Below are 117,333 nucleotides of genomic sequence, written 5' to 3'. Positions count from 1 at the left end.
TAATATGTGAATTTAAAGGTAATTCTGAATTTGATTTCAATTTTATATAAATTTAAAAATTTTAGAAAACTCTACTTATCTATAATAATTTAATAATAGTTAGAAAAGGTTTATTATAAATATAATAAATAAGTAAAGTAACATTTATTCATACAAGTTTACTTTTATGATTATATTAAATAAATAAAATAAAAGTTATTTATTTTTATTTTTTAAATATCAAAGCATATTGGTGTATAGAAATTATAATTATAAATTATAATTTATTAGCTATATCTGGATCGAAAAATTATTGTAACTGTAAAATTAAGTCTCTTTTTTTAAAATAACATGAAATAAACAGATCAATAAAAATTATGGGTTAATCATAATAGTAGTAATACATATTAACCCCAGTCACATTCGAAAAAATAATAAATAAACTAAGAAATATTGCTAATTTAATATTAATTTTTTTATGAACAATAAAATATATTATTATTCATATTAAGAAAACTTAGTGATAAAAATATAAAACATATTTTTCAGAAAATAATATTTATTTCAATAAAAATTTTTATAATTCAAATCATAGAAGTCTATTGATGGAACTCTAATAGACCTCTACAAAACTATTTTACAAAAATTTCAAATATAAATGTGATTCAATGATATTTTTCATATAAAGGGGAAATGTAATCCACCATTGTCTTCAAGTTAAACATATTGTGAAGACACTTGTAAAAATTATTCATGAATGTTAATAGAATCAATATATTAGTGTATATTACTTAAAATTTATGTTATAAAACGCAAAACTTAATAAAATCAGGTCCTAAAATATTTTTGGATAAAACTATGATTTATTTGAAAAACTTATTTCTTAGGGAAGTGTTCTAATTTAAGAGAAATAAACATATAAATCTGTATAATAATTTTAATTTACTAAATAATTATCTCAATTTTAATTATTTTTTAGGCTTATAAATGAATTATTAATTTAAAAAATGAAGTTGTAATGTTAAACAATCTTTAACTGCATAAAATCCCAGTAAAGCAAAAGCCAAATTAAAAAATTGATAATAGGATTAAAGAATAAGTTCAATTTCACATTAATGTCATAATAAAATTAGAAATCCTAAAGCAATCAGTATGTACTTCTATATATACAAAAACAAAAGGAATTTTATTGTAAAAAAGTCAATTCGTTTATTTATCAGGATTTATATTAATTTTATAATTATAAAATAAATTTGTTTTTAATTAAATATAGAAAAATCTAATTTTATCATAAAAAATTTATCATATAAACTAATTTGATAATAAAGTTATTTTTATAAAAGTAAATATCGTATATATAAAAACAAACATTTTAATTACTTTTTATAGTACAGTAGTACCAAAATCGTAATTTTTTGTTATTAAGTATTTACTATTTAAATTAATAATATATCAAATATATATATATCAAATACACAATACAATATTGTATAAGTTAAAATTTTACCTTAATTACAAAAGTATAAATACAACTATAATAGTAAGATTTGGAACTTAGTAAACATTATATTAAAAAATTTCATATTTAAAGTAATCTTATGTCAAATATACAATATATACAAATTTCAAATTTATGTGAATCTATATATGTCACAAAGTTAAAAATTTATTACTCCAGTCGTGCACGTTTGTATTTGGTAGAATTGGTTGGAATATTATCATTCATTAGTCTTCTTGGTAAAATATTTTCATTATCTCTAAAATCTAATAAATTATTTACTTTATTAAGCATTTCTCTATCATTAAACCATGGATGTCCAAGAACTTTTTTAATCGTAATTCGTTTTAATGGATCCACAGTCATCATTTTTTTTATCTATAAAATGTAGAATGATACAAATTTACGTAAAATATTATAAAGTTATAATAGTTTGTAATCTTACTAGATCTTTTGCATTGAATGAAATATCAAAAAATTTTGAGACATTGAAGCTATACAATCCTTTTATTATTTGATCATATAATGTAATAGTTTTATCATGAATCTTAAATGGTGTTAAACCACTCAAACAGCAATATAAAATAACTCCCAGACTCCAAACATCAACCTGACTAGTATATGATCCTCTACCACCAGTTAATAAAATTTCAGGTGCAACATACATCGGAGTTCCACAAAAAGTTTTCATCATATTTTGTGAATCGACTAATTTTGATAAACCAAAATCAGAAACTTTTACAATAGTTTCATCTTCGTCACTAGCTAACAAAATATTTTCTGGCTAAAATAAAATATGTAATCTATAAATATATTATTATAAACACACTTTAAGTTTTTATTACCTTTAAATCTCTATGTGTAATTCCATTTTCATGAAGATAATTTACAGCTAACACTACTTGGTAAAACATGAATTTAGTAGTTTTCTCAGATAAGCCATTATGTTTTTTAATTCTTTCAAATAATTCACCACCTTCCATTAGTTCTAATATTATATAAACCATTTTGGGACTCTCAAAAAATTCTTCTACTTTTATGATACAAGGCTAAAATGTACATGATGAATTTAACGTCATTAATACTATTTAAAATAATCAACAATTAAAAAAAAAAAACAAATACTAACTAATGTGTATTAAATTTTTATATATATTAAAATGTTTTTATAGAAAAGAATGTGAAAGTATTATCATTTTAATAATCAGTAATTTTGTATATAGTTCACAAAGATAAATATTAATTTATACGATAAGATTTGCTATTTTTCTTAAATATAAATTTTTAAAAACTTACATGTTTTAAATCTTTACATATTTTCACCTCATTCATAATGTGTTTTTCATCATTAAGAGGATTTTTATGTCCTGTTACACTTATTCTAGATTTTGATATCATTTTCATAGCATACTTTTTGCCAGCCAAACCACTTTTTGAAAAACATAATTTAACTTCTCCACAAGCACCTGCACCTATTGTTCTTGAAACAGCATATTTACTTCTCAATTGTTCTGGTAAAAACGAATCATCATATCCACTTGTACTCATGTACACAAACACTTAATATAATAAAAGTAAGTTTATTATATGGATATAAAATACTCAATATATAGAATAATATAAATTATAAGTATTACCATTAAAATGATTCTTTGCAACAGCAATCAAATCATTATTCACTAATATTATACTATTGCCTTTTCCTATAAGAATATTATTGATAAATGTTCCATTTTGACTTTCATCTCTTAGATATACAACATCATCTTCTAAACCATTTGTAGTAACAGATTTTTCTCGATATATTCGAAAGTGAGTTTTACTTATAACTTGTTCTTTTCTGACTGGCATTTTACCCTTTACAGATATATCACAGCTTTGAAGACGACCAAATGTATATTCATCTTTTGTTAATTCTATAAAAAATAAAATATTTTCAATATTTTTAATATTAAAAAAAAAAGTTACACTATTTAGAAAAATTTATTAAACACTGTTGCAATGATTGTTAAAAGATTTGTAAATATTAAAATTGTACATCTATCTTTTCATTTCGATAAAAATTTGTTTTGTATTTGTAGGATAATAAACTTTAAATTGAAAATTTATTATTTAGATATATAATATTTTATTTAAATATTTTATATTAATATAGAAATTAATCTTACAATCTTTATTTGCATATATCACAAGTATACTTTATACAAAACAAGTTTTATAATATACATTAATTTTCTTATTTGCAAATTAAATTGTGTAAAAAAATATCATTTTTTAAATTTATTTACAAAATATAATCAATATTTCTAGTTATTTTATGAATTATTTATAAATAATTTTGGCATCATCAGCTAAGATAGATCAAAGTATGTTATTCCATCTAAACATATTTTGCTGAAATTCTTTAATATAAAAATAAAAAATAAAAACAGAATTCAATAATATAGGTAAATTTATTCTCAAAGAATATTTAATATTATAAATGCTGCTAATGAGTTATGAATTAATTTATTTTAAATTAATATTAAAAAAATTGAATAATTTAAGAATATATGTAAATTTTTTAATTATAACATAAGTAAGTTTTGTTTCAATCATGTAAATTAAAAGTAAAATATGTATACTAATTAAAAAATTTTTATTGACCTTACTTGTTTTAATACATTAAACAATTCTTTCTCTGTCTTTTGAGCAGTATATTCAATCAGATAAAAGATTAACATATAGTTTATTAGCAACACTCAATTTTAGAAATGAATTCATATAAAATATATGTCATATTCTCAAAATTTATTTATTTATTTATTTGTAATGTTTAGATCAAATAGTTTCTATTAAATTCTTACATGTCTTCCATATATTTGAGTTTTAAACAAATGATAACATTTATAAGAATTTAATATTCGGATAAAATATGTGATATATCAGTCCCTTTAATACATCCATGTAGTCCATCTAATTCTTGTTATAAATTAAATTATAAATTGATAAATTTCAAGTATCTTATGATCAAGCAAATGTTTTTGTGAATTTTGTTTAAATGGTAACATTAATGATTTCTAATTGATAAACATAAGTGTCTTTTTTTTTAATATACAACAAATAATTTAATTTATTCTATTTTTTATTGACTTTTGAGACACTTGATTATACGATTCAATCGTGAAGAAAATCTAACAATGTTCTTGATGGATCTCCACAATATCTTTTTAATGGTTTACGAGTACATTAGTCAGCTCCAGAAACTATTTTTGTAGAGAAGCTACGTATTTCTTTTGGATGATTTTTTGATAGTGTTTATATAGTGTGATATTGCGTTCACAAAGATTTACATTTCTCTAATCACAACTTAGTAACTTAGGTGTTATCTTCTACTATAATTTTATACTGTATTATTTATTTTATTTGCACGAAATGATTGTTCTACTGACGTTCCAAATAATTTGTTTTACATTTCCATATTTATTCAATCATTTTAAAAAGGGTCAATTGATATATAAGATCAGAAAGTATTAAATCAATAGTTGTTCTGTTCTTCTCTTTGTATTAATGTCAACGAACTCTCTTATTACAGTTTTTGACATCTTCATTATTTTGTTGAAATATTTATTATACCTCTAACTGTACTTATTATATAATTAGCATTTAAATTATAGCATGTTTACTATTAACCATAATATTAATCACATTTAAATTACTATTATTAGTATTGTTATTATGGTTACCAACACACATGTATTTAGATTAATAAATTGCATGAAAGAATAACAATTAATTTCATTACATTAAATTTTGAATAGTTAATCTATTTATTATTCGATATACATTAATTTTTTTTAAGAAATAATTAAAATTTTGTTCTATATAAACTTGTTAAAAATATGTATAATTCAAACAAATTAATCAAATTATAAATATTACAAATAAAAACGATCCTTATATAATATACAACTTTTTTTCAAATATTGCTCATAACAAATAATACATAAAACAAAATTAATTTTTGTTTTTTGTTTTAACTGCTTTAATTTTCTTATATTATATAAATTTCGTTTTTCTCAAATTTGTTTTTTCTAATTGAAAATTTTTATACAGTAAGATTAAAGATTTTTATACAGTTAGTAATTTGAAAACTCATAATTTTTTTATTATTGTGTTTTGTATCATTTTGTTAACTGATATACAACGTATATAATTTGAGTATTCCAATTTGAGGAATGATTTTGTATATTGTTTGTATATTGTATGTTGTTTGATTTAAAATTTTTTATTAAATATTTCATCAAATTAACAGCTTTTTCACTACATTGTATTATTTATTGATTGATAATTAAATATTCTAATTTCTCCTTTAATCATTATACACTACAGCTATTAAATGTAGTTTTAAAGTAAATGTACTTTATAAATATTTAAACCATTACAATAAATATGCATAATAATACGTATTTATAGAAAGAAAAGAAAATTACTAAGAATTATGCACAGCTATACTACTTTTATATAAGTTAAATATAAAATAATCCATAAAATGATTATTTATATTATAATATTATTAAAACAAATAATTTATCCTTGTTTTTTTATTGCTTTTATAATAGAAGATGTTTTTTGCTTTTATAGTAGAAAATGAAATCAGTAAAATAATTAATTTGTATAATAGGCTAACGTACGATGAAAAATATGTGTATGCGTATTCGAATTACATGATTGAATTGCAAATACTGTGAAACACGTATGTTTCTCTCTCTCTCTCTCTCTCGCTGTGTATATGATGACAGAGCACGTGACGTTTGTATCATTTTCTCTTATTTTTTTATACTCACGCTCTTTTCTCTGTAGATTATGCATCCTTATTTTACTATTTACTTATACACTCCGTATGTCATTTATTTAATACTTTCTATACTAATAAAAATTTGCGGTAAGTACCGCTCGTTCACGTTTAGATATTAAATTAATTCTATCACATACATGTAATTGGTTACTATCTTCCGTTGCCGACTTAAGCTTGTTTACTGATACACATATATGGATATACATAAATATATATATATATATATATATATATATGCATATATATATATATAGCAATAAATATTAATTCTAATGTTGTCTTCTAATTTCTTCTGATTTAAACATTACTTTCATATTTAGTTATAGAATATATATCAGTGCATAAAATTGTATAAATGTTGAATGAGAATATTTATATTTAATTTCCGTCTAGTTTTATATGTCTCTTAGATTAAAGCTTTAATTCGATTACGAATAAATTCTTGTTTGTTTATTAGAAAAATATTTATATACATATATAATTATACATTATAATTTGGATTGTAAATGTGTACTGTTTTCTGTATATTTTTCATTTAAGTATTAATATTACCAATATATTTATTTGTGACTACATATAATTCAATTGCAGCTTTCTATATTGTAATAAATTCAACATTATAATAAATTTGTGTAAAAAAATGTGGTACTGTTATAATGTTATTTTATTAAACGTTATATACAATCAATATCAGTATATTTTTATTATGCTCTCATGCATATATTTATAATATTATATTGGGCATTTTATTCTAATCAATAAACGTCATTATGTATTCGATAAATTAATGCATCCTGAAATATTACTATTTGGTTCATTTATCATAAATGTAAAAATAAAACGATGTCACCCTTTATGCAATTATACAAGAAAGCTTCATTTTAGTAAAAGAAATAAACAATGAAATAGTTTATATTCTATCATTTCTATGAATGGATTATTTTTCGAATTTTTATATCGATATTTATTTCCATTCTACCATATTGAGAGGAGATAAAACTTTTCATTAAAAAATTAAATGAAATAAATAAAATTGAGACAATAATTTTGTTCAAATCATCTAATTCAATTAGATATGTACTAAATGAAAACAATATGATCACCCGAAATTTGGTAAGAAATAGAAGAAACGATTTTCTATAGAATCGAATGGCTTCAGAGAGAGAGAGAGAGAGGGAAATATGTATACTAATATGTATAATGTAACAAATTATTTGCCAAACAAAATAAGAATTTTCTTTTATATATTGCACATAAATCATTGACTATAGCTAAATACGAATAAGAATGGAGCAGAAATTAAAAAAAAAATAACATGGTTAAATGTAAGAAAATAAAAGCGAATCCTAATAGAGTAGCAAAATAAGTGGAGTTGCGTATAAGACACGACTTAATTCAAATCTAAAATGAATCCACTTATAAATTTTTAATAAATATATTTCTTTTAAACTTTAAATTAAGTTTTCAAAATATTGAAATACCCAGTCTGATTTGTAGAATTAAATAAATTCTATACGTAAAAAATTATGAAATGGTAGTAAGATTTTAATATTATTGGTTTTAATAAAAAAAAAATATAAAAATTGTTGTGAACAGCAATGTATGTATATGTAATATTTTTCTTTGTAAGATACTTAAAACTTTTAAAACAAATTTTTTATAAAATTTACTTTTTCTGAAACAGCCGTAAATTTAACTTTATAGATCTTAATCAATTATTAAGATATTAAATAAATATTTAAAACAACATTTTCTGTAAAATTGCAAATTGATCATATGAGTAATTAAATAATTTTTAGTAATATTTTTTTAACATTTGTTTTTTTTTTCGTACATTATCCTACAACTATTCGTGTACAGAATTAATACAATTTTTGTTTTTTCTTTAATCTCATATAAAAATCAGAAGTCTTTTAATGGAATAAACAATAATTAATAATAAATAATTTTTTAATTTGTTTTATTTTAAATGCTTAATATATTATGTAATGTGAATTATTTTTAAATGTACACATAAATAAAATATTGGCTACTCAGTAGCGTTTTGATGCTTAATGTTATTCTGTTATATCATTATTTTATTTAAATAGAATGAATATTTGACCAGATTTTAGTATATATAATGATGTAACTTAATAAAATTATCGTGAACGATTCTATTTATTTTTTTCTGCTTAGCTTTTTAAAAAAACAGCCTGCAAAAATTATTTGACGAAAACAAAAAATAATAAATCATAAGAGGAGAAAATACAAAACACAAAACAGAAAGAAGCGGGAATAGATTCAATTGAATTTATTTAAATTATTTTATATTTGAATAGAATACTGACATAAACGAATTTAAATTGTCAATATAGAAAAATAACCTATGCTAATATAATAAATAAAAAATAACTATCACATTGGTAAGAATATAATAAATATTACTAACCACTTCGGATTATAGTTGGTGGCCTTGAAATGATAGGTAGACGTGGAATTCATGATTAGAAAGATCGTATCTTGTTTTTTATGTAAATCTTCATGTTACGAGATCATTCAGTGATCCAAAAATGTTGTGTTCTTTGACACCTGTGTTTGGAAACTTATTTATATAAATGAATGTTGCTGGATGAATTGCCCATATTTAATATGTCTACCATAAGACTTTGTTGTATTAGGAATACGAGATACAAATATTTTTAATTTTTAAGCAAAAGCTATATGTTCGGGAATATAAGTAGAATTGTATTTCCTATAAGTAGATACATTGTATATATAACTCAAAAGTAATTTAAATTTGATTATCTTCGAAATTTAATTTTATAATGCTACTATTTTAAATTTTTAATAATTTATATTAAATTAAAAAGAATTTATATTTCCCGCTTTGAAATAACCAATAAAGTAAGATTTACAGTACGCATATGAGAAACAAGTGTCCCACCTATTCTCGCATTAATCAATATATATATATATGAATCGAAATATGTATATAAATGATAAATCCTTTTGAACTATGTTTTCTATGATTGAAATATTTGTATATTTAAATATAAACTGGAAGATTTGTGTATAATGTATTACGGGAATTTGAAACAACATTTTTTTTAATCATGTTGAGTCAGATGTAATATTATGACAAAAAAATATTAATTCTACAATTTATCTGTTTATCTAACGACAAAATAAATTTCAACTTAAAATTTAATCGTAAATTTTTCTTACCCACTGTTTGCAAATTACTGTCGTGTGGACAAAGTCTACCCCAAACTCGCGGGTGTGAGCTATCAGTGGTTAGAGTATCCTGGGACTGTGTAAAACATTCAGAATCAGCATTTTGTGTATCCGGTAAACTTAGCGGCATGTTATTTTCTTCTGTCTCCATTTTCTTTTTCTATTTTTTAGTTGTTTTGAAAATAAATTGTATTTGTGTACATGCACTTTTTATAATTATATATTTTGTAATACACTACTATACGAGATCTCAAAACAATTTCACAATTTCCATCCTGATCAGGATTTAAATTTAAAGAATGACGATAAATATGTGTTAGTGCTGTGCACCAGTCCCTTTAACTATGCATTCCTATTCCCTAGAATAAAGAGTGACGCTGATCAATGATAAATCTTATATATTTATAGTTACATCTCAGCTCATGGCGCCAAAATTTAAATAAATAACTAGTCTGAATAAGTTTTTATTGATTCAAATTATTTAAAAATCTGTAATTTGAAATAACTTTTGTCAAGAAAAGTTATTATCATTAGATAAATAAATATATATATATATAAATATATATAATATATATATATTATATATATATATAGATATATTTAACAGTATCGTAAATAATTTAGAATTATTTAACATCGCATTGAAATACCATGATGAAACATGTTATTGTATAAGAAAAATATTCCAAATCTTATTCGTAATTAAATTTATCTTAATGATTTAAAAGTTAAATATAACTTACTTAAATATTATTTGTAACACAATATTTTAATGCAAAATCTTCTTTTTAATAATTTTAAAAAAATTACAAACTTAAACAATATTTATTTTTAAAGTCTTAATGCAAAAACTTATAGTTGAACATATTTTAATTTCATATAAAAATAGAATTACTGATTGGTAAAAACAAAAATTATAAAATGTTAACTAAATAAATTTTAATTAAATTTAATTTATCGTTAAGAAATAGATATAGAGTAGTTCGAAAAATTATGATTTCCTCTTAGTACATACCAAACAATTAAAAGTATCTGAATTTATTATATTAAATTTTTATAGAATAAAAATTAAATATACAAAATGATAATGATAAATATAATACATAATATTAATTTACTAATTATGAAATACTTTACATTTGGTATTTAGTAAAGGTTTAATTTTTTTATTTCAATAATCTATCACGATCCATGGAAAAATATTTGAATGCTTATTTCATTTGGTATTTTACTAGTGTTCGTTACAATCTTTTATATTTATTAAACTGATTATCAAAAGCCATAACACTAACTAAACTCGTATTAAATGTTTATGTAAGTATATATTTTTCCATTTAGATGAAATTAATGGTTTTTTATCAAAATTATTTATATAAAATATTTAAAAATTATTAATTATATCTTTTACTTCTACTTCTATCATATATTTATGTTGATTATTTAAAATGTAATATATGTATAAAAGAACTACCTAAAAAGCTGACAATTTACAATATAATTTAATTCCAAATAAATTGGTAAGCATTGGTATTTAATTAATAAATTTGTAAGTTATTGATTACTTTATTATTGTTATAAATTTCTGATCCATCTTATAAGAAAATAAATTACATCTACTAAAATTATTAAATGTAAGATTTATAATAAATAACTACTACTACTACTATTGTTGCTACTGCTACTGCAACTACTGTTGCTACTGCTACTAATACTACTACTACTACTAGTACTTTAGTTATTGCTATTGCTATTGTTACTAATGTACATCAATTGTATGTAAATTAGCTGTCATTATAATTTTCATTTATAGTTTTGCTTCAATAGCTTTATTATATATTAAACAAGTTAAATCGTTTTTATAAATAAAACTTAGTAAGTTTTAATTAAAAATAAATCTATATTATAAATATAATTCTAATTGAAATTTTCCTCTCAATATTTATGATATTTATTTAATAGAAATGGGTTGAAGATAGACAATATGTAATAGAATTTAAAAATATAAAATTGAAACAAGTTAAATGAAAATATCACAACTAAACTTGAGAACAAAAGCATGGTGAATTGTTACTTTTTTTGTTACTTAATAAGCAGTTAATATAATACATGTTAATACAAAACAAAGCAATTTTTTGCCACTTTTGGACAGAAAGTATGATTACAATATATATACATTGAATTTCAATTTCTTACATTTTTCTCCAATATATCTTTATGTATTTCTTTTATAAGTGTAGATATTTTAGTACGATTATATATAGAAATATATACATAGAGTTTATAATTTTCTTTAAATTCAATACAATTCGAAAATTACAGTGTTTTCTTAAATATATATTCATGAAATATTTCAAAACAATGCTTTAATCAACAATAGGATGAATTATTTGTTATAATATACTTGATATATTAGTATAATTTCATATAATAAATCATTTATCTGTACATCATATTACAATCTGTAATGTCTTTTTCAATAGTTTCATAGAGTAATATTATATTTATTTGATTTATTAGTGCCAATACCAATAATATTAATTTGATTCATTTGTGGAATAAAATTTAGAATACATTTTTGGTAGAAATTAAAATTTGAAAATATAATTGAATACAAATTCATATAAAAAGCAATTCTAACTTAAACTAAGTTTTTTTCACATAATTTTTCCATATAAGTGTATATGTATTTATCATTTAATTAAAATTATTAATGCAGTAATATAAAACTGTTGAGCTACACCTACTATATTTTTTCTATCCCTATCTTTATCTCTATCACTATTTATTTATCTATCCATCCATTCATTCATCTATTCTTTCATTCCTTTATCCATTCTCTACCCGCCTCCCCCACACTCACCCATCTATCCATTTTGCTCACTTTTCTGAGTATCGAATATAGATCACTATTGTAAGATGATACATGTATAATATCAATCTTTAGTTAAACTTTATTATAAATTAATTAAAGAATTGTAGATTGAATGTGTATGTGTTTCATAATTGTAATAATTGTATGTAGACAGTTTTTGTAGCAGCAGCTCCTCAATCGGTCATTTATGTAATATTATAAATACAGTTCTTGCTTCACATTCCAAAATAAATTTTTATGCATTTCATTTTTTCATACATTGAAAAAAATCATAAACGGTTGGTGATTAGCGACACTCCCAAATCTTCGCCATTTGGTCTACGCTTCCACTAACGACATATGGATGACTTCTATGAAAATCTGAAAAAATAATAAATTATCTAACCAATAAAAACACTAATTCATAGTAAATAAGATTACATAAAGAATCAATAAAGATCATATTCATTAGTATGTTTCTAACATAATTTCAGTGTATTTTAAATAATTGTTACTTTTATACAATTTATACTTATTACAATTGAAATAAATTACAGCAAATTTTATACAAGGACAATAAAATTCATTTTATTTATATCCTAAATTTAATTATATTTAATGTCCACATTTTTCTTAGTACTGTAACTTTATATATTCATAATTAGCAGTTTTATTTATTTAATACTTATATTATTAAGCCAAGTTAAGTATCGATAAAATATATGAGTAAAAGACTCAATTAAGAAAATTTATAATAAAATTACATTTTATCTAAAAAGTTGTTAAGAAATAATATTTATAAACTTATTATATCCAATTTTTAAAAAATATTAGTATTGAATTAAAAGTTGTAAATATCATACATAAATATTATTTAATAATAATTATAATTCAATATTAATTAATTTTTTAATATTATATAATTTTATTTTTCTTTTATAATAATAAAACCTCAGATTATATGCTTCATTAGAATTTATTATGCAAAACTTTATTTTAAGTTCGAAAACTCAAAAATTATTGTTCTTAAATATTTTACATAATTTTGTTTATGTATGGGTTGTTCATTATCTTTCCATAAATTTATAAAATTGAATTCAATTTTTGTTCAATCTCTTTCAACTATATGCACAAAAGAAATAAGTAAATAAAATAAATTTATTATAATAAATTAAATAAATTATATTCAAATAATTATATTGAATTTGAATAACTAAACCTCAAAGATTTGTTAACGTATTTTTAATTACGTAAATTTTATTAGAAATTTTTGTGAAAGATTATTAAAACAAAGATTGAAGATCAGGAGAAATTAAAAATATTTTTGACACAAGAGTAATATAATTAATTTACAGAAAAAAAATAAAATATTTAGTAACTTCTAGATGTTAATTTTTTTTATTAATGTCAGTGTTGTTATTTTTCCATGACTCTTTAAAGAATAATCTTTAATTTATTAAAAAATTAATAATAATAATTAAAAATTAAACTTGCTCATAATAAAGTTATAAAAATATCAACATAAGATAATAATTACCAATTGAGGTACAAAAGTGAGCATGAGCCTCGAGCGTTTTCATGTTTCGTTTATTGCGTGTATCCCACACTCGCATCGTTTTGTCATCTGATGCGCTAACGATAAATTTCCCGCTTGGATGAAAGGCAATGCCTCTAACCCAATTGTCATGACCAAGAAGAGTGAAAAGGCAGATACCACTGCCGACATCCCAAATGCGAATTGTTTTATCTCGAGAACCAGAAGCAAGAAATGGACCCTCATAAGCGCCCTTATTATCTGTACCTGCCGCTGTGTTTATAGCTGCTCGCGCACAATCCGGTGCCCATGCAATACACTCTACCACGTGGTCGTGGTCTCTTAATTCAATCTGTAAGCAATAAATACTGTACTTCATCAAATTTGTTAATCCCCACATATAATAAATCTTTATGGAAATAAATAACGATTAACAAATTTATCGAATTCATAAGTTCTATGGACACATTTAATCACTGAAATTTCAGACAGAAAAGGTTTTATATATATATATTTTTTTAAGCTAGGATTTTTAAAGTTTTGCTATTCTTTGGTATTGGCTACTAATGAAACAAAATTAATAGAAAAATAAGACAATATAAAAAATGTATGTTATAATATATTAGAAGTAAGATATATAAAAATAAGCGACAATCAAAATCTATGGTCAAAAATATTATTAAAAAATATTGAATAACCCATTTTAAAAATAAATCTATACATCTACATAAATAACTTTGAAAATTAATAGAAATATTTTATTTCAATTATATTTAACTTTAATCACAAAAAATAAGACTTCTGAATTATTGTAAACTATTATAATAATATTTATTAAAATAATAAATGTCAATATATACAAAGAATGTGTACCTTTGTTTCTTTGCTAGCAATATGCCATATTCTAATCGTTTGGTCATTAGAACAGCTAGCGATAAGCTCACCACAAGAACTTATTCTTGCCATTCTAACCCACTCCGTATGGCCAGTGAGAGTTTTAACACAGTATCCTGTTGCAACTTCCCAGATTTTGATAGTCTTGTCACGTGAAGCACTTACAATTAAGTCGCCTTGAGGTACGAAAGTAACTGAGCTTACATTGTGATCGTGACCATGCATTGTTTTTATGCATGAAAAAGATTGTTGAAAATCCCAAAGTTTTATAGACATATCAGAACTGCAGGATACGAGAAGTTTTCCATTACCATCAAATGATATATCTTGTACACTCTCTGTGTGACCTTTTAATGTACGCTCAAATTCGCCGCTTTCGAAATCCCATACCTGCAAGTATCCATAAATGATTAATCAAAAATAAAATTTTAATATTTTGATTTAATTTTTGTATACAAATCTTAAATACTCCTTTACGTTTCAAATGTATGACTACTTAAAAAATGTTTTACGGCGTACATATGCGGAATATCTATCGCTCTAATGACTTGGCGGTAGTTATTTTCAAGAATAAATAAGAATACAATAAAAGTCAAATAATTTTCGTATGTTACTTAAAAAATAAAATTCTTGTTAAAACTTATTTTATCATTCTAAATATTACGTTAAATCTTCCAAAATATCAAAATTCTAATAAACTTTTAATCTTTGCATCATATTATATATATATATATATATATATATATATGTATATGCGCGTGTGTGTGTGTGTGTTCGCGCACGCTGTGTGTATTATAATCATAACATCACACAAATCATAATTATCTGTTAATTTCTTAATTCATTATTTAATATTAATTTTAATATTTTAATAATTTTTTCGATAATTAATAAATTAAAACTAAATAAATAAAATATGACTTAAAAGCACTAACATTATTATTATGAAATAAGTATATTTAATGCTTCAATAAGTTATAAAATGAGTTAATACTTAATATAATAAAGTTTTAAAAGTTTAAAAAAGATTTGGAGGTTTAATTTATCCAACGTTGTCAACGAAATTTTATTTAATGATATACCTTCATGGTAGCATCTTCACTTGCAGTAACAATAAGACTAAAAACAGGATGGAAAATGACTCGATTAATGGTTGCTCTGTGTCCAGTAAGACAAAATTTTTCTGGAGGTCGAGGTATCCAATCAGATGGCGATCGTTTGCCTCGTGTTGGAGCGCCTTCAATAAACTCTTTCTCAGCTTCTGATAATTTTGATTCCAATTCCATTACCTACAAAGTAAATCCATTACATGAAAACATGTTATATAAAAATAATATTAATATTAGAGATATCAATCTAAAATAAGGTTTAACTTAAATGTTTAACTTAAATCATTCCATATTATGTACACAAGTTTCGAAAACACCAAATATGAATTCAATAGGAATAAGCATAATAAAAGAATAAAAATATTAATTTATTTTAAACTTTTAGAATTTTTAATATATTATACTTAATGTTAAATTAAATTTAAACAGCGTTATGTGAAAATAAATAAGTATAATACTAGAAGATGTTATATTATATTATATAAAAATGACATCTTGTTTACTTTTCTGAAAGTGTAGTATATTATATTTTATATTACATTATTATAAACAATTGTAAAATTAGAATTAAGGTGTTCATTAGAAAATAGAAAAAATAGAAGATTTTATGAAGTAGCACTCTATGAACATAATTTTAAATTGACTGTAATAGAGTTCATTAAAAATTGAATGTAAATTATCTTTATAAAGTTTTAAATACAAATTCTGTATAGTTTATAAAATAACAAACAATACCTTACGTAAATATTTTAATACAAACAAGCTTTATGTTAACAAAAAACCAAAAATTAACTATAAAAGATATAACAATTGTTGTTGATGTAAAAACGTCATTTATATTAATAATTTGTTGAATATTATAAGATAAGAACAAAAAAATCTCATTAAAATATACGTATTTATTTTCTTGAGATTATATTGCTTATTATACATGGAATTTATGAAAATATATGTTAAAATGTATTATTTTTTTACAATATAATTAATTGCGATTTTGTTGGACTTATTGCCATATGAAAGATAAATTTTAATAGATAGAAATTAATATATTAAATTAATAGATATTTAAACAATAATATATAAGAAAATGTTTCAATTTTAATAAAAATATAAATTCTTTCTTCGAGTAATAGACGGATAGTATATTAAAATTATGTGAATTTTAAAAAGCTGGAATTTCTATTACGCACACAAATGGTTTAGTCTATGTAGTTTACACATATTTATATTATCAATATAAATATCAAAAATTTCACCACAGAATATAAATTCGAATAGCATTGAACTCAGTCGTCGTACCGGCGAGGTCAAAGAGCTCAACCAACTAGTTGGCGTTGTGCTTCCATTAATATTTTAATAGTCTATACACGAATAATTAATTATAAAATTGTAATGTGCAAACTTACGGTTCTTGATTGATAGTACTTAAATATTCAGTCCATTTATCTACAGAGCTACAAATAAGGTGCGCACAATTCAAATTATTTACCTAGAAAGTTCTTCCTTGAACTTTGGTTTTACAATATTTTGCAGTACTTTTATCTTAGTGAAACTTAGCGAAGTGCGCATATAAATTTGAAAAATGTTATGCATATTTATAATTGTATATAAAGGGTTTCAATAGCAAAACCAATAAGTAATCAGATGCTTTTGATGTAGTGGGTAATGAAAATATATGTATATAAAATAAAAATAAATTCATTAAAGAATATGCAATAAAAATTATCCTACGAAAACTGATATAGAATTACATACATTTTCTTAAATTATTATTTTATAATCCGAGTTTTTTTATTTAGACATTAATGTCTATTATAATATCAATAAATTAAATATAAATGTACTCAGTATCATTTTTTCGATAATTTTACTCATTTTTATCTATTTGATAGTATAATTATTGAAATAATTTATCAGATTTTATTTTATTTCATCATTCAATTTATTATCAATAATTAAAAAAAATCAATTATCTTAAAGTAATTGAGTTTACATATATTGATGTATATGATATTTCAATATTAATAACCATTATAGAAATCCAAAAATGAAAACGAAATTGTTCATAGGAAATAACTCATTTTAAATACTAAATGAGTAGTGGTTGACTTATAATTAAATAAAACTTTTTAAATATTTTAATTTCATATATATTTATAATTATCTTTACTGCGAAAAATCGTTCTATCGTAGATTATTTATAATGTTTTATAGAAATAGACACTACACATAAATATTTAGACAGCTTTTGTGTGTTTCTCTTGCTTTATAAGATTTTTCTAAACTTAAAAAAAAGTTTATAATGACTTTCATAAGGCGTTTAGTATATATTAAATGAAATAAGATATAATTTTAAGAGATATAATTTTAATATCAAATATATTTAGAAATCTTAATGTTTATTTATAATTACTATAACTGTATTATACAAAAAGAATTAATCAATATTAAATCTTTACCAATAATCTAATATAATTTTTTTTGTACATCTATATATAAGGGGTTTGTATTAAATAATATAAATGCGTATTTATAAAGTGTATATAATTAAAAAAATTTGTAGTAAAAATAAAATATTTTAAAGTGCTGAATTAAAATAAAAATTATACTGATTATAAATGGGATCGGCTTTCATATTATTTTTATAATCAATCATTTTTATGTTCTTTTGTTCTTTTTAACTTACTTTTACATATTTCTGTAAAAAATGCTTATTTTTAATTTTTAACAGATTTTTAATGCTTAAGACAAATTTCGCTTTAAGTAATTATTTATTTGCTAATTTATTATTTATAATATGATTAATATTTAATTCATCATCAGTATCATATATTTTATCGTATAAACTTGTATTACAGTATCTAAGAAATACAGAAAATATTAAAAACAATCTATATAAATATTTTTAGATTTTTAATATAACAATTTAAATAAATATTAACTTTTATTATATATCAGTTAATTTATATTATATATTTCCTAGACATAATTTACTAATATGGAGCTATAATAATAAATTATAATAAATTTTTAAATTTAAGTTTTAAGATTTTAATGGTTATACAAGCGATTTAATAGTTATTAATTGAATGAATGAACAAATCAAAAAGTATGTTTATTATAAAATTGAAAATATTCACTTTTTTCTGCAATCGTATGACTGAGGTCCATTTCTTTTCAAGGAGACCTCCATATTTACGTTCAACTTCACCAGGCATATCAGCTTCTTTCTTAAACGCCTCTAGAGCATCTTGATACCCATTGACGCTTAAGTAGTCTGCAATAGCTTTATTTCTATAAAAACAAATACAAAAAGGCTTATAAGTATTTGTGTAATCGGTCAGCATAAATTATTATATATATAATTTTAAAATCTGAGCTGCCTGTTATTAAATAATCATATAAAAAAAACAAGAAACACTCTTTTTATCATAAATAGTTTTAACTTTAAATAATGGATAATAACTACAATAATCATATTTCAATACTAAAATTTATGTAATTTATTTACATTGTAAAAAATCAACTTTAAATTAAAAATAAAAATATATTATGCTTGCATAAACGAATTTTTCTTTTATTACAATATTTATATTTATATAAATTCATATGATTGATTTTATTTAAGTAAAAATAGGATTTTAAAAAATTTAGCATAATTAATTCCATAAGATATTTTTTATTGGTTATATTAAATTTAGGTTAACATTAAGGAAATTAATTAATCGAATATCTTTTATAAGTAACAAAATATAATTATATTGAATTTAAACATTTTAATTTTATGCTAATTGTCGGTTTTAATTGAATTGATGTACATTAAATGTATTTGATTATTTTTTAAAATAAATAATAAACTTACTTATATAAATTTTTTTTAATTTATTCAATAATTAACAAAATAATTATATACACTATACAATCATATATATCTCAACAAACTTGTTAATAACAGTAATTTAAAAACATCAATACTTGAAAAGAATTTAAAGCCAATTAATGAATTACGGAAAGAAAAATAATGTATCAAATAAATGCATAATTGATTATAAAGCAATTATGAACAAAGTTCAACTATTGCTCAAACTGTTTATACCATATTAAATTATATCTTCAAACAGAATTATTCGATATATTCCATTTTTAATCTAATAAAGAAATTGTAATGATTGTTTCATATTATGTGTTAAATTAATTTTAATTTAAAAAAGAATTAGTATATTTAAGCGCTTATTTACAAACTACAAATTTGTTATGTTCTTGTTTTTTTATGATCATAATCAATTAAAAAATTAATATTTCTCGTTAACAAGTATTAAAAATTGTTTCAAATCATATATGGGAATATTTTATAAATTTTAAAGGAGAAATAGAAATATAATTAATAGACTATTAATCGAACTACTATGTTTACGTTAATAATACTAAATATTGTTTAAATATCCTTCAAAATATATATAAATATATAAAAGTATATAAGTAATGTATTCATACTTTATAGTTAGGTACACTTATATTCAAATTAATTGCATTATGTTGGTACTTATATTCGATACGTATATAATACACATATATAAAGCAAAAAAGCAGTAGAATGAGTAATGGGACCAAATATAGTACATGTTACTTTTGAAATTTATACAGTCAATTAAATAAGAATAATGATCTCGTGGTTATTCAATCTATATATACTATATGAACGAATATATAAATTAAATAATTTCTATAATTATTGTTCAGTCAAAATTAGAAATAACAAAACATGATTTCAACCGACAGTTCAATGCCATATACATGTGTAATTCATATATTTATTTTAATAAATATAAATTTATTACTAAAATCATCTTTCTATTTCGAACTTCTTTTTATACCATTTAAAAACTATAAAATAATATTAATTAAAAAATACGTGTACATTAAATTTGACATGTAATGAAATACAAATAATGCATCGGATTATAAAGATCATTGTGAAAAATCACATTTTAAAATTATTACATTTTTTAAATTGTATTATTTATTAGTTTATGCGTATATAATCACCTATTTTACAAATAAAAATATTGATTAATTTAGTAATTGTACAGAGCGATACATTTTGAATATTATATGTTAAGGTTAAAATTAGTAAACTGTTAATAATAAATATGAAACTCAGAATATAATGATACGATAATTACACAAATATTTCATTATGCGCATAATTATAGCACTATGAATCCATTCCAATCTTTGTTGAACAAAACAATTCTTATTACATTTCAAATATTAAAACAAAATTAAATTTGTATTATGACTAAGAAAATAATCGTTTTTATATCATTTATTTAAATTATCAAACGTATAAGAAAAATTTGTTCGATCAATTATATTTTAGAAAAATATGATTAATTAAACAAATAATCATTAAGATTTACTTGTATCGGTAAAAGTACTTATAAAAAAAATTATAAACAATAGAACAAATTTAGATTTGGGATAAAGAGAAAAGATAGTAATATTAATGATAACGATTTTATCGATAGAGTTAATAAAGATAGTATTTTGATGCTGTTAACAAGTCTATCGGCGCAAGTCTGTTTTGTACGATCATTGATACATGTCATTGTATGTATTGAACATAGAACGGTTTCCTTAAAGAATAAAAGAGAGAAACTTCAATGCGCATGTTCAATTGTATTATTGATTAACCGTAGTGCGTATACTTGTTGATTTGACTTGGTATTATCCGATATCAATACGACCGACAGGCGTTGCCTCAAAATAAGCAACTATGCCATGTATGACTTTTTTATACCTCAAGGATTGATTTTGCTTCTCAAATTCTAAATATATACTATATAACTTTTTTTAAACAGAGACTAGTTTTTCAATTACTACTCAAAAAAAGACAATCGCAGTTTCATCTTATCTTTAAGATGATCTATATAATATAAGGGTGAGTTGATTAGTGAATGATTACATTTATTTTTTAATACTGTGTAAAAGATTCACCACAATAAGAATTAATTGCACTTTTATATCTTCATTACTGAATGTGTTTACGTATTATACATGTAATCCTAAGTGTATAGGTAAACTCTATATAAGAATTATAATTTATAGTTTCTCTATCTTCTATTTATTTAATTTTTAGTTTTATCTGTACTTTTATAAGATACAGCTACATTTTGTATCTCAACGTGAATATAATATATTTTATTTCAATCAAATTATGTTATATATATAAATGAAGAAATCATGAATCGTATAATATATGTTTGAATTATTAATCTTTTTAAAATAAACATAGTTATTACATACTAGTCAAATCATGAAATATTCTAATTACTACTTCAACTATAATACAATTTTTAAGTAAAATAATGATATATCTTTTGATATATTTGTGATTTTTATCTATATAGAAGCCAAGAGATAAAAATTTAATTATTTAATCCAAGAGTAAAATATTAAAAACAAATAACGTTATTTGATGAATATAAGTGAATTTGTTGACAAAAACTGAGAATTTTCTGTAAGCAATTGTAGGATAGTAACTTTAAATAAATCCTATTAAAAATTACAATACGTTCCAAACTAAAATCAAATTGGAAAGTTATTCGGAGAAATCTATATTAATAGTGATGGATATCAAATGTAATAGTTCCATCAAACAAAACATTTTTTCAGTAAAATCCTAAATTGAAATTATTTTATGATCTATATTCGAACCCTGACAAATCATTTAACTTCATTTTAAATCTTACAAAATTGAAATTCTTATTACACGAAATGTCGAATAATAATATGAAAAACGACTGAAAATGAATTATTTTTACTTATATCTACAACTTGTTTTTGAACAATAAATGCTGGAAATAAAAAATGTTTGTAATTTTTATTTCAATCTAGTAATTTAAATATTGGCTAATTTATTTTTACAAAATAATTTTGAATATTATATATTCAAAAAATTTGATGGTAGACTTTCGTGAAGAAAACGTTATTTATTGAATATAAGTCATGTTTCAAAATATAAGAATAGGTTTTTTATTTTGACAGATTTCTAAAAAAGTTACAGCAATAATATTAAAGAAATAATTATGAAATTTTTTTAATTGTTTCTATTAAAACAAAAAATGTTTTATTCTCATATTTAAATGCAAATATATTGCTTATAAAATTAAAAAATTCGAAAACATATCACAATCAATGTATTCTAGTTTTATACAATATTCGACAATTTTTATAAATAAATTTTCTGTTACTTGCAGAGATAAAATATGAAGCGCTATATACATTAAATAAGCAAAAGTTTGCTTTGAAAGAAAGTAAATTGAATTATAAATATAAAATGAATAAAAAATCATTTATCCCAGTAATTAAACAGAGTTGAAAAAATTAAAAGTTTATAATACCAGCAGACTAAAGACAAAAAACAATTTACACATAGATGAAAAATAACGATTGAAACATTTTTTATTCATCATATGGACAGAGTTTTTTAGGTGACAAACAGTATGTCATCGATTTTACAGAACTTGTATCTTCTATAAGCTTAGTTAGAATTGTGTTATTATAGTAAGATTATATGGTATTAAATTGTATTTGCACATTACTTTTACCCAGTATTAAATTATAGTTATTTTCAGTGTTTTATTATTTATTACTTAACTTGTAAATTTATTTATTATAAATACATGTAAAAATTAACTATTGGAAATTGTTTTAAGATAACACCAATAAATAAATCAAATAAAAATGAAAATTTAACAAAATTATTTAGGGTGGCATATTAATTATAATAAATCAAATTTGAAGAGATTGATTGATATTTGCAATTAATTATATTTTTGTTCCATTTTTTGTATTAATAATTTGAAATTAATATATGCTCAATTTGAGTATAGTAGGTGAAGTATTTATCACGAACATCTTTCAATTTTCTTTTTATTCAATCTTCATTATAATCCAAATGTTATACTATAATATATAATCTCTTTGTACAAGCAATCTTTATATATTTGTAATAGAACTTCACTTACAAACAAATTCATTTGATATATGTTGTGTATTACACATTCCCAAAATTTTCAGTATCTGTTTAAACTGAAAAAATGAAGTTAAAACGATTAATTTTATGTGTAAATATTAATGCAATTATTTTATTATTTTACTTTACGAGTATGTAAAATAGTGCATAAATGTTCTAATACATACAATATTTGAAAGGATTTATAAAAATGTATTTATTTTATATATACAGTTATAATTAGTCTTAAATCATAATATATTAAGAATTAATATTTCTTATTAAATTGTATTAAGTTTTATTCTAAAATTAATTATGTCCAATGCTTAAGCTTTCACTAAATTTAAAAGCTAATGAAAATTTACTTTTCGTTTTAAAATTAAAATATTTCAAAAATATTTCCGAAGATTTAATGTTGTTTTAATGTATCTACTATTTTTATAAATTTTAATGTGAAATAGTAACTGTAGCATTTTGCAAGGACATAATCCTTAATATGCGTTTTAATTTACTTTTGAAAATTTTTACAAACAAGGTATTTAGACATAAAGAAAAAATTGAAAAACTATTTTCTCCTAGATATTTAGACATTTAAAACTTTAAAATATTTTTAGATTTAATAACAAAATTTAATATAAATTATAAAAAGTAAAATAAATATTAAATAGAATTCCAATCATTTTGCTCTATATAAGACAGCTTTGCTATGTGTGATGATTGCTATGAATAATGACAAACAATGTAATGTTGAAAAATTAAAAATTATTCTAAAGATAACATTGTAAGTAGCTGAAGTAGATAATAAATAAATAAAAACATTTAAAATTATTAAATTTGAACGGTTACCTCCTGTAATAATTTCAAATTTCTGTTTTTGCTTTAATAATTAAAATCAATAGCATTTAGAAATATTTTCTTATAATTTAATATCATCTCAGTTAATATTTTTAAAAATATACTGTTACATATGAAGGTTGAAGCAGTGTTTCTTGCAAAGATAAATTTTTCGTATATTTATGACCAATACGTATTTGTAAAAATAATTACAAACTTTATTAAGAACAAATAAAAAAGAATAATTTTGGGTAGCAGGGTTACTCTCATTAACAGCAGAATTAATACATATGATTAAGTTATTATTTAAACAATAGCATTGAGTAAAGTATCAGATGGTGTTTGAACTAGTTTTATATTTGAGTGTTATTAATTAAGAAAGGACTAAAGAAAAGTTATGTAATATCTACTGTTTAACATATATGTTTGAAAAAAGAATAAATTTTTAAATATAAACAAGAACTTATTTACATTCTATATCCATATAGTGTAGGTACATATCCCAAATGAAAGTTTGATACGAATTAATGCGATGTAGTATATTACATTATGTTATTTTCAAATTATAAATCAATGAATTTTACATCATTTTTTGTGCGATTAGAATAAATTGACAAATCATTATTTTTATATATTTTTTAGCTTGCCGTAAATTTATTTTTTACTTTTTAATACATTTCTTTAACATTGATCTGAAGATTAAAATTTTTTTTATTATACCTTTTTTAGATACAACGAGTGAATAACAATAATAGAAGTTATATATTTTTTATAATAAATTATTATATTAAATATTATATTAAAATTTATTATTATTAAATATTCTTGAATTTAATTCTTATTATAATATTATTATATTAAAATTAACTTAATTATTATATTAAATATTCTTGAAAATACTATTATATATAATACACTGTGAAGCCTATTAATTATAATTTCTTTTGAATAGTTTTATAATTTAGAATAAATAAAAATAAAAGCAAATAACAAAAAAAAATAGAGACGAACTTAAAAACTATCGAGAATGAATACATATCCGTATCTGAAATTAACCGACATAGTATTACAGAAATAATATCAGTTTGAGAAATGGCTAATAAGCAATTGTTTCAGCATAAAAGTTTTTTAAAAAGACGCAACTACATAAATTTTAAGTTTATATAAAAAAAGAAAAATCTATTAGAAAAGTAAAATTTAAACAGATTTAAATCGATTTCTGACAAAGAATAATTGTTGTCGAAGTATTACAAAGTTTTCAGAGAGATAAGATTAGGTAATCAAAAGATTAGATAAACTGAAAAATGATTTTAAAATAACAAATTTAATTAAGTATCTTAACTGAAAGTTTGCGTATTAACATGAAAATGATAAACATGAACAAACCTGTAAATGAACGTTTTTAATTTCAAGTAATAATTTAGTACTACAAATTAAGATATTGACAGAAAGGCAAAAGATACTTAAATCATTAAATATATTTAAAATATATAAAACACAGCATTCTTATTATACAAAATTTATCATTCAACGTTGAAATATTGATTTTCACTTAAACGAATATTATATGCTATCCTTAAAAAATCTATAAAATAATATATTGCATTATATTTTTAATTTATTTATATTAAAATTTATTTACATTAATAAAGGTAAGAGTATATGTATTGTTATCTCATATAGAAGAAGTTAATCTAAATCGATTAACCTACAATTTTTTATTAAACTTTGATTATTTTGATTAGAAAGCCAATTCCTTATATTAATATTAAACAATAGTTTAAATCCTATATTAATAATATTTAGAAAAACAATTTTTATTACTACGATATGCATTTAAAGTATATTATATAGTTTTAGTTTAATCTTATTTAGTCTGCTATGAATAAATTTTAATTGGTTATAGGTTCTGACTATGTTGAAAGACGGGTAGATAAATAACTAACATCATTTATAATTTAATATTTGTACTTTAGGTTCAAGTTGAAAAAAAATATTGAAAAATCTGATTACAAAATAGGAAGAAAACACATAAAAAAAAGAAAACTACAAAAGTGTAACATTATACAACATTCTTCTAGCAGACATTGTATAATATACTAGATCAAATTTTAGCAGATTAATAGCATAAAAATAAAACTATATATATTTTATATAACTATATAAATATAAATATAAATAGTTATTTGTCATGTTGAATATAAATAATACTTTTGTTGTTATTAATTTTTATTATTTATACTTTACTATTTTCTTTAAAATATGTAAAATTTAAGTAGATTCTCTAAAATTTATTCTAAAAGAAATTTAATTTTACATTTTAGTTCATAATTTAATATTAAGTAACAAAAAGTATAAGCTTTTTAAATTTTTACAAATTGTTTTAACTACATCATTAAATTTAACTAAAAGGTTAATATTAAGTTATTTCTATTATTGATAAGAATAGAAACTCTTCCTGTAGTATAATACGACAAATAGCCGTAAATACATTAATAGTTAAACAAAATTATGAAATCGCTTAATGTAAATGGAATACTTACAACTCCTCCCTCTGACGTTGAGACAACACCATTTTCATGATCTTTATATATGTGATTCAAAAGATATCACAATAACAAGTGAGAAGCGTCAATCACTTCAGTTATGTTTATATCGCAAGGTATTTCTTCAATGTACCTCCATTTAAAGTACCTGATCAACAATAAATAAATAGCTTATTTTTATTACAATAAATAAAGTACATATAATTATAATCTATATTTCAATTTCATTATATACGAAATTAATAATATATAAAACATTAAAATGTTATTGAATATTTTGTAAGATTATATAAACTATTTAATGTATATACTAAACATAAAAAAATAGTATTTTAAAATTTTAAATTCATATAATTAATTTAATTAAATACAGATAAATATATATTTAACATTACTAAATAGATCGACTGATTTTTTTTAATCAACAAAGTAATTTGATTCTATATTCAAGTTTTGCATAGTTTTATTTGCAGATATAATATATTACATACATCAATACACTGAAACGGCGAAAATGAGAAAAAGATAAAAAAAAGAGTGAAATAAAACAGGAGAGGGGGTGGGAGAGGGCAGTGAGAGTTAGCAACGAAAGGGCTCTGATACATTAAACAATTTTTAATAAGAATAAAAAAATTAATTCATTAGATATGTGAATAAATAATGGTCAATTTGTGATGCATCATATCTCAGTTTGAAATAAATATTATTTAGTATAATTTATAAAACTATGATTTATATTGATAAAATAAACATTTTTTTATTAACTATCAACAATATAATTTTTAGTTATATTGGTGCATAATGTTTTATTATATCTCTTATATATGTAAGAGTTAGAATAGAACAATTTATAATTAAATTTATATAAATACAGGTAAATAAATAAAAATTAATAAAACAAGTAAATAGTACATTTAATACATGAAATGCATTTTTGACAAGATATGCACTAAAATATTATTAGAAAATTAAATTTATTTAATAAAATTTTGAATTCTTTACTATACAAATATATATTTACTATATATAGTATATACTTTTTATAAGTAGTCTCAAAAAAAATTTTTTTTCCAAAGATATTTTTTAATAATGCCAGTATTTCGACAAATTTTATATTTATATGAAAATATAAATGATGTTAATAATATAACATTATGAATCAATTAATGCTATTTAATGCGTTTGAGGTAGTAATATACAAATTCAAATTAAAAGTTGTTTTTCACCAAACTTATAATAAATAACTATTTTATTAATAGATTATATGCACGCTTTCAAACAACGTTAACCACAACAAGAATTTTATTATTATAAGAAGTCGTATAAATATAAAATATTAAGTAAACATTTAATAACTTAACAAATTAATTATATTCAGATTTTGTATTAAATTAAAAGGTGTTTTATTATCATCTAATTATTTACAATATTTATAAAAAGATGTATAAACAAAATATTAAAACATCTTATTTATATAATAAACAATTAGTAACATGTATTTTACTTGTATGAATTATAAATTATTATTAAAAAGTAATTATTCTTGACATTAATCCAATGAAATTTAGTGAGATGTATTATTTCAGTATGAATTAAATGTAATGACATATAATTTAATACATTATTTCATTATTCAAGCCATTAGTTTTTATTAATTTTTATTTGGAGTAATATTGATTTTTTATTAGATCAAAATTAGGAGTTCCGCCTTTTTATATATGACACTTAAAATTTATTAAATATTTAAGTTGAATAAGAATTTTTTTTTTAAATAATATTTCATAAAATTATTCCATTATAAATACTTAAGAATATTATTAATTTACATTTAGTAAAATATAATTATTGAATTTTATTAATTATTACATTGAATATATTTTGCAAAAATTGAATAGAATTAAACCAAAATGTAATGAAATTAATTAAAAATTTTTTATCAATAAATCAAGTAAATTAAATATTGGTTTCCATATTTCTTAATGAAAAATAAGGAGTATAATAGTATTTAATTTATATTATTATAAGAATAAATTTATGTTTCATTTTTTCGTTTTTCGAGTTCGAGGGACTTTTATTGGATTATGATATGATTAACATATTATGATAAGATTGTTGGACAATTTCTTTTTATTATTTATTTTATTATTTTTAATATTTTTATGTTTATGAAAAATTATTTTATTTTTTTTTTATTTGTATTTTAAGTTATATGCTATCTAGCTTAATAATTTAAAAATGGAAAATTTTTATCTTACAATAAATGGAAATTTATTATCATTTTTATTTAATTGTTGTAAATAATTTTAATAAATAAGTTAGTAATGAGTAATTAAAAACAAATTTTTTATCAGAAATATAAAATTAAAGTAATTCAGTTAATGAATGTGTAAGAATCTTCGATTGGTTTTGTCCGATATGAATGAAAAATGTAATAAAAATTTTTTAATTCAGATTCAGAATAAAATTTAGTTAATAATAATTATTATTTTTAATTTAAATCTTTTAATTTTATATTTTGAGATAAACGAAATAGTAAAATAATTGATATTAATCATTCAATTAATCATTTTAATTTATTAAATATTGCATCAGTATATATATAATTTTCAGGAGCAGAAAGAATATAAGGATTTAATAGACAAATTAATAATAATGTACTTACTATAAAAATAATTAAATTATTAAATGATATTTTTTCATGTAAAAAGGTAAATAAAATAATGAAAATTAGGATAAAATGAAAGCAAAAAATTAATTGCAACATTGCTTACAGAAGATCCTCGTCTTAATCATCTGACTATTGTATTTCCAATATTAGAAATTGTGAACAATAGATTTACAATTACTAAAGTCTCTCATTTTGACCTCAAGGTAACCTAACAAATAAATATTGTCAATATAATTATATAAAAATAATTACTCCAATTCTTCAGATTTTGATTGATTTTAAATTATTATAGTAAAGATTTTAACCCGTATGAATAAAGAAATAAATAAAAAATATTGAAACACCATTTACATGAATTAATTGAATGAACCATTTATGGCTTACTTCTTATTTAATTCAAATAACTATATTAAATGCTACATTAATATTAGGGATATAATGAATAGATAAAAGAACTCCTGAAACCATTTATGATTTAAGACATATTCCTAGTAGGAATAAAAATTTCCATCATAACGAAATATTTATTTGTGTGGGTAAATTAATAAGAAAAAATTTTTTTAATTTCTAATTGATTCTGTTGTAATATTGATTTTTTCATAAATTATCATATTTTTCAAATATTTTTATGGGAATTTTTTAAACATAAGTTATTATAGTTATAAAATATTATACTATGAATAAAGCTAAAAAAATAAAGTAATTGAGGTTTTAAATATGTAAATTTGAGATAATTATATATAGGTTTCAAATGAGTTATTATCTATTATTTCTATCATAGTTATGGTATTAGGATTATCATTTAAATAATAAAAAAAAATAATTATTTGAATGTATTTGGATAATACATTTGGTTTTGGAAAATAGTAATCAGTAAAATATGCAAAATATATCAAACTACTAAATATATAATCCTCCAAATAAAATTAAAAAAATTATTAAAGGTATTATTCTTATACTCGAGTAGCTAATTATTGAAACAACATAGAACATGATTGATAATAATAAAATTACATAAAGGTCTCCTACAACCAGGTCTAATAAATAAAAATATAATTAAATTTCAATGTAGTAAAATAGGAAAATATAATATTACCATGTTAGTTATTTTCATTCTAAAATATTCACAAGACTTCTTATTTATACGATAAACAATTGGTAACATATTGTCTTTTGCATGCATGAATAATAAAATATTTTTAAAAGGTTATCAAAAAATTATTAAATATTCAGTTATGAAATATATATCTTACAATCTAATGTTTTAAAATGTCATATCTTACTTTAATTTACAAAAATATTTTAATTTTTTGTTCTTCAAAACATAATTTGCTCATACAATGATAGGTACTAATTGATATATTAATGAATAAAAATGTATTACATTTTCAATTTTAAACATTTATAAATTTTAATGGAATTAGATTTTCAAGGATAATATTTCTATAAAAAAAAAATCATATGTATTTCATTATAAAAATGGATTATTAGAATAATATATAATATTAATTAACTGATAAAATCTATTTTTATACTCTGTTGCATAAATATTGTATATTGTTAATTTATAATTTATACAGTATATTATATTAAACTAAAATGATTTAGTAAGTTGTTAAAAATATTTGATTCATTATATTAATAATTATTGTAATTGTTAAGATATTATACATTAATTATATTTAATAATGATGCTTAATATTAAGTAGTTAAGTTAAATATTTTATTTACTGTACATCTTTTTTATTTTTTAACAAAATTAAAATTTTTAACATGGATTACGAAATTAAATGAATGCACATAAGAGAGGTTAATAGTATAAGAATAGTATAGAGACAACTTAAAACATAATTAATCAACACAATTTTCATAAGCAAGAATTTTTGACATGGCTGATACCAATTACACATGGAACACAGGTTGGATGTACAAGAACTTGCAAGATTGATGGATATTTTAGACACCTAAATGAATTATAATCCAACAATTTCTTTTTCTTTAATGAATTTTGAAAATATTGATCACTTAGTTATTGATTCTAAAATTACTTTTACAAATTCAGATTGAAGATTGCAAATATATGAAGTAGAATCTATTATTCTATAAATTTAAAAGCATCTAATTTACACTGTTAAAAACAAATAATATATATTTATTACACCCACATGTATACAATTATAAAATAATTGAGATATTTTTTCTTACAATTGTGTTAGTGTAAAGTCATATGCACTAATTTATTTATATATTTTATTATATTCTCAAATAATAAACAGCTGATTTGTACTAATGCAAAAAAGACATTTTCAACTGATTGAGAATTGAAATAAAATAAGACAAACAGTGATAAAAAATTTTCATGTACAAACACACCAGATTGGCCACTTTTTCAAGTAGGATTATAGAACTCGCGTAGTAGATTGCATCTACAGCCATCTTGCTACAAATATATGTTTCTCTTTTTTGCTCTGCTTAAATTATAGGAATGAGCGTAAACGTCAGTAAACGTTAATAACTCTATGAGTAACGTAAAAGAGAAAGGACGGAATGATATAAGAAATGAGAGTGAGCAAATGTTAAAAGCAGAAGTTAGGTGATCACATTTTTTTTTTATATATTAATTGTTTAGTATTATAGATAACAGTAAAGTAAGGGCTTACTTACGTCTGTCACAACAGGATGGGATGATTGCTCTTAGGTTAATAAGTACTAAAGAAATTTAATAGAACGATTTGTCTATTTATAATTATCTATTCAGTATTTGTTCTCAGATATCAGTTGGCATATCTTTAATAATATACAATTTTAAAGTAAAATCAGACAATAGTGATATTGATAAATATCTCTTTCCAAGTCCCACTTTATTTGATATCTTTTCGACACACAATAAAATGTACCGTATAAGAAAGATCAGTCAACAAGCGTAGCAACAATGATCATATACCATCGCTAGTAAGCACAATAGAGTGTATTCAGAACAATGAAGTACGCAAGGAAAAATATAAACTTAACTTTACCGAAGCACTTTTCTTGACGTACTAATGGTGGCGGATAGTGTGGCTGGAGAGAACAAGAATCTTAGACATGCGCATGACAGCTTTCATATTGAATGTTTTAAAACGTTCTATATATTACGGAAACTAAAATGTTACAGCAACGTTGGAAAAAGATGGACTGTAAATTTAAGATATAAGTAGAAAATTGAGTATATGCCTCGCCTTTAAAAGTATTTTAAGAATAGATGGGGTTATTGGGGTTGAGCGATTTTTTAAATACCATTAACTCATGGATATACACATACTATTAAAAAAAATAACTATCGCTAAATGTTACAGTATAATAATATATGATTATAATATAATGCATGTATAGTTTTATAATAAATAACGATTAAATTCATAATTTGTATTATAAAGTTTTATAACTATACATAGAATACCTAAGAAGTGTTATTAATAATTATAATCAGTTAATTATTAAATTAAAAATATAAAATATAAAAAATTATTAATTTGATGTGATTTTCATTAAAATTATTTAATAATTAAATACTACCATATTCTTATCAGTCTTATTCAGATAGGTATTACCATTTGGTGACCCCACAAAGCTGTGAACGATCCTACAAATCACTGATACGTATTGCCCTCTCATGTAGACATCAATCTATTTATTTTAAACAATATAAATATACAGATTATTGCTTATTTATATTTTTAAGTCGATAACATGTTTAATTTGATTTATAATTATTTCAGAATGAGAAAAATTGAATAAATAAAAAAAGTAAAAATTTTAATGTTAATATTTCTTAAGATTACTATTTTCATTCCTTGAAAATGAAATAAGATTCTGAAGTAATGGATTAACTATTAATCTTTAACATAAAAAAATGTAGGAGTTCTTATATTAGTTAAAATGTGAACCGCAATATAGGTTGGGCAAATTATGCGCTTGCGCAAATACTGCCACAATGAATATAAATTAGAAAGTAATGGTATCTCATCGTTAAAAAGACTATTACTAAAAAAAATTTCATAATTTTATTTTGACTGACGTTTATATAAATTATATAATTCAAAGAAAATTGACTGTAGTTGACTTTTTATTTTGATCTAAAGATATATAAAAATTATAGATAATAAATACAAAATTAAAAATGAAGTACATAATATTTAAAAATATTGAAATTATCTGTTATAATAAAAATACCTTTAAATTTATAATAATTTTACAAAGTATAAAAGCTTATTTTTTCATAAAGACCTATGTGAATATAAATAAAATTAAAATAAATTGTACAAGTATTAAATTTCATTATTATTGACAAAATACAAATCTTAACTGTAATTTAAATTAATATAGAGAAAATATTGATAGCAAATATTATAACATAATTTATAAAATTAAATGAGATAATTTGTTTCTTTTAAATTTATTGGTAATTTTTTAATCAGACAGATACAAAATAAAATAATCTTTTTAAATTTAAAGATATTGTTGTTATAGAACAATATATAGTAAATTCTATTTTATAAACTTTATGAGTATAAATTTTGGTATTGAATATAATATAATCAATGAAAAATGAAAATATAATCAATCTTTAATTGAAGATGAATAGATTGAAATTTATAGAATAAATATTTTATTAAATAAAATATTATAAATAAATTGTGAGAACAAAAATAAACGAATTTAATATTCAGTTAGTTAATGTTCACAAGAAAATATGATGTTTTTGCATCAATAATTAAGGCAATAAAAAAATTATAGATATTTTGGCTAAATTTGTAAAATTAATATTATTACATTTAAATAAAAACTTATTCAATTCTTTAATTATTATAATAGTCTAATAGAATTTAAGCATTCTATATTATGAAATAAAAATTTATCCATTTGGTCATTTATATTGTTCATAAGCATATATAAAAAGTAAAATTAAACGATTAAGTATTAAACTAATTATATTAATTGTATATTATATTGTTTTCAATAACTTTATAATTAATTTAATAAAATATATAATAATAAAAATATTACATGAAATAGAAATATAGTATTAATGTATCTAGTGCATCAATATACTTATTATTTGTTATTTCTTCCTAGTGAGATGCACAAAAAGCAGTAGGTAAATCATAAAATACCTAACAGTTACTAAAATGCCTAAACTCTTGATCAAACGTTTATACATTCATAAAATGTAATATTATTAAAAAAAACATAAATTTATTAAAATATAAATATATTTTGTTCTATTTTTATATAACTTAATTATTAATATTTCTTACCTTAATGAAATTGTTTGTACAGGATTTAGACACAGTTAAATTTTCAATTTGGCTGGGAATTAAGTATTTACTTGACAATGATAGAGAAATTATAATATTAAACCATTTTCCAAAATTTAAAACATTATCTATCAAGACTTTACTCTGCTGAAGAAAAGGAAATAATAAATTTAATTATTTATAATGTGTATATATAAGTATATATTATACTTTGTCATTATATATCATTCAAAACTAAACACTTAGTACTCATAAATTATTATTAAAATTTATAATGTAAAACAATAAATTATAGACAGTTATATAACTTATAACTTATTACAGAAAAATAAATGTTTGAATAAAAATAACTAATATCAATGTTTCAAAATATATATAAAAATAAAATTAAAATTGTAACTTAACATTTGATTAATTAACTAAAAATATACAGCTTTAGATGAAAAAATAATTAATTTTCAAATTTATCCTTTAATATAATTATATATATTAATTTTCATTAAGAAATAATAACAAGTTTATTTCATTTTAGATATTAGAACTAACAGAAGATATAAATAAAATTTGTTAAATCATTTAAAACAATAGATATTAAAGCACAATAATAAAGAATCAATAAAGGAAATAACGATTAATTCAAAATTTAATTTTATAAAAGAAATACATAAAATCATATATTATCACTGTTAAAAACAAAATTAAAATATATGAATTTTTATAATGTTGAGATATATCTAGATGATGCATCTAGAAAACATTTGAATGTATATAATATACTTATTGAATCGATTTCTTATCAATTAATGCTTCTATTGTGTCAGTTATATAACAGTATACAAGGAATGACAATCAATAATACATGTATTATATGATCTGACACAAAGTAATAAATAGCGTATAAAGAACTACTTTTATACTTGTTTTAACACTTAAAATTATATCAATTTTAACCAAATTTTATTTACAAATCTTTATTTATAAATTATTAAACGCAAATTATTCAACAATATTAAATATAAATTTGTTATCCACATAATGACTTCATATATGTTTGTTGAATTGATACAAAACTATATATATAATTAATTTATACATCAATATTAATTTAAGTATTGATATAATATTTAGGCTAAAATGTTGTTTATAAATAAATTTTAAAACTATTTAAAAACTTCCTTATACATAGTTTCTTTAGAATTTATTAATATGAGAGTTTTATATATTAAATGCGATTAAATAAAATTAATGTGATTTTATTGAATAAATATTATAATACATTATTACTGATACTAATTAATGATTTTAATGATACAATACTAACAGTTAAATGCATTTAAATTGTTAATTATTTATGCATGTTTTAAATAATTAGTATTGTGCTTTGAACAACTTAATAAAATATAAATTAATTCAATATTTTTAAATATAAATCCATTATTTACCATGTAAATTTCTTTTATATTATATTCAAACAATTCATAATTAAATAATTCATTCATAGCAAATTAAAAACTTAAGAAATGTGGAGCGAATAGTCTTAAATTAAATTAATCGTGTTATAATGTAGTTATGAAGTTATTGCCATTGTTTTAAAGTAAATTAAAATTTGTATTGAAATATAATGATATATAATGAAAATCGAATTTAAAATATGAAAAATTGTTAAAATTTTATGTTATATTTTATATAATCATCATTGTAAAAAAACTACTTAAATATATTTTTTAATCAGTTATGTACTTTAATGAATACAACTATTTTATAATAATCAACCGTATCTACGTTAATATTACTATCAATTTTGGTTACCATAGTTTAAATATTTTGTACCTTATTTATCAATTATATTTATTCTATTATTTAAACAAAATTTTTTTAATATTTCTATCGTTTGATACATGATAAATTACTCATCTTAATAACATTTATTAAGATTAAGAACACACAGAGGTTAAGCATTTATTACTCTTAATTAATAAAAGAGTTTATTGATATATTAGTCAAAGGACTCAGATAATTTCCTGTAGAAATTTCATGTAGAATGTTATTTATCAATAATTTTAATTGAATTCTTTTTATAAAAATTCAAAAATAAATGCATTGTTTTTAAATATATCAAATTGATTCATTTAAAAAGTTAATTGATGTACTTATTAAAGAAATTATATAATTATATATAGAAATATTATTTATTAGTATTTAATAATTAATATATATATGTAAATGTTTGCAAATACATGATTTAGTCCACGTTATCAAACGAGAAATGAACTTACTATTGCGAAAGCAAATATTCTCATATTACGATTTTGTGTATCAAGCAGCAAAAAGCAGACGCTATAAATGCATTTAAAGTTCACGTGATCTACGTTATCTTTCCATTTTACTTAATATGTAACAAGTATAACGCAATGACTTTATCAAATTATTAAAATTGTTTTCAAGTTGAATATTTGGAAAGTAATAGTTTGGATAAAATTACGTACATTGTTTTTTGTAAATCGTCACCTTTGAATATAAAAAATATAAAAGCTTGTAGGTATATGTAGTTTTTCCTGTTATGAATATATGCGCATACATTATTTATATATATATATATATATATATATATATATATATATATATATATAATATAAATTATATTTAATGTAGTAAATAGTATTTAGTGCATTATATTTAATATGGTATAAAAGTAAAAAGAAAAGTAATTAATGCAAAATTATAGGTTATAAAAATGACTATTCGTCAGTCAGTATTAGTGATTGGAAGTGGAGGAAGAGAACATGCAATATGCTGGAAACTTGCACAATCAGAATATGTAATTTAAAAAATATTTGATATGATTATATAAATACATTTATAATACTTTTTATAATTCAGGTTGAGCATATTTATGTTGCACCAGGAAATAGTGGTATGGTTCATGAAAATAATGTCAAATTAATTACATTAGATGTTACAGATAACGAGGTAAAAATTTTATAATTTCTATGTACTTTTTAAAAACATCTTTTTTTGAAAGAAAAATAAATATTTTCTTGAACTTTTATTATTTTTTATAATTTAATATAAAATTATAATATTTATGCCAATACATAAAATTCAAATTTATTAATAATTATATAATTATTTAATTTAAAACTATTTAAAAATAAAATTTCATTTAATAATGGAATAGTTAATGAACTTTTTATGTGTTAAATTTAAATTAAGTGAAGCACATAAATAAATATTTTAATAAATATAACAATTTTTTATATAGATTAAAAATTTAATCAAGTAATTCTTTTGTAAAACTATTTTGGTCTATTTCTAAATATAACAATATAAATATATATTTAGTATGCGATGTATCTCGTCCAAAAATATTAAATTTATTCTGTATAATCTGAAATTTATTTCAATACTTAAGTAAATTTTTATTTAATCTAAATATATTAATTTTTAGAAAATATGTGATTGGTGTAAAAAAAATAGTATAAGTATGGTTGTAATAGGCCCTGAAGATTATTTAGCACAAGGACTTGCTAATCATTTGAATAAAATTAATATATTATGTTTTGGTCCTCAAAAAGAAGCAGCAAAAATTGAATCTGATAAAATTTGGTCAAAAAAATTTATGAATCGCCATAATATTCCAACAGCTAAGTGGAGAGGATTTAGAGATAGTGAAGAAGCTAAGAAATTTGTTCAAGAGTGAGTCAAAATTATATATAGCTATCCATATTTTTAAAGTTTAATAAAAATATTTATTATTTAGAGCATCTTTCAATGCCTTAGTTATAAAAGCTTCAGGCTTGGCAGCTGGAAAAGGTGTTATAATTGCTAAAAACAATGAAGAAGCTTATGAAGTTATTGATGAAATATTGAATAATAAAAAATTTGGTTCAGCTGGTAGTGCAATTGTTGTTGAAGAACTTTTAGAAGGAGAAGAAGTTTCTATGTTAGCATTTACAGATGGTATGATTATTTGTTTTTGATATTATCAACATAATATACAAAAATTGCGATATAGATCATTAAAAGAATATTAATAAATAATTAATTAGATGCATTATTTCAATAAGTGATTTAAAATCTTTTTATTAATTTTAAATAATTGATTTTTTTCATTGTAGTTATATATATATATATATATAAAAGGTGGACAAAATTATTGAGAAATAATTTTCTCTTGATAGTATGTTATTATAAATTATAATTAATTTATTTTAGTAGATTGTTTGAATATGTATTTGTCTAAAACAGTCACTTTTAATTAATGAAATATTAAGATTGTTAATAAAATATTTATTATAACTTCGTTGTGCAGGTAAAACTGTAGTAAGTATGCCTCCAGCACAAGATCATAAAAGAATTTTTGATGGAGATCTAGGTCTTAATACTGGTGGTATGGGAGCCTATTGTCCTTGTTCACTTTTGACACAAAAAGAATTTAAAGAAATAGAAAAACAAATTCTTCAAAAAACTATTGATGCTCTTAGAAAAGAAAATATACCATTTATAGGTGTTTTATATGCTGGTTTAATACTTACTTCAGAAGGACCAAAGGTATTAGAATTTAATTGTAGATTTGGTGATCCTGAAACACAAGTTATTTTACCTCTATTAAAGTCTGATCTATATACCATAATGAAATCATGTTGTGAAGGAAATTTGAGCTTAGAAAATATTTCATGGAGGGAAGATATTTTTGCTACTGGAGTCATTCTAGCCTCACGTAATTATCCTAAATCATCATCAAAAGGTGAAATTATTACTGGTATTGAAGAAGTAATTTATAGGAATAATCATTATGTTTTTCATAGTGGAACCAGTAAGTTATCTCACAGAGAATTGTTGACAAATGGTAAATATATAAAATGAAACAAAATAAAAATAAAAATTTCATAAAATAATATTTTGATAGGTGGTAGAGTATTAATCACTGTAGCTGTAGCTTCTTCATTGGCATTATCGACTGTTCAAGCTACAGCAGCAGCTCGTCATATTAAATTTGATGGAAAGCAATTCAGAACAGACATTGCTCATAAAGGAATACCAAGGTTTGAGATTAAATTAAAAAAAAAAAAAAAAAAAAAAAAAAATATGAAAAGAATTCCATGAAAATATATTATTAATATTAATATAATCATTTGATAGATCGATTTTACAACATGGTCAAATTACATATAAAAACAGTGGTGTAGATATTGAATCTGGTAATTTCTTTATTTCTCATATTAAACCATTAGTTTTATCTACTAAACGTAGTGGAACACTTGGTAATATTGGAGATTATGGTGGTTTATTTGATACAAGAGCTGCAGGTTATAAAGATCCGATACTTGTTTCTGGTACAGATGGTGTCGGTACAAAATTGAAAGTAATTTCTTATACAAGAATTGTAAAATAACAAAATAAATATCATTGTTTTAAAATGAATTTTATATTTTAGATAGCTTTTGAATATAAAAAGCATAATACTATTGGCATTGATTTAGTTGCTATGTGTGTAAATGATGTTCTTGTACATGGTGCAGAGCCTCTGTTTTTTCTTGATTATTTTACTTGTGGCTATTTAAATATTGAGACAGCAACTGAAGTTATAAATGGGATAGTTGAAGGATGTAAACGTGCTGGCTGTTCTTTAGTAAGACTCAATAATCAATATGTTAACAAAATTAAAAAAAAAAGATTAAATTTTAATTATTTATATCCAAGATTGGTGGAGAAACTTCAGAAATGCCAGAAATGTATAAACATGGAGAATATGATTTAGCTGGATTTGCTGTAGGGGCTGTTGAAAGAAGTAATTTATTACCGAAATTTGATGAAATTAAATCGAATGATATTATTATTGGTTTACCATCAAGTGGAATACACAGTAATGGTTTTAGTTTAATTCGAAAAATTTTAAAAATGATTAATAAACAGTACTCCGATATAGCTCCTTTTTCAAAAACGGGAAGAACTATTGGTAAAATTAATAATAAATAATAAATACAAAATTTATTAATTAAAATTAGACTACATAATACATTTTTATTTGTTAATTACAGGTGAAGAATTACTAGTACCTACGAAAATTTATTCGAAAGCTTTACTTTCTGTATTAAAATTACAATTAATAAAAGGATTTGCACACATTACTGGTGGAGGTTTAATAGAAAATATTCCTAGAATTCTACCTAATGGTGTCGGTGCAATGCTAGATGCAACAAAATGGAATATTCTTCCAATTTTCGGATGGTTAGCTATTGTAGGCGATGTTAAAAAATATGAAATGTTAAGAACATTTAATTGTGGAATTGGTGGAATAATTATTTGCTCTTTAGAAAATAAAAATAATGTAATGGATCTTTTAAAATTAGAAAATCCTGTTGTTATTGGAAATATTAATTCTCTGAAAGGTACACTTTAAGAAAAATATTTTAATAAATTTATAGATTTCTATATATTTATTTTATTTTGCAAATAGGGAGTCAGCAAATTGTTGAAGTAAAATTTTTTGAGAAATCTATTGAATTTGAAATGAAGAAATATGTTCAGCCATTAATTGAAAATATATCAAAACCTTTAAAAAAAGTAGGAGTTTTAATATCTGGAATTGGAACAAATTTGCAAGCCTTAATTGATGCCACAAGAGATCCAGTACAACATATTGGCGCTGAAATAGTTTTAGTAATTTCAAGCAAAGATAATGTAGAAGGATTGAAACGAGCTAAAAGAGCAGGAATTATAAATAAAGTATGACTTAATTTTATTCTGAAATGTAGTCTTAAGTATTTGATATTAAAATGTAATTAAGATAATTACTTTTTAAAGTAATGAACATACATCGATCTCATTTTCTTAACTGGAATTAATAGTAAACATGAAATCCCATTTACATAAAAATTTTTAATAAAAATTTTAGAAATTGTATACATTAACCTTATATTTTTATTAAATTAATATGTATCTAATTATTTGTAGGTCATTAAACATACAGATTTTATAAATAGAGAAGCATTTGATCGGGAAATTGACAAAGAGCTTGTAAAAGCTGGAGTGGAAATAGTATGCCTGGCAGGATTTATGAGAATACTCTCTTCCGAATTTGTTGCTAAATGGAGAGGTGCTATAATAAATATTCATCCATCATTATTGCCTTCATTTAAAGGAGTAAATGCACATAAGGATGTTTTAAAATTTGGAGCTCGTATTTCTGGCTGCACCGTACATTTTGTAATGGTAATTTTTAAGAATTATATTTGTTTGAATATAAGTAGTTTTAAGAATGATTTCTCCAGTTGAAATTAATATTTAATGTGCACATAAATTAAATTTTTAGGCTGAGGTTGATTCTGGAACTATTATTGAACAAGAATCAGTACCTGTTTTTCCCAGTGATACTGTACAAACCTTAGAAAAGCGAATAAAGATTGTAGAACATAAAGCATTTCCAAGAGCTTTAAAATACTTAGCTACAGAAAAAATACGATTAAGAGAAGATAATTCTCTTGAATGGAAAAACTGAAAATATATTTTATTTTTATATTACATGTATAATACATATATCATTATTTTGTTTAACTTTTTAGAATTTACAATAATACATCAATTAACAATGTAAAGAACATTTATATAATCTATTTTTTAATATTACATATGCTTTTTATTTACAAAATAAAGAAAGATAAATTGTGTTATTACTTTATTTCATATTATCTGGGATCAGACTGAAAACCTCTCCCACTTTTTTATTCCGCTTTTAACTGCTTCAATTCCCCACATATATATATATATATTCTGTCTTATAAATTATGATAAATATTTGATTTTTATTGAACTATTGTTTAATTGCTATAAAATATTAAATAAATCATCAAATGAATATTTTAATATAATTTAATTTAATTATTTTTTATAAACACATTTTCTTCAATTTATTTCAAGTATCAAATAATTTTTTTTACTTTATACCTAATGTTTAGAATTCCAGGAGGATTGATTAGACTATGACCACCAGTTGCCTGGTGGGGCAAAGAAGTACGGGCAAGTGGAAGGGATAGTACAATTTTTCAATAGTTAACTCATTTATTTATCGTGCTGCTTATTACCTTTTATTTTACAAACTACACAATAATAATGATTCTAAGATGGCGTTGAATCGGTGAGATCTTCTAGTTCGGTGGTGGTTGCCACGTGGCGTTAGCATGCATTACATAGAGGTAGAAGGTCGTAAATCTCCGGATCCTCTTGACATAGTGTGCTTGGTAATAAATTGTTACACTGAAAGTAAGAGATTGTAAATATCTGGTACTTCTTCGTAGCTCTCACTGAAGAGACTTTGTTTGCGGCACGTGATGTCTTATTTTTTAAATAAAAGGGCCTTGTTAGCCTTTCTTGGTCGCACATTATGTCTTATTGACTGTGTGCTAGTTGCACATTAGTAGAAAGGCCCTGTTGACCTTTTGTTGGTACTCACAGAGATGCAGTTGCCTTGATTGATCTTGTGATGAGTGCCTAGATATTCAGTCAGCATTATTAACTACTTTCAATTATTGTGCACTTGAGAATGGAACGTATATTGATCATAATGGCTTCACTATATTGACGTAACTGAATAACTAACTTATAGCTGTAAAATATGATGATATAATTACAATGAGCCTACAAGCATGTTGAATACGCACACGAAACTGAAGGCTTGTTCATTCCGTCGCGGCTCTGTTAAGAGATATCGACTGATCCATGGCGGTCCTGCTAAGACAGTCTGTCATACATGCCATGGTGTCTTCACTGAGAATGAATGAGGCTCGTCGAATGCTTCCTTTAAATATCTGCGCGGTAGCTTACTTAGCTGGCAACAATACATAAGTATTGCTATACGAATAATCTTGCATCACGTGCAAAACTAAAGCTCTAGAACTTTCGAGAATTCCAGGAAACCTATGCTTTAAAAGATTAGAGAACTCCAACCGACATTGTACTGCGGAAAATATTGTAGGACACTCGAAATAAGGCTTATAATATTCGAGAATTCGCGGAATCAATGTTTACAATCACGAGAGTTAGAAGGCTTATACTTTGCCGATTTTCAAAGTTTTGGAAAATGCTCCAATTCTGAACACCTACCAAAAGGATATTAAGTAAATAAAATTATTGCTTTATACTGGTAGTTTTGTACTGAGTATCAAATTCAGCGCGCTAATATAAATTGGTATAAAAAATATTATTTTATTACAATATAATGCAATATAAATGTATTGATTGATACAATACTGAGATAGGTTATTTGATTTAACAATATTATTGTGTATTAACGAATATGGTTCTTAATAGCTGAAATAATATTATTTAAGGTGTACATAATGTTGGGCTTTATACAGTTTGTGGATGTACAATTGATAAACATTTCTTATTATTTCTTCCATGTCAGTTGCTCTAGAATTAGATTATGATTTTAAAGATACTAATGAAAATTAAGAAGGAAAATAATACAGTAGCAACTATGAAAGTATTAAATGCGCAATGAAACCAGAATGGAGTTTTTACTCACATTTATCATCACTCCAATTTATCCATCCTGAAGAAGCAAACGTTGAAGAAATATATTAAATTGCGTATGATAATGAATGATATATAAATCTAGGTGATATTCATAATGATTACCGAATAGTACATACTGAACATTTATAATTTATTATAAACTTTCTAAATTTAAATTCGATATCTTAAGCACTTAAGTAACTACAACTCAACATTTATTAAAATAAACATTGTTTATAATATATAAAATATATAAAATATTATATAAATAATATTATATGTAAAATAAACATTAAAATATTGTTTAAATAAATATTTTATTTTTTAATTTAAATTTTATATTTAGTATTATATTTATATATGTATAAGAACCATAATTAATTATTCGAGATTGCGAGAATCTTTTCCTATGCTATAAAACATCTGGCAAAACAACATCATTAAATAGTCGTTAAATTTCTGAAAAGTCCTGCCCATAAACATATGACAGTAGTGTCATTGAACATCTGGAAAAACAAGTTGTAAGACTTAGGAAAACCCAACTTATTAGGCAGTTGGAAAGAATCGCTATACCCGTAAAATCTAAAATCTACTGGTATGTACTGCCCCCCCCCCTTGTTAGAAGACCGTCATGCGACCGCCAGAGGTGCCTCGAGGCCAACGAGATCGAGAGTTCTTCTTGGTGTGAAGACCAAGAGAAGACTAAGCTTCATAATTGAAGACGATTCCGCGAAAAGCACTGCCCTCGCCTTGTAAGTCGCAAGGTCTCTGATGGGCACTAAAAAAGGGAAGGGATCCCAAATGGACACCATGGCCAGTGAATGTATTTAAGAGAGACATTCATAAGATTTAAACACTCTCTGTAAAGTCCTTATTGAAATAGGAAGTGGCAAGTCTCTCAACGAAGTCTGAAGACACACTTTTGTTAAAATCTTCATAGAAAAGGAAGTGGCAAGTTCCCTTATCGGAGTCCGAAAACAAGTACCTGTGAAGTCCTCATTGAAGAAGGAAGTCCGTCAACTGACTCCAAGATTAGTTTTCGTTTGTAGTATCATCTATTTTAGGCATCATAGCCATCATCTCAATTTTAAGGTTCTTCGGGAGCCAAGTCATCAAGCATACTTAAAGGATTAAGCACATCTTACAGGTACATGCTACATTATCTTAATTAATTCTACTGTCTGTATTTAAGAAGCTCAGTAGTGCCCACGCGTACGAATAAACATCTGTAAGCCAACGCGCCATTCAGCGCCTACTTGACGATATAACCTCTGTCCTAGTTCGAGTCCTACACTCACGAGGCCAATCTTCGCGCCATTTGCGCTCATAGCAGAAACAATACGGGGCCCTACTCGAAGAAGTGGTAAGAGTTTTACAACCTCTCACTTTCAAGGGAATAGCACCAGTATACTACGTCGAGAGAAGCAAATATTACAACCCCTACCTCTGGTTAAAGGGCGCATGCTAAACCCAAGCGTGGTCTGCCGAGAAACAAGAGTTCATCTATTGATAACAGTAACAAGAATCATTACTGTATCTGGAGATTAACGAAAGAAACAGCATAACAAACAGATGTATTAATATTCAATTTACTACTAATCTCTTCCACTTGCTCGCACATCTCTACTACATAATATCTCAAGGTCTCTGAGTCGTTTATATAAACAATTTTGGTCCTTCGAACCGGACTTGATAAAACTAGCCAGATCTTCGGACACATTTTGTACATTAATAAACATCTTAAATGTACAAAGTTGAAATATAGCTAGATACACTTATTTTTAGTCAGTAAACGAATCCTTTTTATATGTCAGAAATTTTGTAAATATATACATAACCTCTTTAAGTTGCATACTTTTTAGTTGCTTTGTACCATGTGCATAGTTACTGCTCTCATTTATAAGCTCCATACTGTATAGTAAAAACTGATAAATAAAATATAATTTCGTAAAAGTATCGTTTTTATAAATTTTACTGACGTGCTTCAGACATTAATAAAATTTTTTTACTATATATTCCTTAATATTGTATTTAAAATCAATCGTGTTTGTAAACTTATAATGGTTTAAGTCAAGAGAATTAAAATATCTAGATATTTTAGTTTTTCTTTTTTTTCTTTTAGTATTTTAACTTTTATTTTTAGATTTCAAAAGTAGGATAGTGTATTTTTTAGATGCGAAACCTAACAATATTTAAAAGCTCATTTTAATGATCACATAATATCAATTATATATTTTTAATCTTATATTTCAGTTCTTTTTAGTTACATTCTATTAAAATTATATTATTGTTAATGTAGACTAGAATTTTGTAGTTTATTATTTATATAGAACTGAAATAATCTTAAAAGTATGTCAACTTAAGAGCCTTTTCATCTTTAAAATATCACTTTACCAAGTTGCTTAATGATTTTTCTTTATATTTTCTTCAGTTTTTATACAATAAAGATAACTAAACTAAATAATGGAGATATTCTAATACAGAAACCATTCACCTTAAAATATTTAGAAATTCTTTGAATTGTATTAAATCTATTTGCAAATTGCAAATTAAACGTCCAATAATACCTATGAATGCTTCGTGTATTTATGTCTTTTTTAAATTAATAGACTCTTATTGAATCGCATCTACTTGTAAATACTACAGAAAATATTTTCATATAATTTTTTCTTTGGATCTATCTAATAAAATAATATTACTGTTTTTATATCAAATATATTTTATAAAAACACTGTTATTCGAGTGATAACATCAAAATAATAATTTGACTTCAATATAAATTAACTAAATAAATTATCTAATTAGTAGGTAACTGTTATTTTCGCTAACAGTCGCGATAATCTTTTACAAAGAATGTAATAATTACACATAGGAATTACCCTACATTTGTAATTATTTATAATAAATAAAACCAAGTCGAGGAATAACAAAAAAATTAGTTTTAATTATACTGAAAATATTTTATTGTAATAAAAAATATTAATAAGAATAACTTTAAATGAATATTATATAATAAAATAATATTTAAAAAAGGAAGTATTCAAACAATTAATTTTAAAACTTTACAACTAGAAATTCTGTATAATTTTTTAACTCTATATTCCTTTTTATTACCTAAATAAATTAATATGCATAAAAAAATTGGAAATACTTATGATAATATATTGTTATTTTTATAGCAAACTATTATTTTAAATTAATTTTTAGAAAATGAAAAACGAAAGACAACTTAATATATTATTAAAATTAATATTGAAAAATTAATACACTATATATATACGCGTGTGAATGCAATTACCCATGAACACGTACATTTATTTGTAAATAAAAATATAAACATTTGCTATATTTTTAATATTTAGATATTAACAAATATCTATTTAAATAAATACTCTATTACTAATAATAAATAATATACAATTACGATAAATTATTTCACTAATTTATTTTTTATTGTTATTTTATCACAAAAAAAGATCAATTTATATAAAGTAGTAAAATATGTTTTAGATTCTCCATTACGATTAAGTTTTTATTTCATTTTGATTCTGTTACTTTATTGTTGTCGAAATTAAAAAGAGCTCACAGACAATCACCAATTAGATTATATTGTCAGTGCGCATAATATATTAAACACATCATTACTATTTTTATACCGTGTCCTCATTCAATACTTCATACAATATGTTTGTTTTTTATTATTGAAAATCTAATGTGTTAATTTTTAAATTTTTAAATTAAGATATTATTTTTAATTTTCTTTAAAAGTATAATTATTCAAAAATAACTTAAGATTATAATGCAATTTAAAATATAATAAGTTACATAATTCACTGAAGAAAAGTATTCAAATTAAAATGTGCATTCAAATATTTGTGTTTCAAATATTTGAAATCTACAATTCTCCATTTTTTGTACATATTAATACGAATATTAATAATAGTTAATTTTTTAATTATAGATATTTGCATAAGATTATGTATCTTGTAATATTATATTTTATATTCTAGAATTTTTAGGTTAATAGTTAAACTAAAAATTCACTACTCTATATAGTTAAAAGATTAAGTAAATATATAATAGATTATAAAAATTTTCTATATAGTTTTACATATTTTTAAAATAAAATATTTTAAATTATTTAAATTTGTAATTAAAAATATAACTTGTTTTTCAAATTTTTGTTTCATTGCAGTATAGTTTACCATATTATTATTAAAAAAATTATTTGATAGATTAATTTTAATATATGTGATTATGGCTATTTTATATCATATCTCTAAATATTTAAGAAGATTTATAAAGGCTCATACAGTAAATTACATGTACACAAATGGTATTCTATTCATTCTAATTCTATTGTATACCAAATTTTTATATTTGATTACAAATAATAAAACTTAAAATATAATTCTAGTTTTAAGAATTTAATCATTATAATTGTTAACAATGTCTTATAAGTAAAAACATAATAAAATTTCTTTATAATCAGTTAATTGTTATTTATATTAAATATTATTTCAATGATTTCAAGAATCATTAAAAATAGTTATCAGTAATAGTATAGTATCAAGAATAGTTAATTAAAGAACAATTTTGTTTTAATTAAGTTAAAATGTTAAAAATTAATTCTATATTTACTTTAAACAATTTTTTTTAATAATATGGATGCCAATTTCATAATTACTAAATTAATAAATATTCAAAAATTGAGTATGTAAATTTTATTTGTATATATACAGGTATTCCAAAAGTTTGTACTATTAAAGAGATGTCTTGTATTCAGAATAAAAATAACATCATATGGATTGATATGGAGGTAAACATAATTGTATATAGATTATTAACATTTTATTTTATTAACTTATATAGATAATTAACATTTTAACTGAAATATATCATTCTTTTTTGTAGTTAACAGGTCTTGAAATAGAAAACGATTGTATTCTTGAAATTGCTTGTTTAGTTACTGATGAAAATTTAAATATTATTAGTGATGAATTTCATAAAATTTTATATCAAGAAGATAGTATATTAGAAAAAATGAATGGATGGTGTAAAATAACCCATTCTGAAGTACAAATTACATTTACTACACTTATTATATTATATATTCTATTTTAATTTTTATATTAATATATTTTAGTCAGGTCTTACAAAAGCTTCACAAAAAAGCAATGAAAATGAGGATTCTGTGGATAAAAGTCTTTTAAATTTCATGATGCAATATGTACCAGCAAAAAAATGTCCTTTGGCAGGAAATTCAATTTACATAGATCGATTATTTCTCCAAAAATACTTAAAAGAATCAAATAATTATTTACATTACAGAAATATTGATGTATCATCAATAAAAGAAGTTGTGAGGTATATATTAATATTATTTTTGTTTTAAATATTATTTTAAATTCTTCATTTATTATTAGATATTAATATTAGATAAATTTAATTCATAAATTTTTTGTTTTAGACGTTGGAATCCTGAAATTTATAGTTTAGCTCCTAAGAAAACGCATAGTCATAAAGCAATGAATGATATTAAAGAAACTATAGAAGAACTTATATTTTATAGAAAGAATATTTTTAATATTAATAGTAATTGATTTTAAAATCAATATTATGAATTAAAATTATACTATGTTAAACCTTATTGTAAAGATAAATAAAAATGTTCATATTCTACAATGTAATGTAATTAAAAATTAAAAATTATACCTCTATATTATAAAAGTATGTTAGTAATGTAAAAAATATACTAAAAAATATTCATTGTATTAAAATTATCATTAAGTGTAATTGTAGAAAAGGAACATCACAAATCTAGTTTTTATGTTGTTATAGTTTGAAAGAATGATTTATGATGTTGACTATAGTATTTATAATAGTTATATAATTTCTATTTCTACAGTTATATTTAATGTAATTATGATGTAAATGAATTAATAAGTCTAATTCTACTAACACATAGTTATTTTTATGAGTAATGTATTGAATGAAAGATATCAAATAACAGGATTAATTTTATTAACTTCTTAATATAAGCTTGTGACATTACAAAACTAGTTTAAAATATAATAAAATTTGTTCCTTGCTGAAATCATTTTCCATATTTATTTTTATTTATTTTATTGTCTATATATTCACAAAAACATAATTGATTAAAAATATAAATGACAAATTTTTTTATCATCTATTTTTTTGCATTCTATCCTTTTAACTATCAACACAGCAAATATTTTTTATTAAAATCATAATGTATGCTACCTTTAATAATTTTGTTTTTTTTATTTTTATATATATAGCAAATTTTATTGCATGATGGAATATAAGAAAATCTGCAGAAAAGAGAATATTGAAAAAAACATACATAAAAATAAGTATTGCTAAACTTATGCACAAGAAGATATTAAAAATATACTTGAGATTAAAATTCAATGATCAGGATTAAGTAATTACGTAACTTATTCGCATTCAGTTGTTTATTTATGAGGCTCTCAAATACATGTTCTAGTTAAACACTATACACGAACTTTTTGCTTTGTTATGCCCTTGAAACTAAACTGATGCATATATTTAAATTCTAATTTTTTTTATAATAATTGCTTTTAAGCTTTTTCTGGATGAGGTCTAAATAAAAGATTTAAATGAAGAGAACTAAATTAAAATTAAATAGGGAGTGTAGTGGATTTTTTTAGCATATGCATTAAATATCTGTTTAGTAGCTCTTTTACAAGCTTGAAATTTCAAGAAGTTCTACAGGATACCTAAACAAGTATTAATAACAGTATACATTTTTTCATTTATGAATAATGGCAGACCTAAAATAATTTACTTATTTTAAGTTTATCCTTAGAAATATACATATTCTATATATTTCTTGATAAAAAGTCATTAAACTTATTATTTTAATATTTCAGTTATTAATATTTGTATTTATAATTAAGTATGTTTTAATTATAGCTTTTTCTATTATAATAAAATAAATAATATTTTTACATATGCTTTTTCAAATGTGGTGTTTAATCAAAAACCTATTCATATAAATATTTTTCCACACATATAGGTGGGTATGCATATGCGGGGGTATAAATAACGAAATAGATGTACTAAAGTTTCAATATTGATAGTCAATTTACATTTATTTCGGCTTCGATAATACATATATTCAAAAGATGCGCCACCAAATTTAATGAATTTAAATGCAATTGCTTCTTTGTTTTTAGAGAGAGTATTGATGTAAGATAACTCGAATCGCAATAACTTAAAATATAATTTTATGTAAAAGCTAATTTCTCATTGTACTTTTCCATAAAATGTTTAAGGTTTTTGCTACTAAATTCACATAACATTTTGATATCTACTAGTTTACAGGAATCTACCTAGAAGTTATATACCTGTATTAGATATTCATCGAAATTCATTGAAGATTGTACTGTATTAATGGGAGATTTGTAGTTTTATGACACAGAGTAATAAACGTTTTAAAGTATGCAGTTAAATTCTTAAATCATTAAAACGCGAAAAGCAGATGCCTAATAAATAACAGAGCGTATACGTGTGTATGTGTATATATATATATATATATATATTATGCGTAATAAGTAATATGTAGTGATATGATAGAGTTAAAGGTGTGATTGTACCAGATTTTCATTATATAAATTAGGTTAAAAAAAGATTATATATCAGAACTGAATTTCAATCGTAATATATTTATTAATAATTTGTTACCGAACAATTCAGATTTCTAATTTGAAGCCCAAAGTTATGCTTAAATTTATTTGGAAGGTTTGACCTAATTCTTATAAAATCATGGTAGTGGAACGTAGGAAATGCAAGAAACGCAAAGACGTAAGTGTAAAGATTTATTAATCGGCATATCAGGTCTTCGTAACTAGCATTATAAATGTTTGTTACACAGTAACTGACTTTTTTTCATTATTTTCTATTAGAAGTTAGAAATAGTATATGTTCTGCGTTTAAATTAATTATTTTTACTATCACCTAATAGAATTCTTTATAACAAAATTTTCTTTTATATTAAACTTTTTTTTACTATATGAAGTATTAATATGACAAATCAACTTTGCCAAATTAGATTTAATGTTTCTTTATTTTTTACAATAATATACCTATTTTATGAAATATAAAAAATTAAATAGAGTTCTATAATTCATATAAAAGAATTAAATGATAAATTATTGCTGTAGTAAATGAATACTTTTAATATAAAGAATTCTTTATATTAATTATATATGTTCAATTTATGATAATTAAATTAATTACTTTAATCAATTCAATATAACCAAATTTTATTTACATATTTATAGGATGCATTTGATGGATCAACTGTTACTGATAAACCATCTAAAGAAGAATATAATATAGCTAAATGGATTCGTAGTAATGTACGATCCAAGAAAACTAAATTTGATAGAAATCATATTGTTGAGTACTTCACAGGTACTAGAGCAGTCGATGCCCTTTTAGAAAATTCACCGTGGAACAAAACAATATTTGAGTCAAGACAACATGTTGTTAATTTTTTAGATACCATGCTAAGACATAAATTTTTTCACAGAGCAAAAAAAATTGTTATTACTGAAGATGAACTCATTAGAATAAAAGGTATTAAAAAAAAGAACAAAGATTCAAAAGATTTTAAAGAAGAAAAAAAGATAGAAAGAGAGAAATATAAAGAAAAGAACAAAGATGAAAATAATTATTTACAAGAAGATAAAAGGGAAGATGATGAAAAACAAGAAAAAAGGAAAGATATGAAGAAAAAACCAAAGGTAATTTAAATTAAATACATAATTTTATAAATTAAATATTAAATGGTAATAAATATTGAAAACTTTAATTATTTTCAGGTTCGATTAGAAATGCATATGGATCAATATTTTGTAGATTGCAACGATGCATATGTTTGGATTTATGAACCAATTCCAGTATATTATTGGTTTTTTGGTGCTTTATTAGTATTAGGAGCAATTGGTATTTGTCTTTTTCCTTTGTGGCCCTTGACAGTACGTCATGGAGTTTGGTACTTAAGTATAGCTGCAGCAGGATTTCTTATTTTTATACTATCATTAATTGTTATAAGATCAATAGTCTTCTGTCTCTTATGGGTACTAACAGTAGGTAGACATCATCTTTGGCTTCTTCCAAATTTAGTTGAAGATGTTGGTTTTTTTGCATCATTTTGGCCATTATATCATGTATGTGATAAATTTTTAATATAAAAATTACACATGCATTCACAGATACACACACAAATACATAATTTTTAATTTATTTTAGTACGAGTATATAGATTCCACTATTAAAAATAAAAAGTCTTTGGAAAAGAAAAAATGCAAGAAGAATAAAGATAAAGATTCAGATGTAGAAGATTGTATCAATACATATATGTTAGTTAATTTTTAATATATTGTTTTAAATATATTTTTATTTAAACAGTTAAAATTATTAGAAAACTAATATTTCTATTTAATTACAGAGAGGAAAAATCAGAGTCTTCATCGGAAGCTTCAAAACCTAATTCTCCATTATTAAGAGTATCAGCTAGCAATGATAAAAATGAAATATTGGATGGGCATGAAGCAAGTGAAGAAGACTCTGAAAGTGATAAATCAAATACTGGTGGTGACTTTGAAATGTTGTGAGACTGATGTTTCTTGTAAGAAAATTAATTATATATCAAATCGATTTATTTATAAGTTTCTGTTAGTTTTTTCATCTACCCTTCTTAAAATGAATAATATTACTATTGAGCATATACATAATCGATTTAATAACTAGTTTAAAATTATATTTTATTTCTGTGTAAAATGAAAGTTTATATATACTGAAGTCAACAACATAGCATCATGATTATTAAAAATATTAACTAATCAGAATTGTTATTTTGAATTTTTTAGTATTAATGTAATATACAACTATGTTCAATTGCTAGATTATCTGAACATTTGAAAAATACTTGAGTTTATAGCATTAATAATTATTTTTATATAGAAATCATAAAATAAAGTTTTTAATTTTATCATAAATGTGTAAGCTCCTTTTTTGATAATGCAATTCAGTATCATGTATATGAAAAAATAGTTTTAACAGAAAATTAATTTTATTTACACATCAATGGCAAAATGTATTATTTACTTTTAATAACCATTTTTCTTATAAGTAATGAAATATTAGTTGAAACCAAGCCATTTGTATATTTATATTTGTTGATATATAAATAAATTCAATGTTTCCTTCAATTGGATATATAATTTATTAGAAAGCTATTAAATTATTAATAGAAAAATATATTGGGCAAAAGTTTTTTTAATATTTTTTCAACACAATCTAACAATTTAATTAAAGAAGTAATACTTAAATTTAATTTATTTAACTAAAATGATTTTACTTCAATTAAATTGAATTCTTTAAAATGTTGAAATAAATATTAAATATTATACTTTTATATTCACTTATAATTATATCAATTAGTGTATGAAATAGATTCAATCAGTCAGAGCTTATCAATAATCTAATTTTATGGATACTGAAATGGATAAAAATAAATAAGATTGAACATAATTTTCTTCTAGATTAAGAATTTGTGGTGCAATTCTTAGAGTGTAAATAGTTTTCAAATCAACATAACTCCCTATTATGTTGCTGTGATTATTTACAAATTTCTTTATTATTTCAAGAAAAATTATTATCTACTTCCATATTAATTTGTATTTATTTCTTATTATTTGATTAATTTCCATAGTAATTATTACAATAGAGTTGAGGTATAATATAAATTTTTTTAATAAAAATGATTTTAATCTATGTAATGATCAAAATAATTTTTGATATATCGTATTTAATTTAAAAAAAAAGATAACATTTTTCAAAGTTTTATGTATTTTATTTTTTGTCGATTAATCTTTTTTCAGCTTTTCTGTTTCCAAAAATTAAATTTACTAGATATGTATTTTTCTGCTAATTTTACTATTGATTATGATTTTATATGTATATATAATTTTTTTCTTTATAATTTTATTACATTTTATATTAACATATAGTCATATATTTCATTTTTTATTCTTTGAATAGGAGTATCTCAATTAAATATATGTATATTTATGAATTAAACTATTATTTATTATATCTTTAAAATGATATTATTTAAATAATATGCATCGTTTTAAATTATATCTTTGTACATTAGTATTACAAATTTTAAAATCAGTGTCATTATTTTATTTAAAATTATTAAACAAACTCATTATTTGCATATACTTACAATTGACATTTTCTTTGTACAACCTGTTGCATATCCTTGTACAACAGGTCTCTGCATTGAATAGAAAGAATAGGTTGATGAGAGATAACTCTAATGATGAATTTTTACTAATGTATTTGATTTTTGTAAGATAAATTAAGACATTAAATATTAAATTATATACAAAATTAATAACTACAATTCATTCAATTAATATTCAATAAATCAATAGTAGATAGTATATAATAGGTAAATATATTTTTTTGATAAAAATTATAAAATAAATGAATTATTTCCATTTTTACTTTTTTAAATTAAAAGATTCTAATTTTATATCTTTAAAATAATATAATTATATTAATACAAATTGTTTAGAATGGGCATTCTTTTAAAGAAACATTGTTCTAGCTGTAAATATACTAGTATCGAGATATTGATACTACGAAAAAAATGAATTTAGAAGAATTTGTAACAAATATTATAAAAGTATATTTAAATCCAATTGATTGTTAGTACAATTTTTTATAAACTTTCTAAATGTTTACATTTATTAAATTTGTACAAAATGTTTCCAATGTTCCAGCTCGTTTTACCAAGACCGGTTCGAGGGATTCAAATTGATGCCGTTGACAACTCAGAGACCAGGGGATGTTGTGTAATAGCGATGTAAGGTCAAGTGGAAGGGATAGTATAATAAAGTCAGTGATAATACATCTGGTTGTTATGCTGTTTATTCTGTTAATTTCCAATTACAGGAATGACTAGTATTACTGTTATCAATTTTGAACTGTTGTTGGGTATATTACGCTGCGGTTGCAAGCGTACACTTCCTATAATAAACTGCGTGTTGTTTCTGCTATGAGCACTGAATGACGCGAAGATTGGCTTGTCGATTGCTCTCCTTATGCATGGGCGCGTTCTTTGTTGAGGTTATGGTCGACAATGAGGGCGCTAAACGCGCGGAGGTTGTTCTAATTCTCTCGGGGCGTGTTGGTCCTTAAGAAATAAGAAGTCTCTTACCTCTTTAGAGAAAATGCCACGTATTGCGGCTGCTAGTAAGCGTTGAGTGGCGCGAAGATTGGATTTATGAGATGAGGTTAGGTCGGCAAGGTGGGCGTGAAGTGGCACGAAGACTTGGCGACACGTGCTGTTCCTCTGACGCAGTGGTTTCTTCTGTGAGAAGGCCTCAATCCTTTATGCTTGTTCTAAGCACTGAATGGCACGAAGCTCGGCTTCATGGGCGGCGGACTCGAGTTAAGATGAGATTAGGTCGGCAAGATGGGCAAATAACTCGAAGACTAGACCATACGTACTGTTCTTCTTACACACGGCGTCTCCTTTGTTTAACCTCGATGACCGGGCTCCTTTTATTCCGAATCTTAGATGTTGGTTATAATAATTGAGTAGTTGATACCACTTACGAAGACTAATCGTAGACTCAGTCGAGGGACTTTCCGCTTACTACTTTGACGAGGACTACAATTGGTACTTATCTTCGGACTACGATAAGTGAATTTTTACGTCTCCTTTCTTGGAGGACGTGTTACGTACGATCTTGAACTATGCATAGGAATCCTTACTTCCTAATTGGGTAAGAACTGTATCGAGAGTAATTAAATCTTGAAGTTGTTTCTCTTAAATACATTACTGACAATGGTTTTCACTTGCGGTCCCTTCCCTGTTTTCGTGTCCAATCAGAGCGCGGTTTTTGGGTAGCATGAGTTAGCATGCACGCCTCTTTTCCCACTTCCAAAGAATTTAGGCTTTGGCGATGATAACATCGAAAAAGTGACTTCGGTGGCAATTGGGACGCTCGCCCCTCTCTTGGACTTAGTGACGTGGGGAGTTCTTGGTCAAGCGTCGTCGCTTTGCTCGTGCGAGAAGCAATATTCGGCGTACTTCACAATAATTTATGCATTGTCTCTTGACACTAGGTGGGCACGTGTGCCGAGGATTGCTCGTTCTCTCACGTGCAGGGTTTTAGGTTGCAATGAATATTTTGGAAATTTTTTATACTCGATAGTTTTCGTATATCTGACACTTTTAGAATGTTCTAGCATAAACAGACTCGTCGCTTTCTTGCCAGTAAGTGAGTTTGAACTGCGAAAATAAATCGAAATGTCTATTCACGAGTGTTTTCCAGATGTACTGACATTTTCAAGCCTCTAACGACCGTGGGTATTTTAATGCAAGGAAAAGATTCTCGCAATCTCGAACAAAATTGTATAAATAAAATGCTGCATTAAACATTTTATTTATTTTAGCCTAGTGAGGCACGTTTTATTCTTAACTTAAATTGTTTTTTTAACCAAAATAACCTATTAACAGTAGTATATCTTGAAAATCGTCAAAAAAAGGATATTGAAAGTATTGTTATTGATAGTACACTTTATATTTAGTTTTATAATAAATCATTATAAAACTAAATATTTAAAGATTAACAACAATTATTAATTATTTATTCATTTGATATGTAAATAAACATAAGTAAAAGTAATAAATGACTTACTGTTATTATTTATTACCTTTAGTCCAATAATCATGTTTTTCGAATTTAAATCTAAAAAATATTTTCCACGTTTTCTACAAAATACTATACTATAAATCCATTATTATACAATTAACAAAATTACTTAACAAATAATAAATTTGAATGAAATACATATGCAATGTATACAAATTATATATTGATACTAATAATAATAATTTTACATATAATACAATTCTTGGATTATAATAACTTACGTGCGATTCATAACACAATTGTCTATTATTATGAAAGGACATAAGTAGAAGGCCTGTAAATTTCGATAGAACATCGTTTATTTAATTTTATTGACAATTATACTATTATTGTTCTAAATTCACTTCTCAAGGGAGTGAGTAAATTATGTTCTATCACAATGATGTAGTTGTTCCTTGGTGATGGTGACGATGTCGTCGATGATGTTATAGGGATCAGCAGTGGATTTTGTATATTTCTTAAAAGGGGATATAGCTTGGCTCGAGGTCTCTGCTAATGTTGCAAGGATTAGTAGGGAGAGCTGACCATACTCATAAAGGGAGTATGGGATTATTTGTGGTCTGTGCTAATTTTGGGAGGATTAGTAGGAAGAGCCAACCATACTCATAACGGGAGTATGGAATTATTTTGGTGATAGTTAATCTCAATAAAAACTGCTGGTATACTTTCGTGTGAAGGAGGGTCCGATACCATGCTTCGTGTGGTTAACTATTTCCTTGTATTGCAGTCAGCCCTTGACTGGTTGTTATCCGTTGCACACTGGAGAATTGAACGCGTGTTCCTTGCAATGGCTGCACTGAGTGAGCGTAGGTTGTGTAACTTTCTCTCTGCTGTAGACTCGAGCTTAATAGCGTGGCTAGGGCATAGATAACTTACTAGGATGAATAACTGACACAGTGTAATGAGTAACTGCTGAGTGATAACTACCACGAGTCTTGAAGCGCGCTTCCTTAAATATCTATGCGGCAGCTACAACAAGCTGGCAACAATGCTTAGACACTGCTATGCGGAAACTAGCCGGCTTGCGGAACGTTCGAGAATCGAAGTTCGGGCTATTCGAGAAATCGGCGAAAGCGAGGCTTTGGAAGATTCGAGAATTCAATCGACGTTGCTATGCGAAGGCTAAGCAGCCTTGCAGAACGTTCGAAAATCTAAGCTTTAGGCTATATTCGAGAATTTTACTTGTTAAATGTTTACAAAATTTGAGGACTAGAAGGCTTATACAATTCTGAAAAAATGCTTCAATTCTGAATAGTATGAAAAATAACGAATTTTTTAAATATATTTTTATACTCAATTGTTAATGCATAGGATTCATTGTGTATTATATGGGATTGTAAATTTGTATAAATTTTGAGAACCATTCAAAGTTAATATATTTTAGTAACATTTAATGTGATATATGATATTTTATATAAATAAGTATCTATGAAATCCTCCTTACACATTAACATACTAGGGTTGAAAAATTCACACGCTAATTTTTGTATATTTTTTCATTTGAATTCTGGGAATGCTACTGTCACAACACTATATTATGATTATCATTCAGATTATATGAAGATTTAGCTTAAAACAGTTTTAAACTGCTTAAATAATAAATATATAATCTAATATCAATAGATTATTTATTATATTTTTGTAATATTAATTGCTTCAACAGCATTTGTAAAATTATATACAATTATAAAAAGTATACATTCATTAAATTTATTTAAAGTATAAACATTAAAAAAGTATTCTATAAAATTTTGATACGTGTCTTTTGTGGTTAATCAAGGCTTTTTAAAAGAATTTTGTTATGTTTCTTTAACGAAGAATAATTTTACCAATAAAATTAGAAGTTATTTCATGTTTATAATAAAAGTAATGCAGAATATGAAGATTTGCAACAATTATACGATGTAATCTAAAGATAAAAAGTTAAATATAAGTCTAATTAAAAAATTAATTCGATGATGAAAATATAAAAAATATATTAATTATAATATGATAGTGTAATAATTTATAAGAACATATTTTATTTAAAAACTTGAGATATTTCAAAATAAAATATCTTATAAAGCTTAAAAAATAATTTTTATAAATATTCAGTCCGCGAGTTAAAATATTAATGGTTAATATTTACATACATACTGTTTAGAAATCCAGTCATACAGTGGTCGAAGGACCAGGATGGTTGGATTAGACTATAACGACCAGTTGCTGGTGAAGGAAAGAAGCGCGGGCAAGTGGAAGGGATGGCGTATGTACTCAGTAATTACATACATTTGCTTATCGTGATGTTTATTGCCTTTTATTTTACAAATTACACAATAATAATGATTCTAAGATGGTGTTGAAAATCTGTGAGATCTTAAAGTTGGTGGTAGTTGCCACGTGACGTTAGAATGCAATACATGTAGAGGTAGGAGGTCGTAAATCTCCGGATCCTCTTGACACAGTGTGCTTGGTGGTAAATTGTTATACTGAAAGTAAGAGGTCGTAAATATCTATTACGTCTTCGTGTAATGCCATGCGATGGTAACGTATATGAGAGGTGCCCTTCGCGGCTTGGTGCTCACAGCGATTCAGTTGCCTTGCCGGATCCTGCGATGAGTGCCTAGATATTGTACTTCTTATAGTCGTGTCCGTTCTTGTAATGCAGTCAGCACTCTTGACTGCGTTAAAGTTATTTCACACTTGAGGGTTGAAATAGTATTAAATATAATGTCCGTATTGGAAGGCTTGCGGCCACTTCCTTGACTCTGCTTGGCCCAATGGGTCTTAGCTGACTGGCTCATGACTGAGTAGCTATTTGACTGAATAATTTACAATAAGCGCCTAGGCGTAGTGTGCTGCCCTTAAATATCCGCATGGCAGCTTACTTAGCTGGCAACAAAGCACCGTTGTTGCTATACTGGAATCTTACATGAGGCGTAGAAAGAAAACTCTAGATGTTTCGATAATTCTTAGAAAAAACAAGGCTTAAGAAATTTAAAGAATTCCAAGCGACGTTACTACTCGAAGACTATATAAACATTGCAGGCCATTTGAAACCAACACATAACAAGTACTCGAAAATTCTCGTACCCAAGTATTTACAGAAACTTCGAAGCTAGAGGGATTAACAATGCCGAGAGTCAATGGTCTTGGAAAATGCTTGAATCCCGAACACAATAACTGCAAGAAAAATATAGTTTATATTAAAATTTAATTTATATAATTAATTTAAATTTATATACATCTTTCTATGTACTATAAAATGATATATTGCAATTATTCATATAATTGAAATATGTGTGTACAGTAAAGTCAAACCAACTTCGTTAAAATTTTAACATTAAATAAATTAAAAATTCCTTATTGTGCATTATACAACATATTTAATAAATATAGAAATATTTGACATTTCCTTTCGAGATTGATCCAACTTCCGACGGTCGTTGGACACTTGAGAAGGTCAATACATCTGGAAAACACTCGTGAATAGTTAATTTATTTATTCTCGCTTATCTAAAAACGTGCTCATGATTTTCCGGTGCAGTTAAACGATCTTCTTGTTTACTGCCAAGAATACGTAGAATTAATTTTTATACATCTTCATTACTCGATTTTTAATTAGTATGTAAACATATTCTGTTCTAGCAATTAATGATATCGATTATGCTTTTAATATACTTTATGAATATATATATAATAGTAAAAAATTAATATTAAATTAAATTTAATATTTTATTTTATTTCCTTGATTAAATAGTGAAGAATTTCTACTTGTCAATGCTGAAAAAAAAACAAGAAAAAGATCATTTTCATTACAAAAATAAGAAGACAAATTGAAAAGGAGATACATATAAACAAATCAGTACTATGATAGAGTATTTTTCTTCTAAAACTGAATTTGATAAGCTGCAAGTAAAAGAAAGGTGTACTTTTCATTGTGTTCAACTGTTTCTCTTGCACAATCTTTTGGTAGGAACATTAAACACTTGTATACAATAATTAGTTGTAATCTCTTCCCACAAAAATTACTGCATTATAAAAAAGTGAAATAAAAAGACATTGATTACTTTAAATTAATAAGATCTCACAAGGCTGCCATAAATAGTATCGCTGCGATATTTAAAATAGTCAATGACAAGCCCCAGGTTGTTGCCTAAGTAGGTCATGATGTGCCAAGGATTTTATTTGTGAATTCTGCCATTTATCATTTTTAAGATTAACGATCATGTATGAACACTGATAATCAAAAAGCCACGATTTCCTGAAGCTAGATCGTTCACGACATATTGCCAGCATCTTCTTGTGTATGTTCATGCTTCTATAAGTGATGCGTGTCTATTGGTCATAAAAGCAGGTGGTGTCCCGTCATAAGTTCATTTGTTTCGAGTTGCTAATGTTGTTGATACTGGCCGCATTGCATTGAGCTAAAATCAAGCCAGTGGAAACCGAAATCAGTCTGCAAATTCTAACTTGATATTGCCACTGCCGTTGATAAGATATTTGAACTGATTTGTATCGTCCTTGTTTTTGCTTGGTCCTCTTATTTTCTACACACTTACTCTACTCTTTAGCTGAAAATTATTGATTTATTTCTCAGCTTTTTCTTAGTATTTGTATTATCATAATAAAAATAATTCTCCAACTGCCTAGAGCAAGATATAAGAATATTACATATACCTTGGTACTGATGTAAATAACTATATGTTGAATAAGAAAATAGTAAGTTTTTTTTATTAATTTTCAAGTAACTTTAATAGTTAAATATTTATTGGATTACGTATTTGAAAAATCAACAATGTAAGTAAAATTACTATTTCCAGCAAGATTTAATTATTATTGTTTTTATTCAGCTATGACTTCAGTATGTTCCTTCGATACCTTTTCAAGTAATTTCCGTATATAAATAACAAAGCATGGCCAGCTTTATAAATTTAAGTTGAGTACAATCGCATCTAAGAAATTTGTTAAAATTATCACGTGGTCTTCAACTTCTGGACTCACTATATCACCATTTTATTGAAACACATGTCTCAGCTGATCTTACATCATCGTTTATATACACATTAGTATCATTGATTATCACATATAAAAATATATCCTTACTTTCTTATTTTATTTTTTTAGAATTAACAATTATATATAGTATCCTAGAACGAGGAATCAATGATTTCTTATTTCTTCTTGTATATAACTGGATTGTTATTTTTTTTTTAATATTTTTTGATATATACTATTTCATCATTATTTTTGCTATGAATTATTGGAATTTCTATATCGTTTTTACATATATCTATTACTATTTTTATATTTGTTATTAAACTTATTGAACTATTAAATAGTTATAAACTCTTATTTTATAATCAATAATTTAATTCATTAATTTATTTTTGTTCGAAATTGTAGTGATGTAATTCTTGGCTCGAACTGCCAATGCTTCAATAGCTTAATTTGCCGCCCGCCCTAGCAGACGTTCGGAACAGAGTTAGGTGAAAGGGGTGTACAAGAGTCGTGAGAGTTGATTAATTATACATTTATTATATAATTTAATACAATATTTACATATAGGTGTTGTAGAATCTTCTTGAGTTTAATATGAAATTACGATTTTTTGAACTGTCGTCAAGGTGCATTCGCAATATACTTGTCTCCAGGTTATTAACACTTATTCCTGCGTTGAGTTATCTTCAGATTTGGCTTCCATTGATAATTGTCCTCTGTTACTTGGCTTTTCCTTGTTAGCCCTTGACTGCCCACGCGAGCCGTTTTCTTGAATTCTTTTGCGGATAGTGATCTCCGCTGTCTTGTCTCCACCTTTAAATACTTTTGCCATGAGTTCCCACTCAAGGAGCTTCTGGTCTTAGTTTTCCAATCAGAGCGCGCCGCTTTTCGGCGTTATGCTAATTGTGCATGCTCTTTTCCCACTTCCGTGGAAATTAGGCATGGACAAGGGGAATGTCGGATAAAGTGGAAGATTTGCCCCTCTCCAGGACTCATCGTGGTGGGCATAACTTTTGATCAAGCATCTTTGCTTTGCCTATGCAAGCAGCAGCATTGTCAACTTGACAACAATGCATGCTTGTTGGTGGCATTGAAGGCATACGTGCCACGCAGATTTCCCAAGGTCGCACGTGCCGATTTTCGGATAGTAACGGATTCCAAGAAATAATTTTCTCTCAATTGTTTTCAAATAATTTAAGCCGAAAATATAGTCTAGTAAACAAGCTAGCCGAGTTTGATAGTAAGTCGCAAGGATCGTTCATTGCAGACAAAACACTCACTATGTTTTTAGTACGAAAGGCAATGAAGTGGCTGTTTACGAGTATGTTCCAGATATACTGACCTTTTTGATCAACCTTGGCAAGACTTTCTTAGATTTTTATATCTGTTTAATAATTCCCTTTTAATAATAGCTGTTAAGAGTTTTATAATAAATATAATTCGAGAGATTTTCCCTTCACTCTGGAACAATTTTGTTTAAAAATTCAATTTATACAATTATTTCACTATTTGATGTTAACCATATTTGCACTTAAACTTTCAAATGTTTATAATCTAAATTAATTATATTTAAATTATTATTGTCGATTTACTATGTTGCATCATTTGATAATGATGACATTTTCAAATACACTTTATAAATGTAGTATAGATTATTTATAATAATAATAACAGTAAAATTTGTTACATTAATGCTGTTCAGTATTTGAGTACTTTCAAAGAATGTAATTCTCGGAAAATTATAATCTGCTAGCTCGCGAAATCATAAACATTAATTCCGAAATTTCTCGATCATTCTAAAGCCTTTGTTTGCGAACGTTCTTTAATGTTTATATAGTCTTCACATAGCAACGACGGTGGGAATCCTTCAACCTTCTAAAGCTTGCTTTCCTAGAATTCTCGAAACTTCTAAAGCTTTTGTCTCGGAGTCCTGTACAAATCTCTACATATCAACACATGTCCATTAGTTCCAGCTAACTAAACTATCGCGTGTATATGAAACAAACACGCGACAAGTCAAGGCGCTCTCTCTCTCTCTCTCTCTCTCTCTCTCTCTCTCTCTCTCTCTCTTAGTGAAAACGCCATGGCACAGAACATGGTCTGTTTAAGCAGGATCATCATCGAACAGTCGCTCTCTATTAGCAGAGCCGTCAAAGTGAACACGCCTTTCACTTCGTGTGTGTATTCGACGGGCTACTATTATATGAACCGCTAATGAGAGAATACGCTGTTACTAATAATGTTACTGCAGTCTGTCGTTGCATTCTGGAGCAAGGCTCTCACTTACCAGGGACGCTATAGTACCTACTTGATCTACCAAGAAGGAAACACGCTGTAATACAAGACATCACTACTTCTATTACTGCATTACGGATCAAGGCGCCACAACTTCTATATTATTTCTGTATAAAGACGTCACTACATTTTGTATTACTTCTGCATCAAGCATCATTACTTCTATTATTGTATTCTGGATCAAGGCGCCACAACTTCTGTGCTACGTCTGCTCCAAGATGCCACTGTACTCTAAATCTCGATGAGTGCCATAGTGCGCTGTATAAAAATTAATTCTACTAATCTGGCTCAGGAACCAAACGCGTAGAATTAACTGAGAAAATCACTAGATGTTGTGTGGGAGAATGTGTAGGCAAGTGGAAGGGTTAATGCGCTAATTCAATAATTAACACATATAATTCTTATTACTGTTCACATGTAATTCTTATTCCATTTATTTTCAATTTATTTCCAATTTAGAGATGATTAATCGTGATGAGATTACAAATAACCTTTATGTTTCTCAATAATAATGTGGCATTGTGATATACTTTTATTGGAGAATACTTGAGAGGTTAAATAGTTAAATAACAAATAGTTCTTAAATAGTTCGCTAACCCGGTTCCACTAGGAACCCCATCTTTTTTCCTGTATCCAATACTTGCAGCTTATCAAATTCAGTTTTAGAAGAAAAATACTCTATCATAGTACTGATTTGTTTATATGTATCTCCTTTTCAATTTGTCTTCTTATTTTTGTAATGAAAATGATCTTTTTCTTGTTTTTTTTTCAGCATTGACAAGTAGAAATTCTTCACTATTTAATCAAGGAAATAAAATAAAATATTAAATTTAATTTAATATTAATTTTTTACTATTATATATATATTCATAAAGTATATTAAAAGCATAATCGATATCATTAATTGCTAGAACAGAATATGTTTACATACTAATTAAAAATCGAGTAATGAAGATGTATAAAAATTAATTCTACGTATTCTTGGCAGTAAACAAGAAGATCGTTTAACTGCACCGGAAAATCATGAGCACGTTTTTAGATAAGCGAGAATAAATAAATTAACTATTCACGAGTGTTTTCCAGATGTATTGACCTTCTCAAGTGTCCAACGACCGTCGGAAGTTGGATCAATCTCGAAAGGAAATGACAAATATTTCTATATTTATTAAATATGTTGTATAATGCACAATAAGGAATTTTTAATTTATTTAATGTTAAAATTTTAACGAAGTTGGTTTGACTTTACTGTACACACATATTTCAATTATATGAATAATTGCAATATATCATTTTATAGTACATAGAAAGATGTATATAAATTTAAATTAATTATATAAATTAAATTTTAATATAAACTATATTTTTCTTGCAGTTATTGTGTTCGGGATTCAAGCATTTTCCAAGACCATTGACTCTCGGCATTGTTAATCCCTCTAGCTTCGAAGTTTCTGTAAATACTTGGGTACGAGAATTTTCGAGTACTTGTTATGTGTTGGTTTCAAATGGCCTGCAATGTTTATATAGTCTTCGAGTAGTAACGTCGCTTGGAATTCTTTAAATTTCTTAAGCCTTGTTTTTTCTAAGAATTATCGAAACATCTAGAGTTTTCTTTCTACGCCTCATGTAAGATTCCAGTATAGCAACAACGGTGCTTTGTTGCCAGCTAAGTAAGCTGCCATGCGGATATTTAAGGGCAGCACACTACGCCTAGGCGCTTATTGTAAATTATTCAGTCAAATAGCTACTCAGTCATGAGCCAGTCAGCTAAGACCCATTGGGCCAAGCAGAGTCAAGGAAGTGGCCGCAAGCCTTCCAATACGGACATTATATTTAATACTATTTCAACCCTCAAGTGTGAAATAACTTTAACGCAGTCAAGAGTGCTGACTGCATTACAAGAACGGACACGACTATAAGAAGTACAATATCTAGGCACTCATCGCAGGATCCGGCAAGGCAACTGAATCGCTGTGAGCACCAAGCCGCGAAGGGCACCTCTCATATACGTTACCATCGCATGGCATTACACGAAGACGTAATAGATATTTACGACCTCTTACTTTCAGTATAACAATTTACCACCAAGCACACTGTGTCAAGAGGATCCGGAGATTTACGACCTCCTACCTCTACATGTATTGCATTCTAACGTCACGTGGCAACTACCACCAACTTTAAGATCTCACAGATTTTCAACACCATCTTAGAATCATTATTATTGTGTAATTTGTAAAATAAAAGGCAATAAACAACACAAAAAACAGAGATGTTAAATATTGAATTCCAACCCGTGGTCTTAGTCTAAATCTAAACAAATTAATTGCAATTAAACTAAAATTAATTTTGTGGATTTTTCAGATTGCTTTGTATTACAATATAACAAATACAATAGTATAATTGTATGCATATAAACAATTGCATTTTTATTTAATGTTGTGTTTTTCTCATTTAGGGCAAGGCATTGCATTCTTTATCAAAGTTAAAAATTTTATTAATAAATTTATTGAATCAAGTTGTAAATATAAACATATAAATATCGTAAGATCATTTCCTCCTCTTTTGCATAAATATATTTATCTTTACTAAATGTTTTCGGTACAGGTTGGACGTCAATATTTTATATTAAAAACAACAGTGTCACGAAATTTCTTGCTGATGTTTAGGTTTAGATTTCAGTACGCAATTTTATATACTATTTCTTTTATCTTTTTTGTAAGTAAACGGAATGCTATAGGAATGTTGGATGATTCAAAGTACCAATAAAATTCTACGAATCAAAGAATAATCTACAATACAAAATTTACATAAAACTTGCTTTATTTAAATTAAAGAAGTTTTATTAGCGTTACTACAATTGTTAAACAATTTATGAATTTATATAAAATTTATCTTATAAACGAGAGTATAAAAAATAATATTAGTAATAACTTCCATTTAATTATCAATAAATTATTATAGAACTTTATATATCAATTAAATATTTCTTATAAAACAATCAATTCTTTTTTTATCGATAGATTCATTGTGTTATCATCAAAAATGTATTTAAGGCCAGAAGATAAAGAAAATTTGTATGGCTCTGTAAATCCAAATATATTTTTCAAAGAGGTCACCCTGAAATAATGTATTAATTAAAAATTTTTTATTATTTTGATCATTAATTAAAACAAAATACTATTTATAAATGTAAATAGCACTTTAAATACACATAATATATTTAATCATTTTAAATAAGTAATTTACATTATAAATTTATATTAAAGCTGTAAAAGAAATAATGAAATAAAAAAAATAAAGTTTTAAAAATTTGAATAAAAATAAAATTTCGTTTCATTACAATATACTGTATAATTCTTATTATTAATGCTTGAATTTTTAAATATAACAAAATAATAATGAATAATTAAGAAAATAATGAATGTATCTTAAAAACTATTCATAATGAAAATTTTCAAAGATCTTCTCATATTATATGTATTTTTTATTTTCATAAATGTTTTTTCTTAAAATCATAAAAGATAGTAATTTTTAGTACACCTAAAGGGAAAATAATAAACAAAGTTATTATCTATAATACTGATAAAATGTAATTATAATAAATTTTATATGAGAATTTTTAGATAGTCTAATAAAATTTTAATTTACATTAATACATTTATGTAAATTATTTATAATGTATGTAAAATGAAAAAAAAATTTTATTTTATGTAATATTAAAAAAACTATTAAATTAAAATTATAGTTTCTTTATAAAAAATTTAAGTTTATGTTCAACTTTGTGATCACATTAAAATTAATTAATACACAAGGTAAGGAAATTGGTCTTTGTATAGATATTATTTCTTATTCTTTTTGTTGTAAAAATCGTAATAGTAAATTAGCTTAAAGAAGTAAAATGGTTTATTTCTTATTTAGAATTTATCTTTCTTTATATACCTTTATACAATTTAATTTCAATGCTAAATAGATTAATATTTCACTTATAAATATACGCATTAAAAATTGATCAGTACAACTCTCATATGTAGATGACTTGCACAAATATTGATAATTATGTGTAATGGAGAGAAAAAAAAGAAAGAAGATTAACTACTTCAAAAACAGAAAGAAAAACGACTGTGAGATCAAGTAAAGTATAAAAATTGATTTATTTGCAAGAGTATGAATTTCTTAATAATTATGAATGAAATTTCTGGTCTGATATACATTTTATTACACTATTAATTTTAATTACATAAAGAAATAATTTTTTATTCCATACTCGATTTTGACCTAACCTGCTATCTTGGGTAGTGTAGTTCGATAATTTCAAAATTTAATCTTTTTTGAGCCGAGAAAAGATAAGATAATGACAAATACTGATCAAATATTGAAGTAAGTTCACATTTCTATGTTTACAAAATTATTATTTTAGTCTGTTTCTTACTATTTATGCTTATATATGATACCATATGCATATTGATATTTTACTTTGGCAAGAAAACATTATTGGATGTTTATTTGTTTTGACAGTAAATTAAATTCTTCAATAATGTCATAAATTATGATAATCTCATATTTTAAGTTTGTATTTTAATTTTATTGTATTTTCTCTTTTTTCCTGTATTATTTAATTTATATTTCACGAACTTAATTATAATTATATTTATTTCATCACAATTTTTTATATGCTGTTATTGTAAAACTTTACGAGAAAAAAGTTAATAGTGTTAATTGAACCAATTTAATTGTTAAAAAAGCTTAATTGATATTGCTTTTATTTTATAGATTGTACTTTGTTACATGGAATGTAGCTGCAAAATATCCAGAACAGGATCTTAGTCAATTATTAGGATTAAATCATTTTACTACATCTAATCAATTACCAGATATCTACATTATTGGGTAAATTATAAATGATTAAGATATATGGCATTGTGCGAAGGATAATTTAGTTCTTAACATTTATTATTCAGTCTTCAGGAGGTTAAGTCCCAGCCTCAAAATATTGTATTAGATATTTTTTTTGAGGATCCATGGACAAAATCATTTAGGTGACATATAAGTACAAATGAAATCTTAACAAAAAATTTTTAATTGATAGAAATTCTATTATATAATATGATTATTTTCAGAGAAATTTTGAAGGAATTTGATTATATAAAATTGAAAACACAACGATTACAGGGTCTTGTGCTAAATATATTTTGTCTGAGAAAACATTTAACTTATATAAGATCCATTGCTACTCAATATACTAAAACTGGATTTGGTGGGATGTGGGTAAGCACAACTTATAGAAAAAACACTTATTTTTTATTTGTAATATTTTTTTAAATAAATAAATATATATATATATATATATATGTATATATACATATATATAGGGAAATAAAGGTGCTATCAGTATAAGATTTAATCTTCACGGTGTTAATATATGTCTAATAAATGTTCATTTGACACCTCATGATCATCTATTAACTGATCGAATTGCAGATTATAATGCTATCATCAAAGAACATTTATATAATATTCCTAATACAACAAATATTTTTTTTCATGAGTATGTTGTGAATTTTAATTACAATTTTTTTATTGTATAAAATAATATCATTAAATTTACATTATTATTTTAGTTATATTTTTTGGTTTGGAGATCTTAATTTTAGATTAGCAGATGGCTTAACAGTAACAGATATTGATGTACTTATTAAAAAAAATCGCTTAGATATATTATTAGAGAAGGATCAATTAAGGCGTGTAATAGCTAATAATGATGCTTTTACTGGATTTTTTGAAGAAAAAATTACATTTCCACCAACTTATAAGTATGAATTTGGTTCCCAAGATTTTGATTTTAAGTAAGATTTTTTAAAGAAAAAGTTTACCACATTTTTTTGTTAATAAAATAAGTAAATTATAATTATAATTGTATTAATACATTAACATAATAAGTTTTAAAATATGACTATATTTATTTTATAAATGATAGCAAGAATATCGATATGGTATAAGATTAAGTAATATTAAAAATAAATATCCACAACTACTTGATTCCATAACACTTTTTATTGGGAACTTATATAGTATTAATTAATATTATTTCAGTATTGGATAAAAATTTTATTTATTTTCATGTAGACGTAGACCGTCTTGGACTGATAGAATTTTGTACAAAGTAAATCAAGATACTTACAGTGATATAAAATTAAAAGTTATACAAAATAATTACAGAAGTCATTGTAATTATGTACAATCTGATCATAAGCCAGTTACTGCTGATTTTGAAATTATAATAAGACCTCCTCTTTTTGAAAATGGCGTTGAATTTAGTTCAATAAGTATTTGGTATATTGACGAAGAAAATGCAGTTTCTTTCAAATTTTTGGGAAATGCAAAATGTTGTAATGGAGACTGGATTGGATTGTATCATGAAGGATTTTCTAGTTTAGATGAGTACATTGTTTATGAGTATATTAGACAAGGTAGGAATATATTTGATAAAAAAGATGTCTTATAATAAGATAGTAAATTAATTACCTGTCTACAGATTTTATAACTAATAACAATGTATTTTAAAAGAAAATATTTTTATTAATATTTTCATTGTCAGTAAAATTATTTTATTTAATCTTACCTTTTTTGTCCTCTGTATTATTATAGTGATATTATAGTGTAATTTTTTCATTCCTTATCGATTTAAAATTTTTTAAAGTAATTGTTTTTATATTATATTATTTCTTACCTATGATACAGTCAATTTCACCTAAAGTATAATTATAGTAAGTTGCTTTTGTATAAAATTTATTTATTTTTTATTGAACATTTTCTTTCGAAAGTAATATTATAATTGTACATACACAAATAATTTTCATGAAAATAGATTTGTTAAATAGTATTAAGTTAGAAATTAAATAGTTTGAAATAAGAGAGTGAATTTTAAAATTTGTGCAAAGTAATTTATTACATACGATTATATTATATCTCCCTTTTATACAGTGCCGTATAAAATATTATTTATTTGATGCCAATTTAATAACCATTTACTACTTATTCTTATTTGGTAAAGGTCTAGCAACTTTCTTCTACAGAATTTCAATTAATAAATAATATTTCTGTCTTCATCAAATACATAAGTATATACTTTAAAAAATAACTATTATAATAAAAATATATATAATCGCACCACACATTCATTTAATATAAACAGTGTATAAAATTTTCTAATGAAATTGAATACTTAGTATGTAAGACAAAAATCATTCTTCTAAAACTACAGATGTTAGATTTTTTACTTCAAGTTTTCCACTTTATTCATTATATTTTACACTAATAGAAATTATGATAAATACAGTAAAAAACTAAAAAATTTATATTTAGTACTATTTTTAACTTACATTAATTTCTCTTTGATTTTTTATTATAATCTTGCTCATATATCTTTGCGTTTTCATAACAAATTATTAATATTAAATATTCATATAAAATAATTAAAAAATTCAAATAAAATATCTAATATTTATATTAAACCTTCATGTATTACAGCTCGATTCAGGTACATGTGATAACTGTTATATAAAAAAATGTTGTGTAATTTCATATTTACTTTTTACTACTTTTTAAATTTTTTTAAAACAATAAATGTTTATAGTACATAAAAAGCATATATAGATCGAAATATTTTATGAATTTAATAATATAAAAATTAATTTTTTTTGTATATTTATAATAATTAATACTTATAATTATTATTAAATAAAACTTATAATTAAATTAAATAATTATTTTATTGACATTTATTTCGTATTTTATTTATTTCATAATTAGATGCATTATCTTTATTATCTATCTTCACATTTTTGTAATTTAAAAATGTATCTGTTATTTAATTTTAAAAAGAATTCTTGTCAGAATATTATTCAAATGCATTTAAACCAGTTTAAATTTAAAAGAAATAAAAATTGAAGTTTGCTGCTAAATTGCTTTATTCTTTATATATTATATTATCTAAATTATTTAATTATGTGGATATTTTTGAGTAAATCATAAAATTAATGTGATTATATTGTGTACTAATTACTTTTTATTATATTTGTATTAATTCCAAGCTCTTATAATTCATATCGGTTGTGTATAAATATAATTGTAGTGTTAATATAATTTACAAATATAATTTATAAAACTGTTAGTAATTAATAATTACTGCAATACTATAATAATTAATTACTATACACTTAAATTTTTTTGTAATATTGAGTGGTAATTTGAAATAAAATATGAATAAAAATAATAAGTTAAAATTGACTAATGTAATACACTATGACATCGTAATATTTAATAATTGTAAATCGATCCTACTAATTATGTTTTAAAATATCTTTTTAACATTTGATTTAAGTATTATTTATACTAATATGTTTTATTATAATTAAAAAAAAATTTTCACTTATATAGTTTTTAAATATTTACTAAATTTGCTATAGGCTAATGAAATACACAAATAATAAACTTTATCTGTTATTTCATTAAAAATAAAAGAAAACATTTTTCATTTATTTAATTAAATATATATGAATATATTTTCTAATTTTAATATATAAAACTGTTTAGGGAAGTTTGAAGCTGCAACAGAATCTGATCTAGATTTGGAAACAATTTATTTTAGTGATACTGCAATTCGTTCACCTGGGATGTATCGTTTGGCGTACATAGCCCAGCACGGTGATATTATAGAAATTTTGGGTATGAGTGTGGCATTTCCCGGATATCGACGACAAAGTTGATAAGTAAAATAGTTTGAATTTCTATTACAGTTATTATTTATTGACTCAAATATTTTGTTAAAAATTAGTCTACAAATGTTCCAAATTAGTTTCTCAAAATAAAACTGCAATTTCGTGTGATCTATGTACGAACATATTTTTGGTACCTAATTTTGTAAGCAACTATTATTTTGCAGACTATATTGATATTAGAATTTGCATAAAATTAGATAAATTATATGGTGCAATACTTAATTGTACCTGGAATAAATGTAGATTTAAAATTACATTTTTATAGAGTATAATGTATAAAAATCTAAGAAGTCTATTTTAAATAATAAGTCTAAATGAAAATAAATACTGTTGATTCTTATTATATTAATGTTTAATATTTATTCTCATAAAGAATAAGAGTTTCAAAAGAGAAATTTATTATCATTAAGGATAATAAAGTTGTAATGGTTTATCTCCTCTTTATTATAATATAAAGAAAGAATACACTTATTTTTTATTAAATAATAAAAAATTTTACTATAATTATTTTGTCTTAATATATATTATTTAAAAATATATGCTAATTATTGGGATATCATATTTTAAATTTGAAGTTTAATACAATATCAATTAAGATATTAGAATTACTATAATTATTTATTACTCAAGCATCTGAAGAAATGGCAATTATCAAAATTTTATTCAATTCTTTTTCAAAATGTATATAAATTTGCAGTATTTGTATGAACAAAACTTTATTGTTAATGAGGAATTAATGAAAACAAAAAGTCTAAAGTCTAAAGTATATGTATAAATAATTGAAATATTTTATTTTACTAAATTAAATCAAATTTAATAAATTATATAGAAAATGTAAGATGAATGATTAAGCTATTAATCCTTTAATATACATTTGATGTGTTTTATAATTAATGATTTATGCAAAATGCCTATTGAATAATATTTTTCATAAATCAATTGATATTTATGAATATTATAATAAGTGAATATTTCTATCATAAATGTTCAGTTATTTATTGTTTATTTAATGTATTTAAATATTTACTTATACTTATAAAATAATCAATATATATTTTCGTTATAATTTGTTTCATATATTATATATTATATTTTTTAATGTTAAAAAATATAAAATAAAGTTTATTATCAATTTATGAATATAATTTATTTACTATTTTTAATAGCTTAAATAAAATAAAAATTTTTATCTGTAGAATAAATTGATCGTTATTCTTAATATTAAACAAGTATGCATAATTATTATAAATGAAAGAAAAAGATAAATATTTATTTTGAAACATGAAATTGAGGTAATATTTAGTTTTAGAAATAGAGTAATAGAATTTGATACAAATTGTATTTTAAATTCTAATATTCTATAAAACAATATTATTAGTGTTTGAAGATAAAAAATTAATCGAAATTATTTTGGTAAACGTAAAATGGATATTTATTACTTAAAAATTTCTACGTATACATGAAATTAATAAATAGTGCAAATATGACAAATATTAATAAATTTACGATTTTTATATTTATTAATGAACTTAATAAAAATATTAATACTGTAATGTATAATTTTGTTAGTAAGAAAAAAATTTCAAATAAATAGTTTAATCAATACCTGTAATAAATATTCTGGTTACGTTTACCAAAATAATTTCGAACAATTTCGATTAACAAAAAGTCAAATTGAATTATACTCGTGATTGGGTAATTGAATTTTTTGAAGTCGAATAAAACACTTATTTAGTTTTATTATTAAAACTGAAAGAAAATTTGTTTTACGTTATCATTTGTATTTGTATTTGTATCATTATGTATGTTTTTTACTTATATCTAATACACGATATTGTCTAATTGACATTTGATTTTTATTGGTTACTCATTATCATAATGAATCAGTTTGTCATTAGTTGTTGGTTTAGTTATTGATTGAATAATAATGGACTAATTGAATAATAAATAACTATTTACGTATGTCGATCATTTTTGCATATCCAATAAAATAATGAGCATATTTGTGGTGTATTACATATTATTGTAATTTTGTTTTAGGTACATGTTCCCATATATGTTTGGAAATTTTTAATATTTTTGTTTTAAAAAAAAAAATAAAAATTGTTTTCAGATTGAAAATAATACTAGAACTATTGGTACCAAAGTTATATTTCATGCAAATTATTTTACTATTCAGTTGAAGCCAATGTATACAGAAAGAAAATATAATGAAGAGAAAATTGAAAATTTAAAAGTAAAAGACTAGTTCAATATTTAAGGTGTTTGTATACTTGTTTTGTTTTAAATATACTTATTAATAACTAAATAAATGTCATTGTTTATTATGTTAAACGAAAAATAAATCCTGTAATACCGAGACGCATAGCTAATTGATAATGTTTTTGTTTTTTAGTCGTTTCATTTTCTGCTTTACGCCTTAATTATTAGCATGGAATTAAAAAATAGTTTAAGCAATTTTTCATAAATTTCAATAATTAAGATTTTTATATAAATTAAAATGAAATATAAATAAAGAAATAATTAAATATATCAATGGATAAAACAATTGCAATGATCTATACTTGTAATATTATTATAGATGCTTACTTATTATTAATCTTTATATTTTATAATTCATATGGGTATCACTTCAGTTCACAATTCTTATATATAATTGCGAAAATTTTAATAGCCTTACTATCTTTACTATTTAAATAATTATAAAAAAATTTCGAACATATTTAATTTCAATAAATAAATGATTTATAATTATTTTATAATAATTATTGTTTTATTATTGTTTAATATATTCATTTTATTATTTATATTGTTTAATAATATTAATTCTAGTAATATTGTAAGTCGAAGTATTTTCTATTTTAACATAAACAATCATAATTTAATGCATTGAGAGGCAGTTTTAATATAACTTTAGTGTCTGATAAAATATTATTTTATTATTTATTCATAGTCGTATATATTTTTAATTTGGCATCTTCATTTTTAAAATGTAGTGATTACGATTATGGAAAGAATATAATTGTAATGTTTATAAAATTTAATAAAAAGCATGATAACCATCCAACTTTGAGCTACTGTACTATTTATTTTTTCATATTTCGTTGATATTTACTATATTACCTACCGTTTTTATTGAAAAAATTTCACGTTTGTATGTATCCTGATAAATTGTTTGTTAACTTAGTATAGTTAATATTTCGAATTTGACAGAGAATCATTATTATAAACTGATTTTGTGAGTCTAGTGACACAATAGATTTAATTTTACAAATTATATACTACGATTTATCAAAATTATTAATTACATTTTATCTTTAACAGTATTACTTCTATTTTCATATTATATGTGTACTCTAATGTGTATTTACATTAGAAATAAATGACAATGATATCAGATTAGAAGTAACCCTGTTTGAGAATGAGAGACTCTTTTTTTAATGCAATAAAACATCTGGCAAATAATATCGTGAAAATGGTATTTAAAACTTCAAAACTTTCCTGCTCATAATTATTTAGCACTAGTGTCATAAAACATCTGGAAAACTAGCGAAACGTGCTCATGCTCCTAGTGCAGTAGAACTTAATGGGTTTATTACCGGGAGAACCCCAAAGTAGATTCAGAACGAATATCAGATATGCGTAAAGCACTGAGTACGAAACATTTACCTAATTCACTGCAACCCAAAACCCGCACGAGCAACAACCTGCAATGACCATACGTGCGCACTAGGCCTTTAAGACAATGCTTGCATTGTTCTTGACTATGCCACATCTGGTCGATCGCATTGGAAAATTGACCACGCCCAAGCGGACCCTGCGTCTAGCCAAGTCCCAGAGAAGGATGAGGCAATCAAGGAGAGGTGACCAATGGAAAAGGCTCGCCACCTTCCGACACTTTCCCGATTATCAAATTCGTGACTGAGCCCGGAAGGAAGTGGAAATGAAGGCGTGCATAATCTATTGTGCGGCCCAAGATCAACCTCTGATTGGTTAATTAATAAAAGAAGAAGGGGTTCCAAGTGGAACGGGACCAGTGAACCATTTAAGAAGGGACAACGTAATGTACTTTTACTTATTCTTTTCTAACACTTCACAGAATTGAAGGATAAGTCACGACTTACTCTCACGGAGGAGGACCGGAGAGACAAGTCGTTTAGCTGAGTTTTAATAAGAAGTTCTTTCTACAATTGTGAATTAGTATACAGTTGAATTGCTCTCATCAAGACTAGATTGCATATGACCAGACCACTTGTGATCTCACTTGGAGACAAGGAAAGAACTTAGAGCTGCAATTATTGCAAGGGAACTTCACATCAAACCAACGAAGAGAGACTGGAAAATTCACGATACACTGCAAGTAAGTCCTTACAGCTAGTACTGATTCTTGATTTCTCGGCTTACGTAGAAAACGGACGGATTAAGGTCCGACTACCGAAGCTTCCCAGGCATACTCTAGGATAAGACCAGCTACAGACGCCACAGTGGCTTTTCAATCCCTCCAACGATAAGTTGTTCCCGCCACAGGTGGCGCACAGCTTCGCATAAGCTCTATTTAGGCTCTTATACGACCCATATTTAGAGGCAACTGCACACGTGTCGAGTTGAGACACAATAATATTGTAATGTTCGATCAGAGCACTACAATAACCATAACCTCTAAGTGATAATATTCAATAGATTATAACCTACTTCTTGTTACAGTATATCATAATCTCACCAGTGATATGCAGAGAATAAGAAATTGATTATCCTCTAATTCTCCAATAAACGGATATATCAACACCACAAGATTATTAAGAAATATAAAGATCATTTGTAATTTCACCAAGGTTAATGATTCCCATTGGAAATAAAGTAAAATAAATGAATTAAACAGCAATAAAAAAGATATGTGTTAATTATTGAATCAATGCATTAATCCTTTACTTGCCCGGCAACTCCACACAACATCTAGTGGGTTTTTTTGTTCTAAATTGATTTTTGCACATTTGGCTGACGAGTCAGATTGTGGAATCATTTTCTGAACATTTGGTCCTTCGAGCCGGATTAGTAAAGCTTAGTGTATTTGTTTAGTTTAATAGAATGAAGAGAATGGCTTGCCAACAGTAATCAACAAGCCAAGCAATATTGTATCAGCATTCATACACAAGGTAAAGGTGCTGAAATATAAGAACAGTTTAAACAATTCCATTTATTATCCAAGAGATAAAGGATACGACAAGAATCACTTATAGACATCACTGTAAGTACCAATTAATAATTCTCTAACATCAATTAAAAATGACTAGAAAATGTTAAATTCAGAGAAGAAACAAGCAAGGGTAAGCAGTGATGATATGGCAGCATCAATTGCGAGTGGAACAAGAATCACTTGTAGTGCTGCCGAAGAAAGACTGTCCAACAGACATGCTCTTGTTGCAGCTGGACAAGTCAATAGGATAGTTGCAAACAATGCAGAAGGGTGTGACAGTCTCCAGCAAGCTGCCCACCTAAACATGCAAAAACTCCTTACTACCTCCGTACCAAAACCCAGAACCACCCTTGAGCTCAATGAGATGGTGAATAACATGAATGATGTTATTAAAGGTTTAAGGGCATCTAATATTGATGATGCATGGGAGTGTATAGGAGCTCATCTATTTATCCAATAACAGGAACATCAAAAAAGGAATCAGCTGGAAAAATTACTCGTTAGTGCGAGATTGTTCCCAACGTTTACTGAGATAACAAATTTATTATCAGCCCCAGACATAGTATTGACAAATCTTGAGGAATCCAAGGAGTAAACCTTAAATTTCAGTTACAACACCATGATTTAACGATCTCAAAACATCTTGTGTAGTGACACCTCCTATGCAAGAAACCATTCAAGAAATCGCATCTTTACATTAGATCAAACAAATTCTACAACACCCATAATAAGTTGTATCATAAATATATAATTAAACAAAACAAAGAGGGAATAATCTGTGAAAGTGTTTAGCTCACTGTAAAGGGTAATCACAATGAAATTAACGATAAACTAACGAATCAAATCAACTTGTGTTCACTGTCGAAAGGAATCATCTGCTGATAACTTGCAACAATCAAGAAGTTGCTAATCACAAATAAAAAGGCATTTATAAGGAATCATCTACTGCTAACTTGCAATAATCAAGAAGTTGCTAATCACAAATAAAAAGGCATTTATAAGTAGTCATCTACTGATAACTTGCAATAATTCAAGAAGTCGCTAATCACAGATAAAAAGGCATTTATAAGGAATCAAAGTCTGTGTCACGAAAATGTAAACAAGGCAGCCATTGTACCACCTGTAAGAGCAAATTAAGTGGTAATAGATGTCACAAACAAAGTAGTTGTAGTTTATCAACAGTAAGTTGATTTTTGCACGTTTGGCTGACGAGTCAGATTGTGGAATCATTTTCTGAACAAACCCTTTGAGAGACGATTAATAGCACAGAATGAGTAATCCTATACGCAAGTCAATGTATGTCGGCGGCAAAATAGAATTATGAAATAAATCATTGGAAATGGTTTTTTATTTGATAATACAGACAGTTTTGGCACACATGGAAAATTATAGCAATTAGATATTGTCGAGAAGTAACTTCAAATTATATAGTTTATATAATCTAGTTAATAAATTGGCGAGATTAATCTTCAAAATATAGATTTATGGCCACTAGGTGATATATCGTAGTAGGCTTTTTCACGCTTCTATTAAAAGATAGTCGATATGAAGTACAGACTTCTTGTCACAAAGAGTAACATAATCAACAGAAAATCGGTATGAAATATTTCGAATTTTATTCCAAAAAATTCAAATTCATGAATTATTTGAATTATTGGAAGATCAAAACGTAACGTATATAAATTAGTCATAAGTAATCTTTGAAATGTCAGCGACTGGAAACCATAGTTGTAGGAAAATTATTAAACAAATATTATACTTTCACTTTTTAAAGAAATAAAGGTAAAATTTGTCATAATATATGAACATTTTACTATTTACATCTGGCAAGATTGAATGATTATTATATGATTACAAATCAAGAACTTACTTTATGAAGTCAACATATCAGTGTAAAAAAGCAACCTCTGTTGACATCTCACAGAATCCTGGAAGGAATTTAATTAAGTAATAAGAAAATAGCTCATATTTTATTACACTACTACTATCATATTAAGTTAGTTAAATTGATCATAGTTCTTGGTTAATTATATTAGAATATTATTAATTTATATTTAAAACGACTGCTATAATATTTATTATAGTATTTCACAGTTTTTGTGAATCAATTACAAAACGCTGATTTTGCAATTGAATTTTCAGCTTTATTAACTGAAATAATTTTCAGATAGCGGTATTAAACACTAATTACTTATCGAAGTAAATTTTATTTGTGAGTTAAATGCCGATCTATATGTATACAAAATTATTTAATGGAGATTAAGAATATAATGTATTGTATTATATACAATACTGCCTATTGGAGGGTATATATTATACCTAATTGTTTAAGTGATATGAAATTAGAACATTAAATTATACAAACATTTTTAAATGGTATCTTACTAAGATTAAGATATGTGCATTTGGCAAAAAAAAATGTATAAATTAATTTCGAAAAGCTAGTCAATTAGTGTTATTATTTTGTCTCATGGAAGTTTTAAAACTAATAATGAATATAAAGCAAATAAATATTTAAATAACACTGAATATATAAATGAAGTAATTTGAGCTAAATTGGTTAAATAATGATGTATTTTCAAATAATACTTAAAATGACTGTTATAATTTATATCATAGTATTTCACATTTTACATTAAATTAAATACATTTTATATGTATTTAATTTATCATTTGAAATGTACAAAGTATTTTCTTGTTTTTATTTTTGACATATACTGATATAGATAAGTTCTGTTTTAACGTTAAAAAACTAGAGAAAGATAAAATATATTTGGATCTTTCTTTAGTAGGTAGTGAAACTGACTAGACAATGTGAGTTTTCGCCAAAACATAATGTTAACATAAACTTGATATGAATATACATGACTATATTTAAATGATGCTACATGTAGTTTTGTAACAATAATATCGAATGTTAATAAGAAGCATAAAGGGATTCCACAGAAAATCATCATGTACGTATGTTCAGGGATTTAGGGATGTTTCACTGATATAAATATCGAAGATATTTATGCTCATGATATACAATAACGTAGAAGAAAATACGTTATTTGTAAAAATGCTAATACACCATAGTAGTAAGCCACTTGGCTATTCAAACTATTTTTTTAAATTTGTGATATGATTTTGGCGTTGAGTAGAATTTACGAATGGGAAATACGATTTCGAGTTGTGTTCATCTTACTCAAATAGCAATCAATGGGATTTTCCTCAACAGACAGAAGAAATGACAAATGTTTGAAAAGATTAAAGCAGCAACTGACTTACTAGTACTGTCGTTTATATTTATTATAGTATTTCAAGTCTGTGGTCTTTACATGCGCGGAAAGACTGTATAATTACATACTTATTAATTTGCATTCTAAGATCACACGCATACATAAACTTGCATGGTTCGTATTGGTGATTAATATAACATATATAAATGTATTTATGTAAATACACTAAATTTTGACTCTTCCACATATTCATTAAAATATTGATATTATATTATTTTATTATTTATATTAATATTTACATATGTTATTCAATTCATTAAAGTTTATTGAATATAATGGTATTTAAATATAAAATTGAAGAATTATAATTAAATAATGTTATAAAATTTGTTAATAATTAATTTATACATATAAAATATAAATAATTACTTGTTATTTAAGTATAATTATAATATAAGCATTATAATATAATATAATATGGGTAAAATATGTTTTATATGAGAAAATGGCAATAAAAACTAGTTAAGTGCATATTATGAAATAGCATTAATTATAGATAAGTAGTCTATTTATATAAATTAGTAATTGAACAAAATTTCTTTCTTAATAATCATGCATTTATTATAAAATTTAAAAAATAAGAAAACAAAATGTAAAAACTATTCAAATTATTCTGATGATTTTTAAAATCCCGTCTTTCTCACTGCACTAATGCAAAATAGTGTATTAAAAATTCTTTTTTAATCTAACCTTTTTAATCCTTTCTTTTACATAAGTTTTTGAGATTATAATTAAATTAGTAAGAACTATATAGCTAGGAAACTATATATTTAACAAAAAAGTATCTAATTTTTTAATAATAAAAAATCCTTATTAAAAATTAATTAAAAAATTAATTATTGTTTTATTATTATTAATAATAAATAATAATTAAAAAAAAATATTTATGTATTATATAAATTTTGATCTAATTCTTATAAAAATAGATATAGGCAAAATATTTACATCATAAAAATATTTTTTAGTTTAATAATTTCAAGTAGATTTAATCAATGGTAATATAAACGGAATCTTTTATTTTGAAATTGTAGATAACAAACATTTTTATGTTTCTCAATAATGGAATATAAAAATGGTATTTTCATTTAGTATAAAATTTAGATACTGCTATAAAAATAACGAGCGACCATTTTCATTAAAACAACATTTTTCTTATGAATAAAAATATTTTCATTTTTAACGTATAATGACACTGATATTTAATATCAAATATTTAAATCAATCTATTAACTAATCCCACAATTTTGACAAGTATTTAACATAGAGTAAAATAAAACTATATCAGTATGATACAATATTGTATTCTTTTTATAAATATTGATCTGCGATAATACCTAATTATATTAGTAAAATTAAAAAGCTATGAGTAGATTATTAGATTTAATAATATTTGTACATTTTACTAATGATATATCATACTTAACTGTCAATATAATTGTTGACATAATGGCAAAGTTTTATTTAAGTAAAAATTGATTATCACAATTAATAATAATATTTACAGAAAAATTCTACAATTTTTTAATACTAACCTTTAAAAATTTGTTAATTAAGTAAGGAATATTTTTGAAAAGAAATAGTTTTACAATTCTAATTATTTTGTACTGTGTTTCTTTGAAATACATTTATCTAATTTTTAGGTACACTTTTATTGTATTTACTAGACTCTGAATTTCAATATTTTGAAAATAATTTTGCAATAACAAATGATCAGAAAATTAATCAGTGCCATGTGGAAGAAATTTTGTAATTAATAGTGCAAAAGGCTACTACTTCTTACTAATGATTTTGTATAAGATAGCTTGTGGATACACCTATACAGGGGGGGGGCAAAGAGAGAGAGAGAGAGAGGGTCTAAATAGCTATGCATATATATATATATATATATATATATATATATATATGTTTTGACAGTTAATTGCATAAACATTTTAATATAAATTCGAATGAATTATGATAATTATAATATTTTGCTTTACGGATAAACGTTTATTCTTTTTTTAAAATTGATATCTTAAATTAAAATACATTATGACAAATTTTACGTACAATAAAAGTTATTCTTTTTTGTTGTAATAATAAGTAAAAATGATAATGTAATAATTTTTATTTTAATTCTTTTAATTAATGTATAAAATTGGTAATTTAAAATTTAATTCGAATTAATAAAATGTGCATTATATTGCTTTATAAAGAGATGATGTACAAACACTAATAAAAATGCAACGACATTCAAAAAAAATTTTTAAAATTAGTTTTACTAAAAGTTTTATGATGAACAATATTATATTTGGTTCTTTAGTGTATTTACTACCTCATACATTATAACAAAATATTTATAAAATAGTGATGAATATTATAATATATAATTTTCTAATTTATTAATTTTAATAATCTCCTATTAATATTTAATACATACATTACTAAAAAATTATAATTAAAAATATAGAACTGTTTCTGTATTAAAAAAATTCTATTCTTGAGCTTTAAAGTTATAGCTTACGAAACAATATTTTTTATACTTTAGTATATATATAAATCATAACTGATTTAGTAATTTAAAAGAAAAACAGTTTATTAAAACTACAAACTTAATAGAATATATGAGTAAATTGGAATACTCTAATGAAATAAAGCATAAGCATGTTATCAAAGAGAAATACTATATAGAATTTTTTAGTATGAATAAATAATACAAATAAACATTTATTAAGCATGTAATAAAAGTAATGTAGTGAAAATAAAAAAAAGAAAAGAAGCGTATAAAATTCTATTAAGAATTTAATAAAATTGAAGATTCTGTATAATCTATTACTAAAAATAAAACAATAGTCAATTTAAATTGGAAAGTACAAATATGTTAAAATATTTTAATATACTTTCAATTATTATTTATTTAAATAGATTATATACTATTATAAAAAAATAAGATTTTTTTGTAAGAGATTAAAAAAGTTTATTGCACTTATAAACTGTTTAAATAGTACCTTTGTTATAATTTGTAATTAGTTTTGCATAGTTAGAAAATATAAATAATAAATTGTATATAATAAATAAGTGATAAAACGATATATATATATATATATATATATATATATATATATATTGATTAATGAATCATTACAATTTAATGAAATAATACATTTCAGGTTTTCAAAGAGAAAGTTAAAAAATATGCAAATACTAAGAAAATAAATGGATGAGATAAAATTAATATCTAAAAATACACAGTTTTGAGAATATCATTTATATGTATATATATTCATACACATTTTTTTACACTTTAAAATACAGTTTTTGTTTTTCTCTTCCCTTTTTTCAAAATTTTTATTTGATTTTCGTTTTCTTTTTATCCCTCTTGTTTCTAATTCAATTCATTTTTCTTTCTCATTTGTGTTTTTGTATCTAGTCTTTCCTCGTCTCTAGCCACAAACTGATGGCTGCAGGGCGCGTTGTGGTGGGCTGCACAGGCTAGAGGGTTTAGTTAGGTGGGAGAGTGCGACAGTAGTGGGGTTATGGTGCGGGGGCGGTGTATATGCGGAGAATCGGAGAAATAAGCAGTACCTACTAGGCAGTGGATATGTGAGTTTCTTTGCACATTTTTGGTGTTTACTTGGCGAGGCGCTTAGTTTGCACGTTATGTCATAATAACGATAACAAAATTGATCGCGTCTAAAATTTGTCAACATCACAGTTAATACATTATTGACACTTACAATGTTCATTATTATGATAGTTTTTATTTATTGAGTAAAATACATTTATTATTATTAGTAATCTATTTACCTGTAGTAATAACGCTAATGCAGTGCTACTGTATAAAAAAATCAAAGACGAACTCTGAGTGGATGCTTGCAATGTCTAGTATATTTTTTTAAAAGAAATCCGGTCAATGTACTGTTAGTATCTAATTAAAAATATTCGTTTCAAAATAAAAAAAAACATGTTAATCATGTAATATTATTTAATAAAACATTTTATTACATAGTCAATTAAGGTATTAGATTATAGCCATATAAACACACAGCCGCATGTACTCACACACATAGGTGGTGAAGTGACAATGAATTAAAAACTATACAATTTCAATTGTGCATTTTTTCAGTCAATGTGTAATATAATTATTATAACATTTCATATAGGGCAATGACCTTTCAGAATCGAGTAGCAAAGTATAATTTTTCAAAATTTTATTGAAAAATTGTAAACTTCGGTTATTCTATAAAAAATTATTTATTGTTTCATACCGAATACTAAAATTACGCACAACAATATTAATTCCAAAGAAATTTAATTTAATAAGTAAAATGACCGATTATAATATATTAAATTAAAATATAATTTATATTTAAATATTGAAACCAAATTTAAGTAATATTTGATAATACAAGTAATATGTTGGGAATATAAAATAATAAAATTAATACATTTGTTAATATTATATTACATTATGAGAGTTAGAACTCTGTAAAAATGATTTATAATTTTAAAAACCAAATAATTTTAATACAATAAAATTCAGAACATCGGTTTATCAGTGTGTAAAATTTACTGCTCTTTGAATGGAGTAATGAGCTCGGCCCCTGTAAGGGGCATAGTGCCCCAACGTCAAAGGCGCCACCACCGCCATCATATAAAGCACCAGCGACGTTACAATACTACCCATAATAAAAATGAGACAAAAACACAATCTATTAAAAATAATTTAGGAAATAATGAATGCACGAAAAAAGAAGAAATTTATGGTAAGCGTCCCAAAGTGAATCCAATATTTCTGTGGGCAGCACAACGCGAACAAAGAATAGTCGAAGTTAGATGTGAAGATTATGATAAACGAAATCGTATAAAATTAACAAAAACTGCACAGGGATGGCGTTCAATACCTCGTACAGTATTGACCGCATATCCTGTCATGGAATCTGTCATAGAAAATGAAATCGAACAAAATTCGGTGACAATAACTTCAAAAAATGAAGAGAAAGAAAATTCATCTAGGGATCAGGTTGAGATAAAACAAATAAGAGTTGGTGAAGATACTCGAATCAATAATGATAGTAAAGTAAATAAAAATAAAGAAGAAAGAGAGAGGTATAAACAAAAAAGAAAAAATTACACTGAACTTTCAAAAAACAAGAAAGAAAAAATCAATTCAGAAGCAGAAGAATTTTCTATTAATGAAACATTAGTATCTACAAATTGGAAAATGAAAAAACGTAGAAAACTTGATAAAAATAAAAAGAGGAAAAAGTTATATACAGAAGAGATTGTCATGCGTAAAAATAAAATCTATAATCAAAATAAAATAAAATTTAAGGAAGAATCTACTAACAAAAATGAAGAAATCGATGAAATCAGAAATACTAAGGAATTTAATATAAAAGAGGATAAAAAGTTTCAAAAATATATTAGTAATTCTGAAAAAGTTATGACATTAGTTGATAATCATAAAATGTATAATGATTTAGAGAAACTCGAAAATAATCGACATTTTCAGCCACGCGTGGTATTGGAACAATTGCATTTATCACAACTTCCTATTAGAATACATCGAAGGTTAATGACCAAGATTGAATCTGAAAAGAATTATAAGAAAAGCGAAGGAAATAGTGAAAATAATGTTGATGAAATTGTATTAGATAATGTAGAAAATAATAATCAAAATAATAATGAAAGTCAAATTGATTCAGAAAACGAGGTTATTCTTAATGAAGAAGATTGGTTAGATATGCTAAATATATTAAATTCTGATGATATTCCAATTAATGTTAATAAAAAAAAAAGTTGTTTAATTGATAATAGGAACCTAACTAAAAGTTCAAAAACACTTGATACAGCTATATTGTTAACTAACCAAATAAACGATAGTAACATTAATTTATTATCAAAGGAATGTGAAAAAAATCAACATGAATTAACAGCAATAGAAAAAAAAATTAAATTTGAACGAAATAATATTAAACATCGTATTGGAAGTAAAAGTTTAAACGAAACAATTCAAAGATTGGAAAAATCAATAAATAATCATAAAAAAATTAAAAGTGTATCTGATATTTTAATCACTTCTGAATATGGACTTAATAAACAAAAATTAAATAAAATTAAGTATACACCTTATGATGATGCTTCTCATCAGCAAAGTAGAATAGGTTTCTGTAATTCTACATCAATATCATTAATTGATAAAATTCAAGAAATAAACGCAGAAAATGACATACTAGAAAGTTCAAAAATTTTACGTATTTTAAAAAATACACCAGGTTTATCAGTATCATTAGCTGTAAGTGGCAGAAAACATACTAATTTTATAAACACAATTTCGTCTGGAACCAAATTTTTGCCTTCTAATAGAACACCAGATTCTAAAACTAATGTTACTGAGGAAATAAAATCACTTCCAGGAATTTCTATTGTAATTCCAACCTATTCAAGTAAATCAAAACAAAAATCATCAATTTTAAAAAATAGAGTAGATTTGCCTAAAAGTACATTAAACTTTTCAAACAATGAAATGTGCCATTGTGACATAAATAATTGTGAAGATGAAGAAAATCAAGAATACGACTCAGTTATAGATAAAATTGAAAATCAAAATAATTATAAAAGGCATAGTATTAAATGTACTTATCGAAGTAAAGATTTTCAACATTTTTATGATGATCAAGGTAAAAATTTTTTAGTAGATTCAACTAAAGTACCAAATCTTAAGCCACTTATTCAGTTATTTTATAAAAATAGTGAATCACAAACAAATTATTCCGATTTGTATCAATATAAAGAAATCGATAATTTAGATGAACAAATTATTGACGACTTTAATTCACAAATTTTACCACAACCTAGTAGAATACCATATTTAATGACATCTCCGAGACAGTCTTCAGCATATTTAGAAAGACTTCTGCCAAGTCCTCCATGCTCTGTAAGTTGTTCAGAAGATGCAAAGAATGATTTATCTTTTAAGGATATCCTTTCTTCACCAAATATTGATTCAAGAAATCAAGTTGAAGAAGATCAAGTAACTGATTTGAATAATTATTGTGCTTTTGAATTAAATCCATCTTATAGTATTTCTGATGATACATACCTACAAAAATCTTCCATAACTGACAAAGTTGTTATAAATAAAAAATCACAAAGACTAATAACAACAGACATTGTAAATCGTTTAGAAATGAAAAATCACACAAATTCAATAATAAATGATGATGTGCAAAATTCTTTTACAAAAGATTGTATTTCATCAAAATATCCTTTATCAGCTGATTGGACTATTAACCAAAATAAAATCGATAGTAATAATGGATGTTTACCAAATAATTCACGATATACAAATCAAGATGAATTTATAAGCAGAATGAAACTCCATGAAATGTATGTCAGTCCAAACATTTTTCTAGATCCAGCGAGTCAATTGCGAGAATTAATGAATACTTCGGGACATTTGATTCCAGATCCTCTGTTAGTACCTAGAGATTATCTCCCCCTTTTAGCAGGTGCACCTTTGATTGAAATTCCAAAACTTCTGATAACAAGACCTGAATTGCGATTGCCAGAGGCTCTAACAAGACCAGAATTACTGAGAGATCCTGATCTTCTTGTTATTTCTCTTACACATTTACAACATGTTCTTGATTATGGAGAAAGATCAATTGGAAAAGACCATCAGTCAAATCAAAGATTAATTAATACAATAAATCAAATTGCAAGTGTTCAAAAAGTATCAGAAAGCAAATGTGAGCAGCAAAGACCAAAACTTATTTGTAAGCCCATAGGTAAACTAATGCCTAGACCAGTGGATCTTTCAAATAATCAAAACTTAAATTCTTATCCGTCATTATTGAGGATACGAAGTGGTTTATTAAAGCAAGAATCTGAAGTATCCTCTACTGCAAATTCTCCAGATGAGTCACGATTATGGCATCCGTTATTTGGCAAGTAAGAACTATTTTTGTTTTTATGCATAATAATTAAGTACTACGTTGCATACAAATATTTTTTTTTCATAATTTTAATTTAAACTGAAATTGGTATTAATTAAAATCATATAAAAGCGTATGAAAAATTAACATTTTACAGTATAAATATTATTCTCCTTAAACTGTTAAATAAGTGTTATATAAAAAATTAATGATTATCATTAAGACTAATGATTATTATACTTAAAAAACTGGCATAAACATAATTTTCTTATTATAAAGAACTGTATCTTATAAATACAAAAAATATTGAATTTATAAAAATGTAGAATAAGTAAAGAAAACATTGTAATTAAATAAATAATTATCGTTGTATGTAATAATTTGATATTATATTGTTTAATCAATTAATTATAATTCATAATTATATCTTAATGTTTTATTATGAGTTACAATAAAAATGAATTTAATGTTGCGATATACGAAAAAAATGATTGAAATTTGATTGTTTAGGAATTACATAAGTTCCTAATTATAAAATTTTAATTATAAAATTTTGGTATATTTATTGCACTACTAAATTTAAAGCATATTTTATAATGAAAAAGTATTAAAACATCACAGTATATTGACCATTTTTAAACAATTTAAAAATGTCTAGATACTAATAACAAAATAAATATTAATAGTAAACGTGATTAAATGAATGTTTATTAACATTTAAATTGTATCACTTCTTTTTATGGGCTATTTCTATGTGCAATAACATAAACATATGTCATTGAACTATTTATAATATAATTGAAATAAAATTATAGAAAAATAATTAAATGAATTCTTCTAAGTTTTATTAAATTAGTTCACATAAATTAAAAAGAGAACAAAAGTTGTACAATGAATTACTTAAAAGTCTAAAAAAAACGTAAATAACTACATTATTTAACAATTATTGAAAGTGATCCTAATTACTTAAAGAAATAACGATTTATTTTAAATAAATTTTGATATGCAAAAGTAATTATTGATTTTAAACTAATTTATTTGTTAATATTATCTAAATTCTTTCCGATAAATACAATTATTTTAGGATACTTCTTTTTACATAACTAATATTTACATATATATTAGAATTTAAAATAATATTTCAAATTATAGGTACTTAATGTTAATAAATAAATAATAAAATTTGTACTTGTAAAATCATTATGTTGATATAAAATTGAAATATCTATTAATTACAATTTAGATTTATGATCATGAACAATATTTATGTCATATTTCAATATTCTTTAGTTTACGAATACTATCAGTAATTGATAAGATATCTGTAATTTCTAATCTACTACCTATAGATGCAGTCATTTTATATGGTGTTTATTGTTTACCAATATCAGAATATTATCTTCATAAGTATTCTAATATTCAAGTTTGAATAAATCATTTATGGCATACTGTGCAGTAAAGAATACTTTAACATATATATTTCTTTAAGTAGTTAAATCTTGTCCTGATAACTACACTTTATTTACATTTTATTTTTGTGCAGTTTAACATTTTTGTATTTAATTATTAATAATTTTGTGAATAATGTCATTGAAGAAATCATATATTATATTCTTTTCTTCTTTACAAGATAGGTATAATCAAGACATTTACTAATCTCTGGATGTAGGTGGTATATTATATAATATAAAAGATTCTGTACAATTTAAATAAAATTCTTATTAATGTTTTCCTTTAACTAATAACAATGTAAGAAAGGTGCGTATATAATATATTGATTAATTCAAACGATCTTACAGATGACTCTAAGTGCATTAAAAATAAAAAAAAGATTAAATAATTATTTGAATTATTGTTTATCTTTTTTCTTTTCTTATTCATGTTTAATTTTACACAACCGAACTATTCTTTACTATCATTCGTATAGGTCAGTGATATACTCCTGTATTTATCTCTCCATTTTCTTAATTTTATCACATTAATAATTTATTTGTTTATCTTTAATAATAACGTCAGCGCTTTGATCTATATTCGTAATGTTTTAAGGAAAATGAGAATAATCCCATCTTAACATTTTTTCCATATGTTTTATCAATTGACCTTTACAAATATTTTTTAATTCTTTTACTGTATTTATTTTTGCATTTGAAGATAATATAATTATGAACAAACATTTATTAAGAATCTTAATATATATCTACTAATTTTTATACTTTACATTCATAGTATATTTTTATATACAATACTTACAGTTTAATTATTTACAATTACTATTATGTATAGCTGTTGGTTAAAAATTATAATTAATTTTAATATTAATAAAATAGAAACAATATTGGCAGGAATTGGAATAATTAAAATTTTCTATTTTCCAATTTGATTATAAAGCAATTACTCATAAAAAAATTCAATTTTTCAATTTATATTTTCATATTATCCTGTATAACTAAAGAAACTCATTTCATTTATATTTTAATAGAAATTATTAATTAATATTTATTATGATTTCAATATATTTATATTCGTTTTTTTTTCAATAATAAGCATTTTAATTTGTATCTACGACGTTATAAATAGGATAAAAATAATAATAATAATAATGAAAATATTTTATATATGTTTATACTAATGGATTAGTTATAAATACTATGTATATATATATATATATATATATATATATATATATATATATATATATATATGACAATTAAAGCTTCGGGTGTAAAAAATTAGTTAAAAAGTGAACTTATAATTGAATCTCATTACTATAAGCAACTAATAAATTATTTATATACCTTAGATATATATTATATACCTTATATATATACTAATAAATTATGCAACATCCATAATTGCAAACTTTAAACTGTATATTTATAAAGATATTAAGAAATTGTCAAGTATGCATTTGTCAATACGCATTAGCCAAGTATAGATAATAGATTTTTTACTCATATTTTAATCAGTGGAAATACTAAAGGTTTTCAAATATTTTTAAATATATTTCAAATATATACAAATAAATGCATGGAAATAGTTTAAACGCAGAAAAATGTAGAAGTAACATTGCATAAATTAATATTTTTGTACACGATAAATAAAAAAAAATAAATAAGGATAAAAATATTTTCAAAATATAAAAGTTTATAAATGTTTTTATATAAATTTTATTTAATTAATTGGAAAACATAAGATTTTTTAAATTATTAGATTGAGTTTATCTTTTTATGTTCTTTTTAAATCGATAGTTAAATTAAAAAAACGACTATAAATAACTTTAGCAAAATTATAGATATTAAATTATTATTGCATCTCAATTTAAATGAGAACAGTATGAATATGTGCCAAATAACTATTGTATACAAGCGATTTTAGTAATTAACGCTATATTCTTATTTCAGGTCAGTTTATCTCTAGTCTTACTTTCAGGATGAATGTAATAAAAGTGTAGCTTAAAAGTTTTGCAGTATTCATTTTAAAAAGATAAAATTGGAATGATTTTCTAAGAGCGTTTTTAATTAAATTTGCTCTTAAACATATTTGAAAAACATACGATATGAAGTATCCTTAGTGAAATGGGTTGATGTAGTGCAGGAGGTTAAGAAAAAGCGGTGTATTTCGAATGGATTTATAAATTCGTTAGTCTTTATTACAAATAATAAATTTAGAAATCTATAAAATACTATTCACTAGTGTATTTACTTTCCTTTCATTATACATTTACCATAAACCGAACTTTCCTCTACTTTAATTGGTTTCAAAATTTTATAGAACTCATTTTTATTACACCTTTCTTACTGTAGTTACATAAATACATAATTTATTTAATTTTAAATATTTGGAAATAGAATACTAGAAAAAATTAATTTTTATCACATTTGAATTAGATAGACTTTAGTAAGGTGTATTAAAATAATGTACTTTATTTATCACAATTTTCTAGTAGTTGTTTTCGTAATTTTATGAAACATTTATTCTATTTCGTTGTATGTTTTAACTATTTGAATTGGGATTATACTAAATTTTATGTATAATGTTATATAGTAAAATTAAAATTTTAAATAGATAATAAGCTAAAGACTTTTATTAGTTTAGTGGTGATTTTTATGATATAACAATAAAAATAATAATATCAATGTATATTAGTCGATCTCTAAATATTGTCAAAAGTATACAAAAACTAAGCACATTAATTTACAAATACGAATATTATAGAATAATACTATAATACTATACTAAATTCTTAATATAAATGTATGTAGTTAATCGCATATTGCATACTGCATACACGTGCAAAAACTAATCAATTAAATTTCTAGTATGCATTTAGTAAGCATATACAAAAGCTGAACAAATATGGTTATAATGGTTTTAAGTATTAAAATTGACGTTAAAAAAAAATAATTACAAAAAAGTTCTTGTTTAATTTTTCGAATCTTCTTCGATTATATATTGTACTGGATAAGAAACATGCGAGAACTTTAATAGTTATAATAACTTAATAGGAAATTATTATTAGAAAATATATTTTTAATTTTTTCGATATTCAAGAAACTCAAAATTAAACCTACTATTCTGTGTTTATTTCTAAATTAGAAATATATTTATGAACTCTCTATTATATATACTATAATAATAATTTTTTTCGTTGATATTGCATAATCAGTTAAGGCAAAGTTGAAATTAAAAAGGCAATATTTTAAAAATAATGTGTATTTATAGCTTATCCATATTTTTTATAAATCAAAGTGTGTACCGTTTATAAACATTTGTATTGCAGGCGTATATACTTTTGAATGATTTAACATCATAAAATTATTGATCAGAAATTTCAGCATGATTCAATATTGCTACACGTTTCAATAGTTATAATTATTACAAAATCTGATCAAATATCACGCATCTATATTAAAAAAAATATAACTTATGAAACATAAAATCAGTAATATTATTAAAATCAATTATTTATTATTAAAAACATTTTTCAGGTTTATACAATTTTCAATTGATAATATTTATTATAATAATTGTTTATAATATTTTACTTTTATAATTATTTGAAAGAATAACATTATTTTTGTTTAAAAATCACATTTTTCTGTAGAAAAAACTTTGTATATAATATTTAGTATTATATATAATAGTTTTTACTTTTTTAAAAAATACATTTATAAACACCTGTATGAAAATCTACTTTGTAATAAAATTCAATTTTACTATTGTAATTGAATATAGAATTTTGAATATTAAGTAGTGTGCAGAAAGTAATTTTGGATTAATTTTGATTGTTTTTAATGTATTTCGAGAAGACGGTAGTCAGTTACCAAAAACTACTCATGGATAAAATCGAAATTTTTTTAAAAAAAAGTTGTTATTTATTTCAAAATATGTATTTGACAATTAAATATCATTTATTTAAAAATAATGTAAATATGTTTTTACGTATGTTTGGTACATATATAGGATTTGTCCCCTTAATCGTAATTCAAAATATTTATAATCACCTTAACACAAGTATTTAGGTATTTATATACTACTGAGAGCGCTTTTGAGAAGTTTGAACCAGAAGCCAAAGAAGTCTCAATCATGCTGAAAAATATTCCTTATTATTTTATTCTTTGCACTTTATTTCCGTATTAGTGCATACCTATGTTTGAAAATACAAGGGGAAGTGAACAACTGATCGTTGGAATGCATTGTAAGTTAGTGTAGAGCAATGTAGGTTGAACAAACGGACGATCGAACGAATCTCAGATGAAGGCGGGCAGCGCCAATAGGCAATGGAAGATATGAATAGGAAGGGGAAATTTCATTTTAGTCACCGTAGTCTTTCCTAGGTAACCGATCGATATATTCAACTATTTGTGTATGCGCACGAGATTGCGTGCACGTATAATAACGAGAGAACAAAATTCGAATGCTTCAAATAATAAATAATATAGTCTATAAATAATGTATATTTATACCTATATATTAACGATTTCATTACATTTATGTTATAAAATACTACTATATAATTTTATATTAAATATATATTTGGATATTACAGAATACATGTATGTAGTTAATGATAATTGTAAAGATTGAAAACTTTTGTTTGATATAGTATTTAGCAATATAGTCTTTAGAACTCGCTGAAACAGAAAAAAGTAAAAAGAAAAAATGTAACCAGTAGTATGTAAGGGATGACTTGTGCGCAAGAGCAAGAAACACCTCGATCGATCTCTGTACCAACGACGAGTCTTCAACGTAGAAGTAAAACCAGGGACTAATATTAATAGTACCAAAGTTTAATTTCTTAGTTAATAATATTAAACTAACTAGCAATAGCTGTTCTATTTTATACGTTGTCTTCTTGAGTATTAGTTATATTTATTTCGTATTAATTGACAATACTTCAATTGAATACATTTATGTAGAATAACTATTGTCTGGGCGTAGCTTTAACAACTTACGTTTAACATCTTACTTATAATAAATTAAATATTTATTGACAAACTATGTATACGTATGTTAATATATAACATACTAATGTATTTGTACTTGAATACCTCAGTGTTTTTTTTATATAACCAAATAATTTATTCAAATAGAATATTAAAAAAATTATTGGAATATAGTTATAAAAATGTTAACGTAAATGATTTAATTAGAAGAAATGTATATTACTTTTTATATTACGAAATTATTTTCTTACTGAATGTATAATTTTAAATTTATTACTTTCATATTTATAAACTCATTAAATCATAGGAAGTACGTACATTGGTTACTTTCACTGTACAAAAAATTCTTAACGAGAATAATTTGATGCAAATATGATTATATACATACATGCACTAGTGTACATTATAATATATTATAATAAACATGTTTAAAAGTAATTCCTAAATTATTAAAATTTGTTTGTATAAAATGTTTAAATAGAAGAAAATTTCTCTTCAATTATAACTTTAAATAAATAAAAGGTATTTAGCGAATTTTATTCGATTATACAAAGTTATATTGGTTTTTTTAACATTTATTGAAAATTGAAGAAAAATTACATACTTATTTAATTATTCAATATACATAAGAATTTAATAAAATTTGTTTTGATATATACTTATTAAATAACACTAGAAAATTTTACTAATTGAACCATATAACCATATTATTTTTCAAGTGACTTTTATATTACTCTTTTATATTTATTTTGGTTTTCGTAAGATAATTTTCTTATTTTATCATCATCATTTTTAATTTTTTGAGTTATAAATACAATATTTTGTATGATATTTATAGTTTTTTAAATGATTTAATAATTAAATATTAATAAAATGAAATTCAAAATCTTTAAACTTCATTCATTTCGAATATTTTTTTCTGTATATTGAATGAAAATTTCTTCTATATATTTTTTAAGCTTTTTTAATATTCTTATATTTACTTTGAAATTATTATAATAAAAAGTAATATATTTAAATATTATGCAAAAATGTAATATAATTTTTAATTAATTACAGTTATATTATATATGCGACTATACATATATAATATATAACATAGTTTTCTATTTACTACTAATGAAATAGTACTACAGTAGTGAAGTAGTAATACATTATATCATATTATTGTATAATCTTTTCTAATAAAATTATAATAATTATGGCACTCATAATAAATTTGCTGAAATTTAAGCGATTTTATTTGAATATATTATTCGGCATAGTAATTTGAATAGATTGGGTGATCACTGTGATTATAATTAGTTAAAAATATTAATGTTTGAAAGTTATTGAATAAAGCCAAAAGGGTATATAATAGCAATGGGGTTATTATAAATCAGTAATGAATTTTTAATAACTATTATTGCAAAAAGTAATTTGTTTCTATCAACACGTATTTGCTAACTTCTTAATTTTAATTTTAAAAGACATAAATAAATAAAAATTATTAAATCAAATTGATGTATAGATAGGAAAAATCTATTACTATACTATATATACGAATTTTTTTAGACGAAAACAAATGTAGAAAGTATATATATTTATAGTACTAGAAGTAAATATAATCATTATGAGTAATATTAGTTAAATATTTTTTATATTTTTATTTACTGATGATTTATTTTTGTTATATTTCCTAAAATTTTTACAATATAAAATAATATTCCTATTATAGCATTTATTCTAAAAAATGGAATGTATGATCATTAACAATCGCTATATTGTTAGTAGCTCGAATATTCAATTGTAAACAACATTAAAGGACTGTAAATTTTTATTTCCATTGTGCATATAGTGAGGAGAGATTGGGTTTACTTTCGTTTGTTTTATGATAGTTTTTTATGGCTCTTTTTGTTATACAAAAGGATAAATTAAATCGAATACGCAGGAGTTACTAAAATCTCTGAAGGATTTTAATACCGTAATATTTTCAATTGTTCTTTGTTAAATGCTATACTTACATGTACTAGTTTCTAAGTTATGTATATTTTTTATGCATTAACTTAATACAATCATAATTTACGTTCATTACAGAGTGAAAAACATTACAGATTGTTAAAATGAATTGTATATATTTTTCGTTCTTTCCAAGTCTATATATTCCTGAAAATCATATTTTAGAAGTTTTTACCGATGTATATTTTTTAGTTAATACTTTTTAAAATAAATCCTTAATTTTAATTTATATTTATTTTTCAACTTGTGGATTTTATATTGAAATAAATTATTGAATTATTGAATTATCTAGCTTAAGAAAGTAGTAAAGATTTTATTTATAACTTAAATTTAAAATAATAAAAAATATATTTATTAAAAGTTTGTAGAAGAAATATAAAAATTAACAAGTTACCATTCTTTCCGAATATAATATTCTTTTAAAAAAATAATTTTATACTCTTAAATATTCATCTTATTTTCTATGATTTCAGATTGGTTCTCCTATAAATCTATATAATATTGAGTGTATTTAATGTTTCTGTTATATGTTAATTATTGTTTAATAATATTCAGATCTTTTAGTTTATAGATATAATTAAAGAATATATATAATCTATGTAATTTAAACTTTATTTTGCTATAATAGTAGTTTTCATGTTAAGAAAATAATATTTATGTAAATAAAATTAGTTATGATCTATTTTAGAACAAGCATTATATTTTAAACTGCACGTACTTGAGAAAATAGCATAACCTCATAATATTTATGATACTATCGATATTTTTGTAATATTTTTCTTAGCTATATATGTTTTTGACTTTTTATAATACAACTACGTATTTTTTTTTATCATAAAAGTAATTATAAAGTTTTTTTACTTTTCTCGGTAATGATTTCTCTTTCACGAAGGAAAAGTACTTTAATTTAAATTTGAATTCTTTTTTATTTATTTATTGAGTTATCTTCAATAAATATACTGATAAATTTAACTTTATAAATTTATTAGTTAAAAGGTGATCATTATTGTTATTAATCAAAAAGTTATTGTCTTGTATGTATTTCATGCAATCGTGGTAATATAATGATAAACTCTTATAGTATTCTAAAATAAGATTTGTTGTTTACATTTTTAAAATTTTGTATTTGATTTTACAGAGTTGTAGCGAAAATCATTTAAATGATCTAATTATTACATCAAAGATTTGATTGAGCCAGTGTTACAAATTTGTAATAAGCAAGACACACGCCTAACTTGTAAACTATTCGGACCATGCTTTATTTATATTATATTAATTTTACTTTACTATCATGTAAATATATCAATGAAATAATAATGTAAATACATGATTTTTTTGAAGAAACAAAATTGTAAATATAAAATAAAATTATAAATATTAAATTCATATTATTAAACAAATTTTAATGTTTTTAAATATTTTGGATTATTAATTATATTATACTATAGATAATTTTAATTAATATTATTGTTATAGGTTAGGGATGTTAGGGGCTATGAAGATATAATTATACTATATTAGTTTTTAAACTTGACAATTAGCATTAATATATTTATAAAGTGATAGAATAATTACAAGTTCTATACTTATCTTCAAAATATTATCTAATAATAACCCGAACTATATAATTATTAGTAGCAGTATTACGATAAAAAATATCTTTATCAAATACCAAGTAATATAATGGTGCAAAGAGAAAAGATAATTTTCTGAAATATTATTTTTATTATATAGTCTTTATCACTTAAAATCAAGAAAAAATGCAATCCAATATTTTATAAAAAAATTACAAAAATCATCATGTGTAACAGTATATTTAAAAATGATATTTATATATAATGTACTATATTATATTTATAGGTGTATTATCAATATTGACAGTGGATCCTCTAAATCGCAATTTGATTTTTGTTTGTCTTAATTGCATATCCTTATTATACAAATATATTTTAAGAATGTTTGGTTACCTTCTAATAAATTTGAAAATTTTCACATGAATTTTATTTAATTATGTAGTAAATGACTATTTTATATACAAAATAATAATATTATTTTACATATTTGCCAGGTTTATTCAAAGAATTTAAGTATTTTAAAAGAAATTTAATTAATTATTCTGTTATTTACTGGTGTTTCGTCCTTTTCTCATAGTTTCTCATTTGCGTTTTATATTGCGATTCTTTCATTCTCATAATCGTTAAGTCACAAAGTTGTATAGTCGTAATATAATTTTTGTTATTGTTAACATTTTTATACATTTTTTATAATATATGCCTTCAGTTAAAATCACGAATACTATTTTTTCCTCATACAGATGTTGAAGAATAGTTATGAAGATATTGGAAATTCTACAACGTAACAAAAGTGCTTGAAGTAATTACAATAGAACAAAATGCAAGTATTATTTTATTTAAATATTCCAAAAATTTCTTCGAAATATCAGTGTCTTCCTTTTTTAATGTAATTATTATGTATACGTTTTCTTTTATATTCAAATTTTGTTTTATATTAATATTTGAAACCAGTTTTTGAACTCTTTTTATTTGAAAATCAACATTGATTGGTTCAGTTAATGGCTATTAACTTTTTTTATAATGACTCATATTTTTTTCTAGTGGCTCATTTTAGTATCGTTCAGTAAAATGATTTTATCTAGCATATATCTAACAATTATGTTTTCATATTGTTCTACATTCTTTTGTTATATATCAACGTAGAAATTTGTTTAATTTCATCCTTTTATCATCAAAGTCGAGCTAACACGATAAAAAAATTTTCTAATACAACTTTACTAATAACTAAGATAAACACTTAAAAATATGTAGAGATAGTAGACAACTACGCCTAATAACCGGCGTTCATTCTTGTTCTTATAGTAATGTGCTTCAACAGACTATTTTTTAAAATTTTATTTTGATCTTATTATGTGGAGTTTTATCTTTCCTATGCTCATGCTTTCTATTAATCCTATCCCATTTATCCTATTACATTTTACTTATTACTATATGTAAAATAAAAATATATATTTGTAGCAATGTTTTATAGAAATTACAAATTCAGTAATGAATTTAATAGGTTTCACAACATTCTTTGGCTATTTCTAACGTTCGCTGCTAAGAATAAATTTTTTCAAGAATTAGTAAACTTGATAATAAATATAAAAATTATTATAGATTTAAACAATTTTTTAAAATACGTTACTACAATAAAAAGATTTATGAAAATTTCATATATTTTAAATATTAATATCCCTGTAGAGGTATAAAATTTACTAAAATTACGTTAAAATATTATATATTATATAAATTTTATATCATCTTATATAAAAAATAAGTTAAAACACAGTATATCAATACTATTCATATTTTAATTAATATTTTTAATTGATAATATATATTATGTATTGAAAATTTTCCATCATTGAACGTAATGTCATCAATCAAATTAATCCACGAAAAAATACAAACTACTTAATAAAAAAATATACATGCATTTATTTAAATTATTTCTTAGAAAAGATTGTTAATGTTTTATATTTATTGCTTACTTGTGGCAATTGCATAATATATTAATTCGATTATGGAAATTGTTTAGCATAAAGCTACAAATATAATAGTTATATTGTATTCTAATTATTTAAACATAAAATTAATAATATTGTTATTGCTTAAAATAATCAATATTTAAATTAATACAGTTTTGTATATAATTATTTAAAAAATGACTGTATTAAGGCAAAGAAAGATTACAACAATTAAATATAGTTTTTATTAAACTAGATATCAATAATTAAATTCATTTTAATTATTATAATATAATAGACTTTATATTTACAATAATTGTATAAAAATATCTATACATATTGAATAGTTAATAAATAAATAAAAGATAAATAAAGCAAAATAAAAGATTAATTTTCATAATTTATTTTAGCCAAAAACAACGGCAACACCAATATCCAGGACAGAAACTTAAGCAACATCAACAGCAAGTATCTTGGCACAGAACATTAGCTTCCTGACTATCGTGATTCCAAGTCATTCCTTTTTTCCTTTTTACATCAAGCAATTCGTAAAAAGAGGTGATTGCAGTGTCCTTACAACTAAAGCAGTAAATTAAAAAATTTCATTAAACAGGAATTGAAGCTTATGAAGGGGTCATTGGTCAGAACAGAATCATTGACTAACAAACTCTGTAGCTTACTTTGGCAGATAACTGAAGTCAAGCTACTGGAAAAGAAGTGTCAATAATCATTGGGAATAGAGTCAAATAAATTGCGGAAATAGTGAATTATAAAAGAACAGACACATGTTTTTTTAACAATTTTCATTGAAAAAAAGAGAGAAAATTAAAGCAGATGCTTGCAATTGATACAAATCCATTACGTGAAAAGAAATCGTTTGATTAATGGTCAGGCTTTGAAAATTGTTTTGAGATTACTTTTTAATAATTAAAAAGTTCTACAATAAATAAGAAAATGATTGTATTATACGCCTGATGAATTTGTTTTCTTGATAATGCGTTGTATTAATAAAAGTTACATAATTATCATTTTCAGATGGAAATTATCGCTTCTTTTTAATGAGCCACACTTATGTATGTTAACATAAGGTGATTTTTTTCTATTACTTATTTTTAACGTGTAGCTTATTTGATTTTTTTGTATTTCTAATGAATGAACCGTTAATACAACATAAAAACTAGCTGCACTAAGTTAAACACCAACATACATAATTTTATACATACATCTATCATAGGTGCATGCACCCACGACATGTACACATACAAAAAATCGTGCAAACTATTTTTATCATTTTTTATATTTTTATTGGGAAAAGGAGTATATGTATTCTATCTCAAGGTGGATTAACAATTGTGTAAGCTCATAATATGACACATATACATATTACACTTTTCATTTTTTGTTCAATTTTATTATGCGACGACATTTTATTAATAAAAATATGCAGCACTTCAAACAATATTATATATTTTTTATTAGGATATATGAAAGTGATTATGAATCAATTCTTCTTATTATATAAATATATGTGAATTACATGTGCATATTTATAATTTATTATGATCACATGTGTTTGTTAATACATATGGTATTAATTCCCGTTCTTCGTTTTCATTTTCTAATTATAAAAAATAAGATTATTAAATAATTTTTTACTTATTGAACCATAATTAAAGACATGAAATTTTTTTATTCAAATCATTTTAAAGATCAAGTTTCTGTTATTTTTATTAATTAATTTACATGCTTAACTAAAATATATATCTTTATATATATATTATTCTCTTGATTAAAAATTAATAAATAACGATATATTTCAATACATTTACATATACCACATATACTCAATTATTAATAATCAATGTGCACTCAAATATAACATCTCAATCCATTAATAAATTAATTTATGTTTTTGGACAAAGTTAAACAAGTTTCACAATTGTGATTGAAATTTGAAATGAACACAGATACATGTTTTTTTAACGATTTTTATTGACAAAAAACATCAAAACTTCAATTTTTCTAATATATAAGCTTTATTACGCTATTCCTTTTAGCATATTATCAATAAAGTATATGCAGATAAGGTGGTAGTATCTTATGTGGTTATTTATTAGACGAAATAAGACTAAAAGACATTGATTAATATTTTACGCAATTAATATCATCTGTATTAAAATATTATGAAACATATAGCTTTAAAAGCAGTCAAATAAGTCAAAATATAAAAAAATGAAAAAATATTGAAATTCTGAATTTAGAAGAATGAAACGTTTTATGATAGGTGCTATTTACTGCAATATATAAATATGAATTAAACATAAGATTAGTGAATCGAGAAAAAGGAAATGTACGGGAGGTAATAGTCAAATAATTAAGCAATGAGATAATACCGAAAGGAGATAAATTGAGTAGCATTTTGTGCAAGTGAAAGGTGCAATAAACTACAGAAAATAGTAAAGTTTACAAATGTACTAAATGGAAAAGCGATCTATGAAGTACAAAAGCACAAATAGAACTAGATGAACATAAATTAATGGATATAAACAAAAAATTAAGAAAAATATTGTGTATAACAAAACTTGTATAAAACTGACAAAAATGGAAAGAAATGGTTTTTAAGTATTTATAAATTCTGTTCAAATTATGAAATCAATCTTTCAATAATATTGTAAAATATATCTTTTATTTTTAATAAAATTTGGATGTATTTTTTTAATTTGTAATTTAGATGAAAACTTTAAGCAAAAGGCATTATTAAAATTATAATTCTTCTTTTAAATCTGTTATATACTATGTATATAATTATCGTCGTTTTTAATTCTATATTTTATATTTAGTCTCATACTCTGACAACGAATATGTTATATATTTTAATTTGAAATGCTTATAAATCTATTAGATTTGAACAAAATTTTACCTAATGAACTATTTTCAATAATTAATAAATACTTATAAAAAATATTAATAGTCAATAAGAACTATATATATATATAATATTTATAAAATAGTAAACTATAAACATAGTGTGTAATAATTAAAAATATTTGGCATTCGTATAAACAATTTTTAAGGTATCTATTTGGCTTTTATAAATTAAAATAACTTTTTAAATAGACAAATAGTACACGTTCAATATGCATAAAGTTTAGAAAGCATTAAAGATGCTTAAATAAGTAAAAATGTACTGTTTAGTTAGAAAATTTTTTTTTCAAACTTAGAATGTGTACTTAGTGTTTTAAGAGAATTAATAGAACAAAAAAAGAAAAGAATTTATGTAAACGAGTGTGTTCGGGTAAATTAATTTTACATACTGAGAAAGTATCGTACCACACACTTGCGAATAAGGCCTATGTATGTATAATAAATTGTGCATATATGAACTTGCTAAGTGCATAGAGGAAACAAAAGAAAAAACTAACGAGCATACGTATAGTCATGTTATGCTATAAGCAGAATTTACGACATTGAAAAACTATAAATTTTGTGTATAATAAAATAACAAAAATTAAGACCGTCTGTTTCTGTTAAACAATTAACAGATTTATATTTTCAAGTGTTATTGCTAAAAATTATTATAATTATATTAGCATTAATTTTATTGTTTATGATTTATAAAGTTAATGACTGATATTTTATATTGGAGCTTCTGTAATTGATCGTACTAATTTTATTGATATATTGTTTATATTTATATCGCATTGTACGTACTCAATCAACCTAAATACTTAAATAAATATTTTATGATATATTTGAAAACATCGAAATACATATACAAAATATATAAATGATTAAAATATAATATTTAAAACAATTTCAAATCATTTATTAATAAATTTTTTAAAAATATACCTATACATATATATATATATATATAAGATTTCATATATAATTTCAAAATACTATTATTCTGAAATTTAAATAATGTTAGAAGAAAAATTAAATTATAATTAATTTAATTATATTCTTAAAATTATACGAAACACATTGTCAAATATTTATAGTCAAAACTATATGTTTCGTAAAGAAGAAAAAATTTGGTAACCATAAAAACCTATAATTACAAAAGTAGCATACAATTTATAACTCTCGTAATTATAAAGTATCAAATAAATAATAGATCTTTACTGATTTATATTTTTATAGGAATTCAAATTCTTTCAATAATATTAAATTAATTGACCTGTACTTAGTTTTTGTTTGTATAATATACAAGTTATATTTTTTTAAGATACGTTTATTTTATAAAATAGTAAGTAAAGTTGTAAATGAAAGATACATTGGAATGAACCAAAAAAAAAAACGAAGAATTTTAAATCAAACATGATTGTTATGCTTGATACTTTACTGGGTTAATAAAGATTTAATAATTAATATATTTTGTTGACATATATAATATTATTGATTATCAATAATAATAATTCTGTAAATATAAGAAACTTACATTATGAACCAAAGTTGATTTATGTCTTACTGTTCGGGATTGGAGAAACTTTGTATATTTATAAATATTGACTCCACGAATTCTCAATTAGTCTGCGCCTTATTATCTAGCGTTCTACAATATTTCCGCATAGCAACGACGATTGACAATTCGCGAACCTTCCAATGCAGTGTCCTTCTAGACTTCTCGAATATTGTGTGTAGTCTGTAGTGTTTAGAATTCCAGCTACCAGTTTGTTCAGAAGATCAAGGTGGATGGATTAGACCGTACCGCCGGTTTAGTGGTTGAGAGGAGGGGGTGAGAGGTTAATGCATCAATTCAGTATAAACGCAATGGCTTTAGTGACTTTTATTTAAGGTTATGTTACATTGGTAGTTGTGAGAATTGTTGAGCACGTCGTGATTTTAAGAGTTGGCAATAACTGTAGAGCGTCGCCCGGGTGTACAAGGCAAGGTTGGTTTGGTTGTACTGGGCACGCTTTATTGTACCTTACAGAGGAGAGAATTCTAGAAAATTCGAGGATTTCAGAAACACAAGGCTTTAGAAGGTTCGAGAATTTCCAATCGACGTTGCTATGCGGAAATATTGTACGACACTCGAAAATAAATACACACAAGAGTTAGAAGGGTTATACTTCTCCCGTTTGATAGTTCTTCTAATCCCAAACATACCTTGTCAGAAATTTTTCAAGCTTATAAATTGCAATATGAATTAATAAATTTTCATATATAAAATATAATAAAAATATGTTTAAAAACGGACATTTCTTTATTATAGAATGTTTTGCCATAATCTTCCTCTTATATTCCAAATATATAAGTACGTTATTTAATTTATTCAGTATGAATGTTTCTATATACAAGTTTCTATATACAATAATACAAGTAAAGAAAATAAAAAAAAATATTTATAAAATATAAATTTATTTAGAATCTCTTTATGCAATATATAATTTTATAGTTCAGCTACATATACGTTTATTATTTCTTTATTTCTTTAATGGTATTTATATGATAATTGTTGTATGAAATATGAAACTTCATTCATACTTTATGATTTAAATTTAGAATAAATTTTTCTTTCTTTATTTACGTAAACATACATATATCATATATACATTTGTTTTGGATATAATTACAACTAATAATATATAAATAATAATAAATTATTTTTTTGAATATGTTTGGTTATTTCATTTCTATTATAATTATTTAGATGAATAGAATATTTTGAAATTTGAGAAAATTGTTTTTGTGAATTTTGTATTTGTTATATAATGATAATAGTTCAAGAAAATATAAATAACTGAAAAAGTAATAAAATTCCAAATTATATTTTTATTCAAGAGAATCAATATATAAAGGGTAGTTCTGAGTCGCTATTAAATACCATATAATTACTTTTTATGAGATTAAAAATTTTGTTTCATTTAGAATATCTCAATTAATTTTATATTATTATGTTTCAAATATATTTTTTTAAAACCACTTCCTGTATTATGGAGAAATTGAATATCTGCAGTTTATGTGATTTAATTAAAACATTTTTTGTATTAATGCGCATTGTATTATTAAAATAAATAGAATGTTACATATATTAGCGTATTTGATTCATATTTATCTAGCGGAATTTGTGGAATTTAATACTGAAATTACCAGTATTCTACGAGATTTAATGAGTATAGAAATCTTAATTACTGTTCTTATGCATCAGTAATTTTACGAAGTTATTAATTCTTAAATATAGCTTATACAAATAATTTTTTTAATTATAATCTAAATAATCAATAATATGTAGTTGAAAAATGTTATTATTATCTGGTTCGTTAATAGATTAATACATTTTTTACAATGTTAATATATTGTATGTAGAAGAGATTTTTAATAATAAATTAACGTAAATTATATAAGAAAGAAAATAATTCAGAATTATAATCTAAGTATTAGACCACTAAACAATTGTTAATGAGTGTTCGAGAATGAAAAGAAAATCTCTCGAACTATATTTACTAGAAAAACTTTCAATAGCGAAACGGATACGAAAAACTAAGAAAGTCTCGCCAAGGCCACATGAGACTCGAAAAGGATTGTACATCTGTGAACTCCTAAACCACCATTTATGGCTTTTGACCTACAGCGTAGCAATTGTTTTTAATGCAATAAAACGACCCTTGCGAGCTCACATCAAAACCCGACTAGACTGTTTATACTAGTATATTTTGAGGATTAAAATATTTCAAAACAATTGAATGGAAAACATTTCTTAAATCCGTTGCAACCCGAAACTCGGCACGCGCGACTATCGACATTCTGCGTCGCACGTGTGCCTATAATTTTACAAAGAATGCTATGCATTGTTGTCAAGCCAGCCAAATGTTGCCGCTCACATCGGTTAGGCAAAGATGCTTGACCACGAATGATCCCCACTACGGTAACTCGCGCGACTATCGACATTCTGCGTCGCACGTGTGCCTATAATTTTACCAAGAATACTAGGTGTTCATGCCTAATTTCCTCGGAAGTGGGAAAAGGGCGTGTACAATTAGCATAAGTTCGGAAATCGGCGCGCTCTGATTGGAAAACTATAACGAGAGCCTCCTCGAGTGGGGGTTCGCGGCAAGAGGCCTTAAATGTAGGGCCAAGAAGCGAAACGCGCCTTTCTTCCAAAAAAGACAAATCACACTGAGTGAGAGTGAGCAGTCTAGGAAAAGGTCAAGTAATAGATATTGATTGTCCACGGATAACTAAGTCAAAAAATTCACTCAACACAGAAATCAGTGCTAGTGCTTCAACGCAAGAATAGTGCATCCTGGTGAGTATAAAAGTCACGCCGCACGCAGTCGTCTTGCTGCGTGCAATTGCGCCACCTCACCACTGAATCAGTGATTGAATTACGACATCGCTGTAAGTACGTTGACACATATTATCTCTAATTATTGTCAGCCGGCGGCAAAACCGGCATAAGACAACCAACAAGATTATCTCACACTCTCCCACTAGAAGTGTGTAATAATTATTTACTTGTGCAATATTCATCAATTCAACAATCTCAAGGCATCTTGTGTAGTGACACCTCCTATATAAGAAACCAATCAAGAAATCGTATCTTCTTATAAGATTCAAGAAGATTCTACAACATCCATTTGTAAATTGTGTAATAAATTGTATAATAAATATAATTAACCAACTCTCATGACTCTTGTACAGCCCTTACATCTCACTCCTTCCCGAGCGTCTGCTAGGGCGGGCGGAAAACTAAGCTATTGAAACATTGGCAGTTAAAGCCAAGAATTACATCACTACAACTTTCGAACATTTGGTCCTTCGAGCCGGATATCCGGAAAGCCGCACCGTCGGATAGCAGATCAACGGGAAGAGCCGGTCAACTGATTCACGGAAAATTCATCTTCGATTGCTCGGATATAGTGAAAATTAGTATATCTCAACAGTGCTGTGCAACCGTGAGAGTTTAATATTATATTTTACAAGTTCATCACTATAATTGTCACAAGAGAAGTCATCATACTAATAAACAGAGAGAGCTTTGCATTCTCACATTTCTGCGAAACTGCAAAAGAAATGGAAAATACTGAACAACCAAGAGGCGATAAATCTCCAAAAGGTACCAGAAGAAAAACACTCAGGAGCGCCTCATCCGCGGACTTATCCTTTGAACAAAGGACAAAAATCAACATGCAATATATCCGCGTGATAGGCCTCAAACGTTTGGTAGAAGAATTTGAGGCATACACGGGAGAAAAAACCCTCCATGACATCAATGAAGCATTAGCATACGCAGAAGAACAATATAAGATTTTCCAAAAGGAACATGCATATCTAGTGTCGACATGGACCAACACCGATGACGGGCACGAATATTTTTATGATACCTTCGAAGAGGAAGCAGCCCTACATAGAAAAGCAAGATCAATCATAACCCACTGTCTCCCAGATAACAAACCCTCAGCTGAACCTAAAGAAACTACAATCAAGACACACCCTAAGGGGAGCAAACTACCAACTATCACCATACCGCAATTCTCAGGAAAAGAGGAGGAGTGGCAAGCATTCCATGACCTCTTTAAAGCAGTAGTCCTGGACAACGCAGAAAGCACCGATGTGGAGAAATTGCATCACCTCCGCACTGCAGTACATGGTCCAGCAGTTCAGTTTATGTGTAGTTTTCCACCAACAGCAGTGGAAGCACTAAATTATCATGCTGGAGAAACAATTAAAAGGTTAAAAGCCCTTGGAACATTCGAGGAGCTATGGAACTGTTCTCAACATTCACTCGCAAACAAATCCACATCTTCAGCGCAGACAAGGAGCTGCACGTACTGCCACCAACGACATAACATTACGATATGCTTCAACTTTCGGAACCTCTCTATCTTCGAAAGGAAAAATCAAGTTGCGCAGATTAGGACTGTGCCAATCATGCTTGCACTATCATGAAGGCCCTTGTAACAGGCCTACATCATGCAAAAAATGCACCAAGGAATACCATATACTATTACACGAGGAACAAACTGAAAGTCAGCCACCAGCTAACTCTGCAGAACCAGAGAAAAAATGAGGTAAAAATGTAATCGTCGAAACACTATTCCATTATACAACGTCACTGCTTGCAACCGCTATGGTTGAAATACGATCTAATACAGTCACCAAACAAGCACGTCTACTAATTGATTCAGGCTCTGAACTCTCCTTTGTCACTGATCACCTTGTTAACCAACTCAATATTCCCAAACAACATTCCATCATTCAAATTCATGGAATTGGGGGAGCTAAGTCAACAACTACACAAGGATTAGTATCACTTACATTCAATGCATCACCCCATTACATTACACCCCATTCAATGCACTCGAATTCCAGTATCTCCACTCAAGCCCACGTTCTCAAGAAACTGACGTCCATTACTCCTTCATTTAAAATAACCACACCGGATTGGCCTCATCTTAAAGGGTTGACACTGGCTTATCCGTAGTATCTTACACTACGCTCAGTAGACATCATTCTTGGAGTTGACGCATATGGACAGGTAATGAAACCCCATGTCATCATCCCCTCGCTATCAATGCCATTATCAATTATTGGATGGCTAGTGCTAGGATCCGTCGACTCCACAAATATTGAGAATTCAACAGCCTACCAAGCAACAATTCAGGATGATGAAACAACAGTGATGATCTACTGCTGAAATTTTGAGTCCAGGAAGAACCTCAACCAAGCGAAGGCAGCCAATATACACTAGACGAACAGCAGTGCGAGAATCAGTACAATAATGTGTACTCCCGTGAAAAATCCGGGATATACACAGTGCGAATTCCGCGTAGTGCATCTACCAATCTCCTTGGTGATTCATTCAAAACAACAAGCTGCTGCCTACAAAGCTTATCAAGAAAGTTTCAAAGAAACCAGGAGTATCGAGAATCATATCAACAATTCATGAAGGAATATATAGATCTTGGCCACATGGTAAGAGCGCCTCCAACATCAAATCAAAAGGTCCAATATTATCTGCCCCATCACGGTGTATTTAAACCAGATAGCGAAACCACCAAATTAAGAGTGGTATTCAATGGATCCAGCAAAACGACATCAGGCCTATCACTAAACGATATTATGCATACTGGACCAAATTTGGATTAGAAGACAAAGGCATCTGTTCTCCACCTACATCACAAAAATGTATCGGCAGATAAAAATACACAAGGACGACTGGGATCTGCAGAGAATATTATGGATAGACGAAAACGGAGCTATAGTGCCGTACCATTTGACAACTGTCACTTATGGAACGAAGGCCGCTCCTTATCTGGCCGTTAGAACACTACTTCAATTAGTAAAGGACGAAGGAAGCAAGTATCCTCTTGCAGTGCCACCCATCACACATGGAAGATATTTTGATGATATCTTTGGAAGTGCCGACACGCCAGAGCAATTAGTTGAAGTGGCACTTCAACTGCGAGACCTCTGCAAGGCAGGAGGTTTCCCATTAGCAAAATGGCATGCAACTCACCAAGACGGAATATCAGCAATCAATGTTGATCAGAATGATAACAATATACAGTCCGACGATTACTATACAAAAATACTAGGCCTGACATGGTCACCACAAGAAGACAAATTCACCTTTACCACTGGAAAGGCATTGACACCAGTAGACAAGTTAACCAAACGCCTCGTGTTATCCAAAGTGGCTCGGATATTTGATCCATTAGGCTTTGCTACACCCGTAGTAATAAAGGCAAAGATTTTCATGCAAGAATTCTGGTTATAAAAACTTTAGTGGGACGAAAAATTACCACCTCAACTTTTATTAAAATGGTCAACAATTAGAAAGGATCTCAGTGACTTGACAGAAATATCAATACCACGGTGGCTCAATATGAAAACAACTTCCACCATTGAATTACATGGTTTTTCCGACGCATCTCAACTAGCTATGTCCGCAGTGATCTACGTCTCCGCCCACGAGTCAGACGACGTCAAGACTACATTGGTCTGCTCCAAGACTAAAGTCGCACCACTCAAGCCAATGACAATACCCCGATTGGAATTGACTGCGGTACTGCTTCTATCGAAATTAATGCGTTACGTTCAAGCGAAACTGAAAATGGATCTGAAGGCAACATACATGTGGACTGACTCGAGAGTAACCCTCGCCTGGATAAAAACTCATCCAGCCAGATGGAAGGAATTTATAAGAAACAGAGTTTCCAACATTCAAAACCTCACCTCAGGTACACACTGGAGATATGTTCCAGGTAAATCAAACCCTGCAGACTGTGCATCACGCAGCGTAACTGTAAGTACGTTGACACATCTTATCTCTTCAATTATTGTCAGCCGGCGGCAGAACCGGCATAAGACAACCAACAAGATTATCTCACACTCTCCCACTAGAAGTGTGTAATAATTATTTACTTGTGCAATGTTCATCAATTCAACAATCTCAAGGCATCTTGTGTAGTGACACCTCCTATATAAGAAACCAATCAAGAAATCGTATCTTCTTATAAGATTCAAGAAGATTCTACAACATCCATTTGTAAATTGTGTAATAAATTGTATAATAAATATAATTAACCAAATCTCATGACTCTTATACAGCCCTTACATCTCACTCCTTCCCGAGCGTCTGCTAGGGCGGGCGGCAAACTAAGCTATTGAAACATTGGCAGTTAGAGCCAAGAATTACATTACTACAACTTTCGAACAATGAGAATAAATTATTTCTCTTTCTACTTTTCAGCATTACCCCTACAATTTCATTATTGCGATTGATGTATTTTATGCTTCATAATTTATTTGCCTCTAATGTGTTTATTCCTAATCGAGTAATATTTTCCAATTTCTTAGTCAAGTCTCAAAATTAATATGGTAAGTTATTTCCGCAAATTCATAGAAGCTAAAGTCTATGTAAACATTTGAGTGTATTGCTTATTATATGAATAACGGAATCTAAGATATATATATATCAATTTTATACAAAAATGTTATTTTAAAGAAGTGAATGTCACCATTATATTATATCTCAATTCATAGAGGTTAATGTTTTTTTTTTCATAAAATTCTCTTTATGAAAATAATTTGAGGATCTGAATTAGGACTTTGCAATAATTAAATTAAAATAAATAGGATCCTTATTTTAAATATTCTTCTTTTTAAACATATCACTGCGCATTTCATAGCTGAAATAATTCGACAAAGTTTATAATAATGATCTTTAATTAACAAAATAAAAATTAAAAAAAAACTTAAATATATGTTTTATTAATAAAAAAAATCTCTTATATATTGTTGATAAATTTGTGTTCTTTTTTTCTTTTTATCGTAATTATATATTGAAAATTTCGCATAAGTATAAGGCCAATAAGATAATAACTCTAGACGATAAAAACTATTTTAAATTTTATATTTTTTAATAACGAAAATTCAATTTTAACTACCTTGAGAAATTGCTAATTTTCTTTTCTATTGTCTAATTTATGTATTTTTCATTTGCTTCTATATATTTATAGTAATTACTTTCCTCACCATTCTTATATTTAGTATGATGGAAAATGAACATTTTCATTTTATATGGATGATAACACATCGTAAACATACTTTCGTTGAAAAACTAGATAACCTTTACATAGATATTTTATTAAAATACGTTAGAATATAAAAAGTTTTTATTATAGTTTTATTTAGAAATTATATAGAATTTATTTAAAAATAAAAAATCTTTAAATATTTCAGCGATAATGGAATTAATCGTCAGCAAAATTGAGATAGTACAAAAGACTATGGTTATAATTAAATGGGTAGTTATAATTTGCATAAATGTTTAAGTACAAGTTATTATTCAAAACAACTTGACAACGATATGATTTCTTTGTATCCCAGATTATCCAAATTTCATAATAATATTGAAAATTAGAAGCAATTAAATAATAGACAAAACAAGTGTTTTACTAGTATATATATATTTATATATAATATTTATTAATCTATTTTATAAATTAATTTTAATATTATATGATATAATTTTTGTTTTGTTTCAAGGTTTAAATAAATAATTGATTATCTTAAAAATCTATATTTATGGTATAGAACAATGTTTATTTGAATTAAAATCTATAAATATATTTATTATACAAAATATTATTAAAACTAATTTTTTATTGTAGAGAAGTCATTTGTACTAATTTATATATATATATATATATATATATATATATATATGTATTTATTAAATATTCTTATAGTCATTGCAATTTAATTAAATTTGGATGAACATTTACTATATATTACTATTTATTACTATTAATTCTAAAATTAAACTAAAATAAAATAAGAGATGCTTAATTTTAAATAATTTTAAATTCTTATATTTATCCATGTTATATTTTATATGTAATATATTAAACTATATAATATATGATATATAATAATATATTACATATTATGTTATATAGCATACATTTTGCAGACAATACAAAAGTAAAATATAATTATATTTTTATTAATATTTTTTAATCATAATATATATATATATATATATTATGATTAAAAAATATTAATAAAAATATAATTAATTTAACATATATTTTATATATAGCTTATACATAGATTATACAAGTGGTTGAAATGAAATTAACAATTAGCAAATAGCATAATACTAACATATCTATGGTTTCATATAATAACATATACATCTGATATACATGATCATAATATCTTAATTTTATATCTGAAATAAGTTATAAATGTAATTACCAAGATGAAATTTATAAATTCTGAAATTTTTGAATTATTTAAAAATTTGAAATTAAAAATATATAAATAAGTTTATTTACAAAGTTATGATAATAATTTACTATATGTTAATAAATTGACAACATTTCTAGTTCTTTATGTACCTATATTTATATATACCTATATACCTATACCTATAATATAAACGTTTATACCACATCATCGTGCAAAAAAAAAATTATTAAAGTTTTATAATATTAAATATTTTATCGGGTAATATTTGTTCTATTATATCTTGAATTATATGTTCAAGATATCTTTGTGTTTATGTAATTTGTATCTCATTAATTTTAGGAATATAAAAAATATATAATTTTCATATTTAAAATAAAATATTTCATAAATTTTTTACGATACTTTATAAATATTTCTATAATGAATTTTAGCAATCATTTGATGAAAAGTTGAATTTTTAATTATATAATAAAATATATATTTATATATAATTAAATAATTTTAATATTATCAAATAATTAAGATAATTTTGAATTTGATGAAGTTATTAAAATAACGTCTTTTTAATATTTTTAAAGTTTCTTAATTGAAGAATTTTTTTTTAATTATTTTCTTTATTCAAATTAA

The 117,333-nt window shown here is 24.1% G+C and overlaps 8 protein-coding genes across 15 annotated transcripts; 6 read left to right on the top strand and 2 right to left on the bottom strand.

The window, feature by feature from the left end:
- Positions 1–1,603: 1,603 nt before the first annotated feature.
- Positions 1,604–9,924, bottom strand: LOC105366519 (ovarian-specific serine/threonine-protein kinase loki). Of its 5 annotated transcripts, none has more exons than XM_011504987.1 (7): positions 9,522–9,598; positions 8,746–8,898; positions 3,115–3,393; positions 2,774–3,036; positions 2,323–2,526; positions 1,923–2,261; positions 1,604–1,855 (listed from the first exon to the last, which is right to left on the bottom strand). In XM_011504987.1, the coding sequence occupies exons 3-7, from the start codon at positions 3,326–3,328 to the stop codon at positions 1,649–1,651; spliced, it is 1,227 nt and encodes a 408-aa protein (XP_011503289.1). In that variant the 5' UTR covers positions 3,329–3,393; positions 8,746–8,898; positions 9,522–9,598; the 3' UTR covers positions 1,604–1,648. The 5 variants fall into 5 exon arrangements, with proteins under 5 accessions (XP_011503289.1, XP_011503290.1, XP_011503288.1 ...); XM_011504988.1 differs by having other exon boundaries at positions 8,746–8,885; XM_011504986.1 differs by having other exon boundaries at positions 8,746–9,048; positions 9,522–9,596.
- A 2,632-nt stretch (positions 9,925–12,556) lies between these two features.
- Lis-1 (LisH and WD40 domain-containing Lis-1) lies at positions 12,557–33,254 on the bottom strand. The gene is made up of 7 exons (XM_011504983.1): positions 32,648–33,254; positions 27,313–27,463; positions 19,059–19,212; positions 15,892–16,098; positions 14,789–15,199; positions 13,919–14,267; positions 12,557–12,762 (listed from the first exon to the last, which is right to left on the bottom strand). The coding sequence occupies exons 2-7, from the start codon at positions 27,348–27,350 to the stop codon at positions 12,689–12,691; spliced, it is 1,233 nt and encodes a 410-aa protein (XP_011503285.1). The 5' UTR covers positions 27,351–27,463; positions 32,648–33,254; the 3' UTR covers positions 12,557–12,688.
- A 4,322-nt stretch (positions 33,255–37,576) lies between these two features.
- On the top strand, positions 37,577–42,788 carry Gart (trifunctional purine biosynthetic protein adenosine-3 Gart). The gene is made up of 14 exons (XM_011504982.1): positions 37,577–37,815; positions 38,006–38,098; positions 38,161–38,250; positions 38,729–38,976; positions 39,041–39,240; positions 39,593–40,129; positions 40,190–40,325; positions 40,423–40,645; positions 40,718–40,912; positions 40,984–41,239; positions 41,322–41,672; positions 41,741–42,009; positions 42,238–42,495; positions 42,596–42,788. Exons 2-14 carry the CDS (start codon positions 38,015–38,017, stop codon positions 42,779–42,781), a joined length of 3,033 nt encoding a protein of 1,010 aa, XP_011503284.1. The 5' UTR covers positions 37,577–37,815; positions 38,006–38,014; the 3' UTR covers positions 42,782–42,788.
- Positions 42,789–48,835: 6,047 nt separating this feature from the next.
- LOC105366516 (oligoribonuclease, mitochondrial) lies at positions 48,836–50,403 on the top strand. Of its 2 annotated transcripts, none has more exons than XM_011504981.1 (5): positions 48,836–48,864; positions 49,539–49,615; positions 49,711–49,872; positions 49,943–50,163; positions 50,267–50,403. In XM_011504981.1, the coding sequence occupies exons 2-5, from the start codon at positions 49,568–49,570 to the stop codon at positions 50,397–50,399; spliced, it is 564 nt and encodes a 187-aa protein (XP_011503283.1). In that variant the 5' UTR covers positions 48,836–48,864; positions 49,539–49,567; the 3' UTR covers positions 50,400–50,403. The 2 variants fall into 2 exon arrangements, with proteins under 2 accessions (XP_011503283.1, XP_011503281.1); XM_011504979.1 differs by lacking the exon at positions 48,836–48,864 and adding an exon at positions 49,038–49,132.
- Positions 50,404–52,394: 1,991 nt separating this feature from the next.
- Trp1 (translocation protein 1) lies at positions 52,395–56,775 on the top strand. Its single transcript, XM_011504978.1, has 6 exons — positions 52,395–52,647; positions 53,127–53,591; positions 53,670–54,017; positions 54,100–54,209; positions 54,299–54,478; positions 56,646–56,775. The coding sequence occupies exons 1-5, from the start codon at positions 52,609–52,611 to the stop codon at positions 54,462–54,464; spliced, it is 1,128 nt and encodes a 375-aa protein (XP_011503280.1). The 5' UTR covers positions 52,395–52,608; the 3' UTR covers positions 54,465–54,478; positions 56,646–56,775.
- A 13,287-nt stretch (positions 56,776–70,062) lies between these two features.
- On the top strand, positions 70,063–74,626 carry LOC105366512 (inositol polyphosphate 5-phosphatase K). Its single transcript, XM_011504975.1, has 8 exons — positions 70,063–70,235; positions 70,629–70,745; positions 70,817–70,894; positions 70,976–71,123; positions 71,228–71,403; positions 71,477–71,701; positions 71,982–72,325; positions 74,451–74,626. The coding sequence occupies exons 1-8, from the start codon at positions 70,210–70,212 to the stop codon at positions 74,621–74,623; spliced, it is 1,287 nt and encodes a 428-aa protein (XP_011503277.1). The 5' UTR covers positions 70,063–70,209; the 3' UTR covers positions 74,624–74,626.
- A 12,946-nt stretch (positions 74,627–87,572) lies between these two features.
- LOC105366513 (protein PF14_0175) lies at positions 87,573–103,901 on the top strand. Of its 3 annotated transcripts, XR_913013.1 has the most exons (3): positions 87,573–91,045; positions 101,788–101,867; positions 103,407–103,479. XR_913013.1 is itself a non-coding variant. In XM_011504976.1 (2 exons), the coding sequence occupies exons 1-2, from the start codon at positions 87,681–87,683 to the stop codon at positions 103,492–103,494; spliced, it is 3,453 nt and encodes a 1,150-aa protein (XP_011503278.1). In that variant the 5' UTR covers positions 87,573–87,680; the 3' UTR covers positions 103,495–103,901. The 3 variants fall into 3 exon arrangements, 2 of the variants coding, with proteins under 2 accessions (XP_011503278.1, XP_011503279.1); XM_011504976.1 differs by lacking the exon at positions 101,788–101,867 and having other exon boundaries at positions 103,407–103,901; XM_011504977.1 differs by lacking the exons at positions 101,788–101,867; positions 103,407–103,479 and adding an exon at positions 94,431–94,636.
- A 9,230-nt stretch (positions 103,902–113,131) lies between these two features.
- On the top strand, positions 113,132–114,593 carry LOC105366554 (uncharacterized). Its single transcript, XM_011505046.1, has 3 exons — positions 113,132–113,683; positions 113,735–114,212; positions 114,559–114,593. The coding sequence occupies exons 1-3, from the start codon at positions 113,132–113,134 to the stop codon at positions 114,591–114,593; spliced, it is 1,065 nt and encodes a 354-aa protein (XP_011503348.1).
- The last annotated feature ends 2,740 nt before the right edge of the window (positions 114,594–117,333 follow it).

This window comes from Ceratosolen solmsi, unplaced genomic scaffold, assembly GCF_000503995.2.
Source record: "Ceratosolen solmsi marchali unplaced genomic scaffold, CerSol_1.0 scaffold49, whole genome shotgun sequence".
In the NCBI taxonomy this organism is placed as follows: domain Eukaryota; kingdom Metazoa; phylum Arthropoda; class Insecta; order Hymenoptera; family Agaonidae; genus Ceratosolen; species Ceratosolen solmsi.
The sequence above is the reverse complement of the archived record's forward strand: the minus strand, read 5'-3'. Positions and strand labels throughout refer to the sequence as shown.

Excerpts from the sequence above, each read along its gene's own strand:
- Trp1 (XM_011504978.1), top strand. The coding sequence starts at position 52,609 with ATGGTAGTGGAACGTAGGAAATGCAAGAAACGCAAAGAC. Across the intron at positions 54,018-54,099 it reads CATTTTGGCCATTATATCAT|TACGAGTATATAGATTCCAC; the intron begins GTATGTGATAAA and ends AATTTATTTTAG. Across the intron at positions 54,210-54,298 it reads GATTGTATCAATACATATAT|AGAGGAAAAATCAGAGTCTT; the intron begins GTTAGTTAATTT and ends ATTTAATTACAG.
- Gart (XM_011504982.1), top strand. The coding sequence starts at position 38,015 with ATGACTATTCGTCAGTCAGTATTAGTGATTGGAAGTGGAGGAAGAGAA. Across the intron at positions 38,251-38,728 it reads TAGATGTTACAGATAACGAG|AAAATATGTGATTGGTGTAA; the intron begins GTAAAAATTTTA and ends ATTAATTTTTAG. Across the intron at positions 38,977-39,040 it reads GCTAAGAAATTTGTTCAAGA|AGCATCTTTCAATGCCTTAG; the intron begins GTGAGTCAAAAT and ends TTTATTATTTAG.
- LOC105366516 (XM_011504979.1), top strand. The coding sequence starts at position 49,054 with ATGGCTATTTTATATCATATCTCTAAATATTTAAGAAGATTTATAAAG. Across the intron at positions 49,873-49,942 it reads GTAAAATAACCCATTCTGAA|TCAGGTCTTACAAAAGCTTC; the intron begins GTACAAATTACA and ends AATATATTTTAG. Across the intron at positions 50,164-50,266 it reads TCAATAAAAGAAGTTGTGAG|ACGTTGGAATCCTGAAATTT; the intron begins GTATATATTAAT and ends TTTTTGTTTTAG.
- Lis-1 (XM_011504983.1), bottom strand. The coding sequence starts at position 27,350 with ATGAAAATGGTGTTGTCTCAACGTCAGAGGGAGGAGTT. Across the intron at positions 19,213-27,312 it reads CAACGTCAGAGGGAGGAGTT|AAATAAAGCTATTGCAGACT; the intron begins GTAAGTATTCCA and ends TTGTTTTTATAG. Across the intron at positions 12,763-13,918 it reads TCACTTTTGTACCTCAATTG|ATTTTCATAGAAGTCATCCA; the intron begins GTAATTATTATC and ends TTATTTTTTCAG.
- LOC105366513 (XM_011504976.1), top strand. The coding sequence starts at position 87,681 with ATGAGCTCGGCCCCTGTAAGGGGCATAGTGCCCCAACGTCAAAGGCGC. Across the intron at positions 91,046-103,406 it reads TGGCATCCGTTATTTGGCAA|CCAAAAACAACGGCAACACC; the intron begins GTAAGAACTATT and ends AATTTATTTTAG.
- LOC105366519 (XM_011504984.1), bottom strand. The coding sequence starts at position 9,681 with ATGGAGACAGAAGAAAATAACATGCCGCTAAGTTTACCGGATACACAA. Across the intron at positions 3,394-9,521 it reads CAGTAATTTGCAAACAGTGG|AATTAACAAAAGATGAATAT; the intron begins GTAAGAAAAATT and ends TATTTTTTATAG. Across the intron at positions 2,262-2,322 it reads TTACACATAGAGATTTAAAG|CCAGAAAATATTTTGTTAGC; the intron begins GTAATAAAAACT and ends ATTTTATTTTAG.
- LOC105366512 (XM_011504975.1), top strand. The coding sequence starts at position 70,210 with ATGACAAATACTGATCAAATATTGAA. Across the intron at positions 71,124-71,227 it reads CTGGATTTGGTGGGATGTGG|GGAAATAAAGGTGCTATCAG; the intron begins GTAAGCACAACT and ends ACATATATATAG. Across the intron at positions 71,404-71,476 it reads ACAAATATTTTTTTTCATGA|TTATATTTTTTGGTTTGGAG; the intron begins GTATGTTGTGAA and ends TTATTATTTTAG.
- LOC105366554 (XM_011505046.1), top strand. The coding sequence starts at position 113,132 with ATGTATCGGCAGATAAAAATACACAAGGACGACTGGGATCTGCAGAGA. Across the intron at positions 113,684-113,734 it reads TAGGCTTTGCTACACCCGTA|TGGGACGAAAAATTACCACC; the intron begins GTAATAAAGGCA and ends TAAAAACTTTAG. Across the intron at positions 114,213-114,558 it reads ACACTGGAGATATGTTCCAG|CCCTTACATCTCACTCCTTC; the intron begins GTAAATCAAACC and ends ACTCTTATACAG.